This window comes from Phodopus roborovskii, unplaced genomic scaffold (genome assembly GCF_943737965.1).
Source record: "Phodopus roborovskii unplaced genomic scaffold, PHOROB, whole genome shotgun sequence".
Lineage (NCBI taxonomy): Eukaryota > Metazoa > Chordata > Mammalia > Rodentia > Cricetidae > Phodopus > Phodopus roborovskii.
In genome coordinates this window covers 24,775,010-24,918,708 of record NW_026125281.1, presented here as the reverse complement: position 1 = coordinate 24,918,708, position 143,699 = coordinate 24,775,010, and the positions used below count along the sequence as shown (strand labels likewise).

General features: G+C 43.2%; 2 protein-coding genes across 2 annotated transcripts; one reads left to right on the top strand and one right to left on the bottom strand.

Moving 5' to 3' along the window:
- The first annotated feature begins 10,424 nt into the window (after positions 1-10,424).
- Mtfr1 (mitochondrial fission regulator 1) lies at positions 10,425-39,543 on the top strand. Its single transcript, XM_051198332.1, has 8 exons — positions 10,425-10,613; positions 21,970-22,111; positions 28,415-28,513; positions 32,762-32,877; positions 34,121-34,353; positions 35,878-36,121; positions 36,819-36,987; positions 37,696-39,543. Exons 2-8 carry the CDS (start codon positions 22,046-22,048, stop codon positions 37,762-37,764), a joined length of 996 nt encoding a protein of 331 aa, XP_051054289.1. The 5' UTR covers positions 10,425-10,613; positions 21,970-22,045; the 3' UTR covers positions 37,765-39,543.
- A 4,879-nt stretch (positions 39,544-44,422) lies between these two features.
- On the bottom strand, positions 44,423-128,442 carry Pde7a (phosphodiesterase 7A). Its single transcript, XM_051198323.1, has 13 exons — positions 128,258-128,442; positions 77,290-77,350; positions 74,776-74,859; positions 63,543-63,694; positions 61,629-61,692; positions 56,183-56,278; positions 55,711-55,811; positions 51,308-51,439; positions 50,760-50,851; positions 48,812-48,956; positions 48,100-48,196; positions 47,525-47,605; positions 44,423-46,166 (listed from the first exon to the last, which is right to left on the bottom strand). Exons 1-13 carry the CDS (start codon positions 128,393-128,395, stop codon positions 45,961-45,963), a joined length of 1,449 nt encoding a protein of 482 aa, XP_051054280.1. The 5' UTR covers positions 128,396-128,442; the 3' UTR covers positions 44,423-45,960.
- Positions 128,443-143,699: the final 15,257 nt, after the last annotated feature.

Below are 143,699 nucleotides of genomic sequence, written 5' to 3'. Positions count from 1 at the left end.
ATAGAGTTATCAAAAACAGCGTGGGACTGGGGAGGTGGCTAAGCACTTAAGAGCAGTCTAGTTGGACTTTCTTTTCTGCCACCAGCCCCAAATAAGGACATAGAGACTTAGTATTAATTATAAAAGCTCGCTTACTTTAGGCTTGTTCCTAAGTTGTTGTTAGACCTTAAATTAACTGGTATTTTTTGATCTATGTTCTTCGACGAGGCTTGTTACCTCATCTCCAAACTGCCCATCCTGTTTCCTCCCTGTCTTGCTGGCAGCTCCACCCTTCTTCTTTCCAGAATCCTCTCTCTGCCCAGAAGTCTCACCTATACTCTCCTGCCTAGCTATTGGCCATTCAACTTTTTATTACACCAATCACGGTGAAAAAAATATCCCACAGCAGAGCACTTGTTCTTGTAGAGGACCAGGGTTCAGTTCCCAGAATGCACATAGTAGCTCACAACTGTCTGTAACTCCAGTTCCAGAGGATCTGACACTCCTTTTTGGCCCCCAAAGGCACCAAGCACATACGTGATGCACATAACATGCAAACACTCATACACACAAAATACAAAGAAATAAAACTCATAAAATAGTAGATGTGGCATAATTAGTATAAACTGATATGCTGGGTAGTTTTATGTTAACTTGAAATAAGGTGGAGTCATTTGAGGTGGGGGAACAATTTTAAAAATGTAATCTATAAGATCAGGCTGTAGATCAGCCCTTAAGCCATTTTTTTTTTTAAAATTCACAATTGATGGGGGGGAGGGCCCAGCCCATTATGGGTGATGCCATCCCTGGGCTGCTGGCCCTGGGTTCTATAAGAAAACAGGATGAGCAAGCCATGTTAGTGTTGTATTGCTGTGCAGAGACACCATGACCACAGCAACTCTTATAAAGGAAAGCAGTTAACTGGGTCTGGCTTACAATTCTTAGGTTTAGTTCATCACTGTCACAGCTGGAAGCACGGTGTCGTGCAGGCAGACATGGCGCTGGGGAGGAACTGAGAATTTTACATCCAGATCAGCAGGCAGCAGGAAGAGACTGTGACCCACTAGGCCTGGCTTGAGCTTCTCAGACCTCAAAGCCCACCACCAGTGATGCACTTCCTCCAGCAAAGCCACACCTGTTCCTACAAGGTCAAGCCTGCTACTATCTATGAGCGCAGGGTGACAATTTTCTTTCAAACCACCACAGATCCTGTCTCAAAATCAAAGAAAACAAGTGTTTTAGTTTTTAGTTCTAATAAGTTTTGGTTGTAACAAGACTATTGTAGCTACATTTTAAAATGGCTTCTTGTCCTGTACTGATGTTACACTGAAACACTTCTGAGTGGAATGACTTCTCTGAGGTTAGTTTCAGAAGAATCAGAGCCACATGTAACACAAGTGATAGAATGCTTTCCTAGCAGCTACACAGCATCAACTTATCCCTAATGCCACATACGCTGAACATAGTGGCAAATGCCTGCAATCCCAGGACTGGAGAGGTAAAGGCAGGGTGATCAGTCCAAGCTAAGCCTCAGTTACACAGCAAGGCCAGCATGGACTACATACATGGGACCCCAACTCAAGAGGAAACAAAAACAAGCAACGGGCAAACAACCAAACAAAACTAAATGTAAGCCAAGAGATTCCAACGACACACAGAAATCAAACAGCTACTCTTAGGGGAAAAAAAAAAAAAAAAAAAGGAGAGTCATCAGGCCAGTGATCCAGCTGTAGACACACTTGTTTAAAGACCTACCCCAGTTAGAGCCCCAGGAACCACAAGGTGGCAGGAGAGAAATGACTCCCAAGTGCTGTCCCCTGCTCTCCTCCAGGTGGGCTCCATGGTGTTTTTATGCCTGTGAATGAACGCACGCATGCACACACGCACTCATGCACGCACGCATGCACACTAAAAAAATTAAAGGACTCAGAGGAAGGAAAATCCTATAAAGGAGACAGTTGCTGGAGACTGCTGACTGCTGCAGTTGGCTTTCATGAAAACAGGATAGAAATGAACCTTGTGATGACGTGAAGAAAAAGAGGGGTGTGCATCCCCCTCACCTTGGAACCTGCTTGAAGGCTCTCATCAGCAGCAGAGCAAGACTTCTAGAACAATTAACAACTGCTTAGGGCCTCTCCTCCTCCCAGCAACAAACCTGCAAGTTTTTAGAACTTTTAGAGCTAGAAACCTTGATAGCAGGGAAAGAACATGTATTAAACTCCTTGTGCAACTCTAGTGGCTCAGAGCTTTGCCTTATCAGATTTTAATTCCACCCAAAGCATCTGAAGATCCACCCTATGATCACAAAAGGAGGATGAAATGTGAGTTGGAATCCATCACAAAGGTATATATGGTGAGTGCTAAGACAATGGCAACTCTCCCTGGGAGAGCCCATACCAACACCTGAGAGTGATCTCACTTAGTTTCTGTGACTTTTCCTTGAGAAGCACACACCAATGCTCTTTGGAGAGTCTGTCCAAAGGCCCTTTAAAGATTATGGGTGTTACATACTCAGATGCATACATAATAACAATAAATCCTTAAAACAAATTGTGTGTGTCTGCGCCCGTGTGTGGGTGTACAGGTAGGTGCCACAGCATGCCTGTGGAGGTCACAGGGCAGCCCTGGGTATTGGGCTCTCTCTTTCCATCTTATTTGACACGAGGTCTCTCATTGTCACTGTGTAAACCAGGCAAGCTGACCAGGGGGTTCTCCTGCCCCTGCCTTCCATCTTGCAGATGTTAGGGTTAGGACTGGGATAACAGATGTGCAGCAACACACCTGGCTTTATGTGGGCCCTGAAGTTCCAAATTCAGGTCTTCAGCTTACGAAGTAAGTGCTTTATCTACGGAGTCATCTAACCAGCCCGAAAATGCCTTTAACAAAACCTCCAACGATGCTTCACAATGACTACTCTAGCAATTCTTTCCTGCCTCAAAGTCATGAGTCCTGGAACCTCTTAGGCTGCTGAAGGTGCCAGCAAGGGGCTGTGTCTCTGCCCCTCCCCATTGACAGATACTCTAGAATTTTGCCTTCATGTATGTGACATTTTGTCACATTTAGATTGAAATTGACCCTGAAAGTTTCCCTTGGTTCTAACTGAGGACCTTGTGAGACTCCTTTCTGTATATTCTATTTCCTACAGCATGGTAGTTGAAGCTGAGGGCAAAAGCAGAACAAGTCAAAATGAATCTTGATCGCTAGCAGAGACCACAAGTGAGTGAACTGATCTGATCTGTATCACCAAATGAGGCTGTCATTCAATGTGACATAGGAGACAAGTTAATGCGGTCATCAGTCTGTCCTCTACTTTATGAAACACTGGATCACAAGCACAGAAGTTTGTTTTTGTCCTTTGTGGTGACGCTTGTGGATATTAAATGCTGGGTCCTCAAGGATTCATGTGGCTGGCCTTTGGGGACAGGAGGCACAAAGTCAAGAGGAAAATTCCTTTTCTAGATCTAGGTGTGTTTGTGTGTATGTGTGTACGGTGTGGTGTGTGTGTGGTGTGTGTGTGTGTGGTGTGGTGTGTGTGTGTGTGGTATGTGTGTGGTGTGTGTGTGTGTGTGGTGTGTGTGTGGTGTGTGTGTGGTGTGGTGTGTGTGTGTGTGTGTGGTGTGTGTGGTGTGGTGTGTGTGGTGTGTGTGTGGTGTGTGTGTGTGGTGTGTGGTGTGTGTGGTGTGTGTGTGGTGTGTGTGTGGTGTGTGTGTGTGGTGTGTGTGGTGTATGTGTGTGTGGGTGTGGTGTGTGTGTGGTGTGTGTGTGTGTGGTGTGTGTGTGATGTGTGTGTGTGGTGTGTGTGGTGTATGTGTGTGTGGGTGTGGTGTGTGTGTGGTGTGTGTGTGTGTGTGGTGTGTGTGTGTGTGGTGTGTGTGTGTGTGGTGTGTGTGGTGTGTGTGGTGTGTGTGTGTGTGGTGTGGTGTGTGTGTGTGGTGTGTGTGTGTGTGGTGTGTGGTGTGTGGTGTGTGTGGTGTATGTGTGTGTGTGGTGTGGTGTGTGTGTGTGGTGTGTGTGGTGTATGTGTGTGTGGTGTGTGTGTGGTGTGTGTGTGTGGTGTGTGTGTGTGGTGTGTGTGTGGTGTGTGTGATGTGGTGTGTGTGTGGTGTGTGTGTGGTGTGTGTGGTGTGTGTGGTGTGTGTGGTGTGTGTGTGGTGTGTGTGGGGGTCACAGAATTGCTTTTCTTCCTGTTATATGGGTCCTGGGATCAATAGAGGCTGATATATACTTAGTGGCAACAGCCTCTACCCACTGGTTCGTTTCCCTGGCCACAGTAAGTCAGAGGAAGACTTCAAGGTAACTGCTGATTCATTCCCCTCTCTTCATCTGAAGAGCAGATGAACTTTCAGTTATTCAGGATCCTTCCAGAAAAGCTAAACCATTTGTTTAGGAAAACAAAACAAAACATAACAAAGCAAAACAAAACAACAAAACAAAACTGCAGGATCAAATATACTAACAAAAAACTAAGTCCATCTTTATCTAATATTTCCAAATGACTTGCCCTGTAACACCTGACATTTGGTTCCCAATTTGTTTCACATTTGGAGCAATCACCTTAGAAGGAGTTTGTGCATATGCACTAAGAGTCAGTGGTCCTGTGGGAGAGAAGCTTTGTTCATTATCTCTTATTTCCCATCAGCTCACTACAGATTGCCTTAGCCTAGTACAATAGCCATGTTTTATCTCCTGTTCTGTGCACTCTAGTTTGAGTTCTAATTGGTCTTAATAACAAAAACCTGGAGTCACATATGGGGTGAGTACTGAAAGATCAGAGAAGTGGCCAGCCACTAGAGCACTTACTTCTCCAAAATCTCAGACCAAAGGGCAGAGCTCCTATATTCCCCTCTCCACCCAGCCATATGACTTCCCATCTCCACTTGCCTAGTGTGGGGACTGAAACCGTGAGATCCCAAGTGCTGGGATCAAAGGCGTGAGCTGTTTCTCTTTTAGACTGCTTAAATCTCATGTAGTCCAGTTTGGCTTTGAACTCCTGGTCTTCCTGCTTCCACCCCCCCCTCCCCAAGTGCTGGGATTAATGGTGTATGCCACCACTGCCTGGCTTCTCTGGTTAACTAGTGGCTAGCAGCCCCCTCTGATCTTCAGGCAAGCTTTATTTGTTAGAGCACAAACAAAATACCACCATAGTATGCAGGCAGCTGGCCTGAGCTTAGCTGAACATTGCTGGCTTGGCTGTTCACAAGGCTGCCACAGAGGTGTTAGCAGTGGCTGTAGTCACAAGGCATCAGCAAGATCTTTCTCCCAGCTGAAGCCACACCGCTTTGAGCAGGACTTAGGACCCCACAGACTGACAGATGGATGTCCATTGCTGGCTGTTAGCCAGAGGACTCCCTCATTTTCTTGCCATGTGGGTACCCCCACAGTATGACACTGGCTTCCTTCAGAGCGAGTAAAGGAGAGACCAAGGGTTGGCAAGCCAAGATCAAAGTCATGGTCTTTTTATAAATGGATCTTAAAACCAGCATCCTCTAGCACTTGCTATATTCTGTCCATAAGAACTAAGTTACTAACTCCGGCCCATGTCAAAGAAGAGGAACCAGGAGGTGGAGCTAAGTAAGGGCCACTTCAGAAGGTAGCTATCACAGGGCTCTAAATGAAGAGTTAATAAACACAAGGGGCTGGAGAGAGGTTCAGTGGTTAAGAGCACCTGCTGTGCAATCATGAAGAGTTCAGAGCCCAGGACCCACCTGACAAGCTTGATATAGCCTAGCTGAGAAAACGCAAGCTCCTGACTCAGAGAGATCCTGCCTCAAAGGAATAGGCAAACAGTATTAGAGGACACCTCATGCCCCCTCCTGGCCTCCACACACACGCAAAGGCCTTGTACTCATACAAATATGCACACATACAAATAATTATTTTTAAATCTTTATTTATGTATTTTATGTATATGAGATATCTGCATATACCTACATGTCAGAAGAGGGAATCGGATCCCATTACAGATGATTGTGAGCTACCATGTGGTTGCTGGGAATTGAACTCAGGACTTCTGAAAGAGCAGTCAGAGCTCTTAACCACTGAACCATCTTTCCAGCCCATCAAATCAAATGCTTTTAAAAAACCAATCAACATGGTGAAAACACATCAGCTTTGTCAGTTCACAATTCTAAGTTTGAAGATATTCCAGCAGTGACGAGGCTACTTGGTACCTAAGCCTTCAAAAACAAAAACAAAAACAAAAACAGTCTAGGGCTCCTTGGAGAAAGGGCTGTAGGACTTGGGGCAAGAAATACACAAAATGAAACTATAGCATCTTATAGGTCTCGGAGAAAGGACATAACCAAAAGGCAAAATGGCCACACAAGCCAACCTAAAAGAGCTTTGTGCAAAGAAATAAAAATCACAAAATAAATTTAAAACAACACATACATATGTAAGTCTACATTAATGATTGAATATAAATAAGAAAAAGAGGCAAATTTTCCTTATAATAGAATTCCAAATAATGTGGTAGTGTACTCAAGTATGCCCTTTCAAGAGTTGAGGCTTCATCCTATAGTCCTCTTAAATTCAGGCAGAACTTAGGACTTGTCTTGCGCACCCACACACAAGAAAAACTGCATGGTCGGATGTCCAAAACATCACTGATAACATATTCCCTTTGGTATTATGTGAGTCAGATATCTCTCTATATGTAGCATTTCCTCAAATACTATAATTATAGTCTAGTTAAAATAAAAAATACCAAATTCAAATCTGATGGGGGGGTGTCCTTCTGGTTGCTGTGAATATGCTTCTCTTATTGGTTGATGAATAAATGCTGATTGGCCAGTAGCCAGGCAGGAAGTGGGGCTACCAGACAAGAATTCTAGGAAGAGGGAGAATCCATGTAGCTGTGGAAGGAGTACCATGCAGGAACATTATGGGTAAGCCACAGCCTTGGGGCAATACACAGTTCGATAGACATGGGTTAATGATTAAGAGAGAGTTAGCCAATAAGAAGCCTGAACCATCAGCCTAACAATTTATAATTATATAAGCCTCTGTGTGTTTATCTGGGACTCAGGGATGGTGGGACAGGGCAGAACAGAAACTCTGTCATCACAAATCAAGGAGTACTTTACAAAATACCTGACTATATGTCTCAAAACTGTAACAGTCATGAAAAATAAGACTAAAACACTAAAGACTACACCAGAGGGGTCGAGGGTGATTATATGACTAAGTGTTAATAAAACTTGAATAGGGCTGGAGGGATGGCTCAGCGGTTAAGAGCACTGGCTACTCTTCCAGAGGACCAGGGTTCAATTCCCAGCAACACATGGTAGCTCACAACTGACTGCAATTCCAGTTTGAAAGGCTCTGGCATCCTCACACAAAGGTGCATGCAGGCAAAACACCAATGGGCACAAATTAAAAATAGATAACTCTAGAACAAAAATAAATAAAACCTGAAGGAAGTCTTGAGTTTTTGCCAGTAATTAGGGTTTCTATTGTTGCAGTGAAACACATGGCCAACAAGCAAGATGAGGGTTTTTCTGGTTTATACTTCCACATTGTAGTTCATCAACTGATGGAAGTCAGGACAGGAACTCAAAACAGGACAGGATACTGGAGGCAGGAGCTGATGCAGAACCCATGGAGGGGGACAGGGTTCTGCTCACTGGCTTGCTTCCCCTGGTTTGCTCAGCCTGCTTTCTTATAGAACCCAAGATCACCTGCCCAGGGATGGCATCGCCCATGAGCTGGGCCCTCCCACATCGATTATTAATTGAGAAAATGCCTTACAGCTGGGTCTTATGGAGGCATTTTCTCAACTGAGGCTCCTTCCTTTCTCATGACTCTAGCTTTGTCAACCAGCCAGGTCAGTAATAATGTATGAGGGCTGGACTTCTTCCCTTTTTAAAAAAAATTATTTTATTTCATTTCATTTTATTTTATGTGTGTTGGTAAAGCCTTCCTGTATGTCTGTGAATGTGTTAGATCTGCTGGAACTGGAGTCACAGACAGTTGTGAGCTGCCATGTGGGTGCTGGGGATTGAGCCCAGGTCTTCTGGAAGAGCAGCCAGTGCTCTAAATGCTGAGTCACCTCTCCAGCCCTGAGGGCTGGATTTCTAATTCTGTAAATGTGCCATGGTAATGTAAGATTAGGGAACACTGGGTGAAGGGAACACCAGAATTCTTCTACCCTTTGCCATTTCTCTGTAAAACTAAATTTATTACAAAATATTTTTATTTCTTTCAAAAAGCAAAGCCTCAAAGTTGATTCAAAAGACTGCAGGACTTTCTCCTAGATCAGTCCCTGGCTCCACGTGTTTAAAACCCTTTGTCTTCGCCAGGATTTGGCACCAGGTGCCAAGCAATGTTGCTAGGCCCTCTGCGTCACAGTACTGAATGAGATGATGGCACACAGCTTGGTCAGAATTCTTAGAAATGATCCCACTATTGGGAGAAGCAACAATAATTTGTGATGAGATTGCTCAGGTTAAGTCATCTCTCCTTCATCCAGGCCCTCAAACAGTCCAGGACCCCTCCAGGGCACTTGACGATAAAGCAAGGTATGAAGGAAGGAAAGCTGCAAAGAATAAAACAAAAACAAGAAACCAACCAACCCAAAACAGGTTTTAACCAATCTCCAGCTAAGGGGTGCTTTCAGATATCCCCCACTTCAAACATGGCATAGGTACATGTCCTGTCTCACAGCTAGTGATCAGGGCTCCTAAACAACCACTAGCTTCCAGTAAATCCTACAAGTATTCCAGAAGCAAGTAACCATTGCCAGGAATGCCAATCCTGTTTGTTGTCCCTACCAGTTCAACTCAGTAGCTTCTGTCCTTTCACCAAGCCTCTGACCAAGGACTGAGTCTGTAAGGACTCAGGCATTATGCTGGCCTGCCCCTGTCATCTGGCAGAATGCACCCAGGCAGTACCCTAGTCAGCCCAGGTGCAAAGGACCCCTTTAAAAGAAAGTCCCCTGTGCCGTGCCTCTGGGACAGACAGGACTTTTCCTGTTTCCTTCTCTTCTGTGTCTCTTTACATCCTCTCCCCTTCCTTTTCTAATAAAACTTCTCACTTAAGTTCTGTCTGCCTGGCATGTTTGTCCCCCACCTCGGTCATCCTCACCCACCATGGAATCCACCAAGGCCCCCCTCAAACTTTGTTATAACACTCACTCCTCCCTGAACCGTTCTCTGAGGCATTCCCCCCTCCCTGAACCGTTCTCTGAGGCATTCCCCCCCCCCTCCCTGAACCGTTCTCTGAGGCATCCCCCCCTTGGTCATGCTCTGTCTGGTCCTCCCTTTGGTATTTGCATTATAACATTTGATCACATGTGGTAATGCTGTCTTCATCTCCCTGGTATACAGTAGGCTCACTCAGGGTGTGGTTCAAGCTTAAAAAAAAAAAAAAGAAAGAAAGAAAGAAAAAAGAAAAACCACCACCACCACCAACAACAACAAAAACCACCCCCCCCAACTTTGTAATGTCAAAGTGGGCTTCCAACAAGTCGTTACTGAGTAACTGAAAAGAAGATCTGCTGAAATACAAAGTCCCAGCCAGGAGGAATGTAGGCCACCCTGAGCAAGAACACCAGCTACTTCGGATTCTTCTGCCAAAGAGAGGGCAAGAGAAAAGGCTAAGTAGCAATTGCCCGCTGTCCCCTCTCCCCCCGTTTGTTTTCTGTTTCCAGTGGTGTAGGCTGACTTTCAACTCCAAATCCTCCACCTCCAAACTGCTAGGTTTACAGGCATGAGCCACCACGCCCAACTAGCAACGGCCTCTAGTAATGCTGATAGGGTTCCCTCCATATTCATGTTTTTATCGCGCTCCCACACATTACCACGCTGCTTATGGCTAGTTAGACAGATTATGTTCTCACGACAAGGTTATTTGAAATCTAGAGGGTCTCAGAATAGCCATTCACTAAAAAGCACACGCACAAGCAAGCACCCTGGCAGATGGGGAAAGCCTTTGAGGCAGGTAAATCTCTGCGTTCAAGGCCAAACCTGGCCCACAGAGTAAGTTCTGGGACAGCCAAGACAAAACAGAGAAACCTGTCTTGGAAAAAAAAAAAAAACAAAAAACCAAACCACTAAACTAAACCATCCAACCAACCAACAAAAGTGTAGCAAATCGGCCGACTTGGAGATGGGCAACTGACGGCAGCAAAGTAAACTTCATTCTGTGAGCAGCGCCACATGCATTCCTACTTCTCCAGAGCAGACATCCGGGATGTGAGGCCCGAAACCGGGGTGGGTCCCCACAGAGCGCGGGTTGGGAAAAGGGCTCGACACAGGCTAGGCTGGGTCACAGCCGGCACGCACTGGCGACCACATTCGGGGACCCGCGAGGGGGGAAGCGCACAAACAAAAGTGACCGCGCACCAGCACTGAAGACACAAAGCACGGTCCACGCAAAAGCACACGCCCCTTACTGTGCTCCGCGCCTGCGCACAGTACCCGGAAAGGTAGCCGGCAACGCTGGGGGTGGGGGTGGAGGCAGACCACGCCCTCCGGCTCGCCGCTCCTGAGCCCGCCCCCAGGCCGCAGCGAGCCTCTCACTGGTCAGCCTGGGCCCGGCCAGGGGCGGGGATTGGCTGATTGGCAGGAGGTCCCGGGACGGCCAATCTGGAAGGCTGAGTAGCTGGGGAAGGTGCGGGCTGCGGCGCGGCAGAGGTGAGTGGGGGCCGGGAAGTGGAAAAGCGGTTGGCGACCGTGGCGACGGCTGCTATCCCGGGCCGGACGACGGCGGGAGGCCAAGTGGAGCGCGGCGCGGGGAGACGGCGAGCCCGAGGGAGGCGGCGGGAGACCCGAGCCGAGGGCAGTCTGCCGCCTCACCCGCGCCCGGCCGCCTGAGCTCCGCGGGCCGCCGGCCTGGCTCCCATCCCCCGCCGTCGGTGCGGCTGCCCGCGCCGGCCGCCAGGCGGGGATCTCGGCGGTGCGCGCTGCGCCTGGCGGTGTCCAGGCTGGGGAGGCGGAGCGCGGCGACCCAGGACGATCAGCCTGCTCCACCTGGCCCCAGGTTTCTGTCAGTGATGGCTCGCCGCCCTGAGCTCTCTTCCTAAGCGTGCGCAGTGTGAGCAGCAGACAGATCCGCAGGCAGACTAACCCCCCCCCCCCCCCGCCATGGTTTGTTTTGTGACTGGTCTGATGTAACCCATTCTGGCCTTCACCTAAAGATGTAGTGGAAGGTGGCCTAGAAGTTCTGATCCTCCTCCGTCCACCTCCCAAGTGCAAGGTTTAAGGTTTGCCTCAACACTCACAGAAAAAAAAGGGGGGGGGTATTTTACGACATTGGAAATTATATTAAATAAAACTTTAGCGCTCACTCTTTTTTTTTTTTTTTTTTTTTTTTTTTTTTGTTTCTTTTAAGGCAACAGTTGTGTCTCTCCTCCCCTAGGCTTGGGTGGACTGCACTGTGAAGGTTAGGCGGGTTTACAACTGTAGGTCACCCTCCTGCCTCAGCCACCGCGCCCAACTCCATAAATAACTTTTTATTGGAATCCAGTCACATTTCATATTGTATGTGTATTATTTTCTTAGTGTATGTGGCTGCTTTTAAATTACAATGATGTAGTCACGGAGGTCGTGACAGATTAAAAGATTTACTATCTAGTTTGACAGTCCTGGCTAGCATTTTGATTTTAGACAAAGTCTCACTATGGAGCCCTGGCTCGCTTGCAGGTTGATACATAGACCAGGATGGTTTTGAACTTGTGGGGACTCCTTGCCTGTTTCTCTAGTGCTAGGATTTTAGATGCATACCACCTTTCCTAACACCATTTTTTTTCTTTTTATTTTTCTTCTTCTTTTTTTTTTTTTTCTTTTTTGATACAAGGCCCTGTGTATTCCAGGCTAGATCTTTGTTTGTTGCCCAGACTGGTCTCAAACTCCTTACATTGCTTTAGTTTTCCAAATGCAGGGGTTAGAGGAAGATGCCACAAGGTGTGGTTGACTTTCTTGCTTCTTTGTTTTTAGTATTCCAAGACAGGATTTTTCTGTGTAGCCTTGGCAGTCCTGGAACTTCCTCTGTAAACCAGGCTGGCCTGGAACTCACAGAGATCCATCTGCTTTTGCCTCCTGAGTGTCAGGGTTAAAGCAGGGTCGCACACTACCAGGTTAAAGACAGAATTGCCCTGTTTGCTATGTAGACCAGGCTGGCCTCAAACTCACATCTTTCTAGTTCTAATCATGATTAGATTAAAGGCTCAAGCCACCACCATACCCAACATCTTGACAGCTAGACTTTTTTTTAAAAAAGAAGTTTTGATGGATGGAGTTTGGTGGCATATAATTCTAATCCCAGCACTTGGGAAACAGAGGCAGGTGGACCTCTGTAAATTCCAGGCTACAAGACTCCTTTTAGTTTTTCAAAACAGGGTTTCTCTATGTAACCCTGGCTATCCTGACCAGGCTGGCCTTGAATTCAGATCACAGATATCTGCCTGCCTCTATCTCTGGAGGATTACAGGAGTAGGTAGCCATGCCCAGAGTAAGACTGTCTTTAAAAGCCCAAGTTTTATGTTATTTCTTGAATGAGCTTACTTTACTAAATACTAATTTATTTATATAATGGTGGTACACTGAGGAGTTGAAGCAGCCAGGGTTGCAGAATGAGAAGACCCTGTCTCAAGAAGAGGAGGAAGAAGGCAAAACAAACCAGAAAATGGATTCTATTGATTTGAAAAACTACGAGAATGGGGAAATCCATAAATACAAGACCAAGTGTGGGGGGGGTCCCTTTACTTGTTCTGAGATGACTTCAGTGTTAGGTTTTCCTCTGCAGACAGTTTCCTTTTTTTGTGGATCTGTGGTATGTGCAGATGTGTGTAGTCCAATGAGGACAGCAGGTACCTTCCTCTATTACTCTCCCCCTATTTTTTTTGAGACAGAGTCTCTTACTGAGCCTGGATGGAAGCTCAGGATTTCAGCTGGCCTACAAGCTATTAGGCTGTATACTATTATCACACATTTTCTAGGGAAAAGTATGTTTAGCTCTACATGTCTACTTACACACCACCTGGGAAACAACCTATAGCCTGCTATATATTTCTTTGATCTCTAGGGTACTTGTTAAAAAAAAAAAAAGCTGGCTATGGTGGTATGCACTTATAATTTCAGCTCTCAGGAGACAGACTGGAAGATTCTGGGGGCTCATAGGCCCTCCAACCTAGCTGGTTCGTGATTCCAGGTCTGTGGAGACCCTACCTCAGAAAACCAAGCTGGTGAGGGATGAGACCTGTATTTACCTGTGGGCATAAGGATAAATAATTTAGAGTGTAGTTTATGCTATAGGATTATGTAGACTGATGCTGATTTAAGTTTCACTACCCCTGCATAGTTGGCTAGGTTTCCAGTGGCATTCATGATTTCCTTCTTGTTGAGAGCTGTTGGTGACTGACAGGTAATCACTGTTGCACCCGTAGGGTTATTGTGCCTTGCTGGTCATTGTTGTGGTTCATAGGCATCATAGCAGGGTAGGACTGCTGGTTGTCTTCCTCCTTAGGAAGTTTTTGTGGCACAGCTTGGTGCCATGAAAGCCAGCCCTGGGGGGGGGGGGGTTCAGTCAAAGCCATCCAGGGAAGAGCACACCAATTGATTATCCAGTACTAAATGGTCAGCCCCCAAACCATATGCATATGAGTAACATACAGACTGAAGCAGAGTGTATTTATATTTCTAGAATATATGTTGTATTAGTCTGGGTTCTCTAGAGGAACAGAACTGATAGTACATGCATATGGGGTTTATAGGAGTGACTGTGATCCCTGTAGTCCAACAATGGCTGTCTCCTGACAGAAAGGTCAAGGACCTGATAGTTGTTCAGTTCATGAGACTGGGTGTCTGGGTCACCCCACTCTGGTGCTGGAGTCCTAGAGAAGTACCAGTCTTTGGTCTATATTGGAACCCCAGTGAAGGGGCTCGTATACCAGTGAAGTGTCTCAGCAACAGGACAGATGAATTTACCCATGAGAGTGAGGGCAAGCAGGCAAGGAAGCAGTTTCCTTCTGTACCTTTATGTGGGCTGTGACCAGAAGGTGTGGCCCAGATTTTATAAGAGTCTTCCCACCTCAGATGGTCCAACCAAGAAAAATCCCTCACAGGTGTGCCCGGCTGTACCTAGGTTGACGAGATTAGCCTTTGCACATGCACACTTAAATTAATATACATGCACACATATGTGTGTATATGTATCAGTGCTATTTTTGGGGTGGGTGGCAAGCCAGATGGCTCTTGAAATACAATTCCCAAAGTTGTCCTCTGGCCTACACACACACACACACACACACACACACACACACACGGAAAACTATTACTAGGCAGAGGGAACTTGAAAAAGAATAATATGAAGAATACCAGATAGAATCATGTTTTCTCTAAGAGCTAGTATATGTAGAATTCCTATTAGTAAAAGCCATTGTGAATGTAGCAAGGTTTTCTCTTTGTTTTGGTTTTTCCCTGTGTAGCCCTGGCTCTTCTGGCCTCTTAACTCAGATCTACCTGCCTCTGCCTCCTGAGTGCTAGGATGAAAGGCGGGTGCTACCACCTGGCTGATTGTAACAGATTTTAAGTGTTTCCAAATTAGAGCTTTTTTAAGACTTTTTTTTTAGAAATTATGAAACATATTAGCTACTTTTCTCATTGCCGGTAACTGGATACTTGTTGAGGAGGAGGGTAAGGGAAGAAAACTTTTGAGGATACATTCTTTTCTGGTGGGACAACTATGGTAGCGGAATCTGCAGTAACAGTTTACTGACTGACATCCCAGAGGATCAGGCAGCAGAGAAAGTCAAACTGCTGCTGGCATTATTTGGTCTAGAACTCCAGTACTTAGGAAGGGGCTACCAGCATTCAAGCCGGCCTTACTCCTTTAGGGTTTTATTTTGTTTTTTGTTTTTTTTTTTTTTCCTTTCTTTAAGTTTTTGTTATTACATTTTTGTAACGAATACAGTTTTTCCGCCTGCCGCCGCCTGGTCTTGTCCTGCTGCCGCGCCAGCCCCAAATAATGCACAGAGACTCTGTATTTGATATTATACTGTTGGCCAGTTACTACTTTCTTATCGGCTAGCTTTGTCTTAAGTATTAACCCATTTCTGCTGATCTATGTATTTTCACATGGCCTTCTCTTACCAGGGAGGCGGCTGGCGTCCAGCTCTCTCCAGACTCTCCATCATGACATCTCCCATCACATTTTAATTTACTTTTATGTTTGCATGTTTGTGGACGGTATATCCCACATGGTGGAGGCCAGAGGACAACGTGCAGCAGTCAGGGTTTTCCTTTCACTGTATGGGTCCTAGGAATCCAGCACGGGTCTCTAGGCACGATAGCAGGCACCTTTCCCCTCTGTCATCCTGTCCTTTCCTTGACCTCTCAATCCCCCTGCCTCAGCGTTCTGCATACCAGTTAGAGGAACACCACTGAATCTAGCTTGATAGCCACTTAACAATTGAAGAACTATTACACACTGCCCTAAAAGCTGAGATACAGTGTCTTTACAAACTGATTAAGCCCAGGGAATGAGAAAAGCAATTTGTGCATGTTGTTTTAATGTGCTGATATTCAGAGAAATATATGAACAGGAGGGTCCTAATTCTGGTTGATCAAGAAAGACTTCTTAGAGGAGGCATGGCTAAGCTGAAGCAAAGAAGTAATACGACCTAAATTAGTATAGGAGACAGTGGTGAGGTAGAACATTGACTGCAAGTTGAGAGTTGAAGAGAGTATATCGAATTTCTGGAGTTACCTTTATGACTATAAAGTGTAGACCGAAGGATGTAGATGGCAGCAAAGAAATTCTCAGATCGTTAAAAAATTAGGATAGCAGTGCATGGAAACGAAGGGATAGCTGTCAAATTATTACAGTTGTGAAAGTTTCTAATAATAGTAAAGGCAACGAGATGGTATCTGGTGAAGACAACTTGATCGATTACAGAAAAGGAAAGAAGGGCAATATAGATGAGATTTTCTCAAGTAAGAACGTATGGACAACAGATTTGGGAGGAAAGCTTAGAAATTCAGTTCAGATTTTGTTTTAAATGCAGATGGGAGAAACTAGGAAATAGTGACAGAAGTAATATCAGGTACAGAGAGAATCTATGCCATGCAGGGCATTTTGTGTTGGCAGACCCATGCAGTGACGCCCGTGTAGCATTTGCTTGGAAAGGGACATGAGAGACTGAGGGTACAGTAAATGCATAAATGCAAATATAAGGCAGGGCACTATGAGGTGTTGCTCAGTTGACTGTCAGTTTGTTGCTTTGTCTGCTGAGAAGTGGAGGAAGAAGAGTGATTTAAGGGACAGCCCATTTTCTGCTGTCTTTTGGAGACTGCGAAGTACCATACCTTGGCACCTGTTTCTGGAAAGGCACATCACCCTGAGGGAAAGTGAAGTGCCTGGGGGTGGGGGTGGGGGTGGGGGTGGGGGCGGTAGGTGGGGAGATGGCATGCACACAAGGTGTTTGTTGAACTGGTTCTTCTAGTCAGAAATTTGCTGCATTAACTAACACACCCTCTCCGCCTACCCATCATCGTATTGTGGTCTGACCACCTCTTAGTCCCATCTAGATGTCTTGTTGGGGATCAGATTTTTGTTTGTTGTTTTGTTTGAGGCTGGGTCTTGCTATGTAGCCTCCACTAGCTTTAAACCCAATATAGCCGATTTTGGCATTGAATTCAAGGCAGTCCTTCTGTCCAGTCTCTTAGAGTACAGGATTTTATTTGGAGTTTAGGTTTCTATTACAAGGTCATTGTGGGAGCCAGGCATGGTAGCTTACCCTTGTTTGGTTTTTAAATGTCTGTTTTATGTGTGAGTGCCTGCATTTACACCACATACAATGCTGTACTCTCAGAGCCCAGAAGAGGGTGGCAGATCTCTGCGAACCTGGAGTTATAGGTGGCTGTTACATCTGCCCTGTGTGTGCTGGGAACTAAAGTCATAACCATGGAGTGGCTCACACTTGTAATCTATTGCTTAGAAGTCAAGGGAGCCATCTTTGCCTGCATAGCTAGTCTAAGGCTAACTTGGGCTACAGGACACCTTGTCTCAAAAAGGCCCATATCAATCAAAACAAAACAAACAAACAAACAAAAAAAAAAATGGAGGGCATAGTCAAACTGTAGGGATAAGTTTGGAAGAGCTGATCTGGCGAGTGTAGGAGGGGGCAGTTATATAAAAATGTGTAAGCTTAGTAAATTTTGTACAGCCCCATTGCTGGAAGTAGGATTTATGAAATTCTAAAGTTTCAGAGAAGTAACTGAAAAATAATGGCAAATCTGTGAGTGAAGTGGTCCTTGGATTCGTTGGGTACAAGAATGGGATTGTGAAGACTGTTTAGGAGGGAACTGCTCAGTGGGCCAGAGATGCAGTTCCAAGGAGAGGCTCACCTTGTTTTTTAAGCCATTCAGTACTGTGAAAAGGAGAAAAATCTATGGGTTACTGGATTGTTTGGGTGACAGCTAGTCTGGGCTTAAATTTGTTATCCTCTGTCTCAGCCTCCTTGACCCTGGGAGTTGGGCTTTACATTTCTTTTTTGATGCCTAAGGACTGAACCTGGGGTTTTGTGTGAACTACAATCCTCAGCCCCAGGTTTGGGGTGTGTGTGTGTGTGTGCTTGTGCATGCATGCATGCCTGTGATGATCTTATGCATCCTAGGCTGACCTCAGGTTGACTGCGTAGCTGAAGATAACCCTGAGCCCCGTCTCCCAGGTACAAGCGTTACAGGAGTTCACCACCATACCTAGCTCCTAAATTTTGATGTGTTTTTGTTGTTGCATTTATTTATCGACTGATTGATTTCAAGCTGGTGTCTTGTTGTGTAGTCCTGGCTGGCCTGGAACTCACTATGTAGACCAGGCTGGTCTCGTGTTTACAGCACTCCATCTGGCTTTGCCTAAGTTTTGGTTTTAAGTGAGAAACTAAACAGTGTAAAACATTGCCTACATAGTAATAACTATGTAAGGAAGGAGATTGCTTTTGTCTACTCTGTTCAGCTTTAATAGTTTGATAAATGTCTTTACACATAAATTGAGGATTAAAACAAAACAAAAAACCATACTGTTTAGAGTGCGTTGTTTCGAAGAAAATGAATGAACCTTCAAGTCAGTATATAAACTGTGTGTGTAATGTTTTATAATATTCTGTGATTGTTCTATTGATAACCTTTAAAAGCACTACAGAGCATGTTTTAATACAGCAAAAATTTCCATTGTTGTAGAACTTGTTGAGAGGCTAATTTTACCTGGGTGTGGTGGTGCATGTCTTTAATTCCAGCACTTGGGAGGCTGAGGCAGGTGGATCCGCACGAGTTGGGAGGCCAGCCTGGTCTACACAGCGAGTTCCAAGCTAGCCAGGACTATGTAGAGAGACAATGAAAGGCTCTAGCAGTCTCAAGCATGGCAAACATGGTACCAACAGGTTTCACACCTTCTCCTTTCCTTCTTCCTTGCTAAAACGGTTAGATTACATTCCCAAAGCTAGCTCCCAAGGTCTGTTCCCTTATGTGGCCACTGACTCATTCCTGAGACAATACACCAAGGTCCAACAATCAGAATTCATTATTTGGCTGCCCTGGCTAACCTGTCCAGTCAAGATGTACCACCTAACTACCCTAGCACAGACTCTCCCCTTTTCTCCTTAAAAACCCATCCCTGTGCTGGGCATTGGTGGCACTCACCTTTAATCTCAGCACTCAGGAGGCAGAGGCAGGCGGATTTCTGGAGGTTCGAGGCCAGCCTGGTCTACAGAGTGAGTTCCAGGACAGCCTCCTAAGCAATACAGAGAAACTTTGTCTCAAAAAACAAAAACCAAACAAACAAAATGAAAAACCCATTCCTGCAAAGGAAAACTTCCTGCTGCTGCTGCTTGCTGTCTGCCTTGCCTGATCCAAAGGCACCCCCCCCCCACTTGCCACTCCAGGGTAATAAACCTCCTTTGTGCTGAGAACTTGGTGTCTGGGTGCATCCTGTATGAACTCCTAGGAGCAGACCAATCTCCCTACAGACACCTGCAGGCCTCAAAAACAAAGCAGAGGTTTTTATTTTTTTTTTTTTAAACTTTGAAGTATAACTTAGACTCCTGAAAAGTTTGCAAACATCTTGGTGGTCAGCACGTGAGTATCTGTGCAGGGCAGTGCCAGGAGGCCTGGGCCCTGCTGGGCTCTTACCCGGGGTCTCATGGAGGCCAGGCTGGCCTCAGATGCACTGTGCTGCCACTGGGCACCTGGGGCTGATTTCTGCCTCCTCCTCTGGGCGCAGGGATGACAGGCATGTGCTGTGTGTTGTAGTCTTACCTTTTTATGCCTTTCTGAAAATGGGCATCGTCAGTGTGAAAGTTACTCTCGTCACTGACAGGAGTAGGGCAGAATTGCTTTTAGGGAAGGACCTGAAGACGCAGGAGAGTCACGGCTGAGTGGCAGGAATGAACTGTCTCAGACATGCTGCGGAGTGGCTGGTGGTGGCACAGCAGCATTGTGGGAAATAGAAGAGAATCAGGAGCTCAGTCAGGGCTGCAGACTGGGTAAGAGCACTTGCTGCTCGTTTCCGGCAGCCTTCTCAAAACCCGTATCCAGTTCTCAGGAATTTGATGCTGTCTTTTGGCCTTTTCCAGGCACTTACATACATGTGGCATGCAGGCATACTTGCATACAGAGCATAGACATAAATCTTAAAAGCTGAGGGGTCCTCCCTTTGCTACATCCTCTGTTTGAGATTTTTTTTTTTTTTTAACAAAGGGGGTTGGGATTGCTGGGAAGTAACATTAACAAATTTAAGGAAATAATGAGTAGGAACCTTTAGAGAAGTCTGTAGAAGGCGCAGTAGTAGTCCAGTGGCTAGCCAAATTCCCATTAAAGAATGAATGTGGGCTAGGAAAACTCACCGGTGAGTGATTTGTTGAGTGTATGGAGTTGGGGGTGTTCTGTGGAGCACAGTGGAGGTCATTGGGTCAGTCTCTAGCTGAGTGAGTCAGTATGTCATAAGACTATATATGTGTACATCCTGCTGGTTTTGATTTTCATGAGAACCCTGACCAATACAGTACTAAAAATAAAGAAATCTGGCTGTGTATGGTGGCACATACTTACAGAGAATTCAGGAAGCAGAGGCAGGCGGATCAGAAATACCTGGTCATTCTAGTTTATTCAGGGGGTTAAACATTGTTTGAAATACATTAGATCCACCCGAAAAAAAATTAATACAAGCAAAAACCAAAACAAACAATGCCCAGGGCTAGGAAGGCAGCTCAGTTGGTAAACACAGGGACCTACCTGCATTTACTTCAGACCCAGCTGAAAAATCTGGGCAGGGTAATGGATGCTTGTAATCCCAGCACTGGGAAGGGGAGAAGGCAGGTTCCTGGCTGGGGCTTGCTAGCCAGCCAGTATACTCTACTCAGGCAAGTTTCAGGCCAAGAAGTGACCTTGTGTTGAAAGGACAGGGGGAAAGAGACACAGCATCTGGGATGGCACCGGAGACTGTCCCCCGATACCCACAAGTAGGTGGGTGCTCACACACTCCTCCCACTCAACACAAAAAGATGTGCGTAGATACAGTTCTAAGATGTGCGTAGATAGAGTTCTATCCATAATTGTTAACCCTTGGAACCAATTGATGTCTTCAGTGGATGACTGAATAATAAACCATGGAGTTTTCAGACAAGGCCATATTCACCACAGGAATTCTCTCACAAGCCTGATCGATGTGGAGGAACCTGAATTGTGTCACACTGGGTGAAAGAAGGCAGGCTGAAAAGCTGTGCACTGTAGGATGCCAACTGTGAAACAGATCTTAAGGACTCTTAAAGATCAGTGTGCTTAAGCTTAAATTAGCTGGGCATGGTATACACACCTATAGTCAGAGGCAGGTGGGTCCCTCAGTTCAAGACCAGCCTGGTCTACACAGTGAGTTCTGGACAGCCAGGGCTACACAGAGAAATCCTGTCTTCAAAAACCAGAAAATTAAAATTTGTGCTTGTTTATATTGAGACGGCCTAGGCTGGCTGGAAGCCCTCATTTCTTCCTGTGCCCTAGGAGTGTTGGAATTACAGGAGTATACCACATTTGGATTTGTACATCTCTATATTACGTTAATCTAAAAAAAAAAAGGTGGTAGGATGCTTTATTATGTTTTATTTGTGGACAGGATATCACTGTATAAGCCAGGGTAGCCTCATAATCATGTCTACCCTTCTGCCTCAGCCATGGAATATTTTGTTTTGTGTGTGCTTTGTTTTTTGTTTTGTTTTGAGACAGGGTTTCTCTGAGTATCCCTGGCTGTCCTGGAACTAACTCATTTTGTAGATCAGGCTGACCTTGAACTCAGACATCTGCCTCCCCAGTCTTTCAAGTACAGGCATTAAAGACATACACCTCCACCGCCAGCTTGTTTTTTGTTTTTAAACACACGATTTCTTATTATTTAGGGTGGCTTTGAACACCTGATCCTCCTGCTTCTATCTCCAAAATGCTGCTTTATTAAAAAATTTTCCCCATCCATTTCTGTTTTGACAGTTTTGAGTCCTTGATTTTAAATTCCCATTGACTCAGAGTCTTAATCATATGACCTAAATCAAGGTGATACTACAATGTATCTGACCAATGGTCCAGTCATGGACATTTTATAAAGTAATGAAGACACACATGTTCTGGTTAGTGCTGGACATATACCATTACATATGCTTGTGTCATTTCAGACCTTTTATTATTATTATTATTGTTGTTGTTGTTATTATTTTGAGACAGGGTCTCTAGGCAGCCCTGACAATGTAGACCAGGCTGGTGTGTGTGTGTGTGTGTGTGTGTGTGTGTGTGTGTGTGTGTGTGTATAGTTTGCTGGCCTTTGCCTCCTGAGGACTGAGATTAACGGTGTGTACTAGCATGTAAGCAAGCTGAGAATGTAAATTTTTTTCTCTGAATTGCACACCAAACTTTGAGGTGTTGTATTTTAAGCTGAATTTGTGAGATATGTTACAGTAGAAACGGTAAATAACAGCAATCTCATCTTAGCACTCACTATTTGCATTGAAAATTTCAGTGTGCTCTATGGACCATGTGCGACTATGGATGCCTGAAGCACTTGAACTGCAGCTTGGGAAGACGCAGACACCTAAATGCTGGGCTGGATTAAGTGCCTGCTGAGGATGGTGATTGAGCGAGTTGGGGTCAGCATGCAGTCGGTGAGTGTTCACAGTCCATCCTGAAACTCTAGACGACGCTTCTGTTCTCAGGCTTTCCTGAGAAAATGATGCCAACTTTAACAACATTTGCATTTATTGCTTGTGTTCTTTGATTGATTACTATTTAAATCACAGAAGTGGGTCTGTTCCTAGCACAGTGAGGCAGTGACTTCCTAGGTTATGCTCAAAACTTACTATTGTAAACTGGGTAGTGGTGGCACACACCTTTAATCCCGGCAGGCATATCTCTGTGAGTTCGAGGCCAACCTGGTCTACAGAGTGAGTTCCAGGACAGCTAGGACTGTTACACAGAGAAACCCTGTCTCAAAAACAACGACAAAAAATCCCCAAAACTAACTTATTTTAATTACAAGACCTTAAAAAAATATACTCATTAATGAAGGATTAAATCTACAGGGAATCACTGATTGGCTTGGCAGTTCATAACATTGAATGTTTTTAAGTTAATGTTAAATATTGTCAGAAAATGATGAGAATGTTTTCCTAAAATGTGACAATAGCTAAAGAGAATATTTAGCCTATTATTCTGTGCCATAGAGTTTTTTTTTAAGAAAAGAAAGATAAGGTTTATTTTATAAAGGTTATGATTTTATTATTTTTTTTCTCTTTAATATATTCAAGGTCTTAGTATGTAGCCCTGACTCTCCTGGAAGTTAATGTGTAGACCATGCTGGCCTCTGATTCGGAGATTTTCATCTCTGAATAAGAATCGTTGCCAGTATAGTTACCATGGATTAGATGGCATTCTGTCTTGATAGGGCAGCAAGGGAATGAAGAAAGTGTAGACTCACATACAACGAAACTAGGATCAGGTGGTTAACATGCATTGTGTATTTTCTCAAGGACTTGGCGTGAGCATGTATTTTATTTAATGCTTGAAAGTTTCCTGGAAGCCCAAACTGTCCTTATCCTTTACCTATTTATCTGCATCCTCACTTTTTAAACATTTAAACCCCCCCCCCCCCATTCATTGTGCATATATACAAGCTTTAGAGAAACTTCAGGAGTTGGTTCTTCCAGTATGCATGTTTCAAGGATGGAACTAGGCTTGGCACCTAGTGTCTTTACCTGCTGAGCCATCTTGCTGGATGGAGTCTGTGTCTGTCTGAAGAAATGTGTGTGTGTGTGTGTGTGTGTGTGTGTGTGTGTGTGCTTATTTGCTGACTTGGACATTGGACTTAGGGCCTGGCACTTGCTAGGCATGTGCTTTACCACTGAATTGCATTTCTATCTTCCAGCTCTTTGTATGATGTGTGTGGCACATGTTGAAGGTCAAAGTTGTGGGTATCATGCCTTTAACTGTTGAACCTTTGCACCAGCAACTTCCTCCATCCCTTAAGAAAAATGTTATACAGTAGTGTCTCAGGAAGCTGCCTAGGCTGTCCTTGAATTTTCAGTTGTGCTCCTGTGTAACTGGGATTACAAGTCAAATCACCAGGCCTCACTTAGCCCTGTGCTTTAGTGGAGACAGTGGCAATGCTGTTAACAGCCATGCACTACTAGTTTGGTATGCCCCCATGCTCAGTTCCCATGACTTACATAGACCGAGCATTCAGACTGTTTCTCAGTGTAGATGAGAAACTGGATTTTACAGCCTTGCTACCTTGTCCAGTTACCTGAGGTAGAGCCTTCCTCTTTAGTATACTTTGGAACACTAAAAGTGGAAGCAAACCTTAGTTCATTTAATATTCATAAGCTCATGAAATAGTACCCATTCTATAGATGAGAAAATAAAAGTATAAAGGATAATTATTTGAGCTGTCTGTAGACAACCAATTGGCAGATCCTGCTTTTAAAGCCCAGGTTTTATGCTACTCTAGACTGCCATCTCTTCATGGCCTCCATGTTGCTTTGTTCTTTCATGCCCTCCCTCTTCTTCCTCCCTCCCTTCCTTCCTCCTAACAGGGCCTCACTGGCCTTGACCTCCTTGGAATCCTGGGATTAAAGATATGTGCCTGCCTGGCTCAACCTTTTTTTTTTTTTTTTTTTGGAATGTTTTGTTTTTGTGTGCATTGGGTGTTTTGCCTGCGTGTATGTCTGTACATCATTTTGTGCTTGGTGCCAAGGAGATCAGAAGAGGCTATCAGATCTCCCAGAACTGGAGTTAGAGACCATTGTTTGTGAGCCTCCTTGTGAGTCTTGGGAATTCAACCCAGGTCCCCTGGAAGTACAGCTAACCATGTTAACTGCTGAGCGAGCCCTCTCTCCAGCTCTTCAACATTTTTTTAAACGTGTGTGTGTGTGTGTGTGTGTGTGTGTGTGTGTGTGTGTGTGTGTGTACACTACAGCATGTGTATTTAAATTAGAGGACAACCCTAATTGGAGAAAGGAAAGAAAAGAGGCAAACTCTAGCCAGCAAGATGGCTCAGCAGGTGAAGACACTTGGTGCCAAGCCTCATGGCCTGAGTTCTATCCTTGGAACCCACACAGTGGGTGAAAGTCTTGTAGGTCTCCTTGCAATGACTCCTGTAAGTCTCTGCCATGCTTGAACACACACACACACACACACACACACACACACACACACACACACACACACAGTTTAGAATTTAAATTAGAGGAGTGAGTTTTCTCCTTCCACAGTGTGGGTTCTGGGTATTGCACTCAGGTTGTCAGGCTTAGCTATTGTTTTCTTTACCTGCTGAGCATCTCATTAGCCATACTTCAACATTTGTTTGTACTTCAAACATATTCTTAATGTTTGAATTTTTTCTCAGCCCTCTATGTTTTGTCCTTAAGTGGAAATTTCAAAATTTGTGTTTAGATAGACTTTTTTGAGACAGTCTTAACTATGTAGCCCATGCTGGGCATGAACTCAAGATTCCCCCATCTCGGTCTCTAGAGTGATGGTGTTACACCATGCCTGGAACTGATCCCAGCAATTTCTGTTTGAAAATTTATAGGCAGTATGTAATTTGTATTAGCAGTCTATTAATACACATTAATCATCTGTGTTTCATTTTGTTCTTTGGAGGAAGAGTATAAAGGAGTAAGTGGGTAAAGCTGAGAGAAGCCTACTCCTCAGTGAGGAATTCTGCTATCTTTCATATGTGTGGTTGTGCGGTGTGTGTGTGTACAGGGGTTTGTGTGTGGAAGCACACTTTAGTTTTCCTTGTCTCCTTTGGAATTAGGAGTATATATTTATTGGATCTCCTTAGACATTGTGATTAATGATATGGGTTTCCCCCAAAATGTCACATGCACATGTTGATTTACAAATAATTTCAGGGATATCTCTGAGACTCAAGCTGTATCATATTGATGGAATACTAGAATGAAGCTTATTGTTTGACTAATATTTTCTTTCAGTTAATAATATAGACTCGTTTCTAATGGATTCCTGTATTGAGCAGAGACAGATGACAGCTTCAAACTCTAGCTTTGAACGTCAACACTTCTACACTACCATTTCACAATGTGAAAAAGAACAAATTGCTTTCCTGTTGTCTCTTCCTTGCTGTCATCACTTTCAAACACTGTTGCTAAGTGTTATGGACTGTCAATACAAGACATAGATAGGCATGCACAAATACCGGATACAGAAGATTATTTTTAAGCATTTTTTTTTTGTAGAGAAAGCAATGTATAGCTCTCTTTAGAAGTGAATTGACTGATTTATTAATTAGATCAAATATTCTAGTAGTGACGGTTTTCTTCTTGCTTCTCTTACATCTGAAACAAATCTGATGACAGTTTCTCTCTAGAGAGAGTCTGCCCTTCTCCAAACCAGGATTCTGACAAGCCCAGTTCAGCCACAAGGTAGGGGAGGAGATACACTTGGGTCATGCAGCCCCCAGTGCACAGATGGTGACTTTTCAGTACCATCTGTTCACTGTTTCTTCCCAGCCATTTACAATTTCTTCCCCACTGTGAGGGCTGTATTAAAACAAAACAAAACCAAACCAAAAAATAAGAAAACCCAATAACAACAAAAAACAAATGTAAGGACCTGGCATATCAGACTTCCTGGAAGCTAGCTGTTCTTTCCTTTCATTTCTTATCCCCTAATGGAGGCTGCGAGTCTTCTTTTCTAGTCACATTAAGTAAGCATTGGGCAGTGCACAAGGATCAGAAGAGCAGTGTTATATTAGCTATTGTGTATGCTTAAAAAATGACAGGAAGCAATCTGTTCTAACTTTGTAGGCAAAACCTAAACAGTTTACTTATTCCTTATAATTAACATCTGAGTCACTGGCCACTTCTCTTCCCAAAAGCAGCTGGCATTCCTTGCCCCTGGTACTAAGCAGATGGGAAGGTGCTGGTGAGGGTTGCTGAGTCTGGCAGAAGTCCTGGCTCCTGACCTGGGCAGGTCCTTTCTCTGAGTTTTTCTTTGTGAACTATTTGTCCTCTGAGCAGGAACTTGTTTCCTAGCGAGGTGGAGGTTCACTTCAGACTAGGTAATTGTCACATTATGATGCACAAATAACATTCCATTTTTCCTACATCATAGTAGAGTTTTGGCTTGTGACCAAATGGGGGGGGGGGGATTGGACAAGAAATGACTGAGTGGTGTGGGTACCACTGCCCAATGGGTTTTGTTTTGAAAGATCAAGGCCTTTTATAATGTACAAGGTAAACGTTAGCATAGTGACTGTTTTATACTGACTCTGTCCTGGTGATCCCTTTGTTGCTCTGAAGAACTGAGAACTGTTTCCTCTGTGAGAAGTCCCTCTTCCACACAGTGAACAAAGACTGCTAATGGCCCTCTGTAATCTTTGGGACCTTGGATACTTGGCCTTAAGCTTGGGTACTTCTGCCTCTTAAATTTTTTGGTTAATTTAATTCATATTTTAATTGTCTGCTCATCCAAATTTCCAAATTGTGCTATCAGTTCTACTTGCATTTATAAAGAAAGAATTCCAGGTTTTGTTGACTGAATTCTCCCAGGTTAAGAGTTAGTAAAACCAGGAGCCATATATGATAGAAAGACTTTAAAAAAGTTGAGGCAGATGCCTGAAAGGGGTACCATATGTACCCCCTAAACCTCACTTTGACTCATACATTATATATATATGTATGTATGTATGTATACACACACACACACACAAAATGGGACTTGATTCTAATACATGTTTAGAGAATGGTGTGAGATGTAGTTTGGGTTAGTGTTAAAGCCACCCCAGTGAATGGAAGCCAACTGCTTGCTGTTCATAAAATTCCATTAGGTTAATTAGTATTCATAATTACATTACTATATATTAGCATCATTTATTTCTTTAAATTAGAATTTTGGCTGACCTTAAAAAGGGAACTGTGTCCATTTTTATCCGATTGTGTCTATTTAGTATTAAAAGATGATTGAATGTGAGAGTTTGAATTAAGTGTGACTGGTTTTTCTTTGCAGATGGCGTCATACTGTACTGCACTCGTTAGCCCTCTGTCTAGGCTTTCAGATGTAGCACTCACCAGACACAGGTTTTCTGTGTAAGAGAAGATAAGGTTCCGAGTTTGGAGTGACTTAGCATTTATGTGCCTGGGCCTTGCTTATGGAGTTTTTAAATATATTCCAGGACATTGAATTCTCTCACCAGAGATGGCAGTTTCTCACTCACATTTCATTTCTATAAGAATTAAAGGCAAGACCCTTCAAGAAGGTGCCAGTACGACTGGGTTTATCCCCACTAATGTTTGGTCTGTCACTTTTTGTGTAGCAGATGACATTCATGACACAAAATCACTCCTCAAGCTTCATATTAATTTTGTATTTAATTTGAAAAGTCACCAAGCAAAAGTGTGTCTCATGTTTCCAAAGTTTGAAGTTTTTAAAAACTCTAAAATTAAAACTAGGGTAGAACAGTTACAGCCTTTCCTCTGTAGATAGCTTGTACTCCCTGTACAGTATTATTAAGTTTGCTAGAGGATATTATTGGGCAGGTGGAGGAGCACTTGCTGCCCAAGGGAGGTATCTTGAGCCTGCTCCCCAGAACTTGGGGAAAGTAGCAGGAGAGGAGACCCAACAAAGCTGTTCTCTCCACATGCAAGCCAATACACATCCATCTGAGCCCACATGCAAACACACACACACACACACACACACACACACACACTGTTCCGTATTTCTATATAGTCTCTTATATGAAGCTTTATCTCTTTAATACTTAGTGTCTGTCTGTCTAGCTAGCTATCCTTTCAATTTTGAGTTGAGAAATACTAGCTGATTTCCTAGAATGTTTAGAATATTCTGATACTGTGATTAATGTGTTAGCATGTACTCAGTAGGTCACTATATTGTACTAACAGTTTGAGAACTTTTGTAAATGTTTGGTTTCCCTATTTCCTTAGGTACTTTGGTCTGGAAAACCATATGGTTCATCTCGAAGTATCGTAAGAAAAATTGGTACCAACTTATCTCTGATTCAGTGCCCAAGAGTTCAATTTCAGGTACAGTGTTTTCCAGATTTCCATGGTGATGTGTGCCTTAGAAAAGCGAATGGGTATGGTGTTTTAGAAGTACTGAATTGTTTTTGAGGCATTCTCCTATCAGTAACACCGAAACAGAGAGGATTAACAGCCAAGGTCTTTCTAATTTTAGTTCTTCTGAAGTGATTATTCCAGATCCTTAAACATTTATCCTCCTTGAGATGCCTAGGGGAAGCTTGGGAAGACAATTGTTAATTCCTAGGTGACCTTGAACCTATTTGGCCTTTGGATGGTTATTTAATATTTTGTCGTCATTAGCTACTCTGGTCCTAAAGAAGTATTTTTTCTTTGTTACTGTTTTTGTTTTGTGGTGATTAGGGTTGACCCAAGGGCCTCAGGTGTGATAGGAAAATACTCTACCTTTTGCACTTACAAATGTTTCTTGGGGACAAGAAGACACCAAGCATAATGAGTTTGATCCCCAGAACCGTTGTGGAGAAAAGTGACTCTTAAAGTTGTGTGTGTGGGTGTGGGTGTGTGTGTGTGCGTGCGCGCGCGCGCGCGCACACACACACACACACACACACACAGAATAAATAAATAAATGTAAAAATCACAAGTGTTTCCTCCCTGGCAGTAAGTGTCTCTTCATCACTGTGAAGACTGTGAAGGTTTGTGTTTTTACGGATTTCTCAGTTGTATGAAGTAAAAACAAAAGAGCTATGTATACATGCACTCCTTTATCCCAGCACTTTAGAGGATGAGGTGGGAGGGTCAGAAATTACATGCTAACCTGGGCTACATAATGATGCCATGACCATATTTCTGTAACAAAAATGGAAATAAAAACAAACCCTGGAATGGAAATGTGGGTTTTTAATGTTTTAACCTTAAGAACAGGTGATCACAAACACTAACATAATTTAGAATAACTTGGGTGGGAGTTGATGGTAGGATGGATAGTTTGAATTCTACCTTTTGCAATTGACAGACCTCTGAGTAATTCAATCTTAAATATTCTTCCTGGTAATTCTGACTGTTTTCTTGCATTTTGAGGAGTGGTTGTTTTTCTTTTTCTTTCTTTTTTTTTTTTTTTTTTGAATTGGAAAAGTTCTGTAATTACACAAGTAATAAATTATATTTCCACTACAGGTCACCTGTCAGTCTGAAAGCAGAATGGTTACTTAAAGAAAATGGCCCATTTTTCTCTGACAAACTGGAAGTTTGTACTTTTTGCTAGGTGTTGGTTTTCTCCTAGAGAGACACTAAACAAGCAAATACCTTAACAAACCTAGGGTTAGGATTAGGATTAGAAATGTCTACAAAAGACACCCAACCATATGTGGGGAGCATTAGCAGAGTTAGAGTAGGTAAACCATGTTAGGTACTACAAAGTAATCCGGAGATGAATGGTTAAAGCATGTTGGTGGATGTGGGCACAATACATATAAATGCATGAGCCATTTTAGAGCAAGTACCCAAGCTTGTGTGTTTTTTATGTATAGGAAGGTGTCCTGGAAATCAGTCCACCATGGACACCAAGCATTTTGCTGAATCCATTTCTCAGAATAGTTTTACATTGTCAGAATATTTTAAATTAGTCAAGAGTGTTGTAAGATGCTAAGATATTACAGAGTTTTGGGTTACTGTTTTTTTTTTTTTTCAAATCAAATTCAAAATGAATTTCTTAAACACTTTAAAACTGTGCTGCCTACTTCCATTTTCTGCCTTTACTCTTTAATCTTTTCTGCCAACTGTAGCTTTGACAGGACAGGACCTTCCTTCAAGTTAACAGTAAGTCCTTTGTTTTCAGACGTCTCATGCGTGCGTGCGTGCATGCCCATGGCAGTGATGTCTAAATCATGCTTGAAGAACTTGGCCTCCGGCCCCTTGCCAGTGCCCACTTCTCCTTGACCTGTACTCCCCTTGAGCTGTCCTGGAAGTCGCCTTTCCCATGCCACACTTATGTAACTCAGTGGTGGTTCTTTTCAAGCAGTACATGAAATGGCGTTTTAAAAGTTTGGGGTCAGTTTTCTTTTGAACTGGATCTGACTTGAGTGTGTGGGGCAGCTTGTATTGGAGAGCATATCAGATGAAGATGGTAGAGACAGGTCTTGACTGCTGTGTTGCCATTTCCATATCATTGATCACGTGGCATGTGTTCATATACATGGTATAGTCTTGCAGCATAATAAATATTTAAATAAGCCCCGGGAAGTGATATATTTTTGGTCTTCTGCATTTATACTTTAAAACTATTTGTGTGTGTTTCAGCGTTAGTGCATGCATGCATGTTCTGTGGAAAGCATGGAGATCAGAGGATAACTTTCAGGAGTCTTTTTTTTTTTTTTTTTTTTTTTGTGAGTCTCAGGGATCGAACTCAGACATAAAATTAGAAACATTTTTTGATCCATAATCATCATTTATAGAACCCTGAAAATTAGATTTACATGTGGCCTGTTGTTGTTTGGAGTAAGGTCTGACTGCATAGCCAAGACTGGACTTGACTCCATGATCCTCTCCCCTTACTGCCGAGTGTTAGGGTTGTAGGCATTCACCACCATGTGCTGACTCAGGTCTGTGCTTTCCTGACACCCCCCCCCCCCCAACTGTCTGTCCCTCATCACATATCCCAGGCTGGCCTCGAACTTTGTATGTCATTGAGGATGGGTTCTGCTCCTCTGCTTCCGCCCTCCATCATGCTCCTATGTGTCCCACATGCTAGGCAAGTACACATTGTTAAGACAGCCAGCATGTGTCAGATAAAATCTACTTTTCTATAAAAAGTTACAGATTTTTCAGCCTTCCTCCCAAATAAAGCATAGCTAAAGACACAGACTTACAGGGTGTGTGGAGCCCCGTGTTTACAGAAAGATGGTCCAAATAGATACCGGACAGTTCCCAGTATAGTGTTTCTGGTGAATGTGTTAGGAAGTCTTTTTGGCGTTTTTTGCTTCTTTTTCTTCAATTATAAATCGAGTTGACTTGTTTGTTTCTTTGTATTATTTCTTTTCTTCCTTTTGATGCATTGGGGACTGCACTTAGGATTTTGGCACGCTAGACAAGCACTCCACAGCTGACCTAGTTCCTCAGTCCCTCTCAGCTTCATTTTTAGGAAGTTAATGAGCTAACTCCCTCGCCCATCTCAACTTCATTTCTACATGTCCATTTGGAAACTTTAAATTGTTAATCGCTGACCTTCTGACGCTGACATGTAGTATGTGAAATGTAGACTAAATTTAATTCAGTTAAATTGTTTTTCCCTCAGATATAATTTAGAATACTCTTTGGTATTTCTTTCAAGATAGTTTTCCTTCACCCATATGTTAGTTTGGCCAGAGAATTTTCTTCTTCTGTGGTTTTTTTTTTTTTTTTTTTTTTAATAATAGTGCTAAAACTACTTTGCTACTTATCATTCAATTAAAATTTAAGAGATTTGAGGCATTTAAAAATTCACTTTTAGCCCTATTGTATTGTAACATGAGTATTGTAACTGTAACACCACTGTATTAGTTGCTTTTCTCATGACAATAATTAAGGAAGAAAAGGGTTTTTGTTTACAATAGGAGGGCAAGAGGCTTGGTGCTGATAGGTCAGGCAGTCAGAAAGCAGAGAAAAACTTGCTGGTACCCAGGTGGCTTCCATCTTAACCACATTTAGGATAGGTTTCTCTTCTCATTTGAACCAAGAGGCGTGTCTTCTGTTTTGTTAAAGACAGTCATGCTGTGTATTCATGGCAGGCCTGGAACTCACTTTGTAGAGCAGGTTGGCCCTGGACACTGAGATGCAACTGCTTCTGCCTCCCAGTTATTCAGGGTGATCAGGTTGAGAATATTAACCGTCACTATCACTAGTGCACATAGTATTCACTACAGGGGCCTTCCACACTTGTTTCAGTAAGTCTTTTCAGGAAACGGTGGCACCCTTTTTAGTTTGTCTCTGCTGCTAGAGAGCTCAGGGCCTTAAGCATGCCATGCCCACTGCTAAAATACATTCCTAGCTCCAAATAAGATTTCTAAAACTTAGAACCTAAATGTTTTCTTAAGTTTGAATGCATGAAATGAAAGCATTATGATGTGAGAATTGGGTAGGGTTAAATTATAATTCAGAGTTTGTGACCAGAGCTTGGTAGCATGTGACATGACTAGTGAGTCCTTGCATGGAGGACTGCCTGCCTTGGAGCTTCAGCTTAGGCTGAGGGTGCCTCTTTGCTTTGCAGTTTTCTGTCAAAGTTTACAGATACAGGGCTTCTCTCTTTGTGACTTTCAGCTTACCAGCCATGCAACAGAATGGAGTCCCACCACCCCAGGAGAGGATGTGGTGGCGTCTTTTGCTGACGTTGGATGGGTAGCTGTAGAAGAAGGAGAGTGTTCCACAAGACTCAGGTTAGTGTGGATGGCTGCTGGGGCTCAGATGCAAAGTATTCCCTAGTCCATCTAAGAAAGCTACTCACTGAGCTCCAGAGAGCAGGCACAGTCAGGCAGTGGATACACGGGCACACTGGAGGAGATCCCGGGGGATGTCAGGGTCACTGGTAGTGTGAAAGTCTACTAAGTAGTGGAGAAAATCCCTGCATGATGAGAGGAATTAGCTTGGCTTCTTGGTAAGTGGGTACCAGAGCTAAATGTTGAGGGGCAGCAGAAGATAAACAGATGGGAAGGCTCTTTCTCAGAGAGTGGAAATTGTGTTTAAAGATCAGTCCGAGACACCTGAGACTGGCCCAAAATAAAGTAAAACCAAGCATGGCTTCTCTGTACATAAAGAATAATTGTCCTAGTTAAGATTACTGTTGTTATGAAACACCATGATCAAGACTGTCTTGAGGAGGAGAGGGTTTATCTCGCGAACACGTCCATATAATGGTTCATCATCACAAGCAGTGAGGGCAGGGGCTCATGCAGGGCAGGAGCCTGGAGGCAGGGGCTGAAGCAGAGGCCACTGAGTAGTAGTGCTGCTTATTGGCTTGTTCTTATGGCTTGCTCAGCTTTCTTTTTTAAAGAACCCAGGACCAGCAGCCCAGGGGTGGCCCTCTCCCATCAATCACTAAAAAAAAAAAAAATGCCCATAGGCTTGTCTACTTGATAGCCTACCTGAAGCAGTGATTCTCAGCCCATGGGTCGTGACCTCTTTGTAGGGTGAGCAACCCTTTCACAGGGGTTGCCTAAGACAATTGAAAAACACAGATGTTTACATTATGATTCATAACACTAGCAAAATGAGTTAAGAAGTAGCAACAAAAATAATTTTATGGTTGGGGTTTTAGGAAGGTTGAGAACCAGTGTTCGGGGCATTGCATCAAGCTGGCATAAAACACACCAGCTCAGTGGTAAAGTTAGGTAATGTCAGTACTTGGTACTTTACCTAGGGACCTGTACTTTTCTGCCTTCGAGTATGTGCGAGTGACATGAAGCAGGTACAACAAGAAGACGTCTCCCTGGCATAGTGGTGTGATGGAACGGTTGTAAAGAAACGTCACTGATGGGTTCTGCTTTTGATTAGCACCACTGTAGACAGTAAAGACTGGGGCAGTGCTGGCCTGTGGCTGGAGATGCTGACTTGTGTGGGTGTCTGCTCACGCTCGTGTCTCCTTAGCAGTCCTACGATGCCACCTTTATGTTTTCCTTGCAGGGCAGAGGTCAGATCCAAGTCTGCCCATGAGGAAGACCTTCCTTGCTTTGAGAAGCCCCCAAGCAAGAATGTTTCCTTACCAAACTTGTCTCAAGATGAGCCTTCCCCAAAGACAACACTGGCCAGTGAGGAAGCCTTGCAAAAAATCTCTGCACTCGAGAATGAGCTTGCTGCCCTTAGAGCACAGATTGCCAAGATTGTGACCCTGCAGGAGCAACAGAGTCTTGGCGCGGGTATGTTGTTCCTGTATTGGCTTGTTGTGACTATCCAGCAGGAAGGTAGGACAGTGTGAGATATTAGTGTTCTTCAGTCCATCTAGTGCAGAACCTGATGACGTGTATGTGTGTGTGTGTGTGTGTGTGTGTGTGTGTGTGTGTGTGTGAGAAATGCCCGCTGAAGTGTGCTGATGTGAATGGCTGCTTTATGGGAAATTAAGCTCCCTCCATCTGATAGTCACCTCTCTCAGATATGAGGACAACCAGTGGCTGTGGCTTTTTGTCTAGTGAAAGGAACCAGTTTCTGGGTGAGACTTGTGCTGAGTGCTGTTTACACGTGCATGGCCTGAGATAGACGTCTGTTATTTCCTGCTCTAAATTGGGTCTAACAGTACCTGTGTTAGTCCTGTGCCATTAAGTATGGAAAGTAAGAAAATGCACACAGTAAGTGCCCAATGGTTGCTCTCCTCCTCTTGTCCAGAGTGGAAATCAGATTCAAGCCTTCGGATCTAATACTGTTGCTTTAATTAGCATGCCACTTTTTCTATGGAGAACGGCCAATGGCCTTGAAATCCTAGCTTGCCGGTTGGTTTGGAAAGTAGTGGTTGTTTTTCTGTTGTTTCAGTCCTGGGGAGACTTTAAGTGCCTCTGACTGAGTCATGTTGGATGCCCCATGCAGTGCAGCATGCTGGGAAAGGTGCTTTGGGCACTGGGCACTTGAAGGTGAGGGGTGGCTTTTAGTGGTTTGCATAGATGTGTTTGCATATCAAGTTCTGGCTTTGTCTCTTTTTTTTTTTTTTTTTTTTTTTTTTTTTTTTTTTTTTTGACTTGGAACTGTTTTCTTTACCTCCCTCTGCTGGTAGACTAGGAAAACTATCATAAGTAGGAGATAACTGGAATTGGTTGAGATGTCTTAGTTGTAATCGGCATACTCCCAATAAAACTCTTAACACATAACTGTTGTCCCCAAACCCTCATCAATACAGTTCTGCAGGAGAGAAAGCTAACTTAGAGTTAGGTGAATTCTAGGCTTTTTATTTCTTTAACACTTACTTTTTTTTTTTGAAAATTAAGTGTAACTCTGTTTTGTGGGACACGGTTTTCTTCTGACTGGCCTAGAATTCATTATATAGATCAGGTTGACCTTGAGCTGGTGTGATCCTGCTTTGTACTCCCAAGAGCTGGGAGGATAGACATGTACCAAAGTACACAGGATGGTGCAAGTTTTTGTGATACCTGTAATAGTTGCAAATTGCTCGGCAGTGTATTGAGAACAGACGTTTTTGAGTATAGACTGCTTTATATTTTTACTGTGAGTGATTATGCTGTGTACCACAAACAGATGTGTGTGTAAAATCTCAAACCCACCTTTATTCATTTGAATGGGATGTTTCCATTGGGTGGGTCTGGGCCCAATGGAGTAGGAGATTGAGGCATTCCCCAGAGTCAGGGAACTGCACTGTCCCTCAGACTGGGATCCCTCTGAAGGGTAGTGCTTTTAGGAGTACAGAAGTCTGCTACATACTTTCGTTTCTTCCCTAGGTCACTTACATTCTTCCGCTGTGGCACCACCTCCTCCTCCCCCACCCCCACCACCTCCTCCCCCGCCTCCTCCCCCTGCACTCCACCAAAGTATGTCTGCCGTTGACCTGATTAAAGAGCGAAGAGAGCAAAGACTCAGTGCTGGAAAGACTTCCGCTAAGAGCCATCCAAAGCCGCCCGACATGCCAAATATGCTAGAGATCCTTAAAGACATGAACAGTGTGAAACTGCGGTCAGTCAAGAGGTGAGGTGGCCCCTTCACCCCTGCTCCCCATCTGCTTTGTAGGCCAGAATCCTGAGTCTCAGAAACGTTTACGGTGATTGCCGTGGACCTCAGGACAGCTCCTGTGTGGAGAGCAGCCAAGGGCAGGCGAAGGCTGTGCCTTAGGCAGGCTTCTCATTTCCACCAAGTCACATCCTCTAGTCCAGGCTGACCTTGAACTCCCAGAGACCTGCCTGCTCTGACTCCCTCCTGAGTGCTGGGCTTAAAGGCCTGCACCTTCTCTCCCTGGTTGTAAACTCATTTCTTTAAAGCTCACCCATTTAAAGAAAAGGTTTCGTATGTGTGTGGAGGTCGGAAGACAGCTTGTGGGAGTTGGTTCTTGCCTTCCATGTGAGTCTTGGAGATTAAATCAAGTCATCAGTCTTGGTGGCAGGTACTTGCTGAGCCATCTCAGTAGCCCACACGTAGCTTCTTTATTGTGAATGCTCAGTGAAGGCATGTCACTGCCCCTCTCCTAGAGGCAGTGCACACTCGAGGATGGAGCCTGGCCATCCCAAGTGGCTGCATCTGACTGCATTCTCTTGCTGAGCTGTGAAGTTCAGTGCTGCTCCCTGCTGCCAGCAGTGGCTGGCTCACCAAGTAACTGGCGTCCACAGAGAGCCTCTGAGGGAAATTCACTTACTGACTTGTCCCCTTGGTGTCTGCTCCCTTCTCAAAGGTCAGAGAAAGATGTAAAGCCTAGGCCAGTGGATATTACTGACCCTGCTGCCCTCATAGCAGAGGCCCTGAAAAAGAAGTTCGCTTATCGGTATCAACACACTAGCCCAGGGGAAGTGGAAAGAGGGATTCCAAAGTCAGAGTCAGAGGCCACCTCAGAGCCCGTCCTGGTGAGTATTAGCATATTTGTATTCAAGTCCCCCATGTGAGTCCCCAGTGGTGTGCCGGGCCCTGTTTTCTACCTACGTGGAGATTGGAGACGTGAAATCCAGGCTGGCCGTACCTTAGTATGTAGCAAGGCAGGCTTAAACCCCAGTCTTACTACGGCCACCTCCATGTGCTGGGATTAAAGTAGCTGTGCCACCGTGCCCTGCTTTTGTATTTCTACTTTTCCCAAAAGCCACAGAGAAGAGAAAAAGCAAGGGCTCCCCTTACTTTCCTTGCAGCCTTTTATTTGTATTTAAGAATATGAAGGGAAATTCAACCTGATAACATTTTCATTATGACAGTGTTTGTATTCAATTTTAAAATATTTATATGTACATTGGTGTGAGGGTTTCAGATCCCCTGGAACTGGAGTTACAGTTGTGAGCTGCCATGTGGGTGCTGGGAATTGAATCCCGGTCCTCTCGAAGAGAGCTAGTGCAGCTGAGCCATCTCTACAGCCCCTGTCTTCAAAATTAAAGAAGATCATGTTCTCCCAGGGGCACCCTGCGACTTTTCCCAGTGAGAGCGACCATGGACTTGGAAGATGTGTGCCACACACATATTCCCAGAGACTGAGCAGACAGCTCGGCACTAATGTCTTTCTGTCCATTGTTTGCATGAAGATAGCATGCTGCTCTATCTTATGCTTCCTTTTTTCTTTTCTTTTCCAGTTTGGCCCACATATATTGAAGTCTACAGGGAAAATGAAGGCTTTAATTGAGAATGTTCCAGACTCCTAATGGACAATGGGTTCAGAAAGACTCCTGGTTCACTGCTGGCTTGCACAGCTGAGTTTGGCAGCAGAGATCACCAGTATTTAGTAAATCCCTGACTGTAGTGGCCATTGGTCTCCTTCTTAGCCTAATTAGAGGAGTGACAAGTAGTGACATCACCAGAGTTGGTTTGGCTCTTAAGAGACGGTCAGTTCTGGAGCTCTCCTTAACATATGTGTGTTATGATAAGTTTTTAATAGGTAGCCAGGGTTCATCTTCCAGCCTTGAAAATGTCTGTACAGCTTCTAATACAGACAGGCCATTTGTGGATGTTGCCATGCATTTTCAGTTCTCAACACTAATATCTGTGCAAATGTTTTATCTGCACACATTTGGATATAAAACAGCATGTAAAAACTCAACGAGGACACTATTATCTTCACCTTTGCTTGAGTTTGCTGGCCAGGGATGGGACAGCTAGTTTACCCTGTTACTAGAGTACAGTATTGGATATGGGAATGCCTCGATTAAGACTTACATATGGTCTCACATTTTATTTTCCTCCTGGAGCTGAGTTTACATAAGCAGCAGAAGATGTTTACTGTTGAGTTTCCATGTTGCTTTCTATTAGAGGGACGCAAGGGCCGGAAGGTGCTTAACCCTCACTACCACCCAGTTATTGGGAAGCAAATGTACTTCTCAAGTAGTAACAAATTGAATTACTGAATTGAATTACTTTTTAAATAAAAGCCAGAATGTATCATCTTTCCTTTCAGTTTAATGAATGGCCTCACAAAGATGATTTATTGCTAACACTTGTCTAAGTTTACTATTGCCATGATGAAACACCATGACCAAGAACAACTTGGGGAGGAAAGGATTTCACTCACAGTTACCTTTAACTGTTCGTCAAAAGCAGTGAGGACAGAAATTCAAGCAGGGCAGGAACCTGGAGGCAGGAGCGATGCAGAGACCGTGGAGGTGTCCTGTGGAGATGTCCTGTTTACTGGCTTGCTCAGCCTGGTTTCTTATGAAACCCAGGACCACCTGCCCAGGGATGCCATCACCCACAATGGGCTGGGCCCTCTTCCATCAATTGCTAAATAAGAAAATGCCTTACAGCTGGATCTTATGGAAGTATTTTCCCAGTTGAGGTCTCCTCCTTTCAGATGACTCTAGCTTGTGTCAAGCTCACATAAGACTAGCCAGCACAATACAAAATGTCAACATAACTAAATTTATAAATCTTAACTAGTAGTCAAAATATCCTTTATAATGAGACATTACTGACTAGGTGAGAAAATTCCCTTTAAAGTGTTTTATCATTGGCCAGCCGATGAATTATACAGATAAACCTGGGGTGTCATTAGAAAGCTGAAGCTGCCTTTATTATCTGGGGCTTGAAAGGACTTGTTATAATTTACTTAATAAGTTTTCATGATTTCTGTGTAATGTCAGAATCTCTTACTATGAGGAAATATTTGGATTATTTAAAATCTATTGACTAGTTCTTCCCAGGATAATTGAGATGGGAAGTGTAGATAGGTATTTAAGTTATTGAAAATGTGTTCTAAATCTTGAAGATTACGCTGTTTTTCATAGTTTATTTAGTTTCAATGGCGCTATGTTGTTGATGTATGTTGTTTCTAAATGTTTTATATAGTTTGGAAACTGTCTTTTATGAGATTCAGAAAATTCACCTGACCACATATTTTGACCTAATAAATTTATATCAGTATTGAATTTGGCTAGTATTCCAATATATGAAAGTTATTATTTTAAAATAAAGCAAGCTATTGAATTTTCTTTTGACTATACTATTATGTTTGTACATTTATGTCCCTTCTCTTTCCTTTCCTTGTCTTTTTTTTTTTTTTTTTTGTAGCTGTCATCCTTTGTGCTGACATGTTGCTTTAGGATAACTTCTAATGTGTTTTTTAGCAGTGAATACATTCCTTAATGAGCTGTTATCTGTCCACTTTTCCTCATAAGACTAGTTTTAATGTGGGACAGCCACCCCAGGAGGCCTGAATGAAACACAGCATACAGAAGGAAAGAGTTCTAAACGTAGATGAACTGTGTATCTGATAGCGTTGTAGTGACAGTTTCATAGATGTGACAGAGCACTGGACTTGGAGCCGCACATGATGGCAGCGAAGTGAATTTATTCTGGAATCATTGAGAGTCCTGCCTCAAAGACAAGATTTAAACTCTTCATTGTGTGAGCCATTCTTAGCCCTCTCTAGATTCTTACTGGATACTCTGGAAACCCTGTAAGGAGGCTCGCCCTTCACTGGTCTTAGTGGTACCTTGAGAACAAACAGAACAACAAAAACACCATAGTGAAGTAAAGACCCGCATCTTCTTCCAGAGGGAGCTGTCACCCTAGGACGAAGAGTTGCCTCTCTAGCTAGAAGTTGTAAACATGGTTTTCTGATAGATTCTCTAGCTTCTTGCTCCAACAGTCAGACGGCCTTTCTGATTAGAGCAGAAGAAGGGTGTAGTTTCAATATTTTCAGGGTTAGGGTGAGGTAGCACTTCCCATTTCAGTCCAAGTGCTCATGATAGGGGAGCCCTGATTACTTCATGCTAAAAAGTCACAATTTAAGGACAAAGGCCACTTTCACAATGTTTTTTTACCTAAGGTATAACATGTCTGCCTTGGTTGCCCAATAGCCATCCCTGTTTATTGACCAAGTGTATAAAGGTTTATACCCAGGGGATTTTGTATTAGAAACCAGTATCTTAAGGGAGGAAAAAGGCCTCAAGTAAAGTTAGGATGTCATTCTGAAATACTGCTTTTGGCAACAGAGCATACAGGTTATGTGCAGAACAGAACAAGGGTCATGTTAACCAGATGGTTCTTGTCCTCTGCCCTCCCTGACACATGGAACACAGGCACCTGACTAAGCCATTATATTCAGACTCCTCCCAGAGATCTGAATAGGAAACTTCAACACCTTAAGGGTGTCATGAGGAATAATGGATAATAAGAAAGGACTTAAACCCAGGTCTGCCATGCTGGGGACACTAATCTAAAAACCACACTATACACAGTCCTGCACCCTAAGGAGAAACTGAGGCAGAGGAAAGAAAACAGGAACCAAGGGCTAGGCGAAGCTCCCAGGATGGCCGAATTCCATTCCATGTCTCAAGTTCAGCTTTGTAAAACTGGCCTCCACTGCAACACAGAAGTCTATGTTTAGAAACCCAGTTACCTGGACTAATGTGTTCACTATAACAGAAACACACATTTAGGCTCTTCCTGTTCTTATGATTCCCAGATGGAAAGTCCAGTTTCTGTCAATGTTCAGTTTGTGTGACAGAGAACCTTTTGCATGGCAGACAAGAGTTATACCATCAAGCTGTATCCTGCACCTAGGAACTTGGAGCAGTTAATAAATGCACATTTATGTAAAACCTTAACCCTTATGCAAGCCCTAATTCATTAAAGGAATGGGTTATGTCCAAGGATGGAGACCCCATAGTGGGATCAGGGTTCTTCTAAGAGTAAGAAAGTTAGCCCTTTCTCCTACAGGCCATTTGAGGACATACAAAGTTAGCAAGTCTGCAAGCTGTGGAGGAGGACCCTTTTGGAACAGCCATCCTGGCACCCGATCACCCTCATTTCCAGTCTGTGAGGGATCTATGCTACGGCACCTGAAGTAAACCGATAGACTTTGATGTTTCCTTCAAAACTTTATAATTTGTATAAATTTAAGATAAAAACTGATACCATTATAGTTTTCTGAAAAATTTTATGACATATCCCAACAGTGAAGAAATACTTAAACTTTACACACACACACACACACACACGCACGCACGCACACGCATGCACACACACGCACACACGTGTGCACACACACGCACACAGGAGAGGTGGGGAGTGAAGGGAGGGAGAGCTTAAAAGACAAGTACAAAATGGAATTCTTTTAACAGAGACTACTGAATCAACTGAAAGTCACATATTACTAAGTCAGCACATTTCATTTTTAAGTTCACAGCCAACAAGAAGCTGAATATTGAAAATAATGGTGTTTCTCTTTCCCCTTCTATAATTTAACCAGATTCTGAAGATGGAGTCGAGGGTAACGTATAAAACTTAGGCATGAAAGTTTAAAATGCAATTGGTAAAGTCATTATTTTACTCAGAATATAATTTTGAATGCTTAAAATTGTATTTTATAATCTAATTTGAATGGTGAGTGAATTAGATATTAAGAGATAAGAATGTATTTCATCATTAAGCCAGTCTCTCAAGACCCTTCGTATACAATTCTGAAAGCTAACTACATTTTCTTTCACAGCACTTTGAAGGAGACCCTGGCATGTAACTTTTAATGCTCTTTAAGATTTTCACACCAGTGCCATGTTCTGCATGCAACAGGAACTAGACATTATTTAATACACAACTTCAAAACCACCAAACCACTTTGGGCAAATTTGGTGTCAATGCTCTGATAGCTAAAGGGTAGACTCCACAGTAATCGGTTTACCATGCCCTAGTTTATATCTATATCCACCCCACTCCATGCACACAGAAGAACCTGAGAGACGCTTTATGTTTCTGTTGGCTCATCCCCGTGTAACCGACACTGTGGTGGTTGTTACTCATCCTGAATGAAGACCATGGGCCCTTGGGGGTCTTCCCAGTGCCAGGCAGGTTCTTAGGGAATGGCTTCAGACTGAATCTCCAATGCAAGTTATGTTTCAAACACATACTGGAGATGTACTAGTTTGTCCATTTCTTTAAAAGCAGTATGAATTATATTAGTTACTGCTCTTAAGACATGATAAGCTTGTGACAGTTTTTCGTCTTAAGTAGGAAACATGAAAAGAACATTGTGGGAAAAACCATTTTTGAGCCGTGAAGGATCATTAGTAGCACCTTGACCTGCACCTCAGGTACAGCTGTTTTCCAGGTTTGCAAAAGACAAAAAATAAAAATTTTGCCCCCCCCCTTTTTTTTTTTAAATACAAAGAGGTTCGTTACAAACCAATATGTTTAAAATACAAATATTAATGTGGAACCAGATTTGTAGTTAAGGTAGGACTTGTGAAAAATTTTTTTCTAGCCTGGTGGTGGTACATGCCTTTAATTGTAGCACTTGGGAGGTAGAGGCAGTCAGGTCTCTGTGAGTTCAGGGCCATCCTGGTATCCAGAGTGTGTTCCAGGGTAGGCTCCAAAGCTATACAAAGAAACCCTGTCTCTAAAGAGGAGAAAAAAATTTTTTTTTTTTTTTCTTTCCAAAGTAGAAACTCCCTCACCCATCCCCTCTTCAGTACCAGGCCCAGACTCCCAAATGGCTGGCACATCCTCAGAAACTCTTTGAAGTGTCCACTTTATCTTGGAATGCCATGGATTTTGCACTACTTTGTATTTGCTTACTTTAAAAAAATGAGATCTAAATGTTTCCTCAAATTCTTGTAGAAGAAGCAATTGTTCAAGGAAAATAAGTCAGAGAAGCAAAAGGGACAGGGAACTCCCACACAGCTGTAGAAAAGAACTTGTGATGGGTATGGAAGCATCCTAGCTTCCCTCTGAGAAGCTGTTTAAAAAAAGGGGAGCTATACCTTGGCATTATTAAACTGGAAGACCAGTATAACTAGAGCAGAAGTGGATGCCATGCCAGGCAGTGCAATTGCCTAGGCAAGCTCGACTCTAATGGAGTTACCATCAAGCTAATGTGGTGAAGCAACTAGTGGCAAAGAATCTCTAGCATCCGGGGAAGAGGGTACCCAGTCCACAGCTATGGGTATCAGCAGGTATCCATCCCCACAGGGAGAGGGATGCATGAGGAAACGCGTGGCATCCCTTGTTCAGAATCCTTGCTCACTGAGTAAACCAGCTGCTCCTAATTTGGCTTCTCAAGGAGATTTGCCTAAAGGGAGAGAATGATTGGTAGTTATATTTCTCATTGCAAATTAAAATACCAAGACTGTTCTTTACAATATCAACTATTGTGAACTCATTTAAGGTGAGTTCCTTTTTCAAGACAACAACCCACTTCAAAAAAAGGGGGGGGGTAAAGTATCTTTATCATATGCTAAAATAAAAATATTTTGGATATATTACAATTAAGATTGTTGATGTCCTGTCTTTATGTAGAAAACAGGGAAACCACTCAGGTGGGTTCTATAACACTTGTTTTTTCTTCTAGAAAGTAAGGCCAAAAATGTTTGACCTTAAAATGTGTACTACATCCCTTCTAGTAAATTAGGACTGGAAGGTAGAAAGGCTTGGGGAATGACCTCTAACCCCAGTAGCCAGGAGACAGAGCAGTGAGATGACTCTTGAGGCCAGTCTGTCTACCCTGGTAACAGCTACCTGAGCTGTCTCAAAGAATGAGTGGCTATTGCTTACGTTGCTTTAAAAAGGCCGATAACATAAACACAACTGACACTTTCAGTCCTATCAAAGGCGACTTCTTAGGCAATTCCCAACTGTGGGAACAAAATGCTGTGAAGTCAACAACCATCCATCCTAGGCAAAACTGATGAAACTCAACCAGGCCTTGTCACGCTTGCAGTTGGCAAAAAGGAAGGCCCACACAAGCCAGAGGATGGTGTCTGCACACGGCTTGGACTGCAAAATACCCATGAGTGAATGAACGAGCCAATAGCTGACTAACCACCTAGTAACTGAGCACAAAGGGTTGAGTGGTGAGGTAAAATGCAAAGATTAAAATGAGAAAAGACTGGTTTTTATTCATCAAAAGTTAACAGCAACAGGCACGTGTTTAGATGAGTATGGCAAAGCCTTTTACAAATGGCTTTACACTCAAGCTTTCCTCCCAAGATGGCTGTTGCAACAAACTGTAAACATGATAAACAGTCCTTGACAGTAACAAGGGAAGTACAGGTTAACTAAAAGCACCGTTTCTCTTAAACTAGATTACAGTTGTGCTTGCTATACATAAAACCATTGAAAAAACAAATTACAAAAGTGGAATGTTTTGTCTAAAATTAGTCCTTAAATTTTATCCTAGAAAACATCTATTCACATCAAAAGGCCCACCAAAGCGAAACGTTTCATCAAAGGGAGGGATAAGAAAACAATGCACTTTTCAAATCAGAACGAGAAGTTTGGTCACTTAGCTTTGTGCATAGTTTAAGGCAACTGGAGCAATCTTACAGCTTTACCTACCTTCCCCTCCCCCAAGTGTGGCTGCTCACTATGTCACATTCTAAAACAATAAATAAAAGCTTACATTTCCAATCCTTCCCCACATGGATGGACAGAACATGCACAGCCATACATGCACAAACATGCACGCAAACACACACAGTCACACAACATACCTCTCACGCACTGCAGCGAAAGGGACTTTAGTTCCCTTGATCTGAAGGACATACTTCCCCATCCCACTGTATTTCAGATTGGCAAATACCCTGAGCTGATTATGGTGTGTTAAACATTCCACCTTTTTCTTGCATGTGCAGGTCAAGTGTACAGTAGTGAAAACAACATGCAGTGTCTTCACTGCAGAGTCAGGACACAGCTGGGATACTGGTGTTCCTTCCCTCCCGCCCCCAATTAAAAACTACTAGTTAAAAATACGCATTGCCAGACTGGAGTGAAACGCTTGGTGCTCCGGATAAACGCTCGCTCTCCAGTGCACAAGACAAAACAGCGAACGGGAGGCGCTGAGGGCATCCAAAGAAGAAAGAAGGCAAACCACGGGAGAGCTGCATCTCCAGCTTGAGCTGCGAATGTCTGGGTGGTTCCTTCACAATCATGCTCCAAGGCGATTGAGAACCAGTATTTCAGAGTTGATTTGTAAACAATGAGTCTTGCCAGAGGCAGCAGAGGCTCGGCACTTCACATTTCTGTCTTCTCAGAGAGAACATAGTGGAAGGGGGGATGCACGGCTGTATCGCACAGGCTGGATCGAGACTGCTGCTGAGATTCAGTTCAAGTTTCAGGGCTCAAAGGATATGGGCTTTGAAAACTCGGAGCAAATCTTCCCTGTCAATCCTTTCTGGTTCCCCGGCTGAGCTTTGTACGTTCAGGGTTTCACAAGAAAGCCGGTGCATATTGCTGTATACTCAGGTCTCATCACTAAAATGTGGGCTCAAATGACCAACAGACGAAATCTGGTAATAAATAATGCTGGCATCATTTCCTTGGAAATGTCGGCTGTCAGAACTGGCTCTCCCTGGGAACCCATTTCACATTTCCACAGCCTTGCAGGAGCGAGTTTGTCCCACTGGTTCAGGTTAGGGTAACCGGTTTTCCTGAGTTAGTAACTGGGGGTTCAACTCAAATGCAGCACTGGCACCCTCGCTGCGGGGCTGCTGCCTCTGCAGCCCCTTCCAGCTGGCTTTATTCAGCCCCACATGTCCGAGCATTGTCTGTGATAGCCTCGTGTCTGAAAACCTGGCCCACTCGGTAAATAAAGGCTCCACCAGGTAAGTCATAAAACCTTGAGAGACAGGAAAAGGCCATTAGGATATGTCTTGAACTGATCTTTAAAACATCTATAGAGTTTTAATGTTCTTCAGTTCTGCTTACTATTACTGGAATAATATCTCTCAAAAGGTCTGGGGGTGTGAGAAAAGGTAATTTACGAATCTGGGTGGTGCTAACCAGAGGGGGGCAGGACATCATCACCCAGCTTTTCCTGACCATTTCTCTCACATCTGACGGAAGCTAACGCACGTGGTGGCCATGTCACCGATAAGGGCACTAAGACAGAACACAACTCAAGGGACAATGGTGACCGCTCCGCTTCCTCAGGGGTCGACCATGACAGCTGGCATGGCTTAGTTTTTACAGTGTCAACACTCCTGAGAAGAAAAGTCGGTCTAGAAATTACGACTTAAAGAATTAATGTGAGACCAGCACAGTGCACATGTGGGTGTCAGGGCAGCTTGTGGGAGTTGACCCTCCTACCATGTGGGTCCGCAAGAACGTTTACCCACTGAGCCATCTTGCCAGCCCTTGCTTTGTTCTTTGAGTCTGACATATCGCCCTATATAGCCAAGGGTGACCTTAACTTCTAATCCTTCCTCATGTCCAGGTAAAATCACAACTTAAAAGAAATACATATTTTTGTTCATGTGTGTGCGCTACATGTCCTCAGAGGCAGAGGCCAGAAGAGGGTGTCAGAGTCCCTGGAGCTGGAGATACATATGAGCCACCTGGTGTGGGTGCTTCGGACACAGCTCAGAGAGCTGCCTGAGCCACAGAAGTTCTTTCCACCACACGGCAGAGTAATTTCCTTAGGCAAAAAGACATTAAATGGCGAGACATGCGCTACTTATTCACCTACCTTGCCTTGCCCTTTTGCCTGTATTTCGGGTAGCAAAGAAGAAAATAAAGTGGAAAATCTTACTGTTATATTAACTTCGTGCAGCCACCAATCTACCAGTTATTTGTGCAGAAATGCACAATGAGAAAGATGCTAAGCCTGTAAACTGGAACTACCCTTGACAAGCCCAAGTAGGCACGAAGACAGCATCAGATATACAGTATTATGGCTTTAAGGATCCTTGGGAACCAAGTAGATCTATTAATTGTCTCATTAGCCCCACCAAGAGAAAAGCATGGATCAGCCTTAGCCACAGGAGCCAATGACGGCCACTGGCTCAGCCGCGTGCTCTCCCACAAGCTGTGCCTGTCTTCTGCACCTCTGCCCAATTCTATAGACAGGTCTGTCCTACGAACTAGAATGAGCATAAGTTGAATACTTAGTTTTGGTTAATTTCCTACTCTAATCTTAACAAAATCAAAATGAGTGGAATTTTCTTTCACCAGCTGCAACTAAACGTGCATAGTTACCAATCTGGATGTTGGCGACAGACTCAGTCTGACGGTCACAAAGTGGGCTCACGTCCAAATGGTACTTTTTTTCTATGTCTCCTAAAAATTAAGAAAGAAAAATATTAGGATAGAACAGATCTGTTGTCTAAATCTATAACGAATACCTTCACTGTATCTGTAATTTACTGGGAGGACATCACACAATCGTCATGAGGATTAAACTTAGTGACACACTGAAAGCTCACCGAGTTGACATCAGCATTAAATGGACCAGTATGTTCTTTACTAGGTGTTCCTCCAAGGACTAAGTCTGTCAGTGTTTTCGAACATGCCTCAGATGCTCACATGATCTTGTGCTCCACACAGACGCAGGCCTGGAGTTAGTTACTTCAGAGCACTCTGCACAGTCATGTTCCCCGCCCACTTTCTGTACCGTCAGGAATACCCAGGCTCACTCAGTTTCAATACGCCACCCCGTGGGTTACTGGTTATGCATGCGCGAACTGTGGATAGTTGTCACAAAGATAATGCGTCTGTGGTGATGTTCTTACAAATGCCCGGGCTCTGATGTTAGTCACACTACTGTAACGTGCCTTGGTGGAAGAACTCCTCTGTCACTTTTTCACTCCACTGCTTGCTTAATTCCCAGTTCCGACATGGGTTACAAATGTCAGCACACTTCAAGGCCATCTAGCAAACAAAACATTGAAACTGTTAGAGAAGGGAAGACCTCAGCTGCACCAAGTTTCAACACACTCCAACAATGGGCAGGACTCTGAAAAGAGAAACCGGCCCCTGGGCATGTAGCTCAGGTGTTCTGTGTGCTGGGGCTCCCCCAGCACATAAATGAAAGCCAGCAAAGAGGGAAATAGTACTGTGGAAGAAGTCTCACTGTGGTATTAACTTGATGCGGCCACTGATCTACCTGTTATTTGTGCAGACGCTAAGCCTGTACTGGAACTACCCTTGACAAATCCAAGGAGGCACAGCAACAGCATCAGCCATAAAGTATCAACAAACCCAGAGGGACCGTCTACTCCTTGCCTCCCTTTCATGTGACAATTCATCAGAATAGAGAGCTGCTATGACAGGGAGCCTTCTTCACTCTTCATCAGAAACTTAGGTATGGAAAGCACCAAAGCCAGACACTTCTCCAGCACGGCCTTCTGGATGGAAGCATGCTAACTGAGGAACTTCTCTTCCCTCCCAACTTATCCTGAAAAAAAAAATGAGCTGCTCCGGTGTCTCATTTTCGCTCTGTCACATAATTTACCCTGGAAACAATCTTTGCAGCCTGGACTTTACCTGTAGAACCAAATGCCTATGTCTGCCATCGTCAAGGTGTAAGTCACCTCTATCCAAGTGAGATCTAAACAATGACAGGTACTCGTTCTGGCGACTGATGTCTGTGGCTAGTATCAGTGCACCTATCTGAGTTTCCATCTGTTGCCTGGATCAGAGAAATAATAAAGAGACATTTAATTTTTCTCCCTTAAATATTCAGAAAGTGTTACAAAACCCCAGATACCCTGCCAGTTGCTTTAAACAATATATAAAAAAGTATTGTGAAGAAATGCATTTAAAAGCTATTAAAATGATCAAAAGAGTTTACAGGGAAATATCACTATGCAAATATTGCAAAGGAATGTCTTTTTCTGTTGGCCAAAGTGGAATTATTTACTTAAAAGGGAGAACAGTCACTGTAACGTTGGAAAGCTGTTTGGAAGACTTTCCTTGTTTTCTTAGAATGTCCGTGTGTACAGCAAATGACTCTTGCATCTTTTGGTGTCTGGGTCATAAAGTCAGAAGACTGAGATGGAGAGAATTCTAGCCCATTCAACTGTCCACTGAGACACTTGGGGAAAAGTGAGTATCGAAATCCCAATCAAATTCCATTCAGCAGTTTCATCAAGGAGCCAGAGTAGTTCAGTGTCAAGGCACAGACTCTTCTTTTAGAGGACCTGGGTTGATTCCCAACTGCCACATATACCACCCATATAGTAACTCCAGTTTCAGGGAGTCCCTCACTTTCTCCTGGCTCTGGGGTACCAGGCACATGTGGTGAATGGATATATATATACGGGCAAAACTCCCAATCACATGTTTTAAAAAATGAAGTCAATTATCTATATAAGTACATTTGAACTTTCTGGAGGGAAAAATGTAATATGGTAACACAGAGATAGCAGACACACTGTATCATTTAAAAAAAAACTGCCTCATGTGAGATAATAAGACACTTTTAAAAAAATCCATCCTCAGCAAGGCTTCAGTAAGCTTATCTTTGGGTTATCGGTTATCAAGGCCAGTAAGATGGCTCAGTGGGAACAGTACTTGTCCCCCAAGTTTGATGACCTGAGTTCATCCTCAGGATCCCAGAGGAAGGAGACAGATGACTGCTAAGAGCAGTGTCAGACCTCTGCACGCGTGTGTACCACAGCACACCCGTGCCTGAAGACACACATGGTCTTAAAATTTAGAAAAAAGTTAAATAGGTTAAAACAAACACAATGTTGAATATCTGAACAAAATGATGAAAGCATAAAAAGCCACTATGGCAGGGCATGACGTGTTTTGGCCACCACTACCATGTTGGTGCTTTTTAGTAGGCTACCAGAATGGCCTGCTTTAGTATTAAATTATTTTCTCCTGTTTTTCTTACTGTTTTGCCTGACAGCTTCACAGGTGGTCTAAGACTGCACAACTTATTGCTGTACTGGCTTTGCAGGTGTTCTGAGGTCTGAAGGAGCCTGGCTATGCAGTGTCTACTTTCTGTGTAATCTTCCAGGCAGACCTGAATCCTTTGTCAGCAAAGTATGAAAAGTTAAGTAAAAACCACAACCACTGTGTATGGAGTTTTACAGTACTCAAAAAGATATTAGGATCTTCCATGAGATTGACAGCCAACAAAATACTAGCGACAACTACACAACAGGTGTAAGAATTCTAATAAAACTTCCTTGGGATTTTAAGTGTATGAGTGTGTAGCCCACATTGTGTATGTCCTGAGTGTGGATGTGTGAGCCACCACATGGGTGCTGGGAACTGAATCCAGGTCCTCTCCGAGAACAGCAAATGCTCTTAACTGCTGAGCCCTTTCTCCAGCCCAAAAACGTTGATAATTTTAAAAAGATACATTCAGTTTAACAAAAACTAAAAACCTGAATAATAACATAATTTTCTAATCTTTATAAACCAGCTTAATTGCTAACTTTATTTCCATAGGCAATACATTTGTCTTAATCCAACTTACCTGCTTTCCAATGGCAAATGTGAGAACAAACCAGATTCTCTCAACAAGCCCACCGCAGACCTCCAGTGGTGATTTTCCAGGACTGAGGTATTCTATAAAAAGGGTTTCTCTGTTACCTAACAGTCATTTCTGGACACAAAGAACCATTTGTCAGCAATATTAACTTGGTTTAAAGCTCTAGAATCCATTGGAAATTCACTTTTAATTTCATTTCCCTAAAACACTAAACAACATGGAATGCAAAGTATTAAAGTCTTATTGGTTTGTTCGCGTGTTTATTTGTGGGTGGGTGAATGCATGTGTGTAGAGGCCAGTGCATGTGTGTAGAGGTCAGTGGTTAATTTTGGATGCTGTTCTCCAGGAGCCATCCACATTGCTTTTTGAGAGGGTCTCTCACTATTGGCCTGGCCTCATGGATTAGGTGAGGCTGCTCAGGTAGTGAGCTCAAGGGATCTTCTTGTCTCTTTCTCCTCAGTGCTGAGATTTTTTAAGCACATACTAAAAGAAAAGAACAAAAACGAATTAATTTCCAACGAAACTGTACTAACCTTGTATAAAGTTGCCAAATAATGGTTGGTTTTAATAAGGAAAGGCTGGTTAACACCTGGGTGATCCAGATCATGAGTGGCAGCTGCAATTAAGCTCAGCAAGATATCCCAAGGAGTTACCGAGCTGGCAAGCTAAAGTGAAACAGAAGATTAATCACAAACCCTTGAAATACAGTCTCTACCACTAGGAGCCAGTGGGGGTGGTGGGTCTCCTTCCTGCTCTGATTTTTCAGGGGAACTGCTCCTTCGTGCCATCGAGAGCCTGCCAGAGAGTGGCTCACAGGACAGCGCACCCTGCACACTGCGATGCAGGGTGGTACTGCTCAATGTGCTGTCACGCCCTGTGGTACCACCTGATGGACAGTGCTTATCCTGACAATGCCTCACTTTCACCACCAGCTAGGACAGAAACGACGACCTCAAACTGACAAAGAGGTTTGTGCATTTTCATTCTCTCAATGGATGGCCACAGTCAGGACCATAAAGTCAAGCCAGGAAAGGCATTTCAGTGACGGCAAAGTAACTTCACTCTTAGTAATTATCACCACATTTAAACAACACAATAACCACAGCCAAAGTTTATTATCAGCTGACTAAAGTTTTCCATAAGGAAAATAGTCCTCTGGAGTCTATCGCAGCTGAAATGAAGTACTCCTCTCTGGAAAACGTGCTCTTGTCGCTGAGGCTCAGCTCCAGGGACACGCTCTGCACCATCTCCTCGCTCTCCCCGCCCTCGCCCTCGCCCTGGCAAAGGACGTGCTGTGTCCACAGCCCTGCACATGTCCTGCCACAGCTGTGCCCATTTGACACATGTTTATTTAGGTTTGCTTTAAGATTATTTTTTTCCTTGAACTTACACAACCTTGGAAACAGTGGAAACTTCTGAGCACAAATCACTAATAATGCTAACACGAAAGAGAGCACTACAAGCATTTCAATGGGAATAAATTTACTTTCAAATCTGGCTATTTCCTTCCCATGCCAGAATAAATCTTTTTTTACCTCAAGTGTTTCCCTCAGTCACATGTCACTGAGTGCTGCAGCTAGGAAGTTACAAAGTACCCACATTTCTGATTTATCATTGGGCTGGGGTCAGGGAAACCCTTTTAGGAGTTGGTGTTTTTCATCTTCTGTCATCCAGAGACTGGCTTGTGAGACAGCAATTTACCCAGGGATCACCACACCAGCCCTATGAGGCATCTTAGAGTAGAGGATTTTTCTTTGTATTATACAAGTTAGTACATGCATGAGCTCAATAAATATGGCAAAGTTAGTAACAAAAATTATTTTCTATACAGAATATGCCAGTGTTTAAAGATCAAACTCAAAAAGCATATTTGTGTTAATTCTTTGAGGATCTCGTATACGTACATAATGTTGAGTTGATCACATTTACCCTCGACTCCTGCCCTTACCTCCTCCCAGATCCACCTCTCACTTCCTCTACAAACTTCATGTCTTCTTAAAAAACAACAAAAACCAAAACACCAAAGACTAATTTGCGCCGCTCATACACTCATGGGTGTGGGGCCATCCACTACAGTGTATTCAACCCACCAGAGCCCACACCCTTAGAGGAAACTGATTTTCCCTGTCCCAAGAGCTCGTGCTAGGGTTAGCTGTCTCTCCTGACTCCACGACAGCATGCTGACTTGATGTAGTGTAGGAGAACAGGGCTGCTGTGACTTCACTAGGGTTAGCTGTCTCTCCTGACTCCACGACAGCATGCTGACTTGATGTAGTTTAGGAGAACAGGGCTGCTGTGACTTCATGAGGGGAGCAGCCCTGTCACACGCACAAGACTTTTTACCCAGGTCCTTTCTGAACTCTGGCTTTTACAGTTTATCCGTGCCCTCTTTCTCTCTAGTCCCTGAGTCTTGTACAGAAGGCCTTGAACTCACTATGCACCTAAGGATTACCCTGAACTTCTGTTCCTCCTGCTCCCTTGCTCCCTCCAGAATGCTGGGATTACACATGTGCAATCCACCATGCCCTAAAAGCAAACTTTAGAAACACTAAGGAAGATGAACAGAAGGAGGCTGCAAACCAAGAAGTCTCTGCCATGACACAAGATGAATGACCATGGGAACACACATCTAAGAAACACCCAATTCATGAACAGGCATGGAGTTACAGATGGAATGACACGTCTGCTATTAAACTACATGGCAAAGTGTTATATTCTTGTGATAAGAATAGAGGTAGTCAAATAACAGAAGTACCTTCCTGGAAGAAAATGATAGCTTAGATTTATTGCAAAATTAATGCATGAGAACACATACCTCTACATTCTCAGGCAAAAAAAAAAAAAAAAAAAAAAAAGAAACGTAAAAAGAAGCAACTGGACTTTTTGTGGAAAGGTTGAAGGGCCTGGTGGGTGAGAGTACTTCCTCAGGCCTGACAGCCTGAGTTCAGTCCCTAGAAACCCTTGGGAGGAAAGAACTGGCTCCTAAAAGCTGCGATTTCACGCCTTTACTGCAACTGTGCCCCTCCCCCACAAATGCAGGACAGTAATGATGAAGTTTGTTGGGGAAAATATAAAAAAGCAAGTCACACACTCAAAACAGAAAAATGATTAAAAATGTAACATTTCTGTTTAAAACTTTTACTGGAAAGAGAACCTTATAACAAATATAAATAATTCAGTGGTGTTGTGTGTGTGTGTGTGTGTGTGTGTGTGTGTAAATGCATGTGCACACTCATGGGTGTGAGTGTGTGGACTTGCTACCACCTGCTGTGGAAGTCTGAGGACAACCTCTAATGTTGCTCTCACTCACCCATCCATTCGAGACACAGGTCTCTGTCCTTCCCCCAGCACAGGCCAGGACAGCTGCCCTGCCAAGCTCCAGGGGCTTTTCTGCCTCCCCCCTCTGGAGGAGTGCTGGAGCACAGACACTCCAGGACACAGATGTATCTGACTCTTACGTGTGTTCTGGGGATTCAAACCCAGGTCCTTATGCTTGAATGGCAAGCACTAACCCACTGAACTATCTCCACAGCTGTTTTAGTCCTCCATTACTGTGCTAAAACACTAAGGAAAGTTTATTTTTGTCTTATCTCCAGGTCACCGTGCACCATTAATGGAAGTGGAAGCCAGAACCTAGCGTAGGAGCTTGAAGCAGGAAACCTGGAGGAGGATGCTTCCTGGTTTGCTTGGGTACTCTTCTTAGAGAGCCCAGGCCCACCTGCCTAGGGATGGCATCACTTAACTTGAGCTTCCTCCTCCATCCATTAGCAATTAGGAAATGCCTCACAGACATGGCCAGAGGTCAATCTGATTTGGACAATCTGCAGGTGAGGTTCCCTCATCCCACGTGATTCTAGGTTTGTGTCTGGTTGACAGTGGGAGCTCACTATGACTCCAGCCCTTAACACAGTTGTTTAGAGTGTATGTATGTATGTCACCCTTGAACTCTGTCCTTCTGACTCAGCCTCCCAAGTACTTGAAAGGATGAACTAGCCCTCCCAACTAGAAGGGATTTTTAGAAAGACAAATGGTTATTGATTCTAGTAATATCTGAGTTCTGTGAATAAGAAACTACAACTCTTGTAAACTACATGAAAGTCAGATTTCCCTTGTATCTGTCTGTAAAACTACCTACAGGACCCTTTTCGTCAACAGAAGACTACCAAGAGGTGGCATCCTCCAGGGAGATTCTGCTGTTTGGCTGTTTGCTGGCAGTATGCTAATTTTCCTCTGGCACGGTCACAAGTGCCATCATCATGTCCCTGTAAGATGACCAGCACCCTGCCCCAGCGGGCTGACATCAATTTACACATGACATAATAACATGGTCCACAACTGACACTTGAGGTCACAATTTCTATGTCACTGACACTTCACTGGCAAGCTGCAAGCACAGTACTTAGGGACCAATAAATGCACACCGTAAGGAAGGCTGTGCAGCAGTCCCCAGCTCCTCGCAGCTAGCGGGAGAGGGGGGACAGGGTGGGACTCCGTATGTGCTTCAGTCTGGCCCCAAGCTCCTGGCAACGCTGCTGTCGCAGCTTCTCAAACGCTGGGACTTACAGGTGTGAGCCACCACGCCTGCCGTAAAGTCAGGCTCTGACATGAACTGCCAGGGACAAAGGACAGTGTGTACGCTCTGTTTCCAAGTGTGCCTGCAATACCCAGAGCCGGCAGAAGGAAGAGTAGCCTCTCAGGCTCCTCGTCTGTCTGTCCAGCAAACTCACATGGAGGACACTTGAAAACAAAACTACATCTGGGCTGAACAGGGCCCACGAGGAACTCAGTCAGATGCCAATTTCTCACAGAACCCAGTCCCTATCTAGTGCCTCCACTTACAGCCACATCAGTGACGTGTGACCTCCTCCGGGTAGGGGAAGCTGCTGAATTTGAGCTGAACCACGGACTTTGACCTAACTCAGTGGCCACCGCTTACCTTGGGTTCCTTTAGGTAGCAGTGCATGGCCTGAGTAACATCTGCAGCGTGGACTGCATTGTGGTAAGGATTCTGACTGTGGTAATCTTCTTGAATCATAACTGCGATAAAAAAAAAAAAAAAGACTAAATTTTCACCATCCAAAAGGGACATCCAAGTACTGAACATGGTAATTATGAGTGAGTCGCATGTTTTTCATGGGACTGTCATCTCAAATTGGTCACATTCTAAGAGATTCACCTCAATTCAGCCACTCACCAAGCATTTCAATGTCATGCTGCAGCAGAGAGCATGCAAAAAAGAATGTGGCTACAAGGCCAGCTGATACACAGCCTGGGACACAAGCTGTCTGTCACCGACTCAGATGTTGCTATATGGTGTGCAGCTACAGGCTTGTATGAGCCTGAAGTCAGTTATAGCTGACTGATGGCCGCACAAGTTCTGGTACAATCTTACTGTTAGGATCACTTACCTAAAAATCGACGAAGTTTCACCATATCTAAATGGAAGTACTCAATCAATCCATGAAGACTAAATAAATGAAAGGTTAAACTCACTAGACTATTTCCTAGAAAAGAAAGGAGAAGCCATGTTAGTAAGAAGTACAAGGCCCGAAGGCCACTGCTCCCAGACACTCTGACCCTGAGCCTGGAAACGGCATCCATGCACACTGTGCTCGGTCTGCTACAGCCTGAGGCTCCTCACCCTGTTAACATTGTCATTCCACTCTAAGGAAAAAAGTTTCAGGTTCCCACAAAGAACTGAAAGATAAAAGCTTTTAAGAACTTTCAGGTTAATTTTTTTTTAAAGGCGCCAGAATTAACTCAATAGTGCAACACGGGAAAACTGAGCTATAATGAACAGGCCATTCCAATTCTACAGGTACTTCATAGCTGCAACCTTCCGAGGTGGAAACTGTGTTAAAAGAACTAGGGAGGGAACAGTCACCTCCTTAAGGTCCCCCAAATAGAAGCTGGGAGCCTTCTCCAGATCTGAGCAGAAAACCTGAGAGCTAGTGGGGACGGGCAATGACAGAGCTTAGGAGATGGAACTGTGATGGGGCGGGGGACGGGCGCGATGACAGATCTTAGGAGATGGAACTGTGATGGGGCGGGGGGGGGGGGGACGGGGCGCGATGACAGAGCTTAGGAGATGGAACTGTGATGGGGGGGGGGGGGGGGACGGGGCGCGATGACAGAGCTTAGGAGATGATGGAACTGTGATGGGGGGGGGGGGGGGAACGGGAGCGATGACAGAGCTTAGGAGATGGAACTGTGATGGGGCGGGGGGGGGGACGGGCAATGACAGAGCTTAGGAGATGATGGAACTGTGATGGGGGCGGGGGACGGCGCGATGACAGAGCTTAGGAGATGGAACTGTGACGGGGCGGGGGACGGGGCGCGATGACAGAGCTTAGGAGATGGAACTGTGATGGGGGGGGGGGGGGACGGGCAATGACAGAGCTTAGGAGATGATGGAACTGTGATGGGGCGGGGGACGGCGCGATGACAGCTTAGGAGATGGAACTGTGACGGGGCGGGGGACGGGCGCGATGACAGAGCTTAGGAGATGGAACTGTGATGGGGCGGGGGGGGGGACGGGCAATGACAGAGCTTAGGAGATGATGGAACTGTGATGGGGCGGGGGGACGGCGCGATGACAGCTTAGGAGATGGAACTGTGACGGGGGCGGGGGACGGGCGCGATGACAGAGCTTAGGAGATGGAACTGTGATGGGGCGGGGGGGGGGGGGGACGGGCGCGATGACAGAGCTTAGGAGATGATGGAACTGTGATGGGGCGGGGGGGGGGGGGACGGGCAATGACAGAGCTTAGGAGATGATGGAACTGTGATGGGGCGGGGGACGGGCGCGATGACAGAGCTTATCAGGATGAAGAAGAGAGCAGCATCCCCAGCGATCTTACTGCTTTGTCGGTGAAGTACCTGTCACTTTGTAAAGCACCTATTTCTAAGGCTGCCTTTCTTCTTAAAACTTTAACATGCTTATTTCCCATTTCTTTCTGAATTTTCCACAGCCTCATACCTCACAGGGGGAAAAAAAATGTCCAAGCCTTTAGTTTCTCTTTCCTTAAACACTAATTCACCCGTCTCCTCAGAAAGAGTCTGATGCCCTGGACACACTTCCCCCCATCGATCCATGGTGTCCCCTCTCGTTCCTGTGATGCCCAAATGACCATAAACACTCAGACATGTACACTCCCTTGTGGCTCTCCATTCCCCCACAGGCCCCCAGTGCTCATCCTTGCTGTGTGAGTTCCCATCTTTACCATGCTTGCCTTTCCCTTCCCTGACAAAGTCTCCAGGTTGTATATATTCTATTTTATGTCTCAGGATTTTTTAGACTCCATCTATGGGACAAATATGCTATATTAACAGTTAAATTGACCATTTTAAATGGATTTAATCTTGTAAATTACTGCATCATGGATAACAGTAACACATATGTGATGCTAGTATCTTTTGAAGTCTATGATTCTTGCTCATATTAAGAATTTACAATATTTAGCAGGGTTAACAAAGCATTAACTAACAACTCAACAAGTCACTGTCAACATAACCTCCAGCTGAATACTGGGGAGAAGTAACACTTCTGGAGTGCCACGGAGGTGTAGCAGGCCACGGAGGCAGGCCACAAGAAGATCTTTAAATAAAACATTGCTTATTAGTGTGCGTGCGTACATGTGTGTGAAAATCAGAGAACAACTTTGGCAAATCAGTTCTCCCACATTTATTGGGAATTGAATTCAGGTCACCAGGTTTTTGCTGAATCATCTTGTTGGCCCACAAAGGATCTTTTACACACACACACACACACACACACACACACACACACACACACACACACACACGGGCGCACGCACACATGCTATGGTACATGCATGGAAGTTGAAGGGCAATTCATGCTTTCTACTCAGGTGTGTGGGCTTGGTTGCAGAAGCCATCCTGGCAGCCCCAAGATTCTTTTTAAAGACAGCCATATCATCACCGTATGGAAGGGGGGAAAAATACCCTTAAGAAACCAAATGCTGATGAACCCAGCATGATGGCACAGATCTCTAATCCCAGCACTGCACCTGGGAGGAGTTAGCAGGAAGAACTCTGAGATCGGAGGCCAGCCTTGCCTCCATAGTAAGTTCCAGGACCAGGACTGTAGAGGAAAAAAAAAAAGACCTTGCCTCAAGGTATCGAAAAATAGAGAGGAAGAAGAAAGACGACGGACGGTTCTAGGGTAAAAGCTGCCACAATGAAAACAAAGGCCAGCTAAGGTGTAGTGACCCATAGTGTTTAGAAACTGCCTCCTGGGTCTGGAGAGACAGCGCAGGGGTTAAGAGCACTGGCTGCGCTTCCAGAGGACCCAGGTTCAATTCCCAGCACCCACATGACAACTCACAACTGTTTGAACTCCATTCCCCCAGGGTCTGGCATCCTCACACCAATGCACATAAAATATTAAGTTAAAATAAACTATTAAAAGAAAGAAAAAAAGAAAGAAACTGACTCTCCTTTAGTGCTTGAGCTATTACATAGGCTGGCCACTCCCCCCAAACCAGAGGCGCTCAGAAGCAACAGGCTCAGCACCTGATTCGAATCCCCTGGGAGCAGATAAGGAGATGTGATCCACCTGTCATGGGTTGAACTCCCCACTCTGCCCTCTCTTCCTTGTCCTCTCCCCTTACCCCAGAGAGTGCCAAAGTAAGGAATACAAAACACCGCTGGATCCAATCACAAGGGGAAACTTGGATATGGTGTCCTCTCCCCTTACCCCAGAGAGTGCCAAAGTAAGGAATACAAAACACCGCTGGATCCAATCACAAGGGGAAACTTGGATATGGTGTCCTCTCCCCTTACCCCAGAGAGTGCCAAAGTAAGGAATACAAAACACCGCTGGATCCAATCACAAGGGGAAACTTGGATATGGTGTCCTCTCCCCTTACCCCAGAGAGTGCCAAAGTAAGGAATACAAAACACCGCTGGATCCAATCACAAGGGGAAACTTGGATATGGTGTCCTCTCCCCTTACCCCAGAGAGTGTCAAAGTAAGGAATACAAAACACCGCTGGATCCAATCACAAGGGGAAACTTGGATATGGTGAACACAAACCATATGGAATTTTAGTTCTCAAAGGAAACCATTCCGATGCGAGCTGAAGAACAATTTTTTTTCTACCCATTTGTTCAATTACATTTTTTTCAAATACATTATCTCTGTGGCTTCCAAGGGGCTGTCGTTAGCTTCTGAAAAAAAGCAAAGGTGGGTGGCTAACAATAGTGGCTTACATATGGGCTTCTCCAAAAAGCCAGTTCAAGTGGGGTGGTCTAAGGAAAGGGTTAATAATGGAGACTGGCAGCAACTGTGGCTGACAGAACATGGCTAAGCTCACTGGCTTTCATCCTAAGCCCCTGATGAGCAGGCTGTATACTTTTAAAATTACACTTAGAAAAAAACAACCAACTATGTCAATAAATGACAGGCATCCCAGCAGCCCCCAAACAGGCTGTGAGCTATCAGTGTATATGGCCAGCCTTTAAAAGTGCTGTGGCTGGTATTGCTCCTTCTGCCTCTTGTGATAACTGAAGTCATGACTGTGTTGGGTTAGAAAGGAAAAATTTCCCAAATCTTGAAGGAGGTGGGCTACCTAATAATTCACTGTCTGCATTAAAGGAAGGAAGGAAGGAAGGAAGGAAGGAAGGAAGGAAGGAAGGAAGGATGGAGAATGAATGAACAAACCCCACAAGGCCTAGAGGAAAGCCAACCAACCGCCTTTCCAGCAGGGCAGCCAGCTAGGCAGCAGAGAGAGCAACAGGACCCCACCCACCCAAGGGCAGCAAAGGGGAGTGGGTGCAGAGCAAAGGCCAGGGGTGTGAGGGCACTTTGCGACAAAAGCAAACCTCACGGTCCTCACCACTGTGCCCATGAGTCTCACCTACATCCTGTCAACAGTGCCCGACAGGCAGAGGAGGCAGAGAGGCCGTCCCCTGATCCTACTGATTAGAGGAAACAACAGAGACACTCTAGGAACTGCAGCAGCGCTCATCCAAAGTGAAGTAAGAAAACCAGGGCCAGTGAGGTAGGTCAGGGGGCAAGGGTGCTTGCAGATGCAAGCTCACCAAACTGAGCTGGAACACAGTCACCCACAGGGGAGAGCCCGCTTCAGCAAGCTGTCCCAACTGCCACATGGGTGCCCTGGCAGGTGCACACACACAGTTTTAGAAGAAAAGAAAACGCAGGCAACTTCAAAGTAAAGCAGGGAACACATATGTTAGTCCATCCTCGGCAACAGAAAAACTGACTTCTTTGAGTAATTTTATTAAAAATCTACGTAGACAAAAGAGGGAAAGATGGCTAGTGTCACCAAGAATTCTGCCAAAGATCTGATTCTAAATTAAAAAAAAAAAAAAAAAAAAAAAAAAAAAAAAGGTTTTCAAATAGGATCCACTTTTGGATCCCAAAGAGAGCAAAAGGAAAAGGCAATGCCAACGTCACATAAAACCGGGCCAAGCCCGACGGCCAGCGCCCTCAGGAAAGAGATGAACCGCCCGGCCATGCCTCTGGAGACCACTGTGTGGGAACACTGTGTCCGGAATGGCACTGGACATACTCACATGCGGAAGACACCTCAAGGAGCAATGAAGATGGCAATGAGATTCAGTCTGAGTTATTAAAAAAGTAACAACTGCCAGCTGGCCGGGTCATGATGGCCGTGACTTCCGGTTACTGTCAAGACTATCCACAAAAGCAAAAACTTGTGAAATGACTTCTGCTGGCTTTTTGAAAAGTCACTAATAAGGACAAAATGCTGGCACTGGGTTCATAGCCGAAGTGAACTAAAACAAGGAGGACCCAGGCTAGAGCATCTAGTGACCACAGTAACCTGGGCAAGTCAATGCTTTACTTACCATTAGTTAGTCTATCAAACAGAAAGATATCAAAATTCCAATTTCCGACTTTGTCCAGCATACACTGCAATGAAAACCAAACATTTCTCCTGTAATATAATTCCAGTAACACCAATCTTTTTCTGCAGATAGTTCATAGCAAAGTTAGTGGAAATAAAAAGTGGCTTTTTGCTTTGAGAAACACCAAGTATAATTTCCCTTTATGAATTTTATCTTTTAGTTTTTATTAATCCAAAAAGTGTTTGTTGGGACGATTCCCACTCATGTTAAATCGGATGGGGCTTCCTCCTGTAGGAGCATATTCCTGTTGGCCTCGCTTTCCTGCCTGTGGGCTGACGGACAGTGCAGCGGCTAACACTAACACACAAGGTCACTGTTTGTGCACGGCTAAAGACCGTGATGACCTCACAGCATCCCCCAGGGCAGTTCACACCCATAAAGTAAGGACAGGAGCTCTGCCCCAGGAGGTTCTTCCTGTGTCCCCTACTCTTCTGGGGACAGATGAAGGGGGATGTCCTTGCGGTGGCTGTCACCCCTGGCAAAGCTATTTTCTAGTTTTTGAGCAGGGTTCCGCTATGCAGCCCAGGAAAGTCTACAGCCCACGGCGATGCTCCTGCTTTAGCCTCCCATGTGCTGGGATTACAGGGGTCTGCCACCACACTTGGCTTTCATTCTCCCTTTAGTTAGGCTGTTCCAGCTGGCTCAAACGTTGTCTACAGAAAGAAACTGCATTTGGAAACAAATTGTTTTGTTTTTCAGTTAATTGTGTATAGGTTAGGTCAGTCTTCCGCCCTGTTCCTCTGGTCTACAAACTTAGGAGGATTCTGAAATAATTCAGCAGCATATGGGCCCACAGGCTGCATATTCTCAAACCTGCCAAGGAGTTACAATGGCCACTGAGCACTCACTAACTGTTATGTTCTATTCAATCCTCACTTAGAGCCGGCAAACAGGCAAACATGACTAACTTGCTCAGCTAGAGCGAAAAGCTGGCAGGGTCACTGAGAAGTCCAGCTTTTGGGACCTGGATCCCCACACTGAACACACACCAAACCACAGTCCAATTATTTGCTGTCCATGGCTCTTTTGGTTTCTTTTATTCTTTTGAGACAAGGTCTCACTGTGTAGCTCTGGCTGTCCTGGATCTCATATGTAGACCATGCTGGCCTCAACACACAGGTCAACATTTAGGTTGTAACCTAAACAGTGCAGTCCATAAACAGTTTAAATTTTAGAGGATCAACAGTTCCCACTGAGTTAGTTCTCCAGCAGGGAAATGCTCTTTTCTTTAAACTTTAATGTCACACAAAGAAGATACTGAAGGATCCATCTCCATAAGTTTAGAAAATCTGGCCTATAAAACTAAAGTTAAAAAAAGATAATAATTTCAAATAAATTGAAATTTAAGATTATATAAAAATTCCATTTGATAAAAAACAAACCCATTTCACTTCAGTCTTACTTAAGAAATGTCCTGTGATGTCTGTAAGAATGAAGTAAATATTTCTTACAAACACTGGCTTTAGTCACGATATGGCTGATGGAACCTTCTCCCCGGACTTTGAACCATCGGGTGAACTCTGTTCCTTATGCTGTACAGACCCCAGTGTCTGTGTTTCCAGCATCAGACAGGCCACCTCTCCTACTCTTCCCAGTGTCAAACTCTGGCCAGCTCACAGCTGACCGTCCTGTTGACCCACTTGTTACTTACTGTTATAATAAATGCAAGTATGTCCACTACTTTTCTCAGAAAATTTCCTTGCCCCGTTAACACCTACTTGTAAACAAACAGCCCCAAATCTGAAGGGTGGCTCAATTCAGACAGGAAAAATGTACTTAAATCAGTATACTTTTGGGAGGTCGTTCCAGTAACTTATCAAGCAACTCAAGTCTTTTTGAAGAAGTTGTACAAACCTTGGCTTGTCCATCATAATCTTCATCTAGAATGTTTAGAGAGCTAGAAACTGCGGTGCCCCGAAAAAAGCGTGAGGATCTGAGATAGCGCTGGAAACTTAGCAACCTCCTGATGTTCCTGGCGGAGACTGATGCTTCAATTTCAGACTGAGCTGAAAGAAAGGGAGTAGACATGAGAAGAGGCAAAACCTGCAGAGGCTGCCTTAGTGACACCGGGTTCTCGGGGTTCCCGAGTTCCAGGCAAGTACTTCAAACACCCCAGCACTTAAGTCTTCCTTTGTTTTTTTGTGTACAGTGCTCTGCCTGCATGAGTGCATGAACACCTAGTGTGCACAGTGCTGGGAGAGGCTAGCACAGGGCTGGCTTTCCAGGGACTATAGTTAAGGGCTGCCTCGAGCCATCATGTGGGGCTGGGAATCGAACCCAGTTCCTCTCAAAGGGCAGCCAGTGCCCCTAACAGCTGAGGCATTTCTCCAGCCCCTCAGACTCGCACTTTTTTAACTCATTAATTGCCACACACTGTTCTTTCTAGGAGAGGTACTTTATCTCTGTTTTGAAGTGAGGAACTGAAAAGGGATAAGGGTCACTTTTGACAGGCTTTAGAAAGCTAGGGAAGCATCTGGATTTAGAATCAGACTGAAGATTTCATGTCTTCCTTCTTGGACGGTATACGATGTTCTTCTATGGCTCACGGAAGCATGAGTCCAACATAGCACAGACACGCTGACCTTCCCGGTTGCTTTCTATATGGAATGTGTCCTCATTTTTGCCTTCAACTCTATGATGATCAGTATTAATTGTTAATTAGAAAAAAAATCTAGACTCCTGCGGGAGACTAATAAGCCCTTGTGTATGCCTGTGGAGGCTCTCCTGACTAAGTTAAGCAATGCAGGAAGACCCAGCTGACAGTGGGCAGGACCACTGCCCATGCAGAAGATGTGAACTGGAAACCGGTGGAGGGAGGGAGCTGGACACCTGCTGCTGTCATTTCTCTGCTTCTTGACTCAGGGGAGGGAATGCGGCCAGCCTCCTGGAACCCACTGTGCACCCCCCTAGGATGGACTGGAACTGCAACCACAAGCTGGATCAAGCCTTTCTCTCTTAAGCTGCGCTTGCCAGGGTATTTTATTACAAAGTCAAAACAGAACAAAAAACTCTCTAAAAAATTAGGACAAACTAGTCCCAGCCACCCATAACTCCATCCCAGTCTCTCACACACCCCCCCCCCCACATATCACACAGATACACAGATCACACATGTACATACCACACACACCACACACATATACCCCATCTCTCTCTCTCTCTCTCTCTCTCACACACACACACACACACACGTCTCTATAGTCTTTACATTGAAAATTCGGATAGAGACATCCTCTAAAAAATGAATAATGGTTAAGTTGGGAAGGCTGCCGGTAGCTTTTCTTGCAACCTAATTAAACCTGATGCTACTGAGTGAATGATAGCATTTAGAATTATATGGAAGAGGTGGCATTTGAGAATGGGAAAGAATCCAGCACCCTTCATTTGGGTAATTACTAAAAAGCTCACCCTCTGGCCAAATGATAAACAAATCCAACCCTGTTACCAACACTCAGATGAGCTCATTCTGTAACACATCATTCAATTCACAGCACAACTGATTAAACTTATCTTATTAAAGCTCAGCTACCATCAAGCTTGGACCACTTGCTTCCCAGACTTGTCCTGGTTGTCACAGTTAGCTACACTCTGATACAACTCAGAAAGCCATTGGCATGAGGAAGCTGTTATTATCAGAGAGTACTGGCTTTGTAAAGCACCACTGCCCTGTGTTGCAGCACCACCAAAGCTAATAAGCACGCAGACTGTGTCGAGACAGCCTTTCTCCACTTTTCTGAACCAAAATATAAAGTGGAGAACAGTAGGTAATTTTTATAAAACTATGCCATGTTTCCCCCCTCATCATGTTAGAAAATAGAGGAAATACAAGTCCCAGGCTGAGAAAGGGTCTGGAGATGGGTTATAATGAGCTCCCGACTCTCTAGCTGATACTTCTCTACTACCCATCCAAGCCACACCCAACAGAGCACAACTATTAGATAAGAAATGTCTTTCACAAAGGCCCTTGGCTCCTGAAACCACTGCTTTAGTAATCCACAAGGGGGCACCCTGTATCCACTGGCTCTGTACAGAAATCAGACACATCTAGGAATTGCTGTGGGAAATCACTGCTCAGTTCTTCATATTTGTAACTAAGTTTTAAGGTTTTAGCTCTAGTCTAGGTCCATATTATGTTGAACATAAATGAATGAAAATTATGAATACTTTCTGTATTCTAATTTTTCCTTTCTTTCCCTTGGTCCCCCCAAATTATGTAAAAGACACATCTAAAAGTCTATTATTAAAAAAAGAAAACCCCAAAATGAGTAATTGTATTTATCCTACATCCACGGGACAAGGTTTTTAAAAGGAATTTTTAGATCTGGTATGTATGGCCGGATGGGGAAACACTGATCTAGGTTTCCTCTGAGCAATGGTCGACGGCTGCCTGTGGTGAGAATGGAGACCAGGGTGGCAGGGTGGGGAAAGATGGGCTTAGAATAAAGAGTCTGATCCCAGCCCCTCACTAGCTCTGTGACAGGAAGCAGGTTGCTTAAGGTCTCTGATTGGTAAAACAGGCCTCTGAAGACTGATGGCAGAGACCGAACGAAGGAACATTCAGAATACCTGCATAGTCCTGGAAAGAAGTAAGCACACAATCAATATAAAGTATAAACCAAGCTAAAACGATGATTATAAGTAGGGAATACTTTAAACGTGCCCTTGACACTTTTAATTTTTATGATCAGGTTTCTGTCTCATGGTTACGCATTCAGTACTGAGAACCACAGTGTATTCAAGCACTACAGCTCTAGCTGCTCATTTACAAGACATGAGAACAGTCTTGGGACTTTACAAGGGATACTCAGTTCAAGCTTTACCATGAGCACAAAGTGAGCCCCTCACAGTCTTCAGAGAGCTCACCTCCAGCAGGAATGAAATGCATCACAGTATTGCCCCCTCAAGCAGTCCTTACAACCCAGGCTCGCGGAGTCAGTGTTCATCCTGATGATTTAATGATTAAATAAGAGATGCAAACTCTTTGAGACAAGATTGTTCTTGCTATGGATTAGGCATCTTCATTTCTCAGGCTGGAACATATGTTATTTAATGCTCAGGCCTTGAACTTCGCTATGTACACATGAGATTCTTAATTCCCTATTAATGAGCTGGGAGAGAAGAGGAAGGAAACACAGAGCTTTGGTGCACGTGTCCTTCAAAGAACAGCTGCAAAATCACGTCAGGGTGAATTTCAACTTCCGCAGTTCTGAAGAGTGCAGAAGAGCAGCCACCATTAAGCTGATTAAGGTCCACTCGATACCAGCCCCCCCTAGTTTATGTAATAAAACTAGTGATTCTTAACTGCAGGTGTCTGAGAACATTCTGCAAACCACAGTGACATTTCCCAACCATCAATATGACAGTGCTCATCTCCACAAGAACCAAGGGGTAAGGGACTACTACTAATAGGACTAGGAACTTGGGCCACTGGCAGAAAAAAAGGATGCAGCTTGTTTGTGTGTATTCATGCATATGTGTGCATGTGTGTGTATGTATGTGTGCATGCATGTATGTGTGTACTTGCATGTGTGTGTGTACGTGTGCATGTATGTATGTGTGCATGCATGTATATGTATGCGTGTATGTGCATGTGCATGTGTGTGTGCGAGTGTGAGTGTGCATGGCCATGTGCCATGCTTGCAGGAAGAAGTTGGTTCCCCTTCCACCGCATGGTTACTGGGTACTGACAAGGACCTCTACCAACTACACCAATCTTGCCAGTCTTGTTTCAGGTGACAACTATGAATTCAAGAAATGCTATCTTTGAAAGAAGCAGGTGATTTCAAGACAAATACGAGGGAGTCAACTAATTTAACAGAACCTTTCGACAAAGTACATGTCTGAGTAAAGAACTAAATGACAGTCGACAGAGAGACACCTTAGCACACCAACCAATTGTCAAAACAAACTAGTGAGTAGCAGGCGGGGGAGAGTGAAGGGGAGCAAAGACAGACGTCCGCAGAGGAAAGTGCCCAACATCAAACGTCAACACTTAAGAGGCAGAGAGACCAGCAGCTGCTAAATACAGCAGACACCCTGGTACAGCTGCTGCGCACAACCATGAAACCAGCCTGATCCGAGCTGCAAAGCTCAAGGCACACACAGACACAGATGTTTTTCATATCATGTAAGTATGAAGCAAACAGGCTAAGCCTAATACAGCCTTGTTATGACGATAGGAAATAACCCAAAGCCAATAAACCCGAGGAACTACAGGGAAGAGTTCCGCATGTTTCAACAGGCAGTTGTAATAAAGACAATGTAAAAGGCTCGACTCAAACGAGAAGCAGCAAGCAGCCTGAACGTGGGTGAAGCGAATAAAGATTATCTTTGGGGACTGTAAATAAGACCCTATAACTCTAATTGGTAGGAAACACACACTCCAGTCAATGCAATGCAATAAAGACATTTTCAGAACCTAGCACGAACCAGAGCTGCTGGAGAGGAGGGATAAATAAATACAAGTGGAAGCCTAAAGCCCAGAGCTTTGAGGATACAATGCAAATACCCTGCTTCCCCTGGGCCCCAGCACTGGAGGAGAGTGGTACTAAAGGAAAATGAGTGGAGTTGGAGATAATGGGCAAAACACTTTTAGATGCATTTGTGTAGACATGAAAAACAGTAAAGAAGCATCCCACGAGTTATATCTTCCAGACGTTGCAGAAACCACATCCCCCTGTCTGGTGACGTCAATGGGCTTTGGCAAGCAAACCCCAAGGAGAGAACAGTCAAGCTGACAACTTCCATTACGATTTAGCAAGCATGCCAGAGTCTAAGTAGCACAGGTTTGTAATGGTATTATTTGAGGTATTGGGAAACAATACTAGGGCCTTACACATACCAGCAAAATAGTTCTATCAAAGAGTTCCATCCTCACCTACAATTTTTAAGGAACAAGGGAAAGGATGGCTAACTTTCAAGCAAACAAAGGGTTCCCTGGTGTGTGTACATGCTTCCCTGCCCCCTCGGTCCCTCTCTCATGGTGTGTATGTGAGTGTGTACCATTCTCAATGACTCCCCACTTTGTTTTTTGTTTTGTTTTGTTTTTGGTAGTGGTGGTGTTGAACACAGGGCCTCATACATGTGAGGCCCACACTACCATTATACTAGAGCCCTAGCCCTTCCAACCCTGTTTTGGAGATAGGGCCTCTTGTTGAACTTAGAGATGACCCATTGACTCCAATGGCTGAGCCGCAAGCCCAGGGTCCTCCTGTCTCCCCATCCTTAGTTCTGGGACCTGAGCGTTTGCTCTCACACACCTTGCTCTTTACCAGGGTGTTGCTGAAGATTTAAACTCATGCTCACAGGGTAAGCGCTGTACTGAGACATGTACTTGACACACAAACACAAATCAGCATGGAATTCAATTATATTATCACGCCCAATTAATTTAAGAGACCAGCTATACGGGGAAATGAAATCTCTGTAGGTCGCTTGGGACTTTTGCTGCATTCTACTGAATTCAGAAGAAGGGAACAAACATCAGCTTTCCTCTTGGTCATCTCTCAGGTTTTTGTTTGTTTGCTGTTTGCTTTGCTTTGTAAGCAGAACCCTGAAAACAGCTGGAGAGGGGGACCCTGTCACAATTTTGAACAAGCATGCTGAGGACAAGCCAGGAGGACACGCTAGAGAACCCTGTCAGCCCATCCCTACATTCTCTTCCAATGGCCAATGACTCCCTCACGAAAGACACCTTTTCTTAAGCTTCTGCAAATACATATAATAGCTTCTGAGCTACAAGAGGCAAGACAAAAGATAAAGTTCATGAAATACAAAGATTGCTTCGGAAAACCTCGAGTGCGAGGCATCTGGGGAAAGTTTAAAATTTTGACATGAAGACATTACTAACCATTCAAATGTGGGGTGAAGCTCATGAAGAATGAAAGCTCCTCTGTGACATTTCTACCTAAAAATTCAGACTTCAGCCATTAAAGCAGAACCCTGCAGCGGAGGAGCCAGGCTGGTCCCTCCGCACAGACTCCAGATCTTTGGGAGCCATGTCTTGGAAGGACTTCAGTCATGAAGATCACGCTGCTTGGTAGCCACGAGTAAAAAAAAAAAAAAAAAAAAAAAAAAAAAAATTCAAAATGTCTCCAAATTTAAATTCTCCCAGTTCTTTATAAATAACCGCAGGCCTGGCTTAATGTAACTTAATTAAGAAATACAGGATCTGAATATAAGCCTATGACTTTATGTAAAGGACTAGTTTCATTACATCACATTTTTTTTATTTCTAAGTGATTCGGTAGCACCATCATTTAGGGCATTAGTACCTCAAGCCAGGCAAATGTGAATTCCTTTGTATGCACTTATATGTGATGATCTCCTCCGTGTACACTTCTAATGGTGGTGGAACCTAACAGGAGGGATGCAGAGATCTCAGTGTACATTATTGTGCCCAGTCTGCGACAACTGTAACTTCCACCTGCGCTGTAGTTCACTGTCAAACTTTCTAAGTCAGAAAGGAATCCGTTTGTTTAGTAAGGTTGATTATTTATTATAGTTAATAAGCTTCTGTGCTCAACTGATTTTCTTCCCTTTACTGGGGACAGAGGGGAGGTGAGTCTCTTACAGCCCAGTGTACTCTCCCTCTGCGTTTCCTGAAGCTGGCCCTGAACTTTCTGCCTCTACCTCTCAATTGCTAGCATCAGAGGTGTATGCCATTAATCAATTTTCTTCTTTTTTATCTACCTCCCAGCCTCCACCTTCAGGAAGATTTACTTACTTATTTTTGAGGCAGAGTCTTGCTATGTAACCCAGGCTGGCCTCATTCATTTCTTGAGTGCTGGGATCACAGACATAAGCCACCACACATACCGGGCTAAAAAGTCTCTTTGGAGTAAAAACGTGCTGGGTAGGAAGGCCTATGGCAAATCCTACTGTGAAAGTAAAGATTATGATATGAGGTCAGCCAAGACACAAGAACTCGAGGCAGGGAAAAGTGCTACCTATATAGGACTAACACTGAAGTCTTTAAAACCGTGGAGCCTGCAATCACCGCCCAGTGTTAGCTATCTGGCTGCAAGTGGCTACCAGCAGAATTAACCTGCAGAACGGGAACCCAAGCAGGGTTTATAGTGAGCCATGCACGGAAGCAAAGCTCAGCGCTTCAATGTCTGGATGTCTCATTTCTAGGAAAATCTAGTAAAGAAATTCACTCAACACAGAGGAAAGTCTACGAGTTAAAAATAACTGCCGTACCTGAAAAACAACAGCAGGGGTAGGTCCAGCACAGAGAATACTAAGTAAGAAAGCCCAGCCCAGCCCAGTTGCTGTGCTCTTGCAAGCACGCCATGTCGACTCCAGCCTAACAGTGATTCTTTCTGGTGTCCTACCTTCTCCCTGTTGAGAAAACCTGATCCTAGGGGCTAAGTGGAGAACACGGGAGGCAGAAACCCTAATGGGGGAGTTAGAAAAATCCCAGAACTAAATACTGTAATTAACGAAGGCTCAGGGTGGACATAGGGGAGATAAACATGACTGCAACTTAAGGACACAAAAGCACATAGGTCTTAATAATGGGCTAAATTTAAGCAGAAAAGGGCAAAAACAGACAAGAACTCTGAAGCAAGGAAATTAACAGAGTTCGGACAAAAGTAAGGAGGCGCACAGAAAGGTGGATTGAGTTGCAGAAAGAAAATCCTAGCTGCAATGACTACAATACACCTACACCGAGAATTTAAATAATCCAGCTAAGTTTATTACAGCATGCATGTTTTTATGTCATTGCAAAAGTAGTATTATTTTAGCCAGGTGTTGCTGGCACATGCCATCTATCCTAGTACTCAGGAGGCCGAGGCAGGCAGATCTCTGTGAGCTCGAGGCCAGCCTGGTCTACAGAGCTAGTTCCAGGACAGGCTCCAAAGCAATACAGGGAAACCCTGTCTCAAAAACAACAACAACAAAATAAATAAATAAATGAATAAATAAAAGAAACAAAGGTGGTATTATTTTAAATTATACATGTTTGAGAAAAGGTATATTATAGACTTTGAAGAGGTTTGGGTATTCCTGAAGGTTCAAGCCTACCCTGCAAAGTCAATTACAGGTAGGCAGGTGCCTTTACCAAGTCCAAGATCCCAGGAAGTGAATGAGCAGGCGGCCACAGGTGTCTGAGGAAAAGGGCACTTCACAAGGAGCAGAGATAAGGAACAACTTTGCCTCTACAGAAATAAGCCAGGTATTCCCACCTTGTATGAAGAGACGAAACACTCTACAAGGACGTACCCTGGAAAGTCATGGCTAGCCCTGAAGATTGTGGCAGTTCAGGCTTACGGGTTACACACTTTACTTACCATCCAATCTGGCAAACCTTAACTCCTAAAAGGAATATGTAACAATCTATAAATTCAACTCCACCACCAGGAAATTTAGTCTGTCTTCTCTCAGTTTTAGAGCATGTGTTATTTTTCCTGGCTTCCTAATGAAATAAGACTTTCCTACTATTCCCTTCTCCACAAAATTTACCACTATGCCACCTACCTGAAACTTTCAACATCCTTTATAGCAATCTTATTTCCCAAATCCTCTCCTTTTACTAAATGTAGTGAAACTCTGGAGGCATATGAGAGAGAGAGGTCCCCTAAACCAAAGTATCAGATACAGATGTCTCCAACAGTCTGAGGACCAGAGGATTTTCAGAGCAGATTCCTCAGATTGTAAAAGGCTGATAGTTTTAAAGCTATTCAAACTTCAGATCATAAAAACAAAACAAAAGTTTTTAAAAGCAAATGCAATGCCACCAACAAACAAGAATGGCCTAAGTGAAAGTGCCAGCAATAACACAACAGCAAGCTGTCTTCTGCAGAAACTGGCTGCACTGCTCAGTTCCAGGAAGGCACAGAGAGCCCTATAGACACTTTCTTTATATTGACCAACAGGAACTTTTCTCCTCTACTCTTATTAATGCAACGAATCACAATGACTTTCTTCAGTGCTTAAAGCAATCTTACATCCTTAAAGAAATCCATCAGCCTTCCAATACATTGCATATTTAACCTGACATGCTCTTTAGAATGCTTCGTCCTACACAGGTGTGATTCGGCTGTAGACGTTCTTTCATATCCACGTAGGCGGTATCAAGACTATGCTGGTCTTAAGAATAAACCTAAGTGTACCCTGTTTCCTCTACTCTGACTTACTTTCCGTAGCACTTTCTTTTCTGAGTTTCCTTGTGCCTTTGCTCAGTAGACCCCCGCCTCACAGCTCCTCCCTCCTCACAGCTCCTCCCACCTCAAGCTCCTCCCTCCTCACAGCTCCTCCCTCCTCACAGCTCCTCCCACCTCAAGCTCCTCCCTCCTCACAGCTCCTCCCACCTCACAGCTCCTCCCTCCTCACAGCTCCTCCCACCTCAAGCTCCTCCCTCCTCACAGCTCCTCCCACCTCACAGCTCCTCCCTCCTCACAGCTCCTCCCACCTTACAGCTCCTCCCACCTCACAGCTCCTCCCTCCTCACAGCTCCTCCCACCTCACAGCTCCTCCCTCCTCACAGCTCCTCCCACCTCACAGCTCCTCCCTCCTCACAGCTCCTCCCACCTCACAGCTCCTCCCACCTCACAGCTCCTCCCACCTCACAGCTCCTCCCACCTCACAGCTCCTCCCTCCTCACAGCTCCTCCCACCTCACAGCTCCTCCCATCAGTCTCTGGTCTAAACAGCCCCAGCTCCGCTACCCCAGCCTCAGGATGCCCTGAAGCCAAAGGGGCTGGCTGCCTTGGAAGCACATGCACCCCACACAGCTGCTGCCCCAGTTGGAGAGGTCAGGCACAAAAGGAAACCGCAGGGTTTCCACACTGGCGAACTGGCCCTTGCCCCTTTGCCTCATTCACGGTTGGCTTTTGCTATGTTTTCAGTTGTTATGAGTACACTTTATTTCCATGTCATTGTGCTTTAGGTTTAAAGTACCTCCTGACCTGCATTTTAAAAGGTGGCAGTTCTATGACAAGCAGCTTCGAGTCACTTGCTACTGTGGGAAGAAGCTATGCCGTACAGCAGCCCCAGTGTCCCTGGGTGGGCAAGACTGAAAAGCCACTAACGCTCTTTCAGACTGCAACCACCTTGGCATAAGCAGTGCTTGAGACACTGCAAAGTCCAGGCTCATTTCTACCCTTATAAAGTGCTTTGAGGTTTCACTTAAACACGGCTGTTTTATAGGCTGTTCCCTCGCCCCTTGCAAACTTGGCAGAGTGTACAGACCTGTTTCGGCTTCTTTGACAGTAAGTGTCTAGTCTAGTCCTGGTCACCTTCTTAACCCCTTTCTCAGAATCAGCATGTGCCCCTTCAGGAGAAAGGTGACTCAGAATGCCAGGCTCACCGCTCCACCTCATTTATAATCCGAGTTATTCAGATGTCTCTTATTCTCTGTCCAGTTTGGCTTCACTTTTCAGAGTGTTAATTTATGTTACCAAACATTACCAAAAGTCAAACAAGTCCAAAACTAGATTTAACATTCATAATTTAAGAGCATTATCACTTGTTTCCTCCTTTTTCCCCCACTATGATCTAGACATATACGATGTTTGTTTTGAAAATGATATTCTATCAGTATTTTTAAACAAAACAAAAAGATGACACTTCATTCAACTTCAGAAATACTATTACAAAATGTTATTTGCATAAAATGTTGATGTTGTCTCAAGTAACATAGAAAAATAGTAACAAAGCACCTAAAACCCAAGTTATCTGGAAATATGGCCTCAGGTGGTGGAGTACTTGCTGGCATGCACCAGGTCTTAGGTTTGATCCCCAGCACCTCAAAGATCAGGCATAGTAGCTCACACCTATAATCTAACACTCAGGAGGGAGGTAGAGGCAGAAACATCCCAAGTTGAAGGTCATTCCGGGCTACACAGTGAGTATGAGGCCAGCCTGGGCTACAAGAGACACAAAGTTCTAATCACCACTCCCCTCGAGTTATCTCTATTTGCCAATGTTATCTAGAAATACACTATAAATTATGGACTTCTGCTTTTAAAAAGTCAGAATATAACACAGCATTTTTTTTTCTCCCATGTATTCTTTCTCTTTGAGAAAATTAAATGCAACGAAGACCAACGTTTTAGTTCTGAGAACATGAGGGAAATACGTACAGTGAAAGACACGGAAGTCAATATAGGGATGCGAACCTCTTCTTTCTGCTTCAAATCCTGCTCGGCTCCTTACGCGGACATCTCCTGGACAGAGTCAAGAACAAATGTAGGATTAGAAAGCTGTTTCCCATGTATAAGCAGGCCCATGTGGGATTCTACTCCCTGGTATGGCCCCGCTAGGGAGGCCAGTGAGGAAGGTGACATACGCAAAAATGCCACAACAAAGTCCATGACTGAAAGCTAAAAGCCAAACCAAGCACAATAAACCAAACAAGGGGTTAAGAATGGACTTATTTGGAGGAGGAAATAAAATTCTGGTATTGAGTTGTAAGGCTGGGTTAGGAAACTTCTAAAAATTTCATTCCTTAATAATTATCTAACTTTAAAGGTCACTTTATTACTCTAATGGTCTTGAACCAATAACCATGAAAACCCAGCAGGAAACAAAATCTGTTTCACAGAAGAAAATCCTAGAACATAACTTCAAAAAGCCACTGAAAGAAGCAAGCATCCACTACACCTGCTCTGCCTATCCAGGCACAGTGCTGATTACAGAGAAGATGGACACAGGAAACATGATTACTCTCACAGCCTGCGATCCCACAGTGTGTGAACTCCCACTGGACTCTGTGCATTTGGGAATCTCTCTTCGTGCCCAAGGTTTGAGCGAGTCCTTAAAACTTGTGTTTTCACCTGTTTGATGCTGTTCTTCCATGAAGAAGCCACATGAAATCAGATAATATAGCAGCCAATCAGCAGGCACTCTTTGTATCACAGGCATGGGTAAGTTCTGCAGTCAAACCGAAGTTAGAGGAACCTTACTAGTTCCCTTTCTGTGGATGTAGAAATTGGGCTTTGGTGGATCACATCAATTTCCACGCCTCGACTTGTGCAAATGACAAGCAATACTTAAACCCAAGGTTCCAAAAGCAGCCCTTTCCTGTTAATGCTGTGGCAGCGACCAAGTCTGTAACAGAGGAGCGCCTCATAGGAGTCACCCCCTCCTCGTCCCATGCTCCTGAAACTCTGATGTCCTTGGAGGATCTTCCTTCATCAACTGTGACTCCATCTTTACCTCCCAAGGCCTCTTTTAGGCAGTGACTCCCTGGTATGACAAAGTTTTGCTGAGTACCGGTCAGAGCCGGCACACACCAGAGCACAAAATTTACCTTCAGGCGAGGGACAAACAAACACATAACTCCTGTCTGTGGAGAAGGGTTAGAAGCTGTAACGGGGACAGGACAGCGTCACACGGGAGTCCTCACTGAAGAGGACTGAACAGGTCTAAGCGGCGCCATTAGGTTATAAAAGAAAGAGGTCTGCAAGCACAAGGGCGAGCCAGCATCAACAGCCAACGCCAGGAGCGCACTTGGCGTGTGCACAGCCAAGTCAAGAGTGTGACGGCAGGACTGCTGGGAAAGGGAACCCGGGAAAAGGGGGGTCAAAGCGGCATCAGGCTGGACCAGGCTGGACACTGGCACCTAGGGCGAGAGGTGAGAGCTTCGGCTGTTACTCGAAGGTCCAAGTCCTCAGAGAACCCTGAGTGTACAGTTAAGATGACTTTATTTACGTATGAGAAAGGTTCACCTAGGCTGTGTAGACCGCAGGTCAGGAAGACCAGCTGAGCAGCAAGTACAGGCGATAACCTGCTTTAGACTGGGCGGTAACGTGGTCAGCATGGTGTGGGCGAGCTGTTTTGAAGGTACCCACAAACAGGATTTGTCAGTGATCTAGACACAGAGCATGTAAGAAACAGGAGCCAAGAACAGCTGCATTTTAGGAGAATGAAGTTTTATCTCTTGAGACAGCAAGACTACAGATGTGGAGAACAAATCTGGCAAGCCCTGTTAAAAAGTTTGAGGTATCCATCATATACTCCCCAGGCTGCACAGAAAGAGAGTAACTATGTCTAGAGCTTCCTTTGAAGGCTGAAAGAACCATTAACGTTTTCTTTTAAGAGACGGGGAAGAGGGAACGGGGAACAAATCCCCGCAGAGGGGAAGACACACAGGTACAAAGAAAATCAGAAAGGGTTGAGTGAAAACAGGGCTCTGGGATACATTTGGGCTTTATAAAGAAAGAGTTAGGGAAGGAACCAAAAGGGAGACCACAGGTATATAAACTGCAAGTGTTAGCTAGCTCAGAATCTCAAGCCAAAAACAGGGGTTCTAAACTCGAGGAGAAAAGCCAGGAACAACGCCTCAAAAATGAGCATGCACTTCTTTATTTAGCAGCTCCAGAACTCGGTTTTCCACAAAGAATGCTCTAAAACAGTTAAAAGCTGTACACTAAAAATACTGTCCTATTAAACCAGAATTCTAAATTGTCTTTTAACTGCAAAATGCCTCTATTTGTCACATTCAGTGCTAGTTTTCAAATGCTATATTTCAACTTCTGCTACAAAAAAAAAAAAAAAAAAAAAAAAAAAGACGAAAGGGCTACTTAATGAAAGACACCTCATCCCAAATAATATGACTACAAAATTAACTGGTAGTGGCATAAAGTTGTGCTTACCTAGCATACGAATATACAACGCAGTCTGATCAGAACTGTCATAGGAAATAGCTCCACGTCTCTGGGGGGGAAAAAAGAATATATTTTAGTACATGATAATGAACTATAATCTAAAATTTAATTCAGTAATCAGGAATTTATTATTTATCACATATTACTTGAAAAGCATTGTGCAAAAAAAAAAAAAAAAAAAAGACTGAGTATACAAGATCTGTGCTGGAGATCTCTATCTGGGGGAAAGACAGATTCGTTCAACACGGCTAAGAACCACCATAAGAAAGGGCAACTTGAGATGGACACACAGTTGATTTCTTTTGGGGTCGTGAGATGCTGGGGATGGAGCCCAGAGACTTTGCCTAGGAAAGCAACTCTGTCACTGAGCTGCATCCACAGTCCTATAGAAGTTGGTTTCTTAAAAACAAAACAAATCACGGGTTACCCAATGGCAGAGCGAGGGGAAAAGGCAATGTGTGGCATGCCAGGTGTATGTCCAAGCCCCAGGTCTTCATATAGTAGAAGAGTGACTATCTCAGAAGCCACCCACAGTCCTCCAGTGGCTCCCTGGAAGTGAGTTCCAAACCCACACTCTAGGGTGCATGGTCTCATGATGTGCTCTCGCTGCACTTGTCCTACGGCAACCCTCACCACTCTGTCCCAGTCACGCTGCCCTGATTTTCACCATGCCCAATGTCCGCCTTCACATTTGTTGCTCCCCTGCTGGCCTGAAGCTCTGCCATTCCTATGCTCCTGATCTCTCAGGCATGGGTGAACATTCTTGGGCATACCCTGGCTACCAAAGGTGCAGCCATCTGAGAACCGTGCTCTCCTGCAGTCCCCCAGGACACTGGCTCCATTTGCCACTGCCTTTAAAGCAACACGTTTTATGGACCACTTAAAAAAATTAAAACAAAAGCAAAAACAACAATAAAATAGCTGGTTGTAAGCCTGGCACACACCTTAATCCCAGCACTTAGGAATCAAAGGTAGCTCAACTTCCATGTAGCATTTGGCTACTGTTAGCCTATTTGCTGTGTATTAAAATAGAAATTCCGCAGGAGCTGGAACCATATCTGTATCATTAACAGTATCCTGGCCTCTAAAATAGGACCTATCGCTTAGCAAACAAACAAATAAATAGTAAGTACTTTAACAAATGGACTTGTTGCAAATAAGGATTAAAAACTGAGGAATAAATAGTTACTGACAGAATTGATACAAATGAATACCCTTCAAAACGTGGAAGATAAAACTGACTAAACCTCTATCAGCATCTAAGTTCTGTGCCAGCAAACACATAAACCATTGCTCATTACAGATCCAGATCAAAGCCAACATTCAGAACAACACCCAGCACACCAAACACAGAGGAGCTGGTGAGATGGCTCAACAGGTAAAGGCGCTTGCTGTCAATCCTGACTGCCTGAGTTCAATCCCTAGACAGCAGGAAGAGAGAATGCTTCCTGCAAGCTGTGCTCTGACCCCTACAGGCATGCAACACGTGTAGAGGCTGAAGGTCCAGTGCCTATACTTCAGGCACCGTCCACCTTGTTTTGTGGAATACTCTCTCCCTTGGCCTAGAACTCACCGAGTAGGCTAGACTGACTGGCCAGAGAGCCCCGGGGACCTGCATGTCTCAGTCCTCAGGGCTGGAATTACAAGCATTCACCAACAACCCTGGCAAGTCATGCGGCTCTGGGACTCGACAGGTAGGGCCTCTGGCTTGGCCACCAGTGCTTTACCAGTTAGGTTCTCCCTCTGCCCCAACTTATATTCTTAATGCTTAGTTATCATTTCAGAAAAAAAATCAGACTCAAACCTTGTATGACTTAATCTTTTTTCTTAAAGTTCATGAAATGTAGCACAAACCTTTCAACCATAATTAAAGTCTACCTATACTCATTGTCTCCAAGGATACTGAGGGACAGAGGTAGAATGGAACTTTTTAATGCAGAGCTTTGTACCTTTTAAATTTTATAGCGTATATAGTAATTACACTTCACAAAGTAAATAAAATGTGGAAATATCTCAAGTAACCTACAAAGAAAATATGACCGAAAATAGCAAGGAACTAATGCATACAGAACGCACCCCTGGCCCCATGGCAACAGTGTCTGAAGCAGTTGCTGTCCCACAGCGAGCTAGTCATTGTGGAGTAAAAAGCCACTGCTATCACAAGATGTTAAGACACCACTCGGCTGGGATTACTGACATCTCCATACATTCAGTTTACTAGGTCACCAGCCTTACTGGCTGGTTAAGCCAAACACTCTGAAAAGAGTGTATGCGGCAATAATATTTCCATTGGCTAAAGCCTATTATTGAAATAACAGACATCAATATATAATAACTTGTCACACCTATCAATCTGGTAGTGTCGATAACGACTTGGTGAAACAGTCAGTTAAAATGAAATTTGGAATATTATTCTCTACAAGTTTCCTTACTGTACAGTGCTTATCAACCCAACAGCCACTTTTTAAAGGCAAAAGTCTCTTTGATTGCAACACATAGAGAGCAGGTGAAGACACATGTCAGCCCTGCAGGAAAACACGTTAAAGCTATGTAACAAACACAATCTGGTGTGTCATTCACCCACGCACACTAATTGTACTGTAAGCTAAATATTCCAGACACGTGTACAGGGGCACTAGACGTTAAAATGGCAGGGGAAACTACTAATTCAGGCAAAAGGGGGCAACTTTTAATGTATCTCCATTAAGTATCAATTTGTACTTAAGGCTAGTCTATAAATACTTAGCCTAAGAACTATTCTGAATCCCAAGATACAGCACCTACTAAAAAAATTCAAATAAAACTATTTTTTTTAAAAAAAGAATGGACTTTTAACATACGTATCTGAACCTACCAATGAATACAAATCACATATAAACTTCCTCATAAATTACATTTAATACAAATACCACCAAGCTCTCTCTGTAAGCAATCTAGGTAATCCAAAGTAACTCACTTTGGGGAATGAGTTACACTATATATACACTATGAATTAAAATAAAATTTCATTTCAAAAATGAGCTTTAAATACCAAGACATTTACAAGCTTAACAAATGTTTCTTAAAAAGATCATTAATTAAGACTTAAAGCCACATACTGGTCAAATTGTAGTTCAATAAAAATAGTAAAACAAGTTTCATCCAAATCCTCTGTCCATATCAGCCCTGAAGCCCTCTGGGCCGCCGCCCACATTCCCATTGCACCTCTCCAGCGAATGGAAATAACCAAGGCTTCACCTCGTGACTTTTCTAATTTAGCCATCCTGGGAACAGCTTGTAAAGCAAACTAGTATAGGTCAAAACATGGGCGAGGCTGAGCTAATCAGCAACTGACAGCCACAGCAGAAACAAGTTAAGCCATAGGCTCCCAACAACCATGACAGTCTCAGAGCCTGGCTGAGACACCAGTGTGCCCTGGAACTGAGTGAATCATTCTTCCATAAAGACTTCATTGGAGGTAAATGATAAAAAGTGTAGAAGTTGTTCCCAATATTAGTTAATACATAACTTTTAAAGACAGGCATGATGAAAGCAACAACGTTCTACGTGTTTTCATACAAAATCTCACTTAGCCCACACAAGAATTCTATACAGTAGCCTTTATCCCCACATTGCAGATTAGTAAACAGAATTAATGGATTTAAATACAATAGCTTTAAATAAAGTTTCTGGGAACAACTGTGGAAAATTACACCACATATGCAACAGACAAAATATGACCAAAGTTCCAAAACCGTTTTTCCCAATATAGCAAAACAAGTTTTCAGAACACATATCTCTTAATGTGTTCTAAAAAGGCAAGCTATTGTTTGACTGCCCAAAACTATTCAAATATTGCCTTCATTTTTCTAGTCTTCTGTCCCAGATTTGTTTTCTAAAAACTAGGCATCAGCATTTTCTTTAAAATTTAAATTCTGGTGGTCACTGAAAAAGCTGAGGCTCTGTAACCATCTACAACTAAACTAATACATTATTAACACTAACTTGACCGTCACCTCACGGCAAGCCTTTAAAAAGAAGCAAATAGCTGTCAGCAAAACAAAATAACCCCGAACTTTTTAAACACAAGGAGTTTTAAGAATATGAATATGTTGAATTTCTTGAGGAAATTTCTTTAGTCAAGTGCACTGACAAGAGAGAACCACTTCAAATAAAAGACAAGTATGCTTACAACATCGTGCTTCACTGCAAACAACAGCAGGGTTATAATATTGCTTGAAAAAATAACATTAACTTTATAGCCACTTTGTGTTGCTTAGAAACAATGGCTGCCTTGTGGATTTTTAAACTAATATTTGAAACCTTATTAATACATAAAGAAAAGAAGTTGCATGGTAGATGAAAGATGTAACTGTTCCTATGAAAATGTAGAAAATAATTCCAGACAGTGTCAACTTAGGTGTTTGTACTTTAGCTTCAGACTCCGTTTCAGGTGGCAAATTGGCTAAGTATTTCTTAACTGAATTCAACTTCAAAACAACAGATCATAATTACATTTTTGTAGATGTATTTTAGCTAAGGCCCAAGACCACACGACAGGGTGGGTTTGGTCTTATAAAACTTGCCACTGTTTAGAATATTCTCAATAATTACGCTTTCCAAATAAACAACAGTCAATCATTTTTCTCAAAAAGGAAATATTTAAAATATGTATCCTCAAAAGCCTGGCTTGTTTAATTCTACATTCTTCAAAGTCACACTTCTTTGAAGGAAGGACACTGGGAAAGCTACTTTGCTTCTAAAGAATGACACTGTAAAAAGCCAGTAAGAGCAATAAAATGAGGTAAGGAAAACAACAACAAAAAACCCAAAACCAAAAAACCTCAAAAAACAACCCTAAGACCTCACAAGTAGCAAGTCTAAGCCTTTTCTTTGAAATCAGAAAGATTAAAAGCAAGACCAAAAAGTAGGTTTTCATGCCTATCACATATGCAACTTAATGATTAATGTCACAACCCTAAGAAGAGTAAAGATGCCCTACCTTAGAGGTTATCCACTTGATCAGAGCCAAAGCTAGACACCAGATCAACGTGATTCCCATTGGACCAACCAAAAGTCCACTACATACTCCTCCTGCACCCAGCCAGCAATGGCTCTGAAGACTAGTGCCTAAGGAGTCGGATGAGTAACAGCTGTCCCGAGGCAGGACACTGCTGACAGTGATCACCTGACTCCTTTGAGAATGCAGTGCCTGGCCAGCCTTTCTGCTCAGCGCATGCTCAACACCACAACCCTACAGTTGGGGTAGAGCACAGGGGATAATGCTGGAAGACAGGGAAAACCTAGCTGGTGTAACAATCCCACAGAAGGTCTCAGGCTAGCCCAAACATGTCTATAACCATTCCACAGAGTATTTTGAAACAATTTTCAAAAATACTTGGCAAGGCTAAAACTTTCCTCATTCTTTCCATGCAGGCCTGTTCTGCAGGCATAATACCATCACATTCGAAAATATTAGTGCATGCTGCACTTTACTTCTGGGTATTGGATTTCCTCAAACTTTTATTTCCTTTCAAGCTGGGATTACTTTATGACAACAGTGGCTGCTATAATGAGATCTGTACTACTAACCTAACACTTCACTCCTTTTGATTTGCTGACAAGGCCAGTGCGTTTTCAAATAATAAAAGGTGTTTGTTCTCAAGCCCTAAGGCAATCTAATTCCTGTAATATTCAGGGTGCATGTCTTGCTCTTGTGATTACAAGTGAGCTGTCCAGGAATGAAGCTTGCTTCTTTCCATCCACCTTCACAACCTTCCATAGGATTCAGCAGGTTGCAGGTCATTTCTGATGAGAAGCCTCTCAAGAAACTCAAGCATCCTGCAAATATTTATTAAACTTCCTTATGTTCCAGGCTTCATGCTAGTGCCAAGGATGTATAAATTTGAGTGATTGCAAGCATGATTCTTGACCTTTAGACAATTACAGAGTCTGTATTGACCAAATGGCTGCAGACAAACACAAAACTGCTAGAGCCAGAGAAAAGTCTGAGTAACCCTACAGCAGAGAGATGGGTCCTCTATGGCTAGAGGTGGGGGAAGCATAGGCCAGACTCTGCAGAGCCACCTGGAAGCCTTGCACTAAAAAAGTTTAACATATTTTGATTATACGACCACTTTGGCCAGCGTAATTCAGAGCGGTCAAGGTTGGCTGGGTGGTAAGGACATCATTGCAGAAGCTCCAGAGAGAGAGCAGACAACAGCTGGATAGACAAAAATAAACACTTAGGAGATGAAAGATTGTTCCATAGTCTTCAGTTCTTCACAAGGAGACAAACCATCTACATATCCCAACCTCACAAATGATGGTGATAACATATTTGAAAGAACCCAAATAATAACTTAACTTTTGTTATACAATTCTCAGCACAAGTGGCTTATTTGGATTAAAAAAAAAGTGTGTGTATGGTGTGTGCGTGTGCGTGTGTGTGTGTGTGTGTGTGTGTGTGTGTGTGTATGATGTATGACAGAGAGAGAGATACAAAGACAGAGACACACAGAGAGACTATCACTTAGGTATCAGTTCTCTTCTGACTTACAGGATCCAGATTGGACTCAGGTCATTAGGCTTGCACCCAAGTGTCTCTCTACCCATGAGCTCATCTCACTAGTCCCAAAGTATTTAAAAGAAATTAATTCTATACCTATCCAGAATGAAATAAGCATGAATGCACATATCTAAATTATGATTTTCTTAAGCTGATGCTATCCTTAGCATAGAAACAATACATCTTACTTTAGCAAGACACAGTAAAAGGATGTAACATGCAAATCCTTATCTTGAATTGTGCAAGGATAATTTGTCACAGAACTAAGTTTGACTATTGGGGTCTCTGATGCTCTTCTCCAGTAAGGAAAGCTCCAGAACTCAAAAGCCAAAGGACACCCACCCAGGAGACAAAGGCTCAGAGCAGAGAGTGTCTTGGCTTAGCACGCTACTTCGCTATAGGAGAACATGCTGAGCCAGTAGTTGGTAAGAGCTCATTCTCTGCCACCTAGTCTGAGCTCTACACTGCAAAGCAGCCCACCTCTGTTATGTCCAGGAATGTGTCTCTTGTCACCTTCAAACTTCTTGCCAACCACACGCTAACATGGCTCATTTTAAGAATGCTTAACATGTCTTTGTTTATGATGAATACGTGAGTTTGCATTTTCTTTTCGATTAAAAGAGAAGGGCTGAAAGGGGAAGAGAAAGAATTGGGACTCAGAAACAATATGAAAAAGAACAATAAGAAAAGTTCTCTTGTTTAAATGAATTTCTTTTGGGATTATTTTTACCATCTCAAAACTTTACTGGGCTTAGGCCTGAGGCTGCTGATGGGAGATGCCATTCTGTAAATATGTTTCTCTTATTGGTTAATGAATAAAGCCCTGTTGGCTTATAGCAAAGCAAGCTAGGCGGGACTAGGAGACAAGGATTCTGGGAGAGGTAGTAGAGAGGAGTCAGGATGTAGGACTTGAGAGAAGTCCAGACCCTCTCTCCAGTAAGATAAGACTACGTGGAAACACTTAGATTGATAGACACAAGTTAATATTTAAGACAGAGTTAGCCTATAAGCAACACTAGTAACCAACCAATAGTTTCATAATTAATACAGTGTCTCTGTGTGTTATTTGGGGCTGACAGAACTGTGGGACCAGGCTGTTGAGAAAGTTGAGAAAGCTTGTAGCAGGCTGCCCTGTGCCTTATTCCTTTTCCCACCTCCCAGACAACAGCTAGCCATATGTGGTGGCACATATGGCTAATTCTAATTCTCAGGAGGCTAAAACAGAAGTATCAGTAGTTCCCGGCTAGCCTGAGTGGCATGCAATTTTAAAACAACAAAGCCCTGAGCTTGGGGCATGTAGGCTGGAGGTAGGGTGCCTTTCTGGCATGCACAAGGGTTTTATCCCAGCATAGCAAAAAACAATTCCTAGTGTGCTACCAGTGCTATGCCATAACCACTCTGGCTCCAACTTGAATCTAGATCCCAATCTCAACATTCATAAGGTCAGTTCACACCATGCTAGGCATGTGGCAAAGAAATCTCTGACCTGGGTCAGGACTAGCACCGGGGCTTTTATTTCTAATATCAGCTAAGGGGTTGGCTCTCTACAATGGTGGGCGACCCCCACCCGAGTATCCAATCCTTATCTACTATATGGCTGACAATGTAGTGCAAAGATAATCAAGATGCAATCCTCTCTATCAGAAAATTTCCCAGTAGACTAAAGAACAGCTAATGAACTGATAAGTAAAATCATAAAGTCTTCAGAGCTGATAACATGTTTGCAGTGTGAAGATTCTACTCAAATCTCAGGTAATACAGTTCTCAATAAAATATATGTAACTATCGTAACTATCTCATTATCAGGAACCTAATGGCTTTCAAAAATTTTTATTATTTTGAGACACACTTACTTAATATTACCTTGGTAAGTTGTAAAGTCATCATGAAGAAAATGTTTTCAGTAAGACTAAAAACAAAAGGGTCTTGTTGAGTTAGTCACTAATACCAGATATACTCTTTCAGATCAACTTCTTTAGCATCTCAAATCCTTACTGAAACACAGGAGAACAACAAGAAGTTGGTTGACAATTCCAGAAAAATTAGGGCCTGAAACATAGCTAAATCTTCAAAGACTATTTTAGACTATAAGCAAAAGGTGTTAAGTCTTTTTAAGATCTTTCTGGGGTTTTTAAGATTAGTATCTGAAAAACTTAGTTACGAGCAGACCTTATTATTTTATGAGTGTGATCAATAAAAAACAAAGTATGACTTTGATCACTGTTTCCCAGAGGAGTAATCCAAGAGCAGGGCTTATCCGGGGGCTCTCTGCCATGCTCAGGGCACCTGTCAATCTTGGCAATAGCCCTTAGCTGTCCACACAGAGACTTAGCATGTCCCTCAACCAAATTAGGCTAACCTCATCTGCACTGATATCAGTGCCTATCATTGTGGAATCTTGTAGACAGAAATAGCTTATCACAGAGTCGATGGAGAAATGTGCATACTATTACAGTGAAATTCTAATTGTGTGCTACATCCTGCAGCCCACAGTAGTAAAAAGTAAATGAGTGGGGAGGGTTTTTCTTTTTTCTTGGGGGGATGTCTCTTTTATTAAAAATTACAAGTTAACATTTTTCAAATGGTACAAATTTCAAAAACTAAAGACTGGAGGATTGGTCAGATGGTGCAGTGGGTAAGGTGCTTGCCATGTAAGTCTGACACTGAGTTCAATCCCTAGAATTCACATAAAGGTGAAATGGGAGAACCAACACAGAATGGTCCTCATGTTCATATGTGTGTGTGTGTGTGTGTGTGTGTGTGTGTGTGTGTGTGTGTGTGAACATACTCTTAAAAGTTAAAAACTTATTTCTTTGTTCTAGATCAGTAGTTCTCAACCTGTGGGTCATGACCGTCAGGAAAAAATTTCAATGGTCTAAGAAACCCCAACCATAAATTTATTTTCTCTGATACTTCATAACTGTACTTGTGTTACTGAGCAGTGTCTCAGTTCCTAAGTATTGTGGGATATTTGTACACTGTGTGAAGATGTGTTGCTGTGATTGGTGTAAAAAAAAAGCTGAAAGTCCAATACCTAGCCAGGAGAAATAGGCAGGACTTCTGGGCAAAGAGAGGAAAAAGAAATAATAGAGGTGCCTAGGAGGCTCCATTGAGATGCAGAACAAGTCAGACACACAGAAAGGGAGACAAGTAAAAGCCACGTGGTAGAATGTAGAGTAATAAAAATATGGGTTAATTTAAGTTATAAGAGCCAGTGCCCAGTGGGACAAGCCTAAGCTAATGGCTAACTTTCATAGAAAGTCTCTGTGTGGTTATTTGTGAGCTAGCAAATGACAACAACACTTACTACACCTGAGACCATAGGGAATATGTATTTTCCGATGGTTTTGACTCACAGGTGCTGTTCTAGATATACTTATTAACATTAACAAATTTTTTTATGTAAAAATGCAGATGATTGTCTGAAAGTTTTTCATTTGACATACTAGAAAAGTGCACTTTATGTTTCATGGGCAACTGTTTTGTGCTCTGCATGCCATAGCAGAGGAGCTATAGAACAAGACAAGGTCCATAAAGAAGGCTCGGCCGCCTGGGCGTGGAACACTCTCTCTGGAATGTGCTTACCAGCAAGCAGTGTTCTTTTTTTGGACAGTAAAATCAATGTATGTATGTATGTATGTATGTATGTATATATATCTTTTATTTTTTAATTATTTTCTCTTATTTTACATATTAATTCCAGTTCCCTCTCCCTCCCATGCCCCCCCCCCACTCCACAGGGAGGGTGATGCCTTCCAGGGACCATCAAAATCTGTCAAGTCATTTGGAGTAGGGATAGGCCCTTTCTTCTGTCTCTAGGCTAAGGGAGTATCCCTCCACATGGAATGTGCTCCCAAAGTCCTTTGGTGTACCACAGATACATCCTGGTTCCACTATCAGAAGTCCCTTAGACTGCCCAGGCCTTCTAACTGAGGCCCATGTTCAGGGGGTCTGAGTCAGTCCCATGCCGGTTTCCCAGCTATCAGTCTGGGGGTCCTTTAGCTCCCTCTTGTTCAGGTTAGCTGTCTCTGTGGGTTTCTGTAGCCCAGTCTCGTCCCTGTTTTCTTATCACTCCAGGAGTGATAGGGAATGGCAAGCAGTGTTCTTAAGGGACTCGGGGCTCACATTTTGTTCTTGTGGATGCCATGAGAGACTGGAGCCTTGACGAAATCCAGGTGTGCTGGAGTTGACATTCTCTTGGTCTGCATGCCAGTAGCCTTATGCCTACAGCACACCCACAGTGAGGTCCCTTTCAGGGTCCATACTTTATAGTTGTGGATCTACACTACTGTTTTGGTGACAACTTCCTACTTTTCCCACAATTTTAAAGCAAGCACAGCATGAGCTCAGTAAGCAAATCTATGCATCCATTGTCCTGGTGCCACAAGATGATGCTCTGATAAATCTGAAAATGGAGATACTTTACTCCTTCCTTCATATGAGGAGGAGCTACATGCTCATCTCCTTCAAATACTGGGTTACAATGTGCCAAAGCATGTGACTCACAATGACCTAGTGAGTGGCCTTAACTAAGCGATAAAGCCCCACGTGATGTTTACACATGGACGCTGTCCTGTAGAAACTTAGCTTTTTATTTCTCAGTTTCATAACTTCTGTTTAATTATGTTTGTAACTGCGTTTGTTTATTTATTCACTGTATGTGTTTGGGCCCTGTTAATTGTTTTTAAAAGGTGGGTTGGTCTTGAAGTCTTAGGCTCAAGTCCCCAGCTTTCCAAATAACTCAAACAGCAGGTTCAACTCTACTGGTTTAAGGTTCAAGGCTTTAAACTTCCACAAACACCTAGCATATTTAAAGTCTAGGTTAGGAAGAGAAAAATTGAAGACACTCTTAGGAGTCATCAAGAATCTGCTAACTATCCAAGTCAACTTCAATTTAGTTACCAGAAACTCTTTCGAATCGAGTTAGTAAGCAAAAGGCTCTTCGATGGGACGAGGGATACACCGTCTCACCTCAGAGAGACTTATTTCAATGAGACGGACTTGTAGATTAGGAATAAAACATTCTACCCTTAAAGCAGTGTATGAAAAAAACTCTATGGGAAAGGACATGACAATAGCTGCTACACTCTCCAAAATAACCCTGGGGCACTCTGATTGACAGTATATTTAATCTGTACGTGCACCACAGTGAAGGAGGGAAGAAGGGAAGGAAGGAGAGCTGGAAGGCGGAGGAGATTTTCAACTCTCCACTGAGTTGCGCTCTGGGGACTCAGAACGCCAGTGATTATTATTATAAGCAAATGCAAGGTGCTCTTAGTATGACAACAAATGTGATGTCTAACCCATCAAGGAAGATACCAGGATAATGTGACATGGTCAGTTTTTCAATTAAAAAAAAAAAAAAGATACATAAGAGAAAGCAGGAGAGGCTCAATATGTTTATCAATCAGGAAAATGCTGCCTAAAACCACAAGGTACTACTACATATCCACAAAGAATGGTTGCAAAACAATGAAAAGGACCAACAATATCAGGGTTTGGCAAGAAATGGCTTGAACACAAATGTTCCTAACTGTTTCATTCATCACAATCAAAGCTGGTGACAGCTCCAACACCCATTAATCAATCAACAAATACATTGTGGTGTGTATGCACGCCACGATCCCCAGCAATACAATGGGGGAGTGCACAAAAGCAAGGAACAGGACTCATACTCATACAACTAATGAATAAACATAATTTTAAAAGTCTAACTATAAGGAAACCATACAAAACGGAGGGGGAGGGAGCATATACATAATAGCAGCAATTTGTAAATGCTGGACCATGGAAACTTTGCCAAGATAGTTCTGTCATTGTGACTTACCCTGTTTGGAACATTGTAACCCAATATTTGATGGAAATGAGCATGTTTACCTGCAGAAGCAATCTCAAGAGCACCATGAAAAGACAGGAAGAGTGTAGTCAGCAGGAAACATTTAAATCCAATTTCAGAAGTCACAACTCAAGAGTGACACAAATCTGACCAGTAGAGGTCAGGGACAGGTACTGGGGGGACTAACTTCAAGGCTCAAATGATCTTTTGGGCGTGGTGGTGACTGAGGAATATAGTATCTTGACTGGGATGTTAGCTGTGTGGGTGAACACACTCGTTAAATCCCTGAAATTGTGTGCAAATTATGCCTCATTAAAAGTGAATTCCAAAGGAAGCTTAACACAACTAATATGCAAAGTTAAATTTAAATTGGTGAAGTGACTAGACCTAGAAAACTAATAAAACATTTTTGCCAATCATATTAAAAAGTCTGAATTGTCATGCAAATTTTTCATTTTAGAAAAAATGCTTGGGATCCTACTTTTCGGGGGAGACAGCATCGGTCTACAAGGTAATCTGTAAGAAAACTATCGCCTCCACCAAGAGGAGATAACAGCCACATGCAGACAGTAGTATGGTCAAAGGGCTGATTTGCTTCTGTGTGTCCAGAGAGGGTTGTTTGAACTCTCCACTCTGGTCTCACTCCCCCATTCCAAACCCTGCCCTTCTTAGAAAGCCTGCCAAAGGTCGGCTCCTCTTCCTGGAGCTACTCAAAAGACCATGACTACAGAATATTTAGGACTCAGTTCCTAGACTCATAGAGTGATTTCTCTCCTGCTCCTTTCCTGGAGAGTCACCCAGGAGTTGCTATTAACTCAGATTAAACCTTACTTTTAATTTGGCCTGATCTGACTTATTGCATTAGTGGAGAACCACACCTGGGGATTTCAAATATGTATCCATTCTGTGTTGTCACATAGGTCTCAAGGCCTGGGAAGAGCTGGGCTGCAGAGGGGGCGTTAGGAGTAACCCTGCACTCACCAGCTGTATGGTCCCTGGACTACCCAAATAAAGAAAAGATGGCTAAATCAAAGCTGTTACCTCACAAACAGAAGAGGATGGGGAGGATAGCAGTCCAAACTAAACAGCACCCCTGCCCCTTCCAAAATCTTCTCTCACATGCAGGTAATGCTCCTGTCCTCTCATACCTCAGCAGCACCAAGGCCAGACAAGAAGCTTGGAGTACAATCCACAAAGCAAGTGAGTGGAAGGCTCAACAACTATCAACCTGAGTACCGCAGATGTGGCACAGCTGGCTAAATGCTCACCTAGCAGGCACACAGCTCTCACTGGATCCCCAGTACCACATAAACCAGGCAACCCCTACCAGTCCTCTCTTGGGTTCACTAGATTTTAGAGAAACTGACTTCAATTAAGATAATCAAGTTAAAGAACTCTAACTAAAACAATGCATCAACAAAAACCATTCCAAACAAGAACTATTTTTCAATACCATTTATTTACATTAGAATAAGAAGCATATAATTGTAATAGTCAAAAATAACTCAGCTTGCACTGAAGTACATGGTGTTTTGTGTTTCTAACGGGCACTTATAATAATTAATACTCTATATAGAAATGTAAAAGTTAATATGTGTGATGTTAAATAAGAATGATCCCCACAGGCTCATATATTTTAATGCGTAGTCATCAGGGAATGGCAAGACTGGAGAGGAATTAAAAGGTGTGGCCTTATTGGAGGGAGTGTGTCACGGGAGTGGGCTTTGAGGTCTCAGAAACCCAAGCCAGGCCCAGTGTCTCTCTTCTGGCTAGATGAAGATCCAGATGTAGGATCCTCAGTTCCTTCTCCAGCGCCATCTCCGCCTGCATGCATCTATGCTCCCCACCATGATGATAATGAACTAGACTTCCGGACCTGTAAGCCAGCCATAAATACATTCTTTCTCTTATAACAGTTGCCATGGTCATGGTGTCTCTTCACAACAGAACACTGACTAAGACAATCTCTGTCATCTAATAGCAACAAAACTTTCTCATTAAAAAATTCTTTGCTTGGGCTGGGGATTAGCTCAGTGGGAGAGTTCTGGCCTAGCACGCACAGGGTGTGGCTTTTTTTTTTTTTTTTTTTTTAACCTGTAGTAAAACTATTCATCCTAGAGACAGAGGGAGAATGGGAAAGGCTTTACTAGTAACTGAGAGGGACACACATTTCTGCTTATGGGGTACAGTTTCTGTTTGAAATGTGAAAAAGTTTAAAAAATGGAGAGCTGTGATGGCTACACAACACTTTGAAGGCACTTAATGGCATAGAATTTGCTCCTAAAGTGGCAGGACAGTAAAGACTTTTGATATATATATATATATATATATATATATATATATATAAGAAATATAAACTCATGCAAACAATATGCTCCTAAAGTAGGAAAAAGAAGTATAATTCATGGGCCATCTACATCTTATCACTGACTTTAATGCATTGTTTACTCTCCCTAGCCATCCAGCCTGTTGGCACTTCCTTTTTTAAAAATCTTTAAAATATGTGTGGACATATATGTATGCATAAAGTATACTTTTGATGCATCTATGTTTGTGCTTTTGTGGTGAGTATACCTGCATGCCATAGTAAATGTGTGGAGGTCAGAGAACAACCTTGGAAGTCTCGAGTCAGCCCTTGACATCTGTCTTGGGTGTCCCAACTAGGCCAGAGGCTAACCCTGTGAAGTACAACAAACCCTTCTCAGTGTCCAAATTATGTGGTACCTCTACATGGCAGGCCTTAATTCTGGTGTCCACTAATTGGGATAACATTATTGTGAATATGATAGTTGATTAAATTAATAAATTTTGTTTAATGAATCATAACAGTATCCACAGCACTTACATCCAGGCGCTACTGAGCACTAACTGGCTAGAGCGCCTACTGCTCAAACATGAGGACTGGTGGGTATGGTGACCTACCTGTATTCCCAGCCTTGAAAGACTACTTACGTACATGAGCTTTGGGGTTAAGTGGGAGACTCTGCCTCCATGAACAGAGGTGGAAGAGTGACAGAGGCTGACTCCCAACATCAACCTCCAGCTTCTACACATATGTGCGCACACCTGCATGTGTGTGACTGCATGCACATAAAAGTACATGCATACTTCACACATACATGAAAATGGAAAAAAAGAACACTTATTACAATGTATGACGTGGGATTTTTTGTTGTTATTGTCATTTACTACAAAAAATACACACGCATTCACAAATCCCTTTCCTAGTCTACATCTCCAGGGGACTTGTCACCTGGGGGCTGATGTGTGTGTGTGTGAGAGAGAGAGCGAGAGAGAGAGAGAGAGAGAGAGAGTATACACACCACCACCACACACACCTAGAGGTAGGTATACACTATTCAGTATAATGAAATGTCTCTAAATAAAAAGGTGCCCTACTAGCTGATGGTAAGACAAACCTGTCTAGTCAAAGGTGAGGAAAAACAAAGAGAAGTCACATCAGACTTCAGGGTCCACACCTGTCCATACATCCTTCCCTTTCTTATTACAAAGAAGACAGAGCACACCATTTTTCAATCGTCTCTGATGGCACAAATTTAACCCTATTGGCTCATCTTACTGCTGCCAAATAATACTCAGAGCTTCCTGCATACAGCCTGAATATCATTACTGCTAGTCCTTCTTTTCTCCAATTTAATTCTTGATTTAGAAAAACTCCAACATATGCATATAAAGAAAAAAGTAAAATTCTGTCACTTTTGATCATTAGAATATTTCAAAACTTAACCAGAGAAGCTTACTAAAAAACTGAAATAGGTAGTGTGATAAAACTAAAAGATTTGATTCATTTCATGAACAATTAAGAACCCATTATAGAATGAGCAGTTTACAACTAATAATTAATACATATATAAAAAGTCCACCCCCATAAACAAGCATCTGGGTTAAATGACATCTTAGAGCAAATGGACTAACAAGCATGTGTAGAACATTCCATTCAAACACTGCAGAAAACACATCCTTCTCAGCAGCCCATGGGTCAAAAATATACCATTTATTGGACACAAAGTAAGTCTGAACAAACATAGGAAGACTAAAATAATTCCTCATATTCTACCTGACCACAGGGGACAATCAGAAATCGACCACAAGAGAAGGTAAGAATCATACAGAATTGTGGGACTGAACAAGTGTTACTGCATGATCAATATCTTCTTAAAGAAATAAAAAGAAACTTAAGAATGCCTAAAACTGAATAAAAACAAAAACACAATATATCAAAGTCTATGGGGTACAAGGAAATTGGTCCAGAAGTGGAAGGCCCTAAGTATCTGCACTAAAAACACCACAAATAATTCGAACAGGTAACTTAATGATGTACCTTAGGGCTCTGAAAAACACAAGCAAACCAATCCAAAGTGGAGAGAGAGAGATAACTGAGATCAGGAGAGAGGAATAAACTAGTGTAGGGACACAAGATCCCTGTGCTCACAGATAAGCACTAGGGAACCAGGAATGCTAAACACACAGGGCCATTAAAGAACTGACGAACTGACACCAGCTGGGCAGTGGTGGCACACACCTTTAATTCCAGCACCCAGGAGGCAGATCTCTGTGAGTTCAGGACCAGCCTGGTCTACAGTGAGTTACAGGACTTCAAGGGCTCAAAAACCAAAAAACCAAAAAACCAAAAACCAAATCAAAACAATAACAAAAGGACTAACACCAATGAGTTCCAGAGTATTCCATGAAGTAGAAAAGAAAACTTCAGCATTCTTTTTATTAAGCCAGTATTACTGACACCAAAATCAGATAAAGACGGAGGGGGGAAAAAGAAAGAAAGAAAAAGAAAGAATAGCAATGGTCCTTATAGACTCATGTATTTGAATGCTTGGTCCATAGGGAGTGGCACTATTAGGAGGTGTGGCCTTGTTGGAGGAAGTGTGTCACTGTGGAGGCAGGCTTTGAGGTCTTATATGCTCAAGCTACACCCAGTGTGGAAGACACGTTCCTTTTGCTGGTGCGTAGAACTCTTGGCTCCTTTCTCAGCACAATGCTTGCCTGCATGTGGCCATGCTCCCCGCCATGATAATGGAATAAACCTTTGAACCTATAAGCCAGTCTCAATGAAATGTCTTCCGTTATGAGAGATGCTATGGTCATGGTGTTTCTTCACAGTAATCGAAACCCTAACTAAGACAACATTCATCTTCAGTAACTGTGTCTTCCCAATTCCTATTTTTGTGAGTAAGTGAGTGTGCACACACGTGACCCAGAGAGTTCCATCAGGTTTGCTTACGGGAGCATGAGCACCTTGACAATGGCCACACCACTAAAGACACTACTTCCCCCAAAAACCATAAACTGCCTTAAATCCTCAGGAAAGATGGGTCCTTGTGAGTCCCTCCTCTTTCCATGACAGGAGGGTAACAGGCCCAAACTTAGGCAGGTCTTATGTAGGTTATTATAGCTGCTGAAAGTTCTAGAGTGTTATGACCATATCACACCTGGAGGATGATGGTTCACAACCTTCCACCTCATCCCAACTCTTACCTCCTTTCTGCCCACTCTTCTGTGATCTATTCCTCAGCCTTCGAGCCTCAAAGGAGGCAATAGTGTTGTCAAATTTATGGCGCAACATTTAATAGTCACTTATTCTCAACATTTCCATCAGTTACGAGTCTGTCACTAAGCACAGCCCACCACAAAAAGAAGCTTCTTTGATCAATGTGTACATCACCACTAATCTAAGAGGGTAAAGATAATGTCTTAGACAGGCACATCACAGTAAGTTAGCAACACAGCCACAGCTTCCCTATGAGGGCCTATAATGCAGCCCTGTGTTGGTTTGATGCAATTGGTCCCCATAATCTCACAGTGACTGGCACTGTTAATAAGGGTGGCTTTGTTGGAATGGGTATGGCTTGTTGGAGGAAGTGTGTCAGAGTTGGGGTGGGCTTTGAGGTTTCCTATGCTCAGGATACTGCCCAGTGTCTCAGTTGATGTCCTATTGCCTACAAGATGTAGGACTCTCAGCTACTCCAGTACCACATCTGCCTGCATGCTGCTATGCTCCCCATCGTGATGATAATAGACTGAACCTCTGAAACTGTAGCTGTGGTCATAGTGTCTCTTCACAGCAATAAAAACCCAACTAAAGACACATCCCTGCCCCCATGGGCTTCTGATCAGGTTTACAGTACAGCGTTTGGAATTGCCTTCTGTGAAGCAGGCCTGGATTTCAGACAGTAGTTACTGACACTCCACTTCCTAGAACAGACTAGCCAGTACTGCAGGTGAGCTGAGTAAGACTGCAGATGACAATTCTCCCCAGCAAGCACCTACTAACACTGTGAGCGCCATCCAGCAGGTAGGGGACTCCTAGATCAGTTCCAGCTTGACTTCTCCGTGCTGTAACCAGGGCATGTATGTCTTCAGCAAAAGCATCTTAGCATCTGGTTCTGGTGTATAACCACTTGATGGTTTATTAAACAAACAAACAGCAAAAACAGATACGGAAGAAAAGACAGTCTTTAACAATGGTGGTGGGGAATCTTGGAGGAGGGAGAGAAGGAAGAGGAAAAAGACGGAGGAGAGGCATGAGGAGCATGAAGACGAGTGGGGGAAACAGGAGGAGAAGCTGCCACTCCTTCAGGACCTGAAAGGTAGGATGGTATCACAGAGCCTTGCTTATTTGAGGTACTTTCTAGAACACTAATGACTAAGTTAGAAAAATTCACTGACAAGTTTGTAAAATACTGAGTATAAAGCAATTTCAAGATTAGTTCAATGAATATTTAATTGAAGACATATCACATTACATCAAAAATTATTTACTTTAGAGCCAGGTGTGATGCACATCTTTAATCCCAGCAGAAGCAGATCTCCAAGTTCAAGTCCAGTGGAGACTATAGAGTGAGTGCCAGGACAGTGGGCTACACAGAGAAACCCTGTCTCGAAAAACCACACACACACGCACACACACACACACACACACACACACACACACACACACAACGCACAAATCTTTTTTATAATGATGATACTGGCACAAGAGCCAATCTGATGATGCTTATATTCTGATTAGCTACACTGTCTCCTAGAAATAAATTCTGAGGGAATTTTTTGGGCTGATAATCTAGCCACAAAGATTACCATAGTAATGTTGATAGTTGTCATGTTTAAATCTGGAATGCCCTCCACAGGTTTTTCTTCTAAACACAGGGCCCTAAGCTACTGCTGTTGAGTCTGGTTGGCACGAAGTGGGTTACTAGGGGAGGGCTGTGAAGGCTGTATGCCATGGTCCAAGCTGGTTCACTACCACGTAAAGAAGCTGCTACCACTCACTGCAAGTGCTAAGGACTGAGCCTCTGTGTTTTACCCTTTCCTTCATGACAGACTGTGATAGCTAAAACTGTGAGCCAAAACAGATCTGTCCTTGGTATTTTGTCACAGTGACATGAAAAATTGCCAATATGCCATAGTGAAAGTTTATAAACATTCTGGATTTCAATTCCATCCTAAATAGGAATTGAATAGTTGACTACATACATAAAAATATGTAACGTTTAAAATCATCTAAAGTTAAACTATAAAACAAATATCCAAACTGCTTCCCAAGTAACTATTTAATCCCTGGCATTTCAACTATTAAAAAGTCACAGTAAAAAAGATGCATGCATTCAGTGTATAAATGCATAGAAAATAAACTGCTTATGTCGGGAATGGAGGAAAGAGAAGTGAGCAATGGAGTTGCCATTTTCCGTTTCCTCACTCAATTCATTTTACTTTTATTTATGCATATATTACATGTCTGCATGAATATACGCATATTACATGAGGATACCAGAATAGCGTGTTAGATCTGGGGATGGTGACAGAGGCTGCTGTGAGCTGCCCAATGTGGTGCTGGGAACTGAATTGCAATCCTATGCAAGACTAGCAAGCACTTAACCACTGAGCCAACTTCTGGAATTTTTGGAAGCTATTAAAGTACTCTAGATTAGACACCAGTGAAGAATGTACTACTTTATAAACTCACTAACAACTCTGTACAACTTAATGGATAAATCTCACCATATGTAAGTTATAACTTTTAAATGTGTTTATTCAAATATTTACAAGTTTTAAAAGTATTTTTTTAATTTAAATGTGAAATAAGCTTGTTTTACATGTCAATCCCAGTTCCCACACCCTCCCTTCTTCCCCTGCCCCACCCCCCCAGCCCATCCCTTTCTGCTCCCCAGGGAGGGTGAGGCCTTCCACCCCCCTGGGGATGAGGAATCTTCAAAGTCTGTCATACCATTTGGAACAGGGCCTAGGCCCTCTCCGGTGTATCTAGGCTGAGAGAGTATCCCTCTATGTACAAGTTTTAAATCTTCCAAAATATCTACCAAAATACCAACATGTTGTCAGATTAACGTGCATATACAAATTTTAAAATAGGCTGTCTCTTGGCACCTCTACATATTTCCTGAACGTTCTGTGTGTTATTATCAAAGCTTGGGGTTTGAATTGGCCTTCATCCAAGAAGGATATTCAGAAATTCATTCTTTACATGTGTCTATCAATTTTTCTAGAACAATCTGTTCAATGGGCGTCCTTCCCCTTACTGAAAGGCCTTGGCACCCTTGTTAAAAATTGTTTGGTTATACATCAGTTTATCACTAGATTCTCCACTTTACCTCCTGATCTTTATCTGCAGGTAAGCCTACTGATTCCAGTAAGTTCTGAAGTGAGGAAGTGTTGGTCCTACACTGCTCTTTCTTGAATAAAAAAAAAAAGATCAGTTTGGTTTTTCTGTTTTGTTTTTGGTATTTGGGGTCTCCCACATTTCCCTTTATTGCTTCAGTTCAGCTGGTCAGTTTCTATAGTGAGGTCACCTAGAATTCTGAAAGGGTTAAATGCAGAAGTTGGAGAAGAACCCACTGGTACCTCAACAGTACTGTCTTTCTGTCCATAAGTGTTAGAGATCTATCTGGGTCTCCTGCACTTGCTTTCATTTTCCTCATTACATACCATACGTACGCTGGCCCAAAACTCAGAGCATCATTACAAGTACAGCCTGGCCCAGACTTACAGGACCCTCATTACAAGTACAGCCTGGCCCAGAACTCACTTAATCGTCATTACAAGTACAGCCTGGCCCAGAACTCACTGAATCGTCATTACAAGTACAGCCTGGCCCAGAACTCACTGAATCGTCATTACAAGTACAGCCTGGCCCAGAACTCACTGAATCGTCATTACAAGTACAGCCTGGCCCAGACTTACAGGGCCCTCATTACAAGTACAGCCTGGCCCAGAACTCACTACAGATCCCAGGTTTCCCTTCTGAATTTCATATTCAAGTTGTTGATTCCAAGTGTACATAACTACAATTGACTTTTAATTTTGCACACTCTGACCTTGTTGACATATTATTTAATAACTCTTCATAAGTTCCCTTACTATTTTGACACATACCCACAGCAAGTTCTGCTTCTTCCTTCGAAGTGTGCGGGTATCTCGTCTTTTGTTGTTTTTACCCTATCTCACCTGGGCAGACTCTAATATATGGACTGAACAGAATCAGCAAAAGCAAACCTGATGGGAGATGTTATTCAGTAAATATGTTTCTCTTATTGGTTAATAAATAAAGCCATGTTGGCCAATAAGAAAGCAAGATAGGTAGGACTAGGAGACAAGGAGAATTCTGGGAGATGTAGTAGAGAGGAGTCAAGATGTAGGGTGTGCGAGATGTCTAGACACTCTCTCGAGGAGGATAAGACCATGTGGAATCACTTAGACTGATAGAAATGGGTTAATACTTAAGACAGAGCTAGCCAATAAGAAGCTCTAGCCATTGGCCATCAGCTTTATATCTAATAGTCTCTGTGTGTTATTTTGGGGCTGACATTGCTGTGGGACCAGGCTGGCCGGGAAAGTGCTTGTAACACAGACCTCTTTATTCCACTCATGCTCTAACTGGGGAAACCGTCCACTCCTCCACCAGGGGGTGGGTGATTTATCTGTCAGACTGAGAAAGTTCTCCTCTATTTCTTGTTTTCTGGTGTGGTGGTTTAGATGGGAATGACCCTGATGGGCTCTCATCTTTAATCCCCGGACAGCAGATACTGCCTGGCTGTATATCCTTCTTAAAACAAACAAACTTTTGTTTGGGCATCTGGGCCAGCCTTGTGTTTCAGAGAAGGGCAGCCGCAACCTCAACCCTGACTGACCCAAGGTAATCACAATGGTCTCAGCTCTGCTGTTCCCAAAGACTAGCTGAGCAAGAGTCTGTGACAACTAGGCAGCTCGTGACAGGACCTCCTGAACAGGCTTTTCTACAGAAAGGGAGACGGGGAACTCTTCCTTCCCCCAGAAGTCGTCATGTTTCTGTAGTAGAGTTAGTTTTCTACTACTTGCAACTAACACCCTTGTTGTTGATACAGCTATGGTGTGCTACAAGTTGCTCACACCAGCTCAGGGCGAAGAGCCCCAAAGCTCTCTTCCCAATGCCCTTCTGTCACATCACAATGTCACCTTGACCAGTGACGGCAAGAGTGTGTGCCTTAAAGAAGCTGGTAAGAAGTATAAGCAAGGGTTACTTCCTTTGAGAAACACAGCTGTCAAAAACCTCTACTTCAGAGTTCTATTTTCTTTAAACACACATATTAATTTCCAATACTTTACTTATAAATTACAATTTTACCAATAAAACAGATAATGAATTTGCATTACTGATGACTTTAGAAAAATGTATTTACTATTTATTGCTCAGAATATTTTTTAATATGGAAAATGACATGCTATAATTTAATCATAAAACACACAGGAGGAGAGAATATATGTAGATGGACATAGCGATGTTGAAACGGATACCAAATGTTCACAATGTTACCTCTCAACTTCTGGCTGTAAGAGTGCGATATATATTCTGTCCTTTCCCTTAAATCTTCATTGTGACATTAATTTGGTTCTAAAAACACAATTTTTAAAAATAATAATAAATCTAGCATTTGTTGTTGTTCAAGCACAAGATGACACTCCATTATGCTAAGGGCCTGTGCAATCCCTTCCAGCAGGAAGGGACTCCAACGGGGTGGCTCTAGATGCTGGCGTCCAGTTCTCAGTGTGGCAGGCAGAAAATGAGCTATAATATACACATGAACACACTGTGTGCCTCACACATGTCTCTGAAGGTATGACCTGAGCCAGCCTCTCCTATCTAAACACACGCATGTGATCTGATTCACTAAGCTGAGGTCACCCTCCTTCTAAAGACAACATGTTCAAGCAAAGGAGCAGTGGGCTTTAGGCCAAAGACGTGGTTTATCAATCTGTTAATTTACACTTTATGTATGACTGCTCTGCAGGCCAGAAGAGGGCACCAGATCTCATTACAGATGGTTGTGAGCCACCTCATGGTTGCTGGGAATTGAACTCAGGACCTCTGGAAGAGCAGCCAGTGCTCTTAATCACTAAGTCATCTCTCCCGCCCCCCGTTTATCAATTTAACGCTAAACATTATTTTTGGCAGGAAACAATCTCTCACCCCAGATCTCACTTGTGACGGGGGCCACCACCCCTCCAACCAAATGAGATAAAGCAGGTAAAGAACTGAGAGATAGCATCATATGTCACTCCTTTATTAGAGAGGAACCTAAAGCCCTGCACTTTGTTCCATTTTGATAGAAGACATCTCTATAGCCAGTAAAGTATGGTACCAGTTTCCTAGTAACAAACTTAATTACTTCCAAGATCTCCCTATGGAAAAGTGTGAGTATGTGTATGTGTATGTGTGTGTATGGGGGAGGGGGAGAGGTGTGAGTGGGTATGTATGGAGGTATGTAGAGAGCCACTGGTGCCATTCCCGAAGATGGCACCGGTTTCCTGTCCATAAGCCAGCAAGGCACGGATGTGCGATCCACGTCATGGGGTGACCGTTACGACCGTTGCAGGCTGCAACTGTCAGCAACGGACACAGCTCCTCTGCAACTGTCAGTAACAGACACAGCTCCTCTGCAACTGTCAGCAACGGACACAGCTCCTCTGCAACTGTCAGTAACAGACACAGCTCCTCTGCAACTGTCAGCAACGGACACAGCTCCTCTGCAACTGTCAGTAACGGACACAGCTCCTCTCCTCTGCAACTGTCAGTAACAGACATAGCTCCTCTATATAAGCAGAGCCCTTTTTCCTCCTCGGGGTCCTCCCTCAACTTGCTGTAATGAGTCGCGCAATAAACATAGCTGCAGAAGAACCCTGTTGTTGAGCGTCGTTCCTGCAGGCAAGGCGATAGCGCCCGACAAGTGGTGCCGAAACCCGGGAACCTGACATCAGCGGCACAAGGGGGACCCTTCAGTCAGCTGGAGAGGATTCAGAACTGTGGCAGACAGGTAACAAAATAAGGTAAGTTCTGATAGACATGCTATCAGGAAAGCATGTCAGAAGCAGAACGTGAAAATAAGGTAAGTTCTGATAGACATGCTATCAGGAGAGCATGTCAGAAGCAGAACGTGATGAAAAGTTGGGTGCACACAAAAATTAAAAGGCTAGCAATGAGAAAGTGAAATAGCCCCAAGAGACTGATCAAAAAAAAAAAAAAATAAAAAAAAATAAAATAGAAAAGAAACAGAATAATAAAAAAGCCACAGATGGAGAGAATCTGGATACTGTACGGTATTATATTGTCTTTGTATTGTTTGACTGCTGAGGACACAACTGTTAAAGGAAATGTTGCTGGATTAATTCAATTTATATATTTTAAAAATGCTTTGACTCCAAAATTTAAGTTCAAGGACAAGTTACTGGGGAAAAGGATTTCTATTTTTGTTTCAACAGGAAATAAAAAGCTGTGGATTCCTTCCAGACTAATGTGGTTTGAGCAAGCCAGACCGCCTGAAACAGAGTACCAGGTGATCCTACATTCAAAACAGCTGAAGAAAGCAGCCTTGCAGTTAACTCAGATGTTTCCTGTTTTTGAGGAGGATGGAAATCGTAGTCATCAACCTTTGGAACATAAGCAGGTTAAGGAATTGGCTGAATCTGTCCGTGCTTATGGCATTAATGCTAACTACACCTCCTCACAAGTAGAGAGACTGTCTGCTATGGCTATGACCCCTGCAGATTGAATGTTTGTCACAAAAGCATGCCTCACTATGGGGCAATATTTGGAATGGAAAGCCATATGGTATGATCTTAGCCAATCACAGGCCTCCATTGATTCACGATTAAAAGGAAGATTGATGGTAGTCAATCAGAGAATTGATTTGGTGCAGGACCAAATTGACACACTCTGGTAGCTAGCCCAACTGGGCTGTCAATGGAAATATTCCAATTTATGTGTCACCAGTGTACAATATGAAAATTATACAAGAGCTGCAAACCCTTCTAAACAACTTTTTCAGTATCTTTTAGGTGAATGGACAGGAGAATTTGATAGCCTGATGGACCAACTCCGAATGGCCATCGTCCATGTGAATTCCACCCGTGTGGACGCCTCTCTATCAGAAGGATCGTTCTCCTGGATCTCCACCGCTTTTCCCACTTTAAGGAATGGGCGGGTGTAATGGGGTTTGGCCTGCTGTTATGTGGTGGGGTGGTGCTCCTGCTCTGGTTGGTGTGTAAGCTACGTGCTCAACAGACACATGACAAAGTGGTTATCGCTCAAGCCTTAGCTGCTATGGAGATAGGCTCCTCTCCCACTGTGTGGCTAAGCACACAGTTTAAAATGGACATTAATTGTCCAATAGGACAGCCCTTGCACCCTGAGTCTCCTATGACATTGCACCAGGTTAGGGTGTCCATTTTTTTTTTTTTTTTTTTTTTTACCTGAAACAGCCCTAATGCTCTGCGGGGTTTTTTCCCATTGCACACAGACATGTGCTTCTTTAGTTTAGCCTACTGTAATAAATTCTTCACGCTCAGGTTGTTTGGCTTAGCACTGTACTCCGGGTTGACTCTAGCCATGAGCAGCTCCGAGAAGGGCAAGTCTGGTTGCATGTGGGTTGGTGTCCAAGGCCCCACCTCCAGGGAAAAGATGCCGGACGGGTATGGCACTGACTTGGCTGACTACCAGGATTCAGGGTCATTACAATGTCCATCTCATTACTGGAGATCAGACCACTACCCTTGCCTGTTGCGTTTATAAAACAAAAAAGGGGGAGATGTAGAGAGCCACCAGTGCCATTCCCGAAGATGGCACCGGTTTCCTGTCCATAAGCCAGCAAGGCACGGATGTGCGATCCACGTCATGGGGTGACCGTTACGACCGTTGCAGGCTGCAACTGTCAGCAACGGACACAGCTCCTCTGCAACTGTCAGTAACAGACACAGCTCCTCTCCTCTGCAACTGTCAGTAACGGACATAGCTCCTCTATATAAGCAGAGCCCTTTTTCCTCCTCGGGGTCCTCCCTCAACTTGCTGTAATGAGTCGCGCAATAAACATAGCTGCAGAAGAATCCTGTTGTTGAGCATCATTCTTGCAGGCAAGGCGATAGCACTTGACAGATGTATGTGAATTCTCTTTACTGCTTTAAATTTAACCCAAAAAACAAATACAAATACAAACAACAATATAAATTCCAAAACACTGGGTGGAAAGAGAAAGCTACAGACCAGTTTCAACCATAGTTGCTGCAATAGTCCTAAGTAAAACATGGGCACATTTTATTTTATTGACATGGGTCAATAAAAGAATAGTATCCTTACCTAACAAGAAGAATCCTATAAATACAAGGGTAAATTACTTGCATATGAATCAAAATATTGGACAACTCAACAGATGCCCCCCAAATACTTGAGGATAAATATCCATTCCCACATAAACATTTCTAATGAAATGAAGGAGAAGAGGTAAAGTTATCATCTGTAAGAAGCTAAATAAGAAAAAGCACTGAAAGCTATTAGAAACAGCTTATTTCAGAAGACATAAAAGTAGCCTACAAAAATCAGTAGTGTTAGCTAGATGAGGTGGCACACACCTTTAATCCCAACACATGGAAGGCAGAGGCAGACGGATCTCTGAGTTTTAGGCCAGGCTGGTCTACAGAGTGAGTTCCAAGACACCCAGATCTATAAAATAAAAAAATACACTGCCCCCCAAAAGTGTTTCTACATATAAATAAGAGAATATAATGGCAGAAAGTGCAATCCATGGTTTGGGGTAGCTCAGGAGTGGAGTGCTTGCCTTATGTGCATAATGGTCTGGGTTTGAGCACCAGCACCACATAGACCAGGCATGATATACACCTGTAATCCCATACCACATAAACTAGACATGATGATATACACCCGTAATCCCACACCACATAAACTAGACATGATATACACCTGTAATCCCATACCATACACCTGTAATCCCACACCACATAACTAGACATGATGATATACACCTGTAATCCCACACCACACAAACTAGACATGATGAATATACCTGTAATCCCAGCACCATGCAGAAGGTAGGGGCAAAGTTCAAAGCCATTGTAGGCTATGAAGCAAATCCAAGGCCAGCCTGGGATACGTGAGACCCTGTCTCAACAAACAAACAATGGTATAAAGGCATAAAAGCAACCAAAACTGTAAAAGACTATGAAGAAAACTTTAACATGGGGGATGGAGTTCACAATAAAAATACAAGCAAGAAGAGGAGGAGGAGAAAAATAAAGGAAATAGAATACGAAAAGTAAAGAATGCCAGACAGGTCCACAGCTGTCATCTCAGCATTTAGATTTAGGAGGCGGAGGCAGGAGGATCAGGAGGTCAAAGCCAGCTCAGGCAAAGGAAAGGAAAGGGGGAGAAAAAAAAAAAAAAAAAGACTAGAATGCTTAACTTTATCAAGAATGAGGAAGACGATAACGGGAAAATGAAACAGCTCTGTGAGTCAAGGTCCTAACAGAAACCCACAGCGACTCAAGAGAAATCCGTTCACTAAGTCTATTTACTGAAGTCTAAGAGGGCTGAAGTACCCATGGGCTGACAACTGAAGAAGCTATGACTCCTGAACACTTGGAGAAGTATGGCCTTAGGGAAGTGGATAAGAGGCTGGAAACTATATAACTGCTCTTTTCCTCCACCAGCCCAACTCCTCCCACTGCAAAACCCAACTGTCAGGGGGCAGAAGAGGCTAACAACATTAACGACAGGGGCCTCTTTGGCAGAGCAAGATGGACAGAGTAGAGAGAGGTCTATGAGAATAAAGGGTGTGGCCCAGCACATCAGCTAGACCCCAAGTGAATGCGAAGATCTCTTTCACATTTTACTAGGATTATTCTTTTTAAATTCTCAGTCTCATAATGTCAATTTGCCCCACATTACAAATATACAAATTCAAACAATCCCTGTAAACAGAACAGACAGACAGACTGAGTATTAAGAGAAGGGGGTATTGACAAGACATCCTTCCAAAGGTAGAAGAAACATGTGTGTAAGACGGAGTAATATCAAACAGAGAGAACAGTCCCAATAACTACTAAAATTATTAAACCACAGTAATTAAAAGTTTGATCCTGGCATTTAATTTGCTTGGTGGAACAGAATTTCAGAGACATGAATATGTGACACACACAAACTCTTGAACCAAGTTCTGCTCCTGGGCCTGTGTTACCAGCTGTTCGGGGATGGGAGATGTACAGATAGGTGTACCACAACAATCACAAACCCTGTCTGTTTTAAGTGTTACAGAAACATACTGACAACAGTTTAAAAGCTTTAAGAGTAGGGCTGAATTATGTCACACTCACAATGGAAATCCAGAGACCCTCATTTCAAAGATGAACAGTAATGTGAAAAGCCCGCCTTTGTGAATCCTTAGACAGGGGATTGAAATACAATTGTAAATAATGACAAGGATTGACTTTTCAAGATTTTTATTTCAAATATAAATCAAGTTTAAACAATTTTGAGTTATCATTTCACCTATGCACAAATTCTTAGAAAGAAAAAAATGAACCGAGTACTTCATGTGCTTCTGCCACGAGACAAACCTAAAGATGTTTGGCAGAAATACTGAAGGGCTTAGTCCCCTTTGTCCCTACGATCTTCTCTCTCATCACTTGGTGCCACAAGCCAGGCTTCTTTAAAGAATTTAGTGTGCAATAATCCCTGACAACTTTCTCCACTGTCACTGTAATAGCTTGGAGCTCCGTAGCATCACACCCATGGACTCCTCATGAAGAGCAGCACACTCTGCAAGATGTGAAATTGCGTCTCAATCTTGTTTTCCTGAAGGGTGAGGAGCAGGCACCATGCTGTCATTAAATGAGTATGTCAATGACAGTGACATGAAGACGCTCAAGATTTATGAACTCACAGGACCATGCTGGAATAACTGCAGGGCATAACATATACATATATCATACACATTAACATGTTTTCCCATGTAAACAAATTTTTAGGAAAAACATTTAAGAAAATTAAACTTGCAGAACCAGGGAACTGATTGAACAAAAAAGTCACCTTGAAAATTAGGTTTTCCTTTCTTAATGTCATTGTTTCGTGTGTGTGTGTGTGTGTGTGTGTGTGTGTGTGTGTGTGAGAGAGAGAGAGAGAGAGAGAGAGAGAGAGAGAGAGAGAGAGAGAGAGAGAGAGAGAGAGAAGACAAGAGAGCGGGAGGGAGGGTCTGATTAACTGTGGAGGTTGGAGGAGACTTTCAGAAATTCTCTTTCTCTGTTCACTATGTGGTTTCAGGGCCTGAACTTGGGTCATCAGGGCTTGAGCCCTGCAGAGTGACCTCACTGGATTAATTCTACCACTAAATTTTATATCAAATGCACAATAATGGACAGACATCTGACTCTAGAACCCAAGAATTCAAATTCCTAAAATTGTAACTCTAGAGACCTAAGCTTGTGTGAGAGATCTCGAAAAAGGGCATTCTTAGGCAATGCCTAAGTGTCCTGCATTGAGTTTGTTTCCAAATAAACTTGAAATACAAAACATTTGTTACTTCATTTAAAAAGACAATTTTTTTTTTTTTTTAATTTTTGTCCTTATATGAGTGTTTCGCCTCCATGTATGTCTGTGCACCAGGTTCATGCAGTACACACAGAGGTCAGAAGAGGGTGTCAGACCCCTTGGGACAGGAGTTACAGTTACTCTTCACCATGTGGGTGCCAGAAATGAACCAGGGTCCTCCTCAGGGGCCTCCAGGAGTCTAACTGAGGAGCTGTCTCTCAGTCTTTGTTTACTCGACCTGCCAAGTATCTGAGTTTTGATTACTGAAATGCAAAATAAAATCTGATATTTAACAAGCACATATAAGTAGCACACCTCTGTTGACTGAAGTAACTTTATTCTAAAATTATTTCATTTTGAAAAATATGTATTTATTTCATATTAAAGTCCTTAGTAAAATTAAACAATGAGACAGCCCACAATTTTCAATATATGCTTGGACAACACTGGGCTCAAGAGATTATGAATTGTTAAACAATTCATCCAAAGGATAACACAGCATGAAAGATTTTAATGTAAAAGAGTAATCACAATTTCACTGATTTGGTTTCAAATCTCATACCTCCTTTTACAAAACTACCACTTGAGTTTTGGCGTCCTCTCAAAGTTTATCCAGTTAGACACAAAGGCTCTAAAATACATATCCTTCATCCAACTACACCCAAATGGAGTCAATTTTGTTACATACTTCAGGCCAAAGTGACATGTCACAACAAGTTCAACTGAGAAGCCTCACACAAGCCGTCTGTGAAGGCAGACACAAATAAAAGATAAAATGCAAAATGCCGCCATTTTCCTCATGATTTTCCTTTGGGAAATTACAGATTTTTATTTTAAAACAAAGACATGCTACATATATCATATATAATTCAAATCGTTATATATTATTTAAAATTTTTATTCTGGTTTCTAGTATAGAAAGTCCTCAAAAAAGGTGTAAGGTTGAAGAGGGCTCACACCTTAAGAACCTGTTCTATCTTGCAGAGGACCTTAGGTTCAGTTCTCAACCCATGTCAGGCAGCCCACAAACATCTGTGTGATTCTAGCCCCAGGAAACCAGATCCCTTCTTTGGGACTTTACACACCCTCCTGCTTGTGAGCATATGCATATGCTCGCACACACAAACTCTTTAAAAAAAAAACAATGGAAAGAAGTCTTGAATCTAAAACTTCTGGGAATTATCACCATAGTTACCTTATGAAGCAGGAAGTTAAACAGGCGAGAGTAATTGATGACTAAGAAGAAGCATTGGGAAGACCTGAAGGGTTGAAGGCACTAATTTCCTCTCAGATATACTTTGTTTAAAAGAAGAAATGAGGAAACATTTAACTTCTAGTCCTTTATATTAATTTTCATACTGACATTTCTGATTTTAAATATTTCCTGCAAAGCAGACAGCATTTGTTTGTAGGAATGGGTTTATTTCATCTTCATTTTCCTGGTTTAGTTTTAAATAAATCCAGGATTCCCACAGGCAGACTCTCTTTCAGCACCCTGGGGTCACTTGGCTACCCCCTGGCCTCCACTGCTGGGCAAGAAACCATCCACTATTCAAACTGCAACTCTGCTCTTTAGACTAGGTTCATTTCTTTGTTGCTTTCATAAAGTCCTCTCTCTACAAGATAGACTGCTGTCTGAGTGTGTGTCCCTTTACACTCTGACTGCTGTGTCTGTAAACATGTTTCTCTTATTTTAATGACTAAAGCACTGTTGGCCTACAGGAAAGCAAGAAAAGTGGGACTAGGAGACAAGGAGGATTCTGGGAGATGTAGTAGAGAGGAGTCAAGATGTAGGCCATGAGAGGAATAAAAGGTCTGGACTCTGTCTCTATCTCTCCAGTAAAACCATGTGGAAACACTTAGATTGATAGAAATGAGTTAATAGCTGAGACAGAGCTAGCCAATAAGACGCTCTAGCCATTGGCCAACAGCTGTATAACTAATAGAGTCTCTGGGTGATATTTTGGGACCAGGCTGGCAGGAAACTGCTCGTAACAGGAATACAGTGATTTGCAGAAAAGACACAACACTATCAGAGTGTTTCCTGATGTTAACATTCCACCTTAGCATGCTATACATGATATGCACATCTGTATGTGAGCATGGGCATTCACACACACACACACACACACACACACACACACACACACACACACGTGAATCTTAAGTCACTTACTACAACATAATTAGCAACTAAGTTACTCACTACTTCAATCTCACTATCTCTGCAATTACCACTTTTTCTGTTTTAGGATCCCACACAGGGTATCACTTACATTCAGTTACCACATGCCTTTGGTTCACTTGATCCACAACAGTGGACTTTTCCTTCTTTTGCATGATCTTGACAGTTCCAAGGACCACTTGTTAAGTGTCCACATAGAAGGGTCCCAACCATTTTCTTTCTTTTTAGGTTTTGGAGAAGTTCAAGAATACTCAATAGATTATCAAGGAGTACTTTATTTTTTGTGGTTTACTTTTTCTTCTAATAATTTCTAAATTTTTATTGAAAATCTCCTTGTTCACTTGTTATACTATTCTTTAGTTATTTAAATACAGTTTCATTTAGTCCTTTTAACATATTTCTAACGGTTGAAGCCTTTACCAGATCCAGTATTTTGGAACACAAACAATCTCCACTGATGCTGTTGGCCTAGCAATTTTGTCATTGCTGTTAAAGTCAGGCCAGCCTTGAATTCACTCCAAACTTCCTAATGACTAAATCTAATGCTTAATGTGGTGGTAATATGTACAATACCTTAACCAATTGTATCTAGCTAGAGAAAACAAACAATAAATGTCATAAAATGTCCTTTCTAGATTTGTTCTACCCCATGAGAATCTTAGTCTCTGTGACTCAAGATGTACCCCACAAAATGTATATTGGATTTTAAAGAATTAGTATCTGAAAATGTAAAATAAAATGTGTCAATATCTTTATAGTAAGGTTACATATCAAATTAATAATGCTTAGGATGAAGTAAGTTAAAATACAGTAAATTTTTCTTATTTTATTTCATTAAATTTGTCTTTAGGACATTATATTTCTACTGAACATCAGTTATTTTATGCCTAAGTCAGTTCCTAACATGCAAAAGTATAGCCATTTCCTTTTGGTTCAGCATTCTCTAATTCTATACTCATGTAAAAAAAAAAAAAAAAAAAAAAAAAAAAGAACAAAACCAGGTGTGGTCCGGGGCTATGGCCCAGAGGTACGAAGCTAAGAGCTTGTCTACAATCCACCTATCAATCAACCAAGGAGACTGAACCAGGAGACACCCAGGGGCCTCTTGGTTGATTTAATTTTAGTTTCCTATTCCCAATGGTTCTTTTTACATAGCCAACTTGAACCACACTCTAAGGTATCTTACCATTAAAATAGGAAATTAAACAGTATATTAAAACTACATCACACATGGGAATGAGTTCAAACCCACTGGGAAAATAAACCCCACAGCTCAGAGTCTCCTCTGGAAAGTTTCTGTCTATAAAGAATTTGGGGCACTTTCACGGTGAGACACAGGAAGAGGAGGGAGTGGAGAAATGCTTGCTCACACCAGGTCTATGCTCTGCTTTTACACAAGTCTCACCTCTATATCCTAAGCTGCCGAAGTTCTTGACAAATTCTTACAGAAGTCTCACTCTATATCCTAAGCTGCCGATGCTCTTGACAAATTCTTTCTAGAAATTTAGAACAGAAGCTAAAATGGGTCCTATGTTCTGTGTTTCTAAAACTGTAGACGTGAAGGTATCACAAAATCATAGACCTTGCTGGCAGCCACTTACAAGATACCTAGTCCTCAAGCCTTTAGTTCTCAACAATAAATTTCTCCCACAATTACACATCCTCAGTCAAAGTCAAAACGTTACTTCTTTTATAGTTACTGAAAATACAGAGATAGTAAGCCTGGTGTTTATTGTAGCTACTCAAGAATGGTTATCCAACTCATGATGAAGCCAAGTTTACATGTGGGAGATTTCAAAATACCAAAAATTTTAGTAATAAGCTTCTGCTATTACATCACTAAAGAGACTCAGTAAATAAGTTTGTCTATAGAAGTAGAATGTCCTTTTACTGAAATTAAGATTTTAAAATTTGTAGTTTATTTACAAATATGACAAAATGGCTCTTCTCACCATAAAAACATTCAAAAATTGACTTAATGGTTATGGTAAAATGCCAACAAAAGCAGGCAATAAATAAACAAGTCACAGAAGACACATAGTAATTAATATAAAGCATATATTACAAGTTTAATATCAACAAAGATCTAAGAAACAGAGACTAAAAGATACTGGCAGAGCATAAAGAGGCTTTCGCACACTGCTCACGCTAACGGCCGACTTTAGCAGCGGGGCCTTAACAGTGGCCCTCTCTGGGCAGCAGCGCTGTGGGCGATGCTTCGTCTTTTTCTGCTTTTATAGCCTTGTATTTTATAACAGGCACATGTTAACTCCAGCCCGCCCCCAAAATCTGAGTTACTTTATAAAGCACCATTTAAATATCACCCACTGCTTCTTATAGAAACACATCACAAGCATTTGCTATTTATGTCTCAGAGAGACAGCTTCGTACCCTAACTCTAGGTTTACACTTCCTACTCACCCAGAGAAGCAGCGCGCCCCCCCAGGTCCCACCACAGCCCTGCGGTCCCCCCTGTCCCACACCAGCACAGCACAGCACAGCACAGAAATCTCAGCTGGGAAAAGCTCAGTGCAAATCCTAGAGACCCCACTCACAGCTATGCTGTTATGGACAGCTGCCCTTTTAAATCCACTACATTCTTTTTTTTTTTTTTTTTTTAAAGGGTTTTGGATTTTTATTTTATGTGTACATGTGTTGTGTCTGTATGTCTTTATACTACCTACATGCTGGTGCCTGCGGAGCTCAGAAGGTGCTGGAACCCCTGAAACTGCAGTTATCAACAGTCGAGCTATAATGCCAGTGCCAGGCATCAAACAAACCCTTTGGAAGAGTAGTTGGTACTATTAACCACTGAGCCATCTCTCCAGTCCCTAATCCCAATAAATGCTTATGTGAGATGTACGTAAGTCAGAGACTAAGGGAGTAGCAGTAAACTGAAGACAAGTTAGAAACAGAACAAACATGAAGATGGCATTATAACATGAAATTATAAAGTATTTTCGGATTGAATCTACGAAGCTTATGGTATCCTATGTTCTGGCCTAAGAATGAGACTGGGAGTTTTTCTTATCCCTCTGCCCAGCACCTTAATTACTGTTGCACACTAGAGATGCCGAAGTGGATAGGAGAGACATGCACTCGATGTGCTAGCCACAAGTTCTGTGGTGGCAGAGGTGACAGGGGAAATAGGAACAGATAGAGACACACAGTGTCAAACGAAAACGGGATGAGACAGACGAGGGCCAAAGGAAGTTCAGCCAACACTGGGAAAACTGAGGGAGAGGGAAGGAGACAGGACAAGTAACACAAGGACGACTGAAAAAGGCACACGGAATCATGCCTGCTTAAAATTACCCCCCCACACACGTGTGAACTCTCACACACACATACTCACACTCACGCACATAGATAGACATACACACATATACACACGCATAAACACACACAGACACCTATTCACATATGTTTTTTAACTCAAATTATTCCAATTAAGGTTGACAATGTCACTGTAAAACACCACACGCTAACAAATAACCCAGAGCCAGGCACAGGAAACCTTTTGAGTCATTGCCCAGGGGAGTCCGTGTGGTACTGCTGCCACCCTTGGAACTTTCCAGAAAATGCTCTTTTGGACATGAAGACTAGCTCACAGCACCGAAGGGACCACACAGCCTGCGGGGTGAGAGAAGCACCCAGCGGCACTCCTGGAGTGTCAGCAGACCAGAGCGGTGCGCAGTACGGAAAGGTACTCTACAAGGTACGGCCATGGCACTCACAGCCTGGGGTGACCAGACAAAACTGGACTACGGCCTCCTCAACAGAAGGGGATTCATGCCTAGCAATGTAAACTCCGCCAACTGCAGTGGCTGCTTAGGTCCCAAAACCTAGGAGAACCTGCCACAGGCACTTTCCTAAACTGGTAGACTATTCTGAGAATTTCTCCTTACACACACAGGTAACTGTCGCTCTCACTCCACGTTAAAGAATTTCCTTTTCCAGGAGACAGAGATCCTCATAAAAAGCCACAGCTGGTCAAATGCAGGAAACAACTGACCGTGGAATGCCCAACCCCAATTAATACATTTGCAATGCGACCCCTACACTTGGTGCTCAGGAGCATTATGGGAAAGGGGAGAATGATTTTACAGGCCAGAGGACGAGGACACTTTTGGTTCAAGTCTTCTCCTAAAACAAAGCAAAAGCACAAATGATATGGGGTGAGTAGTCACGGGAGGAGTGTGTGAGTGTGTGTGAAATGATTATGATAAGATGTATGCAATTTCTAAGAATAAAAACCATTACAAAAATTGATTATAGTAAACTTCAATATGAAGAGGCTGAAGAACATTTGTCCATTTCAATAAAGTCCATCTATATTTATAGTTAAAACCAGACTCAGGAACACAGTGGTGAATACGTCACTGTTTTATTAAATTAACCAGAGCCTGGTCTTTTCATAACTTTAAAAGTCTACTTGAAGGATGTTAAAACTGAATAAATGCAAATCATTTTCAAATGGGAAGGTTTAAAGAATATTTTCATTGATTTTAGGTTATAAAAAAAAGCATGTTGTCATTACATAACAAAAATGACTAAAGTAAAAAGACAGAAAAACATTACAATTTTCACTATCCAAAGACAGCTACATTAATATTATACTGAACAACCTTATGGATTTGATGTTTTCACACGCTGGTGTCTGTAACATCATCTGTGATTTTAACTACAACTATAGATGTACATTAGTAAGCCAGGCTTGGTAGCACACACCTGTCACCCCAGAACTTGGGAAGGTGGAGGAAAGCTCGGGCTGTACATTGAGATATCCCTTAGAAGGGAGGAATGGGCAAGGGCAAGCAAGAAACTACCATTTTCAACTAATTTATTCCCTCACTCAAACAGCTGTATAATTTTTCCATGATAAATCTGGCTAGATGGCATCATTTTATTGAATACTGTTTTCTGTTTAATTAAAATGCCATCAATTGAATTAGAATGTAGCTAGCTGGTAGAATGTCTGCCTAGCACATCTAAGGCCCAGGGTTTGAGCTTTAGCCTTGGAAAGATAAATAAAATAATATGGATTTAACCATCACACACACACACACACACACACACACACACACACACACACACAAACACACACACACTATTTCAAAAAATTATGGACACAAATAAATCTGAACAAATCTTTACAAATGCTACATTTACAAATTCCAGGATTCAAAAAAGTTAGTATATCCACATTAGAATTCTTCATTTGCAAGGCAAAGAGATGGGTGGCTCAGCAATGAAGAGCAGGGACTCCTTTGTCAGAGCACTCAGGTTTGATTCCCAGCAACTACACAGTGGCTCACAACACCCTCTACACTCCAGCTCCATTCCTATTCCTTTTTCTGTCTCTCTCTCACACACACATAAATTTTACAAAGAATGACCACATTCTCACACCCTTGCCAACAGGAGAGCACTCTCCTGACCTCCCTTAACAATCTTTTGTTGTATTTCCTTTGCTATTAGAAGCTGTTTCTTGGAAATGCTGAAATCTTCTGACAATTAACAAGCGTTCTCATTTTCCTAAGAATCAGGTGGTATTGCTCGTGAAAACTGATTTTCACCTCATTTTGTTTTTTTAAGATAAATGTTCACAATGAATTGACACAACAGAGGACGCTGAAGAAAATTTCAAAGCAGCAAACAGAAGCCTCCACTACTCCCTACCTCATACATAGCACCCACACAGCATCATCAAGCACTGTGCATCAGCAACATTCTCTCTTATCCCCTGGGGTAGAAAGAACGCCATTCAGAAATTAGTGTTAAAATGCAAGTGAGATGTCTCCATTACATTCCACAGGACCCACACTTCAACAAGTCAAATGCTGTTTCTAGCTGGTCCAGAACACTTTCAACAATGACTTTGCTTTCTCTCTGATTATATTCTAATTAAAAGCAACTGAGCTATTTTGGGAGCTGGGTGTTTGCATTCTAACTTTTTCTAATAATCACTGGTCTCTAAACAGATGCTTCAATGTGTTACAGGCCTGTTAGTGAATTAAACAAGTACTTCCACTTACAGAAATCCTCTAGGCCAATCCTTCCACAGGAAGGCCTATCTATGATGAGGGAGAAATGCATCACAATCAGAATAGTGAACCAAACACTCCTAACTTCTCCACTTTCCACTGTGTAACCTTACATACTCTGTATCTTCCAGCCTTAGCCATCAAACCTTTAAAACGCTGGGAATGGAATTATTTAAACTGTCCCTTTCAAGTATCCGAATTCTGATTCCATTACCACACAGCTAGAGTCATGAAGGCAGTTGACTTGAGGAATAACAAAAATCACGGGAAAGGTGGGGTCTGGTGGCATATAACTATAATCCCAGCATTTGGGAGATGGAGGCAGGAAGATTCCAAATTCAAAGCCGGCCCAGGCTGTTCAGTGACTCCTTTCCCACAGCTCAGAAAGGGGAGGAACATGACAGATGCCTATTTAGCGTGGAGAATAACAGTAAGAAGGCGTGGCTGATGGAACACAGTCAGCAGCAGCTTCCCTTATGTCAGACATACTCCTAAGTCGGCTAGGTCCTCGATGCCCATCTGAAAATTTCATTTTTTTTAAACATTTTTACTCTGTGTGTGTGTGTGTGTGTGTGTGTGTGTGTGAGTGCATGCATATTTGCATGTGTGAAGGTTAAAGGACAACTTGCAGGAGTCTGCTTTCTCTCTGCACCATGTGGATTCTGGGGATCCATTCAGACTGTCAGGTTTGGTGGTGAGTACCTTTACCCACCACACCAACCTGCCAGCCCATATCTATACAATTTTCCAGAACCGGACATGCTGCTTTTCCTTTGCTTGCACTTCCTGTCCCTTTTTGCCCCTCCCTCTTCTCAGCATGAGATCTCAAAGCCCGCCCTCACAGAGACACACTTCCTCCAACAAGGCCACACCCACTCCATCAAGGCCACACCCAATAGTGCCACTCCCTGTGGGGTCCATTTTTTCAAACCACCACGGGGTTCCACACCCCAGCTCCCACAGGCTGCAGCCACGTCATAATGCAAAACGCACTTAGTTTAACTTCAAACGTCCCCAAAGCTTGTAACTGTCTTAAACTTGTTTAAAAGCCAAGTAAGTACAGGCTCTTCTAGGACTCCTGGCAATCTCTTCACTGTAATCCCCTGTAAAAATCAAAATGAAAAAACAAATCACAAACTTCCCACATACAACAGCACAGGATATAGATTGCCATTCCAAAAGGGAGCAACGTGAGCAAACACTGGACCAGAGCAAGACTGAAACCCAGCTGGGCAAACTCCAACTCTGCATCCCCATGTCTGACATCAACATGCTCTTCAGATCTCCAACTCCTTTCAGCTTTGTTGACTTCTTTTTCTTAAGCTGGTTCCACTCACTGTTAGTAGCTCCTCTTGGCAGGCATCCATGGCTCCGGCTTCTCCAACACTTTGGGGTTTCCAGGGCAATCCAGGCTTCACCTTCACAGCATCACACAATGGCCTCTCTGGGCCTCCCTTCAGAAACACCCCTGACACAGGCCTGGTATCAGAAGTTTTCCTTTGTCTCAGAGAGTGATCCCATAACCCCTTTCTTCTATCCTTGACTCTAAAGCCAAAACCACGTGGCAGAAGCTGCCAAGATCTGCTGCTTGCTGTCGATGAACAGGGGCCCCTTGCTCAGTTACGTCTTAGTGGGCCATCCTTGCAGGAACATGGGAGACAGTGGGGCTGGGGGTGATCTGAACTGTGGGGGCCTGGCTCGAGAGGTTCCGGGGGGAATTTCATTGTGTTGACCAGAGATTATTATTGTGATGTTTTGATGAAGAATGTGGCTGCCTTTTGCCCTTGTCCAAAGTGTCTGCTTGAGGCTAAAGTGAAGAGACTTGGATTAATTCCATTGGCAGAGGAAATCTCAAAACAGCCCAGTATAGACTCCATTGTGTGGTTACTTGTTAACTCTTACGTAGGTTTATAATGAAAAGGAGCAAGCTGAGCAAGGACAAACACAAAATGTGCAGACTGAGAAAGGGGGCACCAGGAAGTGGATGGAGCTGAATCCTGTGTTCAAGGAGATAAACAGATGAAGAAACGGAATAAAGGGAGTGGAGACCTCAGGGCAAATCCCACCCAGCTAAGCTTCCAACTTGTGAAAAGGAATTATAGAAAAGCTTGGGACTAGATATGGTAGCACACACCTTTAATCCCAGCACTCTGGAGGCAGAAGCTAGCAGATCTGTTGAGTTTGAGGCCAGGCTGGTCTACAGGGCAAGTTTCAGGACAGACCATGAAAACCAGCCTCCAGTGACACACTTCCTCCAGCAAGGCTATTTTCTTTCAAGGCACCTCAATGTGTCTCTTTGTGTGTATAGGAAAGCATGGGTCAGAAGAGATCTGTGATCACTTGGAGCTGGAGTTAACGGGGTTTGTGAGTGGCCAGACCTGGGTGCTTGGATCCAAAGTCCAGTCCCCCTGACAGTACAGAAAGTCCTGCTTAACTACTGAGCCGTCTCATCTCTCCAGCCTCTAAAATGAGAAAGCCTTCATGCTCACTGTTTTTACAACATCTGGAGAACCACAAGAGTATTTCAAAATATCCATAGCAAAGAAAACAGTTAAGACTAAACAATTAAAGTTATCAACTCTTTTCTCTAAATCACCAATTTCATGTAAATCTAGCTGCTAGCTGACAAAGCATCAAAATGGTTTGTATAGGGGACACTGTGTCGCATGTAACTCAGAGCAGTAGGTAGTACTACTAAAATACAGCACATCAATGGTCCACCAATTCTTTCAAAAGATACATTTACTTTTATGTGAATGAGTATTGTGATGCATGTGTGTGCGCATGTATTTAAAAGCCTATACATGATACCATGGTGTCCATGGAAACCACAGATGGTATCAGATCCCCTGGAACTGCAATTAAGACAGCTGAGAGCTACCATAGGGGTGCTGGGAACTCAAAATGGGTCATCTGCAAGATCAGCAAGTACTCTTAACCACTGAGCCGCCTCTCCAGCCCCAAACTAATAAACTTAAAACTTAGGTTTCAGAGCAGGATGTGGGGCCACAAGCCTTTAATCCCAGCATTTGGGAGGCAGAGGCAGATGCAGGTAGATCTCTGAGTCTGAGTTCCAGGACTAACAAAGGAACCTTGTCTCAAAAATAAATAAACAAATAAAATAAAAAATTTGCATAGCTGGATCTGATGTGTCTTCCAAGTTCTAGGCTGACTAGAGACTGATTCCCAGCATGGCACTGTTAGGGGGCACGAAAGTCAGTGGCAGAATGTCCTTAAAGAGGGACAGTGGGACCCTGGCTTCTTCCCTGACTAACTTCCTGGCCAAGGGAGGAGGTTTTATTGTAATATGGGCCCTCAACATGATGTGTTCCCTCACCCCAGGCTCAAAGGCAACAGAGCCAACTGATCATGAATTGAAATGTATAAACTATGAACCAAAATAAGCCTACTCTCTTTATGGGTTATGTGTCTTTGGTATTTTGTTATAATAATGGAAAACTAAGAAATTTTCAATATTAAGGTTAAAAAAAGGAACAGAATCAATACAAGGCTCCATATTTTCTAGTGATTAATATAAACATATAAAGTAACAATGAAATCAGAACCATCTGTGCCACTGAAAATGCATGTCTGGCAAAATTTTACTTTAATACTTATCAACAATTTTGTGATTCACCATTTTTTAATTTTCCACTACTAGACAAGAGTGCAGTGATAACTCAGACATTAATAAATCTGATGTCAACAGAGCCCTGATAGCATCTGTTTGGAGAGTAGCAACCCAGGCTAGCTTCAGATTCACTATGCAGCAGAGACTGACCAAGAGCCTCTGATCCTCCTGCCTTGACCTCAGAACACAGGGAGTGTAGGTATGTGTCACCACGGCAGGCAAATTTAATATTGTATATTATGACTGTGTCCTAGAATTCAGAACGAGGTAACTGGTGAAGCGCAAGCACTTTTTATTACCATATACCGAGGTCATGAGGAAGTTCACTCACTTTACTTGCTGAAAAGTATAATAGAAAAACTCATAAAACTGTTTTCAAGTCTGAAAGTATACATTGGGATAACAACATGCAGAGAAAACCAGAGATCAGAGAGAAAGGAAGTATAAAACTGACAAAGTCATGAGTTGCTGATGTGTTTTCAATGGGTGGAGGATGTTGAACTGCTACACATTTAAATTTTAACAAGGCATATTTTAAGTTGTGAATTAAGTAACAAGCCAAACATTGTATTGCTTAAAAACACTGAACCCTGGAGGACGCTCCTTGGAGGAGTCTCTGCCACCCCTGAGCCCTGGCCTGCCTCCTTCCTGCTGCCTATGGAATGGTGCTCGCAGAGCTCTTGTTGGCATGTGAGAGGCCCTGGCTTCCATCACCAGAGCTGCAAAACACTGAAGCAGCAGCAGGAAGGTGGGGCAGGAGGGAGGGAGGAAAGCTGGCCTGTTTGCTTCTTCCCAAGGGGCCTTTTTGTTACCTGCTTCATGACCTGCAAACTTTCCCAAATTTAAAGAGTAGGAATATCTGACCCCACAAAAGAGAGTATTCCTAGGGCTAACTCTTACCTGCCCGGTCCTTCCTGCTCCACCATCTCACCAACTATGATCAGTTTCTCCCAACAATAATCCCACGTTATCTCCCAGCCTCTCCCCCACAGGATGCAACTGCTTCATAATGACCAGAGCTACACAAGCGAAACCTGTGGACCAGAGTTACCCAGAGAATTATGAGACAGTGAGTCTGGAAGGAAGCCCAGGAGTCAGCTCAAGCATCTTTCAAGCCACTGTCTCCATCACCACTAAAGAGGATTTTACAATCTCTATCTGCTCGCATTATCACCTCAAATACAGCTGGCTTCACTTTTTCACCCCTAAATATTGATCTGAAGGAAGAATTCTGTTCATTGACAAACTAGTTCTGTAAACTGATTATGTAAACCTTCTGAATAAAAAATAGAAGTTACTTCAATTTCATCATTGTTAACATTTGGAGATATAGCTAGCTTTTTCTTTTTACGTGTGTGTGTATGTGTGTATTCCTACATACATTGAGACTCTTATTTTAGTTAAATTGGGAAATTCTAGGATATACCAAATTTCCTTCACTTATGTTTTAAGCATTTTACCCACACAATTAAGTATTCTTTAATTCACTTTAGTAGCTATACATTATAAAAATAATAGATACTAAATGTATTTCACTGCATGTGACCCAAGGTATACACTTCAAGCTCTTCAGACATTTCAGTGGTTGTGTTGTAACACAGAAATGATTTAATCACCATATTCCATAATAAGAAAACCCTACTTAGTCATTGAGAAGTTATTTGTTGTTCCTGACTTTTCACAGTGGCAAATAATGGGATAAATATCCTTGACAATTAATCTTTATTAACATTTCTAATTCTAGTGACCTCAGATAGAGTCCTAAAAGAAAATTCTCAACTAAAAGCATTCATTTTCTAAGTATTTATTTAATTTGATTGCCACTCTGAAGAAACCCACAATAGATTACAAATAGATTACAACTCTGGTACTATTCCATAAATATAACTTTCAATTTATAACACAAGAAATTGTAAATTTGAAAGAAAAAAAAAAGAGCCAGCTTAAGAGTAAAGAGGTTTTAGGGTGACTCCCTGGTATTTTAGAGTTTAATCATTAGAAGCACAATTAAAGTAACTAATGTGTTGAGATCCCTCTTCCAGTACTCACTGTACCCAGCTACTGGTCCCTAGTCCATCCATACCCAGTGATACACTGTAGTGCTTTGAAGGAGCATGGCTGCCAGAGGCTCTTAGATGGGGCGTCTGGTTCTCAGCTGGGGAACTGCTTAGGAAGGAGGAGGGGATGGCCTTTTGGAGGAGGTGTGCCACAAGGAGCTTGCCAGGTCCAGGCTCTCTATCTGTGGATCAGGTGTCTGTTCTTAGCTACTGCTCCAGCACCTGCCTGCCTGTCTGTTTGCTCTTCCTGCCATGATGATCACAGACTCATTCTCTGAAACTAACCAAGCCTCCAATTAAGTGCTTTCTTCTAGAAGTTACCTTGGTCATGATGTCTCTTCACAGCAACAGAAACGTAACTAAGACACATGCCTTCCCATGTGGTAAAATGAAGCAAAAGAGAACACACACGGACTAAGTCACAAAGACCTGCAGTTTAGCCGCTCCCCAAGCCCAGCGGTGTCAACTTGATAAATGGAAACTTGGAGCTTATGTTTTTTCTACATTAGACACACCTGACACAAAATGCAAACAAGATGCAACATGCAGGAATACATCACAGGTTCGAATCTTCCTCGTTCTCTCCCCTCACTCACTCACAAGACACTCCACCAACACGCACAGCAACTCGGGTCCCGGTGTCCTTTCCCTTTCCCCAAAAATCGACTAATTTCCTTAGTCATCCATCAAACAAAGTGGTTTCCAATCTCTCACTACTCTGGGTCACTGTCTTAACAGCATACTTTGTTGTATCTTCCTTAGCACAGGGCCTCTGGAATGAAATACTCCCGACAAGTTCTGAAAAGCCCTGAGTGAAGGATATTATCTCAAGTGGTGACCAAATTGTGTAAAACTCATTTTTTTTCTACAGATTCACAGGCCATCAAAATTCATAATCCATGAACCTAAAATTCTGACTACAGTCAACTTATAACTGATGTAGGTGAAATTATTAAGAGCAAGGCAGTTGGAATTTACTACTGGGCACAGAGAGCATTCAGGAAGACTAAAGCATTCGCTAAACAATCAGACATGTAGGTGCTACTCCAAAATGAGCAGTAATTATTATTTTTATCATTGAAGAAAGGACAATGTTTCTTTATGAAGCAACATTTGCCAAGTGCTTTTAATGGCCCAAATTAGTATTTTTGTCTGTTAAAAATCTGAGTAGTGTAGGCGTGGCTGAAACTCAAGCTACCAAGTTAGCAGCCATGTAGCCATTATCTTCTGAAACTGAAGAGCCATCTCTACCAGCAGGTGGAGCGAAGGGGCAACCAGCAAAACGTTCTGCTCAGAGGCTATAAGCAGAACCTTTGTGCCAACCCTAGAAGCAGGGTCCTTACAAACTGCATGACCACTATCCCCTACCAGCTTTGTGAGGGGTTAATGTTAACAGCTTTGCATAGTGTACACTTACAAACCATTGCTAGATTTGGAGTAGTTACAAAGGACTGCAAGGTATGAAAAAGAAATTTCACTAGAAAAATGCAAATAGTTCAAACAACACTTCAGAAACAAACTCTTGCTTACTCTAGTCAAAACAAACCCAGATGCAGCCCATCTACTATAGGGGCAAATGTTTATAATGCCTGCTGACATATGAGTGGAGATGAAAGAGTATGATTATTTATCTTGGTATTATGAAAGGACAGAGCGTGTAGGGAAAGCCAAAACAATGTTCTTACCATTTGGCATGAGCTAGTGATTCCAAAGACTTTATCTAATATGCATGAAGGCATCTATTAAGGGGAGTTCTGTGCACAAAAACAAAAGCCTGACAGAAAATGTTCAACATTTGAAGAATGTGTTGCTGATCTACCAACCTGACATCCTGCTAGTCATCCGTAGACAAGGATCTATAAACTTGCTTTGGCATCTTCTCAGTCACTAAGTGCAGTTATTTTATTAAGACTCAACTAAGGTGCCATGTCCTTAGTCATACCCACAATTCAACTGTCCACCACTATCTACAGAGTTAGTGACATCACACTGGAGAGTTCAGAGAACATGGACAAAATCACTGATCTCAACAGACCTGTCTACAGCATGTACCCTTTCTCCCCTCCCCTACATTTACTGATTTGTCTACAAACAGCTACTTACTTTTCAGTCCTTGGCCTAAAGGTCAAAGACTATACTGGGTTACCCATTTATCCCAGGACCCTAGGTTTCATCACACTTGATAACTCCGATATATTAATAGCCCCACAGATTTTTTCCCCCATTCTGTATAAGGAGGATAAAAAAGAAAACCATTAAAATAGCAAGATCCAAGTAGGTGTGTGTGTGTGTGTGTGTGTGTGTGTGTGTGTGTGTGTGTATGTGTATGTATATATATATATATACACATATATATATATATATATATATATATGAATCATTTCCATCTTCTAACATCTAATACAAGGAGTTTTATAAGTGTTCTGTATTGCCAGGGTTTCTGTGGATTTTTCTTTGTATGAAATAGTATCTTAGAAATAAAAAGATTTTTCACATAGTGTTGCATACCTGTAATACCAGAACTTTGAAAGTAAAAGGAGGAGGCATGGAAGTTCAAACTCCTCAGCTATATAATTAGTTCAGGGTTAGCCTGGCTACCTGAGACCTCAAACAAGCAAACAGGGGGTGGTGGGAGAGGGAAACACCCCCCCACACACACACACACAGAGAGAGAGAGAGGGGGGGGAGAGAGAGAGAGAGAGAGAGAGAGAGAGAGAGATTTTCTAAATGAGACTGGAGGCAAAACTTACAGATTTGAGGCCAGCCTGAACTGCACTGAGTCGCAGACTAGTTGGGACAACATAACAAGACCATACATAATAGCTTATATTCATATTCTGTACCCTGATATCTTGTTCAGTAAAAGCGCTTATTTTTTTATGTTTTAAAAATTAAAGCTCAAATTTCTAACCCACATACAACTTGTTCCTATGCCTCTATCTTAGTTAACTTTACTATTGCTATGATAAAGCACCACGACCAAAGCCAACTTGGTTTGTAGTTCATCGTGCAGGGAAGATGGACCAGAACATGAAGGCGGGAACAGATGCAGAGGCCATGGAGGATGCTGCTTTCTGGCTTACTCTCCTGGCTTGCTCAGCTTGCTTTCTTATAGAACCCAGGGCCACCAGCCCAAGGATGGCATCACCCACAGTAAGCTGAGCCCTTCTTCATCCATCAAAGAAAAAGATGCAGCCCAGGCTACTGACAGGCTAACCTGGTAGGAACATTTTCTCAACTGAGGTTCTCTCCTCCCAAATTAATCCAGCGTTTGTCAAGCTGACATAAAAATATCCCACACAGCCTCCAAACCTGACTAATCCCCTCAAGTACAGTGCCCCAACATCCCCATCAACACACTACCTTAACTTTCCCACTTACTGAACCATAAACATGTTAAAAAAAAAAAAGGTGGATACAGCACAATCTATGCCTTATTTCTTTTTAAATATGAACTTTGTTCTTAAAGACTAATGTCTAAACTTCTTTATCCAAAATGGTAACACATAGGACTCATTTATTACCCTCATTTTTCAAATAATTCAGGAGTCTTATATTAGTCCTTTGAAAACTAGCATATGACTGGTTTAAGACACAATGCCAAGGCCTCTGCCCCAAAAAGGCCCGTGTTGCAGAGGTGAACTCTCCAGGAAACTTCACCACTTCAGCACAAAACATTAACTGGCATACAGATCTTTTTTTAACAGTATAAATCTTTTAACTCGGAAAATATGACTCTGCAGCATTTTTTTTTTTTTTGAGTAATAATCACTTTGCTACACAACACTCAAATCCATGCTCTAAATATCCCTATAGTGCCTTTAAAAAATTATGCTAGCTTGGGAAAGTTTCCGCCATCCCTCCCCTGTGGTATGCCAGCTGTCAACTTGTGCTTCTATCAGGGAGAATGGTCCATAGCTGCTTGCAAACCCACTTCAATTTCCCTGCTACTTAGAAAAGTTTGCTCAAATTCACAGGCTTTGGGAGAGATGATGTCCAAATCTATTCTGATTGCTCAGAGTCTTGTTTTGAATTTTATTATGGCTGTGTACATATGTGGGGGGGAGGGGTCGGCATGATGCTGCTGCTCAAGTGTGGAGGTCAGAGGACAACTATGCAGGGCAGTTCTCTCCTTCCACTTCATGTGGGCTCTGAGGACGGAACTTGGGTGGTCAGGCTTCCATGCCGTGGCAGCAAGTGCCTCTGCTACTTGCTCAGAATTTTCTCTGCTAGTTGTCTTGGTCGTTATTTTAGTCTATAATTACATGTTTGAAACCAAATTCTGGGTAAATGACTGACTATTCTACATTGATCTCACAGTTTCACATCTAAAGTTGATGCTCAGCTGAGCCTGAGGTGACTTCATCTACTCATTCATTCACTCAGGTCTGTATTACTGACCTACTACGAGCTGGGCTCCAGTACTGTGGTAAAAAAAATAAAGAACTGAGGTGACAGCTACTTTTGAACATGCTTTAAAATAAAATATATATATAATTAAAGTACTACTTAGTAACTAAAGAAAACATTAAATCTCTTACATAAAGTTACAAAACCACCCAAACTTTTGCCAAGTTCTATAACCTCACGCTTAAGAACTAAAGATTCATGGGTAATGGAAGCTTTTAAGAGTCCAAAATTATCTACCTTGGCTTTTTTTTTTTTCATTACATATCCCCATCTATCCCCAAAGTATTCAGTATCAATACATGATTTATTATTAAGTGATACACAAAGCCTTAATAAGGATAACATAACCACCTTAGCTTCTTCGTAAATTTATTATCCCTGTAACACTGGGCAATGTTGGTCAGAAAAAAAAATATTCGTCAAGGAAAATTTTCTGTCTTAAAGCTAAGGAATATCAACATACTCTCTTAGAGATGGAGAGATTGTTTACAAGTTTTAAAAACTAGTAAAACAGGTGCAATTCTACAGTATTTGCCACAGTGGTAGTCCTAAGATTCCACTACCCATTTAAATATTAGCCTAGGAATGAGCAAAGAAAAAAGCTGACTTTAAATTGGTCCCTGTGGGTTAATTAACATACTAGATAACACTCTTGGGATCAGCCTCCCTTCAATCCCTTGGAATCTCACCTCCTCCTCAGGGCGCAGGGACACTGAAGACACATTGTATAACTGTATATAAAGTGATTGACTTGCAGTTTACATGTAACTGAACCGGGGGTTTATCATGTCTGCTGAGCTGAGGAAGTAAACAGTGTGAAGACACGAAAAAGTCACTTTTACTAAAGACTTTTAATTACTATTATTAAAAACTTCCCCACCAGTGCTTTAACACCTCTTGAATTCTGGAACTTCAAAATACATTAAGCAATAATAAAAATACAATTCACAAATTACCCTTCAAGGTAAGTAGCAAAAGTATTATTTGAAATCCCACTTAGTGTTTTACACTGAATTCATCAGCATATCACCCTGTATCAAGAAAGAGTCTGACTTTAAGTAAATAAGAATTCCTCAAAAAGAAACTAAAACTCTTTATCTTGCAAGGAAAAAAAAAAGCATAAATAGAATTTAAGGGAAATACACTATAAGCATCTAAAAGATTCTGCCCATGTTACCAGCTTTAAAAAACATTTTGCTCCCTGGGCAGTGGTGGTGCATGACTTAATCCCAGCACTTGGGAAACGGAGCAAAGTGGATCTCTGAGTTCAAGGCCAGCCTGGTCTACACAAAAATCCTGTCTCAAAAAACCAAAAATAACTAAAATTTTAAAATGCCTTACTCATGACACTTGCAATATGACAGAGGGGAGTAAACAGGCTGCCATGAAAAGAACAATGAGAATATTTTATTTCACAAAATGACCATGGGACCCTGCACGATGTCTTAGGCCTGCTACTTGGAATTCTAAAGCAGGAGGATCATGAGTTAAATGGAAGACTGAACAGTTCAGAAAAGCTCTGCCATAAACAAACAAACAAATGGCCGAGGCTCACTGATTGGAGTGCCAGCCTTGCAAGTGCGAGACCCTAAGTACCAAAGAAACCTCATAAACACAGAACTTGTGGCGGCAGGGCAATGGGGTACCCGGTTCATATGTAAACAAAGTAAAATTCTTCTTCTGCTCATTATTCTAATTCTGGCAACCAAAATCAACCCAACTACAGAGTTAAGCCAAGGACTTTATATTAAAAAAAAAAAATTTAAAAACGGTCAGGAGCAACTGGTGTTGGGTCACTGGAAGCAAAGTCCTTCGGGAATGCTGCTCATCAGCTGTTTCTCTCCTGAAAACTCCTTTACCAAACGAGAAAACGGATTCGAAACCATCAACTTTGCACACTAGTTCCCGGCACCTAAGGCCCGTCCGCTAAAAGGAAGCAGTTCGGGTGAAGACCACAATGGGACATCTAGGCCCATTGTTCTGAGACCCGCAGGAGCAGCGTTGCAGGGCCAGGCAGGAGAACCCGCACAGGTGCTGGGGGAGGGCCACGGGGCGGGGGCGAACAGGTGTCCTCAGGGTCACCGCTGAGGCACGAGGGGCCCGACTGCAAAGAGAGATGCAAGAAAGGAGCGGAGGACAAAGTCGCTGCCGGGGCTTAGCAGCGGGCGTGCCGGGCTAGCACCGGGCGCGGGGACCCTGAGCCCAGCGGGGTTGGGGAGGGAGGGTGTCTGTCCGTGCACAGATGGAGCCGCCAGCCCACAGAGCCCCGAACAATGGCCCGAGCCCCTCCAAGACCAGACAAAAGCGCTGAGCCGCGGGGTGCGGGCCCCGAGGCGGCGGTTACCTGCGAGAGCTGCCGGGGATGCGGGCAGCCGAAGAGCGCGGAGCTGGAGCTGAAGCTGATGGCTCCTCGGCGGCTGAGGACGTGCTGGGGGACCGGCCTGTCCAGGGGCAGCACCGGCAGCTGGTAGCATACTTCCATTGAACACGCCCGCCTTGCCTCCGCGCGGCGCCCGCCACTCCGCGGCCGCCCGCCCGCCCCTGCGCTGCGAGGGGGCCGCGCCGCGGGGACCCGGGACCGAGGGAGGCGAGGCGCGCGCGGGGCGGCCGGGGGGCGCTGGCGACCGCGGACGCCTCCCCGCCCTCGGCGCGGCTGGCGGCGGGAAGGGCTGCAGCGGGCGGCCCGGGACCGGGACCGGGACGGGGGGCCGAGCGGAGAAGGCGGGCGGCGTTAAAGGGGAACCGAGCCGTCCCTGGTGCTCCGGGGCCGGGACGCCGGGGAGGCGCGCAGCAGCAGCGAGCGAGCGAGCGAGCTCGGCCGCCGCCGGAGCCCTGCCCCTCCCCTCCCCTCCCCCGAGCCTCACTCCACTCCGCCGCCGCCGGCGCGAGCGAGCGAGCCCGGCGTAATTCACACTTTGCAGCAGCGGACCCTGCGCCAACCACGGCCGCCGCCACCGTGACGTCACGACGCCGCCGCCCCGCGCCGCCGCAGCGCCCGGGAGCCCGCCGGAGGCCAGCGCTCAGCGCCGCGCCCCGCGCCGGGCCGGCCCCTCCCGCCTCCCCGCAGCTCCCTCCCCGCAAGCCGCGGCGCGTGCGCACGAGCGTAGCGCGGGGCATCCTCCGGCTCACCCGACCCCGAGTTTGTTCGGCCTACGCGACAGGCGCTGTCTCGCCCGCCTGAGCCCCCGCCCAAGAGAAGCTCGAAGCACCGGGCGTCCGCTGCGCGCTCACCGCGCGCACCCCCTCCCGGAGTTCCAGTCCCGGGGCTTCGCGGGAGACCGCTGCGACGGTGACGTCAGCAGGTCTCGGGGCGGGGGGCACGGTCCTCCCGCGACGTCACGGTCCTTGCCCTAGCTAGGCAAGGCTCCAGGGAGGCTTGCTTGCCTTGGCAGGTGATGCCCCGGGCCATGGGGGACCTGCCAGCGGGGCAGGAGAGGGGACAAAAACTGCAGAGTGCCCAGGGTCTTTGCGTGGAAGGGAAACACCGAGGCTGAGAAAGAAGTAAAATTCTGCCACCAAGAAAAAGGATGAGAAATGACGACACTGAGAAGACAAAGGGGACCAAAACTTCCCCCAGCCAAACATGTCCCTGCTTTGTTGGCCTTTTGCTGTTGAGGATGTAGGAAAAGCTTTTCCTTCACCTGTTTTGGTAAAGTGAGGATATGATTTGTTCTTTGCCAAGTTTCTGTCCCAAACTGCTGAAGCTTTTCAGCAGGAACTCAGTGTACCTGATACTTTCAGCATCAGATACATCAGCCTGAACAAGCTGTCCCTGGTGGCAAAAGGGACCATTTCTCAGAGCATGTAATCTCCCGGTTATTTTATATGATTGCTGGCAAGGCCTTTCGAAGTACAGTGCTGAGCTTGAACTTAATGATGACATAAATCGAGTATGAGAACCCATGATCAGATAAACGGACAAAGATGTATTCCCTTACTGTTTAAACAGCGTGTGGCATGTGTATTTTCCACTTGCCTGGCCTCCACTGTTATATGATCCCTCCTGTGTTGTGGAATTTGCCTTCATTAGATCATGAAGCACTAACTGGGCTGCAGCAACTGATCTCACTGTCTTTGAAATCCTAATTATTCCCCTGACACATAGTAGATGTGTTGAGTATTTCATTTGGGATTATGCTAAGTACCTTTACCCATTTACTCTTCAAGAAATCCTCGTCTACTCATAGAAACAAACTTGCCCTATACCTTACATAGATAAGTCCCAAGAACTAACCTCAAGTGATATGTACTCTATATCTGTTGGGCATGGCGGCACACACATGTAATTGCAATTCTTGGAACACTGGGACAGCAAGATGAAGAGCTGAGAGTCATGACCAGTTCAGACATCATAGTGACCTCAAAACTAGGCAAACTATGTAGTGAAACCCTATCCCAAACAACAAAAGCCATTTGAGGGCCTCTACACAAAGCTGATACTGGTGAAAATTTGTGTTAAATAAAATACACCACATTTTTAGTGGAGCCCAGACTATATGAAGAGATACCTTGCTCAGCCTAGATATGGGGGTGGGGGTCATGGGAGGATGCCTCCATCCAGCCTCTACGAGATGATGGGAGAGACTTAGTAGATAGACTTCCTAGAGGAGGCCTTACCCTCTCTGAGGAACAGCTGGAAGGTGGGGGGAGGGGTGGAGGGAGAAGGAGAGGAGGAAGGGGGAACTGGGATTGGAATGTAAAAATAAATAAAAATACCACATTTAATAACAACCAAATGTTTGTTTAATTAAATAATAAGACAACACTAAGTAAGAAACTAAACATTGTATCTTCCTCCATCAAGGGATATTACAATGTACCTGTTTGAGCCAACAACCCTGGAAGTTACTCTGCATGGTGTGTTTTTACCCAACACTAATGTCACCAGTAATCTGATCCAGTTTCTACAGACAAGCAGTTTCCAAAACTAAGTCACTTGCCTAGTAAACTCTGGTTTGACTTCAGAGCTGTGCTTTCCATGTTTTCCACAGCACCATGTGTATCAGAGAATGAGATTCATTTGTTTTCAGCGTTCTTGGGAAGGCATTAGGGTTCATCAGAGAAATTTCAGAAAGGGTGGGGGTGGTAAAGAGATCAAGGGATTGGTTCAAGGTTGCCAAGAGATCTGGGGAGGAGACAGACAAATAAGTTGATTTTGCATTCTGGGATCTGAAACCTCGAAAGTGAAAACAGCTGATCAGAAAACCCTGTAAGGATTTCTATGTTGGAGTCTTTAGACAGAATTTCTGCTTCTTCAGAAAACCTACATATTTGATCGCAAACCCTTCAACGGCTACTTTGATGAGGATAACCTGCTTAAAATCTACAGATAATAAGTCTTGGTAACATATTGGCCTGTGTCATCCTGACCTTGATGCTATAGTTTTACTAATTTGACACATAAAATGAGCCACCACAGGGAGAAACTTTAAACTTAAATAATGAAAGAAATCCTATTACCTAAAAATGATAAAAATCTAAAAATAAACATAAAGATAGTCAAGGTTCATACAAAGGATGCTTTTTATATGAGTAGAATACAGTAGACTTGGATGTTTAAAAATAATGTCCTCTGAATATGAAGATTTAACTGATGTGGGATGTCCTTTTGTTTGCTGCAGATATGTGTTGCTTTTGTTGGTTGATAAATAAATCAGTTTGTTCAATGGCTCAGGCATATTACTATCCAGCTCTCACAATTAAATTAACTAATCCGTGTCTCATCATGTATCTGGTAATGTTCTGGTATCTAATTCTTTCAACAGCTCCATGGCATCTCTCAGATTCCAAATTCTTTCCCTCTGTGTCTTTGTTTGCATTTCCCACCTGGCTCTGTTTTGCCTGGTCATTGGTTAAACCAATAAAAGCAACACATATTCGCAGCATACAGAAAAACAAATATTTAGCCCTTGAAAGTTATTATTACCAACATTTAGGATAATAAGGAAATGCGAGTTAGTAATTAGTCACCTATTACAATCAAACTTACAGTCATATTAGGTATGTTTTCAAGATAAAACATATATTTTTGAAAGACAGATCATCTTCAAATGTTTCAGATATCTACAGAATATGGCATTTAAGATGTTCTAATAACACAGGTTCTTTTCTTTCTTTAATGACAATGAGACATGTCTGCTCCTGGCAGCACTAATCTACTTCAGAGAAGATGATGAGCATCGAAGATCCTCCTCATGAAGTTTACTTTCTTTGGGGCAAAGGTTAGCCAATGGGCAAGAAAGTGCCAATGCCTTGACTGCTGACAGTGTGCTGTCCAAATTGGACAAGCAGGACACAAAGGAAAGGACTGCCAAACTTTGCCAAGACAAGGTAGGACAGCTCTTCAGAATATCCTGCTTCACAGAAAAGTCTATCAGATGTGCTAGGTCTGTAGGCCAAAGATGGACACCCCAACATTACAGAGGAACTTTGGGTGACTGTTCTTGACTCTTTGATGGGAGTTGAAGAGTTTATAGTTACAGTTATAGTGTTACTGGTTACCAGATTCAGAAAAGAAATTCAGTAAAGAAATGTAAAGTGTATAAGGTTAGGACATAAAGAAAGTGTTGGTAATGCAAGCTAGTATAGAAAGTAAGTTAGGTACAACCATTTAGACTCATCAAGATCGGATAGATATGGAGCATTTTCTCTGAATTTATCAATTGTTAATGGGCTATACATAGTTGATATCTTTCTTGCCTTTATATGTTGTGTATAGTTATTGTACTTATTGTATATAGTTTTTCTTATATTAATCATAACCTTTACTTTAAACAAAAGAGGGGGAATGTGGGGATATCTTGTGTATACTCTAACAAATAAAGCTTGCCTGAAGATCGGAAGGCAGAGCTAGCCACTAGTTAAGCATAGAGGTCTGCAGGTCTGTACAGACAGACAGGAACTGATATGGCTGGGTGGGGAGAGGAAGTGATAAGGCTGGAGGAGCTCAGTCTCTTTTCAGTCTGAGGTTTTTGTAGAGGTAAGAGCTAGTGGCTGGCTGCTCTGCTTCCCTGATCTTTCAGCTTTCACCCCCTAATATCCAACTCTGGGCTTTTATTATTAAGACCTATTAGAACTCGTGTTACACTTAACTAACTAAAAAAAAAAAAAAAAATGCCATCCACTGAGTTAATCTATCTATATAATCGTGGAGCCTAGGCCAGTGTGTTTTAATTAGACATGCTGGTCTAATTAGCCACAACACACATGAGATAAAAAAAAAAAAAAAAAAAAAAAAACAAAACAAAACAAGAAATAGTGAATATGAGAGTTGGGTCAAAGAAGCAGATTCACTGAAAGTGGTACAGAAGGGATTTAGGATTTAGTATAGAGATTTGTTATTATAATACACGCTTTCCTATGGAGAAGTTGGTGTGAGAAGGTCAGGGAGGAACGATTACAGGCCCATAAAAAAGCCACTAAACCAGGCGTGGGAAGGGGAACTACTAAAGAGGTTTATGAAAAGGCTTTACCTCAAAGTCTTCTAGCGACTGTGGAATCACTATAAGTCGTCGTGCAGACCGAGGTGAAGAAAAGCCAGCTGCAGAGAGTGGGAGGCTTGGACAAATTGTGACCTATGAGAAAAACTGAAACCTGTATCTTTTCCTTACTGTGTCTCACCCCAGTGACCGATCTGTGGAAGAAGCTGCTGCTGTTAGCCAAGGAGCTAGCTCCTGATCCAGAGAAGCCGGAGATACTACAGGCTGGCTGTTACTCCGTAACATTGAGGATGACAGAATAGGAGACATTTGCAGAAGTTGCAATGGCACCTAGGATGTTGTATAGATAGATCTTCAAATGTAATGACTTCCACTTTTTAAATCTTGTAAATTTCTGCTGTGGGCAGCTGAAACCAAGAACCATAAAAAGTGGGGGGGGGGAACCTCTTGGAAATGGGGTCCTGGTTAGTAAAATTGAATGGCGGAACAAAATTACTCCAGCCCTACACTTGTCACCCTGACACCTGTGTTTACTTACTCATTTATTTTCAGCACGATCATACTTCTTCCTCCAATATGTAGTTTTCTCTTGCACAACCCAATCCAGATCACTCCCTCTCCAAAGAGATCATATGTCTTCCTTGAGTTAGGTCCCATTCCTCCACTTGATAAGTCACAACACCTCCTTTATATTCTGAAACTTAAAAACTAACATATACTGCTACCTACCACTAATAAGAATGAGATGGAAACAAATGGAAAATATTTGCCTAAGAAACACCAGCCTATGTCAAAAAAGCTTTTAACTATTGTCCCTGTATCTGCAACTGGTAACTTTCTTACAACTGCTATTTATAGCTACCATCTTTTTCTGCCATTACCATTACCTTTGCCTTCAGGAAATGCCTGAGCCGGTAGTGGTTCCTTGCCTTGTGAACTGACCAATCTTTATTTCCTGAACAGTCTTCTCACAGGGATTGCTGTAGTTTACCCACAGAGTCTAGGAACAAGAAGAGTCCCAAAGTCTCCAGCATTCCTTTCTTCCCCAGCTGTGTAGCCAGGTGGATCAATTACCCCAGATAACACAATCATTCCCATCCTAGCTTTGATAGTTAACTAGGAGTCCAGAATGACCAAGTGGCAGGCTCAACGTCCAATATAATTAAACTCTTATGATAAGCCCCAGCAGGAGCATTCTCCTCTAGGATATTTAGCGGGAGGAACAATTCAGTTTTAGATTCATAGCTTCCATGACAATTAAGAATAAACTGCTGTTTTCAGTGCCCAGTTTCACACCATTTGCTACAGTAGTCCCGGGCAACACACACTCAAAATACTCAATTCTGATTCTGAGTCACAGCAGGTTTCAAGAAGTGTCTAGGCTCATTTCTCTGCATCAGGTTATAAATGTGTCCCCTGCTCATGACAGAGAGCTGCTGTGTACAAACTCACAGCAGCTGCTGGTGCCTGTGACCAGACCAGTGAAAGATCAAGCCAATCAACATTCCAACAGGGTGGGGGAGGGGCTCACGAGGCCCCACCCCTAGCTGGGTGTTACTGGCCCTCGATGGTTGCTTGAGGAGGGAGAGTCCATTTTCTTAAGAGGTGTGGCCTCTCCTCTCAAAGGTTACCCATGCTCCGGTGTCTGGCCCTACCTTCATGTGCATTTGGGCAGCACTAATTGGATTTAGAGGTTTGCAAAGAGGAGAAAAAAAAAAGTGGCGGGTGGGGGATGGAGGTGGGGGGTGAGGGTAGGAGGGTGTTTAGAAAGTTGGGAGGGGACATGGGGGGGTGGAAGAGAAGTTGAAGAGCAGACAGTGGAAAGTTGATATGGTCATTGTGGCCATATATGAAATTCTTGAAGAACAGCTAAAAATCTTAAAAACATACAAAGATTTTCAAATGGGAGGAAAGTAACAACTGATCAGGTTAGCTGGGCGTTTTCCCCCCTTTGTTTTTTGTGGGGAGGGGGCACGGCAGAAAACAAATCTGCTAATTAAAGGCTGTGGGAGACCCGACAACACGGGGGTGGCAAATGTTAGCATCTAGTTGTAGATATTGAAACAACCGCTTGTGGGGCATTCAGATTCTGTCTTTAAAAACACACTCCTGTCTCGATATCTCTGGAGAACTGTGGGGAAGAGCAGGGGCTCTTTCCTTCACTGTTCATGAACAGCCCTTCGAGACAGTGAGCAGAAGTAGTCTTAGAACAGCAGAATCTCTGTAGTGCACCTAAAAGCTGATTGTGCACTGAAGAGATAGGTCAGAGGATAAAAGCACTTGTTCTTCCAGAGAACCTAAATTTAGTTCTCAGTACCCACACTGGATGGCTCAAAACCATCTGCAATGATTGTTCCCAGAAGTCTGATTTTACTTTCTTCTGGCCTCTAGAATACATGTGAACACACACACACAAATCTTATTAACTAAAATAGTAACATTTAAAGAAATAACTTGTCTAAGATTTCTTAGACACTTGATTCTAGTGCCTTGCCTTACTATTTTTAAGTATTTCACATCATGAAATAATGTACATTTTTATGTAGGAGTGTTTTGTTGCATGTGTGTCTGTGTACCATTTGCATGCCTGAAGACCACAAAAGCCAGAAGAGGGTAACAGGCCCCCTGGAATTAAAGTTACAGATGAGATGTGAGCCACTGTGTGGGTCCTGGGCATCAAACCTGGATTCAAAAGAGCAGCCAATACTCACAACCCTCAGTTCATTAAATCGTGACATTATTTGAAAATAGAATTGTTGCACATGTGGTTCATCAAATTAAGACAAAATTCACAGTGATTGAGGATGGTTCCCAATGTAAGTAACACCAAGTGTTACTGGCCATCACCAGAATATAGAAGACATATATGGAACTGACTTTGCCTGGGAATTTCCAGAAGCAACCAACCCCATTCACAGGCTGGTGTTAGACTTCATACCACCCAAACCATAAAAGAACACACTTCTGTTGGATTAAGTACCAGGTCTTGATTCTTTGTTCCAGGAGTGCTACAGAACGAATATAGAAAATAATACAATTTGAATCTGAACTGTTCCAAAGCAGGCCTATGTTCCCCAGCTGGTGGGACTACTTGGGGAGGCTATGAAACCTTAAGGGGCAGGGCCAGTCTGGCAGAAATAGGTCATTAAGTACAGACCTTTAAAGGTTACACTCTCTCCAGTCTCCGCCCATTTCTCTGCTCCCTAGCCCACATAAGATGAGGGAGTGTTTCTGCCACATACTCCCACAGCCTTGGTGTTCTACTTTGGGAGGCCATGAAACTTCCCATGCCCAGAAGCATGGAGGTAAGTGAACAGGTTCTGAAACGGGCTGAGGCACAAAATAAATCCTTCCCCATGTAATTTGTTTATGTCAAGTATTTTGATAACAATGACCAAAGACAGATGATAGATAGAAAGATAGATGATAGATCGATACATAGAAAGAAAGAAAGAAAGGAAAAATCTAGCTCAGAAAACTAGTGTTTTCTGACGTGTGAAGTTGTTGCTGTGACTAAGGGATCCACATAGTTCTCAGAGCCTTGGAACAGGTGTGCAGCATGAATTGGGAAGAGTCTGGAGATGCAAGCTAGAGAAACCCTAGACTGTTGTAAGTAGAGCCCAGTGGCCAGTTCTGTTGGGAGCCAGAAGGCCAGGATGCAGCAGTAGAGTCAAGGCTGTTGAAGTTTCCAATGGGAAGAAGGACACACTTGTGAAATGGACTACAAGTCCTCCATGCTATGTTCTGGAAAAGCATTTCTCCACATTTTGTCCATATGATGATGTTCTGAATGAGACTGTCTTCCAGTGCAATTGGCTAATAAAGTTGGCAGATGAACTCTCAAAACAACATCGAAATCAAGCTCTGACATGGTTACGATTGGCTGCTTTTAGCCAGATTTATGATGGGGGGGGGGGGAAAGACTTGAAAATGGCCAAGTCTGACCTGAAAAAGAACAAAATTGCAGAAAAGAGAGCATCACTAGGAACAAGACCACAAATGCCCCGCATTAGGGTAGTAGCAAAGTTCGTCTCAATAATTAGCCAGACGCCACCCACCGCAGGGCCCAGCGTTAAGACTGTAAACGCATTTCAAGTATGTTCCCTTGGAAGCATTTTTATTCTACGGGGCCACCTAGGGAAGTGTTTTACAAGGATTAGCCATCCACATACTTAGTGGTTTGTGCAGCCTGGCTCAAAGGCATGGGTACTGCTCACCACTGGGGCAGGTCTTCCTCTCGTCGTGCTTTTAAGACACGAAAACTAAGAGGAGGTCATTGGGGGTCCCAACTAATGTTCAAAAGCAAGCATGGAAGGACTGGCCATCTGTGGCAGGGTAAGGACCCTGCAGGCAGCCTCTGAAAGAACACTCCAGAAGCTGTAATGGTCAGCCTAAGCTGCACCAGTGCTGGGTCCTCTGGCAGATAGGGCTGTGGAAGGGCCGGTCCAGCCGGTCCCTCCTTGGGGCTGAGCAGGATGGAGAGTGTTGACAGGCCAGACCTCCCTCCTAGTCACCGGAGCGAACCACACTGAGTCGGAAGCCTGTCTAAGCAGGAGCTCGTTTTATTGCATCAGGCCTGCGCTTATATAGCGTTGAGAAAGAGGGTGGGGACCTCAGGATGGGGTGAGGTGTGAGGGCCATTGATATTTTACCACATTAGCAGTAGCTGGACAGAGGCAGTTTTGCTGAGTCACTCCTATGCGGAAGTGATAGGCCAAAGACAGGTTGCCTAACTCTAGCCAGGCTCAGGAAGTTCCACTAGGCCTTACGCCTGTGCCTTTTCAGGCCCAACACACCAGGATGCTGGAGATGTGAGGAACAAGGTCTTTCCAGGGAGGAAATCTACAGACAATGGCTAGAACCAGCACAAGGGAGAAGCCACGTGCTTTCTACCACCAGTGCCATAGGGCTGTGATGTCCATGCCCATTGGAGATCACATCATGATACCATATGGCCCATGGAGCTATGATTTACAGTTTGTCATACTAGTTTTTGAGCTTGCTTTGGTTCATTTCATCCCTGATATTTTACCTACACTGCCCTTTCGGAACTGGAATGTCCACTCTGTGCCACTGTATCTCAGAATTACATGGCTTTCCTTCTGATTTTATAAACCTTAAGAGTTTGCCTTGAGCCTCAGAAGAGACTGAACTTTGGACTTTTGATGTTGATAGAGCTGGTTATTTTGGTTTGAGTTCAGGCATTTTGTAAGTTAGAATGTATACATTTTGCATTCTTTACCGTCCAGGAGCTATTGGTGGCCAAGGGCAGAAGGATGCTGTGGTTTGAAGTTGAAGTGTACCCCATAGACTCATGTTGTGAATATGTACTCCTCAACTGGTGGTGATATTTTGGGAGACTCTTGAACCTTTGGGAATGGGGTCTACATGGAGGAAATAGGTTACTAGGGGCAGCTCTTTAATAGTTATTCCTGGCTATACTTCCTGCCTCACTCCAAAGTTCTTCGTATGCCACATGTATGATGAATGGCCAATGCCAGGAGCTCCACTGCTAATGAACTAAGAGGCTTTGCCATGGCTGTCCTGCCATGAAGAAACAAACAATTAGAAACTATGAACTAAAGCAAACCAGTTCTAGCTTGCTTTTCTGTTGCTGTAATAAAATACCATGACCAAAAGCAACTTGAGGAACAAAAGATTTATTTGGCTTCTAGGTTATGATCCAGTCAAGAAAACCTAATGCAGGAACTAAAGGCCTCAAGCAGATACAATGGAAATGGCACCCAAGGCTCATGCTTAGCTATCTTTCTTATATAACCCAGGACCTCCTGTCTAGGAATGGCATTGCCCCCACATAGGCTGAGCTCCATCAATTAGGGATCAAGAAAATATCTCACAGACATACTCACTGTAAAATCTGATGGTGACAGTTCCTCAACTGAGGGGTCCTCTTCCCAGGTGGGTCAAGTTGATACCCAAGCAGCCATTACACAGCCTTCCCCCTTTAAATTGTTCTGCTACAGCAATGTGAGAGGAATCAAACACAGATCACAGATTAAAAGAAAAAAAAATACAGCACAATTTTAACAGCAAGAGAGAGAAGGAAATAATTTTTCAACCCCAGATTTTCTATGCATTTGTTTAGTCACTGAGTATTTATTTACCAAATAGCGACAAGATGTTGGAGATTCTATCAGGCATCTAAAATAAACCGGAGAGTGACTTCTATCCAAATGAAGTCACATATTAATGGAGGCATGTGTAAATGTGTAATAGCATAACTTAACATGGGGTAGTATTAGGGGATGTATTAGTCGGCTTTCTGTCACCAACACATATCAATGATAAAGCAATTTACAAGAAGAACAATAAAACAATACAGAATTATTTTGGCTTACAGGTTTGGTGTTTTCATTCCATGATTGTTTAGCTAGCCATTGTTGGACCAGAGGCAAAGGAGCACATGCGGTGGTATGAGGCTGCTCCCTCCCATCCTGGATAGAAGCTGAAAGAGAGAGGACAAAGGACAACCTCCGAGGAATGTTTCATAATGACCTCAAAATGGTCTGCCACCTCTCAATAGCATCATGGGCTGAGGACCAAGCCTTCCACACTTGGGCTGTTGGAAGATATTCATCCAAACCATAGCTGGTGCCATCTAAAAGAAAGCAGGGCACAGAGATCGAGGAGACCTTCCTGAAAAGGTGATATGCTATCACAGACTTCATTGAAATGAGGAGGTGAGTTAGACAAGTCTTGTGGGTGACTTTGCTTGGACACCCTTGGGAGAGGAGGAGGCTGAGAAGTCAAAGCACCTACGACTCAGGCACTGGGAGCCCGTGAGTAGCAGAGCATGCTGCAGACTCCTTTATTAAGGACGTTAGACCCGCCTTTATACCCCGTCCCAAGGTCCTATTGGCTCAGGCAGCATTGTCCTTTCCTCATTGGTGTCCTCTGGGTCAGGAGTCTCCTGTCAGTGGTGTCTGAGCATAGGTGTTTGGCTCAGGGAGGAAGTGCCTGCCTTGCATGCTAATACAGGCTGGCCTGGGCACCTGCAGCTTGGGTAGGCTGGCTGCAGTTTCTCCTACAGACACGGACTTTGAGTGGGAAAAGAACTTTCTTGAATGAGAGAACCAGTACAGGTGTCTAGTGCATAAGTAACTCCAACGTAAAGAAAAGCTAGTGGTCCGGAACCAATGAAGGGAGACAAGATTAGACCACAGAAGGCCTCCTGGGCCTGTTGAAGAATTTCAATTTTATTCCTAACTATGATGGAAAGCCACAGGGATATTTGCTGTTTTGTTTTTCAGCAAACAAGCATTCATATCTGACTTATATGTATGCTTTAAAAAAAAATCTCTCTGGTTGCAGCTACATAGACAGCAGTTTCTAAATGGAAACTTGAAGCAAGGAATCATTCTAATAGCTTTAAAGACAGATGACAGCAGCTTCAAGTTTTTCAGGCTGCATTATGCAAAGTTATGTAGCACATACGCACAGATACAGATCTAACCCACCGAAAGCCATCCTCCTTTCAAGTTAAAAATCAAATCAGTCACAGAGTTCTTCAATGTCTCTTGAAGTTATTCACGTTAGACACATGTAAGAATAACCGTGTACAACCATTCCAACATCTAATTCTTAGCTCAAAAAATTCAGACCACTCAAGCTAGTGGATGAAAATGAAATACCTCTTTAAAGATCTCAAAATAATTTTATTTTGAAACAACTTAGATATAAAAAGTTTGTAAGACATAGGGGAATATATATGATAGCATGACCAAGTATATTTTTTAACTGACAAAACATACATTAAAACTGACGTTAGTCACAAGGATAAGGATTTTGTTAAATGTAACTAAAACAAATCTTGCAAAATATAGGAATCAATATAACTCAAGAATTACTAGTATTCAGAATTTTTAAACTAAAATTAACATGCAAAATTCCTCTAACTTTGAGGTGAATTTTTTCAGTTGGGAACTAAGTGAGAATCAGTAGTCATTCTGGTTATTGTAGAAAATGGAATGATGTAATGTTTAAAGTCACAACTTTTTAACTGGCAGGTATGTTATTCCATGCTTTCAGGGAAGACTGAGGCAGGAGGATCATGGGTTTGAGACCAGGCTGGGAAACAAAGGCTTTAACACCTTTTCCAAAGACAAATAGTTGAATTAAGAAATAGGCAATGGAATGGGCTTGCTATGGCATATCTACGATCCTAGCACTTGGGAAACTGAGGCAGAAAGATTGTGAGAGTGAGGCCAGCCTGGGGGTATTCAGCAAAAGTCTCAGAAGAAACAAGCAAGCCAACAAGCACTTACAGCAAAAAGGGCCAAGGACTAAGCAGACGTTTTAAGGAGGCACCACTAAGCACATGAGAAGATGCTGATTGTCACTTGCCATTGGGGTGATGCAAATGACAACCACAGAGAAGTGTCACTTCCTCTGCATTAGAGTGGCTATCAGATGTATTAACGTTTATCTGTCTACACAACAGGAAGTAGCAGATGTTGATCAGGATGTGAAGGTAGCAGAAGGCAGCTATGCTCACCACTATACCACCGACGCTAGGATGTGAAGATGACAAAATTTTGGACACTGCTGGTAGACATGTAAATGGTTTTTGCTGTGATGCTTTCTGTTTTATTTCCAGTATTCCGGAAATAACTCCAAAAATAATGAGTTGTTTGACACATTGAACTCTGTAAAGTTGATTTTCCTCAATACGTTGCCTGATTTGATTCAGACTGGGCCTATGACAGGTGACACGGACTTTGTTTGCAGCACCACACATGTAGTTGGAAACAATATGCCTCTGCTCAGCTCTTTTGCATATCACCTGGAAAACTTAATCCAATCCAAGCAGGTGAAGAGAGATAATGGAGAGTTACTTGGTGCGACATGATATGCCATGTGGATTCAACTGGGTAGAGCCACTGAAACTACAGTCTATATGAGAATGGACAGCGAGAGGAGCCATGAACAAAGCAAAATATTAATAAAACATAAAAGAAAGAAATGCTTTATAACTAGATCTGAGTGGGTTCTTTTTTGGATTTGAATTTTAATTGTCACCTTCCCTGTGAGTGAGTGAGTGTGTGTGTGTGTGCGCGCGTGCGCTAGCCAGCGCACGCGCGTGCACTCACACACTCACATATATGAAAGCAGGTGCCACAGTGGCCAAAAGAGAGTATAGGATCCCCTGGAGCTGGTGCTACATATGATTGTAGCAGAGCAGAGCAGACAAAGCAGCAAGACTTCCGTGTTTGCTTACTTGTGTGTGTGTGTGTGTTTCTTTTAAGCACATAAACAATTGAATACCTTAAAGAAGAAAAAAAAAAACTCTGGAACCAGGAGAAGCAGGTATTTTTTTTTTTTTTAAACTGACAACTTGGGTCACTTCAAAGAGATCACTGAAATAAATAGTAGCCATGGAGTTCCATGTGCTGAAACATTCTCAGATAGACCCCCTTCCTTCCTTCCTTCCTTCCTTCCTTCCTTCCTTCCTCCTTCCTTCCTTCCTCCCTCCCTCCCTCCCTCCCTCCCTCCCTTCTTTCCTTCCTTCCTTCCTTCCTTCCTTCCTTCCTTCCTTCCTTCCTTCCTTCCTTCCTTCCGTACCATTTAAGTGCAGTACCAGGACTAATGAAAGCTCACAGAGCAATTAGAACACATAGAAAGTTACCAATGGGAAAAACGATGCCAATCTTTCTGCAAAAGTAATCAATGGGGTGAGGGAAGCCTGCAGCTCCAGCAGTCGGGTAACTTACTATTAGGAACATAGCTGAATGTAATGTAAAAAGCCATTTTATGTGAAGTGGAGTAAGATGCCTGAGCTTGCCAATAGGAAATAAGAATTAGGCCTTGATATGCTGAGGAACTAACCCCAAGGTAGTGCTGGTCTGCTGGTGAACCAGCCCCAAGCTGTGAGCCCTGGTAGTGTAAAGTTACCTTAGCCCAGTGAAATGATACAAAAGTGGAACTTAGGGAATGGTCTCTAGGACAGCACCGCTGTTTCCAACACATGGCTTCTCTAGTCTCTGTTAATACCCATAAGCAAGAGGACTTGAGACTGTGCATCGCCCTGGCCTCAGTGATCGTTGAATGCCCAGCATTTGTCTCCGGGCTCACACATGCCTGCTTGTCAGCACTAGGTGCTGGTCTGTGTTCTCAAGGCCTTCCTGGACATCCGTCAGTGCATCCTCCGCACCTGCCCTAGCTGAAGGACTTCACGGCGGCCAAGGATCCAGCCTGGAAATTCCTGAAGCATCCTCACTGGAGATGTTTGCCCTGCGGAACCTTTTAACAGCGTTTCTGCCCAAATAACTGTTCCTTGCTTGGTTTAACCTTTGTTTGGATAAACCGAGCATATTCGAAAGACAATCT

Excerpts from the sequence above, each read along its gene's own strand:
- Mtfr1 (XM_051198332.1), top strand. The coding sequence starts at position 22,046 with ATGCTGGGCTGGATTAAGTGCCTGCTGAGGATGGTGATTGAGCGAGTT. Across the intron at positions 34,354-35,877 it reads GCAACAGAGTCTTGGCGCGG|GTCACTTACATTCTTCCGCT; the intron begins GTATGTTGTTCC and ends TTTCTTCCCTAG. Across the intron at positions 36,122-36,818 it reads AAACTGCGGTCAGTCAAGAG|GTCAGAGAAAGATGTAAAGC; the intron begins GTGAGGTGGCCC and ends CCCTTCTCAAAG.
- Pde7a (XM_051198323.1), bottom strand. The coding sequence starts at position 128,395 with ATGGAAGTATGCTACCAGCTGCCGGTGCTGCCCCTGGACAGGCCGGTC. Across the intron at positions 56,279-61,628 it reads GTTTGATAGACTAACTAATG|GAAATAGTCTAGTGAGTTTA; the intron begins GTAAGTAAAGCA and ends TTTCTTTTCTAG. Across the intron at positions 47,606-48,099 it reads AGAGGAGTTCTTCCACCAAG|GAGACATAGAAAAAAAGTAC; the intron begins GCACGTTACAGT and ends CTTAATTTTTAG.